The sequence below is a fragment of the Barbus barbus genome (genome assembly GCF_936440315.1).
Source record: "Barbus barbus genome assembly, chromosome: 35".
Taxonomy (NCBI): Eukaryota; Metazoa; Chordata; class Actinopteri; order Cypriniformes; family Cyprinidae; genus Barbus; species Barbus barbus.
The window spans coordinates 11,921,418-12,056,933 of record NC_136763.1 but is presented as its reverse complement, the minus strand read 5'-3'; the positions used below and the strand labels follow the sequence as shown (position 1 = coordinate 12,056,933).

Genomic DNA, 135,516 nt, shown 5'->3' with positions numbered 1-135,516 from the left:
AGCAAGATACTTGTTAAATATTTCTAGAAGATGACTGTTAGGATGGAGTATTTTACTGAATGAGCAGAACACATGATAACACTAAGTATCAAGAGCTTAAGAGGGCAGGTTCTCGATTCTGTAGCTGCTGAAATTGTTTGAACATAGTGGTTGTAGTTTGACCCCTGTAACCTGATCTGCAGAGATCAAAGCAAAACAGAGTAGAGGTTAGCAGGACAGCAGCTGGTTGTTCTTGAGAATCAGATACAAGGAGGGAGGGTCACTGCTGGTCACACTTGCTACGTGCCTCAGAAGAAGGAGCTATATATTATTATATTGAGCCCACAGGCCTCTTTTATCGGTCTGGCCTTTAACTATAATGCTCTTTACTTTTGACAACTTTGTTCACAAATCACTGCTATAGGTTTACATCGATCAATTATAAGTAAACAAAAAGACTGCAGTGTTTCCGCTCATTAAGTGCAATACACTTACTTATACACTTATTTTATATTTCCTGACCTACTGTTGTTGATAATTACAGTCAAATTGCTTTGGAGACTATCAACAATCCGTCAATTTAAATGTGTCCTCAATTATGTCTTTTTGTTTACTTACAAAATGCATGATTACACTCGCAGCATGACCCATTAGATGATGCTCAAGTAATTTTGTTGATGACCCAGAAACGCTCTTATTTGCATCTCTGTTGTATTTTGAACTCAGACGTGATGCAATGGCCAGAGCAAGACAGAAAGTGAGAAGCGGCGTAATCTCCAAGCAGTAATCCTCAGTTTCTTTGTGTGCCAGAGCCTTGTTGGTGTGCTAAAACAGGGCAGTGCAAATGAGAGACAGGTCATGACAAGTCCTTGGAATTGCCTTTGTCTGCTTTGAGAAAGCACTTCTCCCCCAAGCGCTAATCTCAGCCCCTCCAATTTCTACAATCAGGTCTCATGGTCGCAAATAGCGTCAGATCCCTCTGCTATGCCAATTCACCATGCTGTCATGTGCAGGAAAATTGTGTCATAAATTTCTAGGCTACCTGTTCATAGTCAGTTGGTGTCGCCCTGCTCATGTCATTGAGTATGATAGTGTTGTAGCATCCTTTAAAAACTCCAACTTGTCTTACGACAAAACGTATCTACAAGTATTTTACGAAGTGGCGTTTTTGCATATGTATAATGCTTTGTACAGAAATATACAATGAAGGTCAACACTTAAACCTATCTCTCAGTGGGGTATAAGCAGATTGTACGAAAACATACAAATGAGATTATACAAATTCATACGAATTAGCCACCAATTAGTGAAATCTTCAATTTAACCATTTCTTTGGCAATAAAATAACAAACACAGTTAGCAGATAGAGGTGTTCAATATGTCATTTTTAGTGCTTGAAAGCCCATAAACTCATTTTATGTTCTAGATTTTCTTTGGTCGACTCTTTAATAACATTTTCACCTAATAACATACTGACTTCAAATACGCACAGAATCAAATAATGCTTGATTGTTTTAAAGCAAAATAATTACCTGCAGTATTGTCACAGTTGTTCTTCCTGAGCACAGAAGACAGTTTAAAGGAATGCTGCATGCAGAGGTCAGTAAATTGCTAAGTAAACACTGCTGACACTTAACACATGACATGACTACTGACTTGAAGGAATAGTTAAAAAATTCAGTCATCATTTACTCACCCTCACGTCGTTCAAAACCTATGGCATACTTTTAGTCCAAGAAGACAAAATGAGAAATCATGAAGACTGCGCTGGTCTTTTTGAGAATTAATGGTGACTAAAAATGTCAAGCTCTAAAAAGGACAATTACTAAACAGTATAGATAAAAGTATCTGCATAACTACTTTAGAATTCTTCTAAACCATATCAATATGATATAAAATATTGTCATATCAATATGACCATATTTTAATGAATTTTTATGGTAATTTTGTGCTTTTTGAGACTTGGCATCTTCAGTCAAGATTCAGTATCATGGTCTTTTTCCATGCAGTTCTTCAGAAAATCTTTTGTGTTCTGCAGAAGAAAGTCATATAGATTTGGTAAACGGTGACATAATTGTCTTTTTGGGTGCACTGTCCCTTTAATTAGACAATCCCTGATTAGACTTCCTACTACTACCTTTGCAGCTAATTTAACACGTGTTAGATAAGCCTCTTCTACTTTAAAAGATAAAAAGAATTGTTTGCCATAAATTTTCAAGTACTGCAATGAGAGTAAATCATTCCTGTCTGCGACGTTTAAATTAGAAACCATATGGTTGTTACGGACGCCACAGCCTCACCTGTCCGCTTTCCAGACGAAACCATTGAAAGAATTTGCCATGGATAATCTGCATTTATATCGCCAGTATGGAGATGAAAACGGCGGCTTATATACTTTCGAATTGTTTGGAAAGATAACAATATCTTATTACTTATTTAAAATTGTGAACGTTTAATATTTTCCAGCCATTTTATGAGTGGCTAACCCCCGTCACCGCGTGTAGATGGTTTCGTCCTTGTCCTTTAGGGCTCGTAGAAATTGCAGCGTCTGCAAGAGAAGAAACGAGTTCGTGCATAAGAGACAACTTCAAGAGTAACATGTTAGTAATAAATTAAGCCTGCGTTTTCTGTCCTTTTTTTTTTTTGGATATTTACTTAATTTGATCAAGGTAAGTCCTTGAAGCAAAAAGTTTTTCCAGCCTCTCAAGCGTGTCATACGTTATAAAAAATGCTTTTAAAATGTTAAAATAATATTTTTTTCCCCTCATTTGACTCCTGTTTGCTGTTTAGTTAGCTGATGGTGATAAAATCTGTAAAATCACAACCATATAACATTTATATTCACATCGCTTTTTCAGAAACATGTAAAAGTTGATTTTGTAAGTTGTTATTGATTCAGAAAGTCGTTTTACAGACATGGATGTTTCTGAAATGATCGGAGGCACAGCTGTGTATACAGGCTCATCTGCCACAGCTGGTATTAACATGTCAATTCACACACTGTAAGTTGTTGCATGACAGATGTAAACTGAAACAGTCGTCTGTCAAATACAAATAAGGTTAAATATAGACTTGAAATTGTTATATATATTATATAGACTTTATAGATATGAAATTGAAATGCATATATTGTTCAAAACTTTTGTAACTATTTCTGTGTATTGTTTTTCTTCCACTAAATACCAAATAAAATGTTGGGCAGAAGTTTACAGCTACTTTCACCATCCACCATCTGCATTTTTCCCCTGAATGTGAAGTGAATGGTGTCTTAGACTGTCTGCTTAGCAACTCCTTTTGTGAAAGTTTTACATTTTTGGCAAATTTAACCCTTTGAGACAGTAGCTGTTTCTTTCTGCTTCAGGAACCAGGCTTTACTGTACATGTGACAAGAACTGGCAACCCCACACTGTACAAAAGTAGCAAAAATGTCCTTGAAATGAAACATCAAACTTTATTATTATTGAATATGAAAACTGACTGGTTTATAAATGCATAAACAACAGCATAAGTGTGATTTATCAGCGCATGGAACAGACACAAATGTGGAATTATTATTATTATCATTCACCTTTAATTTTTCAGACCTATATTTCATGGAATTGTAATTATTAAACTTTTATATTTCAGAGATAGGCCTATATTTCACTAAGCTTGATAACTGTATTTGAGTTTATCTATTTATTTACTTTTTCCTTTATGAGACACTGTCATCTAGTATCATGCACTGCTTACAGTGCTGTGGTCTGTATATGGATCTCTGGCTCTCATGCTTTCCCTTTCTCACAGTTTATCTCTTGCACATGTTTTGTCCCAGGACATTGGGTGCTTTGTCATCAAATTCCTATAAATCCCTTGTTTATATCTCTTTCATTGTTCTCTCTGAGTCAGGTTTTGATCTCTGAGCATTTATCCTCCCCTCTCTCCTCCCATCATGCTCTCTGCCAGGTCTCTACACGAGTTGAGGTGTGCGATATCTCTTAGCATGTGTCCACCAGATGTGCTTGTAGTGTTTTGAAGAATCTTATTTGTTCATTTGCTCCTATATGAATTTTGAGAGCTTCTTATTTTGAATATTTTGCCTCATTTATTTATACTCCTACTTATAGTTGCTGTTCATTATTGTCTTTTTACCCTGCACATGGTGGTTTTATGTCTTGTTTTGTTGTTGGGTGCATTCCTAGCCACCCATCGTACCACATGACCCACACCACTTCCTCACAAACAAAAACACATCCTGCTTGTTATGCGCAAGATTTCCCAGCAGCCTTTATACCATAAGAATGATTCATGAACAGTTTTGCTGCTTTTGCCATTTGAATGAATTTTGTTCTTGTTTGTGGAAGTACAGTGGATCCAAAGATATTTTAAATGGGTGTGCAGGGTTTTTGGTCAAATATCTTAAAGGCACACTAAACTGCAAACCCAGATTTTAATCACTTGTTGGGTATCCTAGGTTGCCACAGTGACCTGATATGGGCTCTTACTTTCACTCTCACATGATGTAACTTCCAGAAAGTAAGAAGAGAGGTAGCTGTGTAATAAATGATTTAGAGGCACAGCAGCAATTTAAGTATGGAAATGATCACCATTTTTATTCATTTTGATAGTGCTGTTTGTTTGCCTCTTTTAAGTCAATGTATTCTGATGTCTTCAAATTGAGTTTTGTGGCAGAACAAGTCAGAACAGAACAGCCAGCAGGAACATATAGACGTTTTTAATGTGTGTATAACAAGCATATATGATTTTTCCTCACTACTAAGGGCTCAGCAGTAAATTGAGAAGCCGCAAAGTGGCTCCCCAGCAGGCCATTGGGATACTGTAGCATTGTGTACCCTAGCACTGAATGACATGCCTCACGTCACGTGACTCAAACTACAAGGTGATTGGAGGTTCTCAAGTCAGTCTGTTCATTTGTTGCTCAAATTATACCATATTCATTAGCTCTACATTCTTTGTCTGCAGAAGCTGAGGGTTAATTGGGAGCTAAAGACTTCACAAGACTTCCTCAAATCCATTCTATGGAGGTCAAAGGTCACCTGATCACTGCCATGGGCTTAGGGGCTCCAGGTAAGCATACATATTTACATTTATGCATTTAGCAGACGCTTTTATCCAAAGTGACTTGCATTGCATTCAAGTTACAGTTTTTACATTTTATCAGCTAAATATTTCCTTATTGATAATGGAGTATGGAAGCACAGTATATTCTGTCTAATGCACATCATGCTCATGCACAGACGTCCAGGGCTGTCAGGACAGCAAGCTGCAAGCAGAGCGAATCTCAGAGCTGCAGGAGAGAAAGCAGAGTCTGCAGAGCCTTTTGAACAGTCGTCTCGGAGAGCTGCGACAAATGTGTCTTCTGGAGGCGGTGAGATGGTTTATTAAACTTTGAGACCGTATTTTACTTCTAGGCAGTTGCTATAAAATATTGTTCTCTTAAAAAAGCAAATACAAAATGCAGACTTCAGCAGCAAAGAAAATGTGCACCCAGCTGTTTCACAAAGTTGCTTGGGCTACATGATTTATTTTTTCTCTCTCTGTTTTGAAAATGAATTCTCGTATTTGATGTGCGAGTGTTGGTTTTAGGGTTTGCATTGATGTGAGGAACTGTTTGTTATTAAGTTGTGTTTTTCAAAAGTAGATGTCCAAAAAAATAAAATAAAATGGATGTACTTATTAGAACCATCTGTTCTAACAAATGGCAGCAAACATTGTGTCATTTCCAGTAAAAGCTTTAAATGTCTATACAGGAGCTCACAGGGAAGCTTTCACAGGATTTTCCTTTAGATGAAGGGGAAAGACCTCCTTTTGTTCAGCGCCGAGCTGGCCTGGCCCCTCATGTTACCTCAAAAGGAGAGGTGAGTCTGTTTGCTGAAAGTTAATAAAAGGATTCTCCTATCAGTTTTATACCATAATAAACATATGTGTTCCATGTAGGATGACCCAGGTCAGCGACGGCAGATGAAGGCTCTCTTCAGTGGTGCCCTGCGCCGGAGCATAGATTCTGATAAAAATGCATTGCACAGTAAGAGGACTGTTCATCGGGGATGTCACACAGGTAGCACACACACAAAAAAAACACCAATTTCCGGTAAACATTGGTAATTTGGTAAAAAGGGCATACATTGAAAATGGCTCTATAAGGAAGTGCATGGTAATTGAGTCACTTCCCCCCATTATCCAAGACCGTTCCCTTTGCTTGAAAAGGACAATGGACACATGTTGACGGACCTCGATTTTTATAAATGACTTGATTATGTGTTTTAAACAAAAAGCTTACACAAAGAAAGAATTTAGATTACAAAAATGTGTGCCTTCAGACACATTGGGCCAAGTTTGACATCACTGATACCAAACACTATTGTAAAATGTGGCCATTGTTCAAAAGTTTGGGGTCAGTCATTTTTTTTTATTTTAAGAAAGTAATACTTTAATTTGGCAAGAATGCATTACATTAATCAAGTGCCGGTAAAGATATTTACAGTTTACAGAAGAAGAAAAAAGTGTTCACAAAAATATTAAGCAGCACAACTGTTTTAACTTTAAAAATAATGAGACATAATTCTTGAACACCAAGATGATCTGCATATTAAAATGATTTCTGAAGGATCAGATGACATTGAAGACGAGAAATGGCTTTGCTATCAAAAGAATAAATTACATTTTAAAAATATAATGTGATTGTTTTTACTGTATTTTTGCTCAGATAATGGCAGCTTTGGTGAGCATAAGAGACTTCTTTAAAAAAAAAAAAACATTGGTCAAGAAGTGAAATTCAAGTCAAGAAATGTAGAAATGAATATGTATTTAGATAACAATAAATACAAATATTTTATTAACTTATAGACCATGGAAAAATCAGATTTTCGTGTAATTATTTTATTTTTACTTTATAATTTTTTCCCCTTAATTTTTAGAGGAAACTGTGAAGTCAGAGAGCAGTTCAATGTCAGACTCAACATCACACGACAATGGTGAGGCTTCTTAACATTAGCAAACAAACAAAGTACATCTCAATACTCTGATTTGTTTTACCACACTGGCCTGTTTATGACAGGCTGTAACTTTGATATATAACCCTGTCGACTGTGTTTTACAGAGGAATCGTCTCCCAGTGTGGCACCTGAGCATCGCTCCTTGTCTCACCCCCGGCTGGCCCCAGGCAGTCCTGACAGTAGGCTCTGTAGGAAGCTGTCGCCTGTGGAGATCTACTACGAGATGAGGACTCGCCGCAACTCAACTTCAAGCTCTGTGAGGTGAGCGGAGGGGGAGGATGGGATGTGTCCGCCAGCTGAAACGGGTGAGGTTTACACTGCAATTATAACTTGTGAATGTTCATTCAGCCCGAGTCACTCACTCCCAAGAAGTGCATCCAATGTGGAGGGCAGAAGTGTTCCAGCCACACCGCTGTTGTCCCGCACTGCACCAATCAGCGTTCATGTGAGGTAATGACTTTCATGACTATTTCTTCTGCTATACGTTCACTATGGCTAGTGAGGTTCCAACTTCTACATAGATATCCGAACTTACATTTACATGGGCAGCTACACAAAAATAGAACAATCTGCACAAATTATTCAAATATAGTTTGATATTAGCTTGTTGGGTTTTTGATCATTTTTATGTAACATTATGCTAAAATATTATGCTCAACAAGGTTACATTTAAAGTTACAGGTTAGAGCAAAAAATATGAATACATATTATTCCTGTGATGGCAATGGCAAGTCATTACTCCAGTCTTCAGCGTCACATGATCCTTCAAAAACCATTCTAATATGCTGATTTGCTGCTCAAGAAACATTTCTTATTATAAATGTTGAAAACAGTTGTGGTGCTTAATATATTTGTGGAAACCATGATACAGTACACTTATATGAATTCTTTGAAGAATTGCATTTAAAAGAATAAAAAAAACAGCATCAGTTTGAAAAATAAATCTTTTGTAATATTATAAATGTCTTTACTGTCACTTTTTGATCAATTTAAAGCATACTTTCTGAATAAAAGCATTTTTTTAATTACTGACCCAAAACTTTTGAACATAATATACACTAATATTGGGAATAAAAACAAATAAAATTAAACGGTTTTATCAATACTTTTCAGTACAGGATGAAATAAGTATATGGTAACACTTTACTTAAAGTCTTTATGTATAATGCATTATAAAGGATTATTAAAGAGTATAATGCATTATAATCAATCATAATTTGTGTTGTAATACATTATATCTATAGTTGTAAAAAAATTATAACCAAATTTAAAATGCATTGTGCATTATAAGGTGCATTACAGGGCATAATTAATGCATTATAACTACTTTTAGTAAAGTGTTACCAAGTATATTTTTGAATTTTGTCCACCTTTGTCCTTCCTAGATTGGCTTTACCGCAAAGGATAATTCAGTGTAATTTGGCCAAAATAAAATATCTTTGCTGACAGCATAATTATGTTGTCTACCTTTTGGAACAGACCTAATGTCAGAAGTGCATTTATGATGACCTCAAATGTCAGCTCTACTACATTTATCACTGTAAATCCACTTTAGATCCAAATGTATTTAAAAAAAAAAAAAAAAAAAAAAAAATTGTTACTACTATAACTTCTTACTGTCTTATATTCTCCTCCTAGGCCGGAGATGTCTGGTGGTATTGCACTGAAGCAGTGGTGTGGCAGTCCAGATGTTCCTCAGTTTGTCCCACTGGCATCTTTGGAGGGATCCTCTTCTGAGCGCCGCAGCTGCCCCTACAGCTCCCGTGCCCGTCGTAGCAACAGCTCAGAGGCGTTACTTGACCGCTCGAGTCTCCCTGAACCCGGTCCCCCTCGGAACGGCATGCCACCCCGAGCTGGACCATACAAGAGCTCAGAGTCCCTCACGGATGGGAAACTCCGTCAGTTCTATCAAGGCAGCCCAGAGAGACAGATGATGGGATTTAAAGACCAGGGTCGAATGCGCTCCTCTCTCGGAGGCCAAAGCAGTGGCACAGGTTACAATGAGATTCTGTTGGACTACATTTGGGGCAAACAGCAAAAGAGGCCCGCCCAGGCTCAACAAAACCAGTCTGGACGCATCTGGCCGGACTTCTCCACTCCTCCATCGGGCACCCCTCCACACTACAACGGTTTCTCCCATTCGCAGATACATCTGGCTGCCGCCCCACCTTCCTATAGCCCCATGCTGCTGCGGGGTCAAGAGGCCGAACCCCGTCGGGTCAAAGTGACACGAACGAAATCCTGTGGACCCTTCATCCCTTTACAGCAGCACCCACAGGACACTGTGTTGTTCTCAGCGTACGATCCATCACATCCCTCCACTGGATCCACCACTTCTTCTATTCCCAACCTGCTCCCTCACCACACAGAGCTGTCCACTGCTGCAGCATTCGGCCGCAGAGTGCCTCAGTTCTCTTTGCCCACTCCTGAGGACTCTACCCGCAGTCTGCACAAGGCACTGGCTCTGGAGGGACTCCGGGACTGGTATTTGAGGAACGCCTTAGGTTATTCCACTACAGCCAAAGGTCACGACGGACTCGCCATGCGCCACTCACATACTCACCATCTCGTGCACCAGCCTCAGTCTGTTACAGCCGACCCACTGTACTCTGTGCACCGTCAAATACCTCAGTCAGCTTCATTTCATGGGCATCCCTTGCATGCCAGGTGAGCTTTCCACATTTTTATTTCACTTTACCATGATTATGGAAAACTTTAAAATATCAGAGAGTTTGTAAGAGTGGAAAAGCATTGCAAATATCTATGCTAAAAACATTTCTATAGCTTGTCATGAAAATTTGGATTGAATAAAAGGTGTGGAAACCCTTCCACAAATACATAGTATTGTTATTAGTAGTAGTAATATTACTGCTAATGAAAATAATAATATTAATAATAAAATCAATATTATTAATAATAATAAACTAACAAATTACAGTGTTATTTCTTGCATGACTGCTTGACAGTTCTCAAGACGTTTGGATGCTTGTTTTTGTGCTACTGTCATCTTATGCTCACAAAGGTAGCATTTATTTGATCAAAAATACAGTAAAAGCAGCAATATTGTGAAATGTTATTACAATTTAAAATAACCGTTTTCTATTTTAATAGTTTAAAATGTAATTATCAGTCTTACATGATCCTTCAGATCCTCTAATTATAATCATTGTTGAATAGTTGTGATGTTTAATATTTAATATAAAAATATATATTTTTTGTAACTGTCACATTATTACTGTCACTTTTTGATTAATTTAATGCATCCTAAAAAATCTTATTGACCCAAAACCTTATATATATTTAACACAATGGTTTGGAGTGAGTAGTGTTTTAATAAGTTAATTCTAATTAGTTTTAATTTATGATTTCTGGTGGTGACATTTTCATCTTCTCTTTTCACCATGGCAGGTCCGTGGAGCTCTCTCTCTACCCAGAGCCTTTCCCCTTAGAGGGGAGCACTCAGAAAGAGTCTGGCTCTGAGCCCCCTTCACCTGGAACACTGGTCTGACTGCCAGCCAAAACACCCCAAGGCCTCCAATACAACATGTTGCAATATTTGATACAAAAAGACACCTTGTTTTATGGATGCATTTGTCCAATTGCTCAATTTAAGAAAAAAAAAAAAGACAGAATGCATCCTTTGTAGCATAAATGCTGCCACACAAACAGTGACAGCAGGACAAAATAGTATTTGATTGGAGAAATATATAATTTTACTATACTCTCAAAATTCAGCATTATTTAAAAGTACAATTATCATACTGCATATTGTTGCATCCCTACATTGTTCAGCAAATAAGGAGGCACCTTTAACAGCACAGAACTGAAATCGAGTGATCAGTGTGTTGGCTGTCATAGATCTAGTGCAGCGCTTGATTGTAAACTGGTGTTTACAAGGAGCTTATTTCCTCCTCCATAATCCGTGTGTGTGTGTATTATTGGAATGTTATTGTAATGTATTTACATTTTCAAAACAAAATATAAAGGTAATCATATTATCTCCACTTCACCCTGAGATATATTTATATATTTTCAGAGAATAAAATAGATTATAAAATGTATGTATTCTAAATTACTATTTTGTAACTAATATGTTTCAGGTTAACAGTCATCTACTCAGAGCTTAATGAACTCATGTGTTTTAATGTACTATAACAGCAGTGAATGTGTTTGTTTATATCTATATATCTATATGTAGCTATGAAGAGTATGCTAAAAAAGCATTTCATATAGAGGACCTTGATGCGAGGATGAGCTTTCACTTGGAGGGCTTGTGTTCTCTGAAGTCTTAAACACGCAAACAAGCTTATGCCTGAACTCCGAAATGAACTTTGAAGCTCTAATACAGCGATTTACACAATTTGGCTCACAGTCGTCAAATCCACAATTTCAAAGGACTTGAAAAGGACTGCTGACCTAAAATATTGAGATCTTGAATTCTCAAATGCTAGTCTTGAGGCCTGTTCACACTAAGTTAAAAAAGGTGCATGAGAAGATTTTAAAAATTAAAAAACACATCCCTATGAAATCCTTCATACAGAGTCAGAAATACATTTATGATTATTCATGGTTATTTTTTTATCATTGGTTGTTTTTAGCTTAATTTTGGGATGCCAAATAGTTTTAAAAGTTTAACGGTTTTGAGAAAATTGGCATCAGACTCTATGTGAATAGTTTTGGTGCAAAATTGTTTGCAAATATTTTATATTTTCATGGTCGCATCCGACTTGGTAACCCCTTTAATAGATATTCTTGAATATTTGACAAATCTTAAGTGAGCATCTACTGTAGTTTACATGTTGAGCAGTGGCATAAGCTGGTCTTATGTTGCCACTCTTTGGGAGCGAAATACCTTATAATTGTCAGTAGGTAATTCTGTTTACCTAGTAGTTTAGTAACTTTTGTTACAGTTCCTGACTTGATGATTTAGTTTTTCTTTGAACTAGGTTCTTGCTGAAATACAACAATTAATTCTGGCAAACCCATATCTTATTATTACCAGTTACCAGGTTGTGATGATTATCCTCGAAATCAATACTATTGCTAAAACTGCAGAACATAGGACATATGATGGTTTAAGTTTCAAACGATGATGGTTTATTTCATGTTTGGTTAATTAGACTTAAGGAGTTCATGCTACTCCTCATCTTGCGGGTTTGTGAGGTGCCTCCAGCTGGAATCTGAAAGTCATGACCAAACAGCTGTGCATTGCTAGTCTCTTTTAGTGTGTTTTAGTGACATAAATGTCTGTACTGTAATTAATTATAAATAATGAAAAATACCTATATGTAGCAACTTGAATAAACAATATATATTGTATATTTATGAACTGATCAGATTTTGTGTACATATTTATTTGCATAGTACATGGCTCTGGTTTGTGTACACCAGCGAATACGACTCTTGTTGGCCTCTTTATGAATGACACCTTGTTTTGGCTTTAAATTGTGCTATTGTTGCAGATTTTAGGATCCTAAATGCATTGCTTGATTTTTTTTTAAATACACTTTTTCCATTATTTTGTTTTGATATACATTTTTCATATCAGCCATATTCAATTGGGACAAAAAAATATATAATAAAGACCATGATACAAAGTTTTTTTTAGTTTTTTTCACATTGTGTGGCTTCTTTTTCAAGTGTAAAGATTCATAATTTAATTACAATGCATTTTTAGACTTTTAATTTCACATTTCTTGCTTTAATCTTTGGTCACATCACTTCCACGTCCACTGAACACTTGGAATGTGTTGGAATCTTTTCCAGCCGCTTCACATGATCCTCTCCTAATTCAAATCATTGCACAAGCAGCTCTCTTTCAAATGTAGTTCATCTATTATGCAAATCCATTTACAGTTCATTATAATTTCTGAATAACTAATATCATGTTTTAAGCATATACAAATTTGGTAAGGTTTACCTTATCAAATGTATCTCTAAAATTACCTTTACTGTAAAAATCTCTCAAATAATTTGATCTTGTTTTTAAAAAAATAAAAGAACTGCACACAATTTAGCCCTAATTTAGCATGATACTTACAGTGATTATTTTTGTGAATAATGCCTGTTGCTACTTTCAATTTTAGCATCAATTCTAATTCTGGCATAAGAAATGACTCTGTCAGGAATGGAGAATGATATGTTAAGTGCTTTCCTGTCCACATAAAATTGTCTCAGGAAGGAACTGTCCAATACAAATTGGAGAAACATTCAATATTTGTTCAGAAGTTTGAAAAGGCTGATCTTCAGTTAGTATGGTTTCCACAGCTTAAACACACAGCTAATCCACTGAGTGAAAGGTTTCGTCTCTACGACTGATCTGGGCTGTTTTTAGTGCAGGTGTGTGTGTGTTGAATGGCTCTAAATTGTTTAAGAGGAGCATGAGGGGGCTTATTATGTGGGAATACCCAGGAAAGTTGCTCTTACTGTTTTTTATTCTTTTTTTAATCTCTTTAGTTACTTTTGCTCAATAGTTGATTGATTGATTGTATAAAGTCTGAATGAGGTGATGGAGAAGGAATATTCCTGGCAGTCCATGCTGGAGCTCAGCCCAGTGAAACAGCTACAACACATTAGAGTCTGGAGTGCCTATGGTTTCTTCAAACAGACTAAATAGTACTTTCTGCAAAATTTTTTTGTAAGATAAATTCAAGGAGATGCTTTATATCATAATTACAGTAAGTACTTTTATAGACTATAGTCACACTGATGGGCCATTAGGGAAGGGCCCTTTTTTAGGTGTGAATTACATAAATATTCATGGTCATTGTCACTTCCTCGCATTATGGCCTTTCTAACACAAAACATGTCTTACAAAAGTTAAAATCAGTATATTGTTTTCTGAGAACAACTGAGCGGGATGATTTTCAAACCATTTTGTAGCAAAAACTAGTCTACCACATTCAGTTCTCAAAAGTCTTGTAAACAAATCTTCAGTATGTGTTTTTAATGGCCTTATTTCAGTGACTTACTAATACTTTTTTTCACTAACCACGTATAAACTTTTTTTTCTCATAAATACAAATTTGTTCATATATGCTGATGACATATTATTGTAGTTTGTGGTGAACAGTGCAATCAGACGCACTGCGTCTCGCTGGGTATGGAGTTTTGTGTCTTTTTTATTCAATCAAACATATTGTGTTTGAGAGCAAAACTAATTATTTTGTAATAAAAAAAAGTCTTCTTAAGGCTCAAAAATAAAGAAATTGAAAATAAAATAATCTGCAGGGCATGTAAATCTTTGAAAAATCATATTTTTCTTTGTGCACATCAAACACTTTTCATCACGAATCCACAAATGTTGCTCTCTTTTCTTTAAAAAAAAAAAAAACTTTTTTTAACTTTTTTAAAACTTTTGTTTATGAGTTGAAAAGTTTTGCTTGCGAGTGAAGCTGGCATGGCAGTTCTACTTCTGACACTGGAAATGTCCCTGTGCATATCGGCCACTGGGCTTAAAGTGCCTACACATTAAAGACAAAAATGTATGCAGGTCAAATTTTGTAAAATAGGAATTGATCATTGAAAATGTCCAATTTAGCTTTTGCTTGTGTACCTCCTGAGGGTGATTGCAACATTGGATGATGTTGCATCAGGTCTAAGGTTTTACCTTGAAGATGTCGCCTCCTCTATCAACACCAAATCTTCATCCTGCAAACAGAAAAGAAAAATGTGATGTTGTACTGATAGAATTCTAGGCTGTTGGGAGTAGTCACAAATAAAAAGACCCCTTAGAAGTCAGGGGCATATTGAAATGTGGAAGTTAGTTCATTAAAAGGTCTTCAAAGCAAGGCTACAGTGGTTCTGATTATCAATCGTTACTATTGAAGTAATAAGTTTTGCAATTGTCAGTGCACAGGTCTTAAAAATAGTACAAAACAAACCTGTTATTGTGAACAGCTGTTGGGTGCCGTGAATAGACTTGAGTGCCGGTCATAATTTATGAATCATAACCCGCCAAATGAGCTAGTGATTTGATGTGCGTTACCCATCTGACTTCACTGGAGCTATAATAATCTATAGCCCTATCTCTGAAAACACTAGCCTTACGCTTTACTATTGGGGGCTCTGGCAGCTAGCTATACTGTTTGTTATTCAAATCTATTCAGACGGGCTTAGCTAGCGTTACGTATTTAGTTGGGAGAGCATGAGAAGAGAGCATAATTAAATTCACTTGTCACTGAGTTTAAACGACCTGTTTCTCGCCATGATACAACCTTGCTCGCTCTTCTCTTCTGTCAGACTGGCGCGGCAGTGACGGTGACTCCGGGGAAACGTAGTGGGCGTGGTCAACCTGTGACGTCAATCGAGAGTGGCCAATAGAAAAAGGCCTTTCATCCTGGTGGGTAGAGACCGCCCACTGAGACACAGCTTCACTCGCAAGCAAAACTTTTCAACTGGTAAACAAAAGTTTAAAAAAAGACAGCAGAAAAGAGAGCAACATTTGTGGTTTCGTGATGAAAAGTGTTTGATGTGCACAAAGAAAAATATGATTTTTCAAAGATTTACATGCCCTGCAGATTATTTTATTTTCAATTTCTTTATTTTTGAGCCTTAAGAAGACTTTTATTTTTTGTTACAAAATAATTAGTTTTGCTCTCAAACACAGTATGTTTGATTGAATAAAAAAGACACAAAATAAACTTGTGGAGTTTAAAATTGAGTTTGTTTCTTTTTTTATTCAATCAATCTATTAGTATGGGGAGGCACAGCTTCCCCAAAATGTTGAGGTGGAAATGAGAGGAGGACGATTTAATGTCAATAAAATTCACAATTCATTTCAGTTCATGTCTCAGAATGTGTATTTTTTGTTTGTAATTTCACAGCTGTAATACCATAACCCCTCACTGCAGAACAAAGATCTAGGGGGCGGGACTAAATCTACATCTAGGGGGTGGAGATGGTAGGTTTAGGGGTGGAAATAGGTGGGTTTAGGGGTGGAGATAGATGGGTTTAGGGGTGGAGATAGGTGGGTTTAGGGGTGGAGATAGATGGGTTTAGGGGTGGAGATAGGTGGGTTTAGGAATCAGGTGGTGGAGATGGTAGGTTTAGGAGGCCGGGGAAGCGCTGAGCACTCGTGCCTCCGTTGGTAAAAAAAAAAAAAATAGCCAATCAGCATCGAGTGTTCACTTTCAGCGCTGAGGAGTGTTGAGAAAAGAAACCTCGCAAGGGAGGCTATTGGTATATCAACCAGTCATAGAGACCAAAATTACGTGATATTAGTTTGAATGTCTCCCACTGTGCTGATAATGTACTATGTACTTATAATGAGTAGCGATATTGAATATTTGATTGCCAACAGATTTACCAAGCTGTCATTCAAACAGTGTCTATACAAATAAAAAATAAAGGGAGAACACGCCTAAGCTGGATATAGGCTAAAGTAGTCAGCTTAATTAAATGGCACAACAGGCAGGTCTCTTTAAACACAGACTTTTAAGAAAGGGTGGATGTTTGCTTCAAGTGATAGGCCAGGTAAGGTAAGTGAAATTATATTATCTTGCTGTATAATAATAATAATAGTAATCGGCAGGGATCCCCAGACCAATACAATTAGTGTGCCTCCTCTATTTTAAAACCCACGAGCCGCCACTGATCAGAAGTTAGTCTTGTGTTTATAAGAAATTTAAAAACACACACACACACAAAAATGGCATGTCAAAACTTCTCCAGGGCCCCAAAAAACTCTCAGTCCCCAAAGGGTTAAGAACAATTTATTCATTTAGAGTTAATTAGACAGTTCCTGTCTATTCTTGATCTTTTTTCTCTTTTCATAATTAAAGTTTGTATAGTTAGTAACTTTGGTGTGTTTTTATCATTATTATTATAGTTTTTGTTGTTTTTATTTAAATTATTTTTTTATTTCAGTTTTAGTTTAGTCGTTATAGTAGCCTAAGCCTACATCAAGTTAAGCTAAATGAAAATAAGAAATGCTATAAGAGCTAGCTGAAATAAAATAAGTATTTTTTCAATACCATGAAAATCAGTGGCTGTTGGCATCTGTTCGGTTACCAAATTTAAAATTCTTCAAAATATATTTTTATGTTCAACAGAAGAAAGAAGATCATAGGGTTTGGAAGAACTGTTCCAAAGTGAGTAGATGACTAAATTAATGTAATGTAAATAAATGTTTGGGCAAACTATCCCTGTAAAGCCACCAGAGGGGTTATTTGAGCTCCATTTAATGTGGTTTCTGCACGGGTAAAAATAACCAAGCTTTGTGGTTTGACTACATTTGTGTTTTATATACAACATATTACAGTTGCAGTCTTGAGACCATTCTCTCAAACGAACAGTTCACATGAAAATGTCCTCATTTGCTCAAATAGTTTTGAAGGAATCGTATCATGAATCTGTTGAATAAGTTGATTCACTGACTGAAAGTTCAGTCGCAGCATTGAACCATAAGTAGCCTAAACAACTAAATGGAAAGTATTTTTCACTTAAGTTACCAACAACATAAATTCCGTTATGATTCTAATTGTAGTTATCCTATGACTTTAAATTGAAATATTGTTCTATGCTTTTAGTTTAAGTCTTTTATTTATTTACTGTGAACTGCTATTTTGTGAAGATTGTTCAACATATTCAATATATTTCTTTGCTACACTGATGTAAGAAAGCCATTCACATTTGTAACGACATGAGAGTAAGTATAACAATATTCAATTTGAGGTGAACTAGCTTGTTTGCTGCCAGCCACATGCAGCTGCATCACAGCCATGACTGTTTTTGATCCCTGGCCTAGTTTGGAGTTCTGTTTACTGCCTTGGGGTACATATCCATCTAAAAGACCTACGGCCAGACATTCCTCACTGCTCAAATCTACCCAGAAGAGGTGAGAGAGCCTATTACAGGGTCAGCTGAGAGAGAGAGAGAGAGAGGGCACAGCTGATCAGTAGAATGTACATTTGCAGCCTTGCCTGTTCGTATAACAGAAGCTCCTCTTTGTATATGAGGTAAAAAGAGAGGCCCTCGTCAAATGTAAGTGTTTTCTCTCTATTTTTCATTCTTACATGGTCATTTATTCTCATTTATGTCACTTGCTGCAATTTTTATTGAATTATGTATTTGCTGTTACACAGTACTGCTTTAATATGTATTTAGTTCCATTGTTTTTGTTTAGGAATGTGTCCTTTTATTGCACAGTCTCTTGTTAATGAATACATGTATTACATTGAGTATAACCCATTTTCTAGCCTCTTTCAATATTTAAATAACTATATTTTTATTATTCTGTGTCAATGTGTTTTGCTCAGTTTTGTAGATGTTTTCTTGGCTTGTGTCTAAAATCGAAACTCAATTTAGGTTAAATCTAGTTTAGTAAATGGTTCACAGTGTGTTTTCTGGTCATCTGATAACAATTATCATGTTTTCACATCACTGAAGACAGCATGTATTTTTGATTCAGTATCACCGTATTCATTTGTGCTCAGTCTGTTTCAGTGTATTGCATTTCTTGTTCACTGTAAATTAATATGTGGCTCTGATCAAAATGAATCAACGTGTATGAAATACGGTGCTAATTAATATGATTGATATTTGCTGTTGCTGTGTGGAATTAGCAGAATATATACTGAACATTTCCAATGTATTATTTACATATATTCACTGGTATATATTTAAAACAGTGCATTTGTGAAAGCCAGACTCTGTGCGCCACTCATTCCTTTCCAACACTCATTTGAGAGGATTTTCTCACTAACAATGGTCGTCCTGCAATGTGACTAAACTCTGCATTCCTCTCCAGACCCCAGCTAATTTGTGTTTATTTTTAAAGAAAGCCTGAGAAGTTCTTGTCATGGTCCTCTTTCAAGGGTGCCACACTCTTTGTCTAATAGCTCTTAACCTTGATCTTGTTGCCATGCAACTCTAAAATCCCACTTTAGAGTTGCAATTCTTACTCTCCATGACTAGTTTACTCTTCTTTATTAACAAATCAATTATTAACACATCTTCTTTTTTGAAAAAGCACATGTTCTTTTCAACAACAACAAATAATATAAAAGTCTCATCACTGAAAAGCAACTAAAAAAACATAAATTATGTTAGCACACCAATTCTTCTAGTTTTTAAAATAGCAAAACACATAGCAACAAAGATGTCTAGAATGTTGTTGGGGAGGAAATGCTCCTACATTTAATTCATGTGATTTACAAAGTAAATGGAGGAGCAAAGGAGTTGGAGACCACCCTGTATTCTCAATTCATTCATTCAATGAAGTGAATGCTGTATTTGTAATCTTTGCAGTGTGGTTCAAAAGTTTGAGATTGGTAAGATAATATTTTTGAAAGCAACCTCTCGAGCTCAGAAAGGCTGCATTTGGTGAAAAATACAGGAAGTATAGAGCCCAAACTGCCTTATGGACAGAGTGAGCTACAGCAACATGTAGTAGCAAATGCAACCAAATAATCACATGAGAGAGATTTTCAATGCAGGGTTTATTTGCTGCATAGTAACCACCCATCTCATTAGACCATGACAATAGAGGAATAACTGGAGAGATGAAAGCACAGCACTGAACGAGGACATTAATTTCCATATGTATTCATCTCATGACCTGCAGCAGTACAGACCTACACTTTACCAGAGTAATCAGACTGCCTAATCATATTGGATATACTGGTGTATGTGTGTGTGTGTGTGCTGTCTTGAAAGATGATAGAATAACACTTAATTTACATAGACAGTTCAAAGGGATGCACGGCAATGACTTAGTTGCATTTTAAGTTATTGTTTTATAGTTTCATTGAAAGGTTCATTATAGAACCTCAGTGAAGCATGGCTCACATAAAAAAAAAAAAATGCAGGGATGGACTCAGGCTGAAGAAAAAAAATCAGCACTGGCTTATGCTGGCATAATTCTTAATATTGCTTGCATGTACACGTGGGGTCAGTAAGATTTTTTTTTTTAAATTAAAACTTTTTCAGCAAGGATGCATTAAATTGACAAATCAAATAAGGAGCGTAAAATAAATGCTGTTTTATAAACCCTTCTATTCATCAAAACTGTATCACTTTTACCAAAAAAATATTAAGCAGGACAACTGGTTTTAACATAGATAATAATTAGAAATGTTTCTTCACCAAATGAGCATATTATAATGATTTCAATGGCTGCTGACAATTAAGTTTTGGCATCACAGGAATAATTAAATTTTAAAGTGTACTAAAAAACAAAACAGCTATTTGAAATAATATTTCACAATTTTACTGTGTTTTTGATCACGTAAATGAAGCCTTGGTGAGCAGAATTTTTATTTTTTGTTTAAACATTAAAATATGTTACCAATCCCAAACTTTTGAAGAGTAGTATTGATTTTCAGTTTGTACTAATAGTACTTTTTACATAGCAATGGCTGCACAATTAAATTAAATATAAATTCAGTGCAAACACTTTGAATCAACATTTGATTGAATTTATGTTGTGATTTTTTTTTAGCTAATTCACTAGATCTGTACCGTACAAGACTATTTACTTAATTCAATCACTTTACCTGACTGGAATGTATTATAAAGGTTTATACATCTGTGTCTGGCTCTAGTATGTTGCTGGTGTTGCTGTGCTGGTGTGTCGGGGTCAATGTGCTTTTATACGTGTTGTACTCCTGGCTCATCCCCACTGCTGTGCAGTTCAATGGCAGTCTGGCGTTACTCTGGCACGACGTCATCGTTGAGCATGCTCTTGATACTCTGACCAGATCAACTCGACCACAGGTGACTCAACAAGTCCTGGTTAAACAGCTTTCTATCATCAAAATTACAATGTGTACCTTTGGTCTTTATTTGCAACTAGGATGCATAATGGGAACTTAAGACTGAAGTAGTTTAATGTTAAAGATTTTTGAGGCCCATAAAGTAAGCAAAGTCATCACCAGACCTCTTTTTTCTTTGTTGTGACTAGCGTCTGTTGAAAGCAGTACAGAAACGTGCAACGCGAGGTGACCCTCAGAGTGTGATCTCAGCCATTGATCATTTCTGCCGACACAGTGAATGGGCTATGAACATTGGAGATGAGAAAGGTTTACATTTTACATTTACATTTTATCTCATCAAATGATTTTCAAGAATTTCAGGACAAAATAAAAAAAAAAATTAAATATTTTTTTATATATATACACACACATACAGCATGTATATATATATGTATAAAATATAATATATAAATGATTCCTGAAGTATCATGTGAAACTGAAGACTGGAGTAATGACTGCTGAAATTTCAGCTTTGCCATCACCCAAATAAATTACATTTAAAAATATATGTATTTCACAATATGTTTTTGATTAAATAAATGCAGTCTTGGTGAGTATCAGAGACTTTCATAAAAAACATAAAAAAATGTATCGACCCCAAACTTTTGAATGGTAGCGTATATTTTTATACGTGAGTTGCTCTGAATAAAAACATCTGCCAAATGTCAACATACCATTTCATGTTCAAAATATGTTATAAAAATAAAAATGTATTTCTATAGGAATCTGCATATTTGTATTTAATCAACTCAAATTCAGTGGAGCTTTTACTAAGCTGGCTATAACTTTGCAATTTAACCAGTAACTGTCTTTTATGTATGTTTGTGTGTATACTCTCAGGCTCTATCCTGGACTCAGTGGTGAGCGAGTTGAACCCAGAGAAGGTCCTAGAGTTGGGCACATACTGTGGATACTCCACAGTGCGCATCGCTCGACTACTTCCTCCTGGAGCTCGTCTGATAACACTGGAGTTCAATGCAGATTATGCTGCAATTGCCCGCCAAGTAATCGCCTGGGCGGGCCTTGAAGACAAAGTAAGGGCCCTGTTCCTCCACAAACACATAGTTTAAATCCTTATTTACTCTCTGAACATTTTGTTTGTAGACTATATATTTAAAGGATAAGACTCATTTCTTGTTTATCATGCGTAGAGTTAACGTATTACTTCATCAGATCCAGCTTGTAGAAGGTGCGTCTGAAGATTGGATCCCACGCATGAAGGAGCACTTTGGAATTGAAACATTTGATTTTGTTTTTCTGGACCACTGGAAGGACCGTTACCTCCCTGACACAAAATTAATGGAGGTGTGTTTGATTCTGACCACTGCAATCTCATTCAATCTCAGATATTATGGTGTCTCTTCCTGTAGCCCAAACAATAGAGTATGGCACTAGCTATGCCAGGGTCATGGGTTCGATTCCTAGAAAAAGAACAAGAACTGATATAAATGTGAATGTGTGCTTTGGATAAAGTGTCCAGAAGTCCCTGAATTTACTGCTGTGCCACTATTCTCTTCTCTTGGTTTTACTCACCAAGCTTATATCCAACATTTTCTACTCTTCTCTTTTTCTTTCTTCTTTGTTTGTAGGATTGTGGTCTACTAAGGAAAGGCACCGTTCTGCTTGCTGATAATGTGATCTGTCCGGGAGTACCAGACTATCTTGAATATGTGCGCAATAGCCTTTCCTATAAAAGCTGCTATTTTAAATCCCATTTAGAGTATACCAAGGCAGAGGACGGCTTGGAGAAGTCTGTGTTTTTGGGCTAGAGATATACAGGGATGATTTATATGCTTAAAAAGAGGACTTTTGCTAAGAGTTTGTGCTAAGAGACTTAGCATGAGGTATAATTTAAATGGTTTATTATCATACGTCCTCAAGATGTGTTGTACTCAAAAGTCTGTAAATCAGGATGCAGAGCTTTGCATATTACTCGACCAAACAACAGGCTGTTACCACTCTGTACCACTAGAGGGTAGGATCACATTTCAAATGGCTAAATGAAATATGTGGTTTTGTCTAGACCAGACCTCTCTTACAGTTTAACCAGAAATTTGTATCTGAAAAATCAAACCATTTTATACCAGTGACTTTGTAATAGACATTTTTGTATTTGTAGCCTACAGAAAATGGGAACTTAAGGTTGTTCTGTAATAATTGAATCAATGCCCTTTGTGTTCATGAATTTACGCATGTCAGGAGTGATGATGATGACAATGGCATTTACAGTGTGCTGATTTGATGGGGTTTTTTTCAGAACTGATAATACCATATGTGGATTGTAGTTTTATTTGTTAATTGATTTTCAAAACATTTGGTGCATATTCTTGTATGCTTTTTGCTAGTTTTTAGGTTTTACTATAGATTTACTAAATGATTTCTTGCATTTGTTTATTTAATTTTTCATTAATTTACATTTAAGGTAATATTTCCCTTGTTGTTAACTAAGGTCTAAAAACACATTTTCATGCACAGCTTCTTATTCATTTATTTATGACTAGAACACAAGACTATAAATATATAGCAGACAATTTTATTTTATGTTTGGGTCTCTCACTCAGATTTTATGGTGTGTCATAAACCACAAGTTGAATTGACAGTTATATATCTTTAATAGCATTCCAAATTAAGTGCTACAGCCAATTAAAATATACCTTGTGATTTATAATAGATGAAACATCCCTTAATAAAATACACCATTTCATCAAGTAATGAAATGCAGATAGTATAGCCACATACTTGAACTCGATTCATGCCCAAGCACACTAATAAATAAATGAAAATATTGCAAGCACCTTAAATGATCTGTGGACAGGGAGTACTTGTCACTCGGTCACTGGTTTGCTTTAAATTTGAATAGAAATGACATTAATGTGTTTCAATAATTCATTCATAACATAAAGCAAAAGATAGCCGGGGGGGAAATGTGACCAAAGTCAGTATGTTGGGGATGTAAAAACCCATTAGCCCATGTACAACCATGTGTTTCAGTGATGGTGGTATTATGGACAAGAGTAAAGCTATACACTACCATTTAAAAACACACGTGACCTGTGGGGTCAACTAGATTATCTGTCTTTATAAAAAGACAGAAGTCATTCTAAAATAAACAAAACAAAGCATATGAATCGTTATGAGGAGGCCAGGAGTGTCTCGCACCGGATTGTTGCCTAAAAGCAGACGGTCTGAATGCAGAGAACTATATCCAGCAGTGTTCACATTAAAAATATATACGGGTCCATCTCTCTGAGAGACTTCTCAAATGCATGCATGTGGTAATCCCAATCTGTGCCCATTAGTGCACACTGAGAGAGAGAGCAAGGAAGAGTGAGTGGGGGAGTGAGAGAGAGAGAGACAGAAAGGGAGAGAGTGAGTGAAAGAGACAGAGTGAGGGGGCTTTTAAAGGATTTGACAGTGATTTGTGGAATGTTTGGCCATTTCCACCTAGTTTACTAAAGCTCTGAATGCTTTCTATATTAAAATCTCGTCTTAATCCAAAGAATCTTTAAATTGTCTTTGTGTGTGAGAAGACTGGGGGCATTTTAAGATGAGAGCTGAAGACTCGGATGCTGGGGACGTTTACTGTCATGCTTCAAAACCATCAAACTTCAGTTCCAGATGGGCGCACTCTGGCATCAGCAGCAGTCGGTGAGACATTTGAATGAAAAATCGTTGTGTCAATATATAGAATGTAAATTTACGTAAAATGTTATAATGTTGTAAAGATGTCTGTTCAGGTAACGCGATAAATAATTAAGAGAGATTAGTGCTGCTGTTCCCTTCAACACTTTATCAAACGAGTGTGTGTGTGTGTGTGTGTGTGTGTTTGTGTCTTCCCGCGGGAACTTCATCTTTCAACCCAAATATAACACCGCTCACCTGTTGCTGAATATGTATCATTCATTTACATAAAATGTTAATATGCAAGACTATACATGCCCTCTATTCTCAGCGGTCTGTTGAGTGCGAAGACGTGCAAGTGAGTTCATTTTCTAATCTAGAGGACAGAGACTTTAAAGAATAATTATAAAAATAAGAAGACCTTGGTCAATCACATATAATATGAATAATACAATGACATTATATGCACTGCATTTCGGTATAGGCCTATAAAAATAGGCTATTGAACTTTCTTGAATATGGTGTCAGTTGTTTTTATGTGTAACTAAATATAAAAGATGTAAAACAATATGCATCCTTACATAAATAAATAAATTACCATAGTAATACCATGTCCTTGGTCACTGCTTTGAAGACAATACCATATATATATATATATATATATATATATATATATATATATATATATATATATATATATATATATATAATTGTTTTTTTTTTTAAAGTAGGCTATCTTTATGACTTTATGAATCAAAATATGATTTTGCCATGGTATATGAATATGTAACCAAGCTGTTTGGCACATTTTTCATTCTTTGTTGAATATTTCTGGTGGAACAAATGGAAATCAAAGCCTAAATCCTTGGGTTAAAAAAAAAATCATAAAAATAAATAAATAAATATAAAAGTTATGTTGTGTACTGGGAATTTTTTTTTTTATTATTTTATATATATAAATATAAATTAACTACTATAAATATGCAATATATTTGAGCATCTTTAATCAAATTATATCCAATTTTCATTCTCTGTTAACTAACATTTATATAATTTAGAATATAATATAAAATAAAATATAATATAATATTCTTTCTACAAATTATTTTACTTATTTTACTTTATAAAGTATATATTATATACTGTAATTATTTTATTTAATTAAATATTATTTTTAATTGAAAAGTTTTCCTCAGCAGTTTTTAATTTAATCATGATAATATCTGTGTGTGGGTCGAGGTCAAATAATCAGCTCCACTATCACACATCAACAATGTTGTCACAAGGTATGTTTTTTTTCTTCATATTTTCATGTACGCCTTCTCTCTCATTTCTCCATAGGAGACACAGGTAGAGAAGAAAGCATTGTGCTGTAGTAGAACCAGCCACTTGCATGGCAGCAACTATGACATCACAGCACCACGCATCATCACTATGTCATCACCGCAGGATCAGCGGTTCGCCCGGAAAACACATGGGCTCCCTGGTTCATGTCATGTGGATAGTGATGATGGGATTTACTCCAAAAACCTGGGCCTCCTCAGAAACTCAACCTCATTCCATAAAGATCGAGGGTGACATCACTCTGGGAGGCCTTTTTCCAGTGCATTCCAGGGGCCCCGCTGGTGTTCCATGTGGGGAAATTAAGAAGGAGAAGGGGATCCATCGTATGGAGGCCATGTTGTATGCGATGGACCAGATCAACAGTGACCCAGACCTGCTGCCTAACATCACTCTGGGTGCCAGGATACTGGACACGTGCTCCAGGGATACGTATGCGCTGGAACAGTCCCTCACCTTTGTCCAGGCACTCATCCAGAAGGACAATTCAGATGTTCGATGTTCCAACGGAGAACCGCCTATCATCCCAAAACCAGAGCGTGTGGTTGGGGTCATTGGGGCTTCGGCCAGCTCAGTGTCCATAATGGTGGCCAATGTTCTTCGGCTGTTTGCGGTGAGAGAGATCTTTTTAGCTAAATTAATTTTAATGAACTACATTTTAATGTTGATTACTTCAGTATCAGGCTCCACAAATGCTTCAAGGCAGGTGAAAAAAAATACTATTAGAAATCACCATACTTTCCCAAGCAGCTTATTATTGACAGTACATTAAGACAATTGTTTTGTATTATTGTAAATTTTCTGAATTTGTTTTTTTTTTTTTTTTTGCAAATGAGGAGTTGCCTAATTAAATATTGCATTTGCATACATTCCAGAACAGAAATCTGAATATTGGATAAAGTCAAGTTTAAAATTCTTGAGGGAGGATTCTTGAGGACTTCAACTGTCAAAAAAAAAAGTCATCATGTTATTAAGAATAAAATGTAAGAAAAAAATATCGGGGTGGGTGTTTAATTAGCAAACCCTTCTGTGACAACCTTCAAAATATAGATAGGAATAAAACTGCAAAGTTTGGTGCAATTGAAGTGAAGATTTCTAAGCTAATTTTGAGAAAAGAGCCTTTGTGTTGTATTTGAAATCATTGTCATTGGATTCCCTTCTGTTTTGTGAGGAGCTCTTTTTGCTGCAAGACTGGAATCTGGAGCGCTGCAGATAGGGCCAGTGCTACAGGAAGTATAACTAATTCTGTTAAAAGGTTTGGATTGTGTTTCAGCTCACTGGCCTCTCAGCAAGAGCTTCTTAAACGATATAGATTCTTCCTTTATTTTGTTCTGAGAGAGAGTGTATCAGATTTTCCTTGATTGTGCACACCATTGACCTGTGTCTTTAAAACATTGACAACCTTCGTGGTTGTCAATGTTTTAAAGACACAGGTCAATGGTAAAATGTGCTGTGTGCCAAAATGTCATTTAATTTCAAATCCCTTCTCATTTTCAGATCGTCATTCAGCTTGCAAATCCTACACCTGATCTGCCTTCAATTTCATTCTGCCCTCTGCCTCTTTTTATAATTTTTGTATTTATTAATTTTAATCATTAGTGTTCTTTGTGGTCACTGCTCCAGGCTGTGTGTGCTTTTGTGCATGAGCTGATAACCTCACCCAGGATCATTTTCAGTCATCACAGTTTCAGAGAAGATAAACAGTTCACAATAGGTGACTTAGTCAGAGCTCCATTAGGTTTCTCTCAGGACATTATACCTGGAATTTGTGTATCCTAATCATATTTTGCTGTGGTTATTCATTACTTTTAGTGATACACTCTGGAACAGGACTGGCTTATATAGCTAAAACAATCATATCTAAATTTTTTAGCCTTTTGATAATATTGGATAAAGAGAAGATTGGAGAAGGAAAAGGACAAGTGTGAATGGACATACTACAATTATTAAATCAGATAGAGATTAAAAATGTAGAAACCATCAAAGTGTCATCTTGAATCTCTTTCTATAAATGCTGAACTTCATACTAGTTTATGTCCATGTTATGGAGTTCTGGTAAGTAGGAACAGAGGATGGCAGATATTAACTACAGCATTACGGAGGATCCGCTCTCCATAAATGCCCACTCACCAGCTCAGACTCCTGGTGGGAAACTACGCATGAGCCCAGAAAATGCAGCTGCCCTGTTATCAACTACAAGCAGCTTCTGCTCTGTCGCTTTAGCTGAATGAGTGTGGACCTTTAGCACATAGATCGACACAGACAGATAGCCAGAATTTATGAGTGGCACTTAGTTCTTGGTCACACATTCTCTTGATAATATTATTCAGAACATTTTGTTTTAACGACAGAAAGATTCATGAACCATTCTATATCTGATGCATAGGTGTATGACATTTGGCCTTAAACAGATTTTTGTATAACTGGATTAAGTGCCATAAAAATGTAATGAGTTTTTTTTTCCTTAATTGGATTTTATCTTGCAAAGCTGTCACTTTTAAAAGAATAATTTGGAATTTCCTTAAACAAACAAAAAAAAACCCTTCATTGTAAAAAAATCATTATATTGTAAAACTTTAATAAATCATGGAGTATCCCATACTAAAATTATGATAATAATAATTGTCAGGTAACCTAAAATGTATTTTAAATGAACTTTTTTAATCAGAAATATTATTTAATCTGGATGCATCAACCTGAATATTCTGGGTTATATCTGGCCACCAGTGAAAGTCACTTTTAAGGGTCAGATCATGACAAAATAAAGCAGATGTTCATATTTTCAAAAGAATAAATGCTTAGGGAACATATGTTGAAACATTTCCAGGAAATGTTTGCATGTGATTGCTGTTAATGTTGACATGACTCAAGTGTGGAAAGGCTTAAAGGCTGGAATGTTTATGGTGCATAGCAACAAATCAGTATCTGTAAATGTTTAAGTAACAAACTTCTATATCAATGATTCCTTTGTAAATTTGCATTCTAATGTTTAAGAGTTGGATTTGGATGGGGAATGCATTGCAAACTTTGAATATTGTTGTTTCTCATGCAAGATGTAACAAGTGTCTGGACGGTCATGGGTGGATCAACAGCAGTGTCACAGACTGTAATGTATATGTTGTATGATGGGGGAAGGGCGGTTTAAATCTGTTGTAGCATGTGAGCTAGTAGAATTAAATATATTGTATGGCTTATGGCTGAGAAATGGCAACCTTGTCTCTTGATCTGTCTCTCTCCCTCTGTGCTTAACATAATTTGACTAAAACCCCTCTAATCCTTCCAGATAATCTGTCAAATGGTCCTCTCCCTCTTCTCTCCTTCTCCGGTCTGTATCCACCTTTTCCTCACAGTCCGCTGGCCTGCTTCTTTAAAGAACCTTTTATTAAGCCAAACGGACTCGGCAGACATTAGACTGCGCAAAGCCATCAGCTGCGTCATTAAGAAACTAGCACAACAGTAAATTAATCTTCTCATCCTTTTTTTTTCACAAACAAATGCTTTAACAGTGGTAGCTCGTGCCATCTGTATTTCCCCAGGATTTTTTTTATGAGCTTCAGAAAACAGTACCACTAAAGCTACGGTACTTTTGCTGTAGGAGACTTGCTAAGATAATATTACTAGAACAAATGTGCTGGTCTGCTGAATACGATGATCTTCAGATATGATTAGCTATATCACGGAGGAGTGTGATATTTCTTTTACAAAACAGTTCAATAAACAAGAGAGCGGCCTAGTTAGAAAAGTTTTTTTTTTTCAACTCAAAGTTGTAAATAAAAAAGATTTTTGGAATATGTATTATGCAAAAAAAGATTATTTTATTTTCAAAAATGTGTTTTATTAAAACACATTTTATGAAATGTATTACTTCCATTTCTTTGTAATTGTTTGTGAAATTTACTGGCGAATAACTGAGTGGACTTTTTCTTAGACCTAGTATTTCCAGATATGTTGTCTGTTGTCGCTCTGCCATCGAAAATAGTCTCCAAGCGACTTTTCTATATAAATCAGCATTTTTGAACAAATTGGTGAAGTGAATGATTCAATGATTCAATGACATATTTTGTTGAATCAGTGTTTTGAATGAAACAGTGAATGATTCAATGATTCAAATTCACATACTCTTTTAGTAGGCAATTGTTTTGAATAAGTACTTACTTTGTAACCGCTGAAGAAGTATGTTCTATATGGTATGAATGTTGTTAGTATGAATGTAATCTGGACATACTATATCCATACTGGTATCCATATTGGTTATGTGACCAACCAGCATCTGTTACGTCGCTTTACTGCAATTCACAAATCCTCTCCCATGGCCTTGTGGGATAGTGAAATTCCACTGACTTTTTGCCAACTCTTTTATGAAAACTGGGAATGCAGACATACCACGCATATTGTTTTTGCCTACTAGATGCCGCCAATGTTTTGCACAAATCGGTTGAGTAAATGTTTTAATGATTCACTGAAAACAGTCACTTGTCGTCACCTACTGGTGTAGCAATGTGACATACAGAAATATTGATTAACCCCCAACACTAAACAAACATGCAAATAGACAGAATGATACAAACAGTAAAACATTCATTATAGCAAAATGTTCATTATCCTGATGCGTAAATGAATTTGAACTATTTACAAAAGCCAGTAAAATCAGTTTCGCAGATCAGAGATATTCATGATGTTCACAATTTTTGCAGCAGCTACATGTATGTGAAAAGGTGCAAAGTGAGTCTTGTTGCTCACTGATGTGTTATGTATCTTCCATTTCACAGATCCCTCAGATCAGTTATGCTTCAACAGCACCAGAGCTTAGTGACAACAATCGCTACGACTTTTTCTCCCGAGTCGTGCCACCTGATTCCTTCCAAGCCCAGGCGATGGTGGACATCGTCAAAGCCATGGGCTGGAACTATGTTTCTACTCTGGCATCAGAGGGGAACTATGGAGAGAGTGGTGTAGATGCTTTCATCCAGATATCCAGGGAAGCAGGTACAGAAAACTGAATTGCAGAAAAGAAAAGTAAGAAAAGAAAAATTTATAAATGCATTAATATATATATATATATTTATATGTATAATACATATATGTGTGTGTGTGAGTGCTTTAGTTGTAGCTTATTTTACCCAGATTTACCATACCCTGATTTTCCATAACTGAAACGGAATTTATCACAGTCTATTCCAGGATTTAACACGTCTGGTGTTGTATTTGATGAGGAAAAAGGATAATGATCAGGGGTTTCGTGTGATATTCTCTGTGTAGAGAAGTTATTAGTCACCAGATGTAATGATAGACATGCTACAGACTGACCTGCATGTCATATTCAGTTGAAAGTCCTTGGAATTATCATTATTTTATTGACTTCCTCCATGTCCTTCAAAACTGTCTATCCTTTTATTATTTTTTTATTCAGGAGGTCTTTGCATCGCACAGTCTATTAAAATTCCTAGGGAGCCAAGACCAGGAGAGTTTGACAAGATCATCAAAAGGCTAATGGAGACATCCAATGCCAGAGGTGTTATTATCTTCGCTAATGAAGATGACATCAAGTGAGTAGTCTTTCAGTAGTAATTCTCTCCGAGGTAGGAGATATGGCCTTGAAAAGGGTTTATAAATGATTAGAGAACAAATCAATCACCCTACAATGGGAATATCAGGAGTCTTAGAAGAAATTATGAAATTATGGCAGATGAATATATCACTGAGTGAATTTTTTCATCTAGTTTAATTTGCATTTTGTAGTCTAAGCCTAAATTAATATAAAATGAAACATAGTAATTATATCTTATTAGTATATATATATATATATATGCATTTATCCACCAATGCATATACAGTAAAAACAGTAACATTGTGAAATATTATAACAATATTATTATAACTTAAAAAAACTGTATTCCATTTTAATATTATAAATTGTAAAATGTTTAATCAAATGTATTTCTATGATGGCAAATATGTGTCACATGATCCTTTAGAAATCATTCTGATATGCTGATTTGGTGCTCAAGAAACATTTCTTATTATTTTCAATGCTGAAAACAGTTTTTGTGGAAATATTTGTGGAAAGATTAATATTTTATTCAGCAAGGATGCATTAAATGCATTAAATTATTGATTTATTTATTTTGTTTTGAAATCAGCAGTAATCAACAGTTTCCTTACAATAATGGATCTGATTGTCCTTATCTTTAAAAAACCTGCCTTTTGTGAGGTGTCTGATATTTTTGTATTCTTTTATTGTAGGCGTGTCCTGGAAGCAGCAAAAAAAGCCAATCTTACAGGTCACTTTTTGTTTGTGGGCTCTGATAGCTGGGGAGCAAAAAACTCACCCATTCTTAACCTGGAAGATGTGGCTGAGGGTGCGGTTACTATCCTCCCCAAGCGGGCATCCATTGATGGTATGAAATGATAGAACAGGCCATTGTAAAATCAATGAAGGCTTGATAATTAAAAAGGAAAATCCATCTAAAATCAAATGCAGTGTTAGGTAACATTTTCATGCTTATAAAGATATTTCAACCAAATATACTGTAATCATCCAATTCCATTCCAAATGTCATTCCTGTTTTTTTTTTCTGTGAAACACAAACATTTTTGAAGAATAGTTAAGCAGATTTTGCCATACAACTACAGTTGAAAATGACAAATAACACACAAAAATTCTGCTTATGTGTTCCATAGAGAAAATAACAGCACAAGGTTTTGTAATGATTACACAAATGCTTTGTTTTTTCATACCGCTTTAATCTGTTTCTCAGGGTTTGACCAGTACTTCACAACAAGATCACTGGAAAACAACAGGAGGAACATCTGGTTCGCTGAGTTCTGGGAGGATGACTTCAAATGCAAACTGACACGGCCTGGAATCCGAGGCGACAGCGGGCTGAGGAAATGCACAGGCGAGGATATAATTTCCAACAAATTGCTCCCATAAATGCACTAGTACTTGAATTATGCGTTCTTATGCTTTTAAGATGTGTAAAGCACATCTAAGTGGATTATTCCCTCAGCAAAGCTTTTTCGATTCCTGTCATGTTGCTTTCGGTCTTTCAGGAGAGGAACGAATCAGCCGGGATTCGGCATACGAGCAGGAAGGGAAGGTGCAGTTTGTGATCGACGCCGTGTACGCCATGGCCCACGCACTCCATAGCATGCACATTGACCTCTGTCCGGGTTCGATGGGTGTTTGTGACAAAATGGACCCTGTGGATGGAAGATTGCTGCTGAGTTACATCCGTGCTGTCACTTTTAATGGTAAGTCTTCTCAAGGACAGAGCTGAAGCATGTGAGCCATTCCAAACATTGCGAAGAGACCTTGAAACAGTCAGAATTTCAGTAATGGGTTTGTATTCATACAGTACAAGATTAATGAACATCACAGAAATTTGAATGTAAGCTTTTATTTCCGAGGAACGCTTTTGTTTGAATCTGCTAGGAAGATTACACATAATAAACCTGCTTTTGCCAAACAATCTCAAATCAAAGGTATTGCCTTTACTGTGAGACTGACAGGTGAAAATAGGTGAAGAGTAGTTTCTACGAGAGGGGAAAGGCCAGAAACGAAGCTGCTGTTTCCAAGGAGGAGGGCTGTGAGTCCCATGGGTTAGTCAGATTGGGGCGAGAGGGGTCAGCACTCAATCCCAGCCTGAAGAGATCCACTAATGCACAATGCGGCAGCGCACATACTTGTTTTAACCCCCTCCACTCGTCTCTCTCCTTGCCTTTGATTCTCCCTAGGGCAGCCACTCTCCAAACACAAGATGCATTTCCATTTTCTGCGCTATCCTTCTTTCTATCTCTCAGTGAAAATCCCTTTTCTTTTCGTCACTCGCTCCTGAGAGATTTCTATGAAAAGCACAGCTATTCAGTTTACGCACAGTGGACGTCCTCACACTCTTGTATGGAAATCTTTTCAGCTTTGAGAGCCTAAGGGGAACAAAATGCCTCATGGAGACCTTGCCTCTCGTGATTTGCGGTTTATAAATTGAAAGGAACATGAGATTGAGTTTGCTTTGTTGTAACATCTACCTTCACAGAATTACATCTGAGAACACCATTATTTTCTTGTAAGCAACCATTGAGATAGAAAAGTCACCTTTAAAGTTACATTTGACAATTTTACCTGGGGTGTGGGGATGTATTTCTATGCATTACTGCAATTTTATGCCCTTGAAATGGGTCGTTTCTATTCTCTTGTTTCAAATGATTGCATTTGAAATAATAAGTAGTCATGTTGAATATCAAAACCCTGTGTTTACTCTGAAGGCAGTGCTGGGACAGGTGTGATGTTTAATGAAAACGGTGACGCCCCAGGACGATATGATATCTTCCAGTACCAGCTTTCTAATACCACCAGCACGGGATATAAAATCATTGGCCAGTGGACCAACCACTTACGACTCAATGTAAGTTTGTTAAGCCCCTTGGTAGATTGCAACATTTTTGAATGCATGTTCTTGACATTTTCCTCTCTATTTTTCTGTAAGGCTGAGGACATGCAGTGGTCTGGAGGGGATAAACTGGTTCCGGACTCGGTTTGCAGTTTTCCTTGCGAGTCTGGGGAGAGGAAGAGGATGGTGAAGGGTGTGCCGTGCTGCTGGCACTGTGAGCTATGTGACGGCTATCAGTACCTCCTGGATGAGTTTAACTGCGATATGTGCCCCTTTGACATGAGGCCCACCCCTAACCGCACGGGCTGCCGTCCCACTCCCATCATCAAGCTGGAGTGGAGCTCTCCGTGGGCCATCATCCCAGTATTTCTGGCAGTACTGGGGATTCTTGCTACATCAGGAGTCATCATCACCTTCATCCGCTTCAACGACACCCCCATAGTCCGTGCTTCGGGCCGAGAGCTCAGCTATGTTCTCCTGACGGGCATCTTCCTCATCTATCTCATTACCTTCTTCATGATCGCTGAGCCGAGCACGGTGGTCTGTGCATTTCGCAGGTTGTTTTTGGGGCTGGGCATGTGCATCAGTTACTCTGCCATGCTCACCAAAACAAATCGGATCTACAGGATCTTTGAGCAGGGAAAGAAATCAGTCACACCACCAAAATTTATCAGCCCCACATCCCAGCTGATCATCACATTTATTTTGATCTCAGTACAGGTGAGTGTATATATATATATATATATATATATATGTGATAAATTTAAATTTCTTCATTTAGCAGATGCTTTTATTCAAAGCGTGTTACCAGACCTTGAGGAACATACATTTTTGAAGGTGAACTATTGTTTTTCCTCATTTAATAAACATTTTACATATAACTTATAACATGTAGAAAGATTATATTCACATATATGATGAATTAATGTTTTGAAGTATTCAAATGTGTTCAGTTTTTTTTTGCAATTTTGTTTGTCCAAAATGAAAATTAATACTAATAATACTAATACATTATTTTAATTATATAATAATTAAAATAAAATGTCTATAATAATAGTACATCATACAACAATAGCAACATCAGTCAATGTTAATTTAAATTATTTGCATGATAATCTGTGCTTAATTTACTCTTGTTCAGAGTAACTGCTGTGCAAGTTGTTTACAGGGTTGTCACTGTACTCTATGTTCCCGAAAGACATTTTTATCTGATAACTTTTTGTCCATTGAATAATTAATGAAGCAATAGTTTGAGTGTAGTGGAAGTGCAGTAATTTCACTGAAAGCTCGTCTCTTTTTTTGGTTTTCCATTAATGTTGTTATTGCATATTATTTGAGGAAACATTAAGAAACATCTTTAACCTCACATTAAGACACCTCCTTCTTGAATTCTTAGTGAATTGATGTAACTTAGATATCATGTACCATCATAGACATTAATCCTGTATAAACATTCATTCCTACCTCTTTTCTGCTCACAGGTCCTGGCTGTTTTCATTTGGTTTGGAGTGGTTCCCCCTCACACGACTGTCGACTTTGATGAGCTACATCCCCCCAACCCTGAGTATGCGCGTGGGATCCTCAAGTGTGATATGTCAGATCTGTCTCTGATTGGCTGTCTGAGCTACAGTATGGGGCTGATGGTCACATGTACAGTCTATGCCATTAAAAGCAGAGGGGTTCCTGAGACCTTCAATGAGGCCAAACCCATTGGCTTCACCATGTACACCACCTGTATCATCTGGCTGGCCTTTGTGCCCATATTTTTTGGCACATCACAATCCACAGAAAAGGTAAATTGTTAATATAATATAGATTAAGATGGATTTTGGACATAGATTATCACATTTTAAAAGGCAATAACTTTACAGAAAAACTAAATAGTTAATAATGTACTTTTTGTTTTTCCATTACTACATATTTTACTATATAAAAAACACATTAAAATGCCCCTATTATGGGTAATGAAAGGTTCATATTTTGGTTTTGGGAGTCCCCAACAACAGGTTGACATGCATGCAAGGTCAAAAAACACTTTCATAATATGCATTATTTTTTACTTTACTTGCTCAAGGACTCCAAAACGATTTGCACAACGCTTCATTCTTCCAAACTTCCTTTGCTGCCGTGATTGGTCTCATTTTCTCTGCCGTGATTGGTCTCATTTTCATTTCATCGTGCCTATAATGCCTGATAAAGCAGCTTTTGTGAGTGCAGTGCTGCTTTGTGTAGCCGTTACCGGGAAAACCGCTATTTTACTGCTCCAAAAGTGGCACCTAGTGGCAAAAAAGGAATTTGCATTTTCATTCAGACCAATGCGAAAATCAAGTTTTCCCAGGTCTGAGCCAACACGTGGGCGGGCAATATGCTAATGTTGACTTCAACAGGAAAAGCTTGGGATTCAGGGACTTGTTTCAATGATTCAGAGTTGACTCTTTTTTTGAGAGGCAATAACTTTATACACAGTGCACTTTCAGATTTAAATCTTTGCAGGATGTTTTCGTTCACGTAGAGCTGCATTACACACTGCATGAAAGGTCATTTTCAAAAATCCATAATAGGGGCACTTTAAAATTATACCTAAGCATACATTTAATACAAAAGAGATATCATATTGATTTTCTTACAAACTACGTTGCATAGTGTAGAAGATTCGCTAGTGCCTGATATTAACATGTGATACAGAAATATTATATTTACCCTGAGAGTGTCTAGACATGCATTTCACTAGATTAGATGGTTCTGTTTCAGTTAATGATGCTGCAACGTTTTCTTGTGAATGCTTCAGTCATAATCAGATAACAGACACCAAAAAAACTGTTTCTAATATCAGGTTAACATAATTGCTATTTAATTGTGATGCTGTCTTGTGTTGGCCTAAAAGCTGTTCAGGTGCTAGCCACACTTCATGCATTTAGTCATTCAATTTTTCACATCTATTCATCCTGTGGGGGATGGTTTTGCTTACAAAGCACAGGGATTTAAAAATGGAAAGTATACTCTGACTAATAGAGAGGTCTTTTAGTGGCTGGTCAACCGCAAAGCTTTTGGCCCTCAGGTGGTCTTCAAGTCTTTTCATTTCTTGTAAATGAAAAGAAGAGCATGGAAGAATAAAATACCAGACTATACTGTGGGCTGCAGTATATATACCTAGGTACATACATATTTGTGTGATGCTATCTTACATTTTATCATATTGAGTTTAGATTTTGAAGTATATTTAGCTAATCTTTATATTTCTTATAGGGAAAAAAAACTGTTTTACCATCACAGCTTCTTGTGTGACATTTTTAACAGCATTTTAGCAGTAATTATTTGCACGCTGCACAATCTTATGAAATATAAGAGGTCTCAATTATAGTATTTATATATTATAAATTAACTAAATTAAATATATGACTCACATTGCAATAAACACGTGATATAAGGACTCCGTTTTTTGGCTCGCATTAAACATGCATAAACTGATTGAATTATTTGCACATGCTGATTTCAGCCCTTTGTCTTAAACTATTAAAATCATTATACTGATTTCCAGGAAATGCATTGTGACAATCAACAAAGTTTATATATATGTATAATGTGCAGTGATATCTCAGCGCTAAAGCCCTGACGGCTGATCTACATCATGTGATAGGTCGTGGCTGAGGCCAGGCTAAAATATTACTCTTAATCTTTTTTTCTGCCCTGAACCAGATGTTCATTCAGACCACCACGCTGACCGTGTCCATGAGTTTGAGCGCAACAGTGTCCCTGGGCATGTTGTACATCCCAAAAGTCTATGTCATCATCTTCCTCCCAGAGCAGAATGTTCAGAAGCGCAAGCGCAGCTTCAAAGCCGTGGTCCAGGCAGCCACCGTTTCCACTCATCTCTCACAGAAATCCAGCGACAAGCAGAACGGAGAGACCAAAGTTGAACCAGATAGATCCCAATAAAGACCAGGAGGTAAAATAAAATATATATATATATAAATATATATATATATATGCATACATTAACACACACACACACACACACATATATATATATATATATATATAATATAAAAAATTCGTTTTCATATTATTTTTTATAAATATACATATTTATTTGTTTATTAACAGAGATATAACATATGCTATCTGTGTTCAGGCTTGTGTACATCCTAATGAAGTAGTCTGAGAAATAATCAGGGCAAACTGCTGCTTGCTAAATCATTCATTTTGCAACCACTAATGGACGAGGATCACCAGAGGATGTGCTAATATTTCTAATATCTGCAATACAAGAGTCTGGGTGAGAAACAAGTAATGCATAAATGAATAGTACAATATGTACAGAAATTAGAGGATCAATGGATTCTTTGTGATGTGGAACGCTCACATCAGCTTTGAGACTGAAAGTATTTGTTCCCTTTAATATTTCCCTTGTCACCACAGTATCACCAGTTGAGCTTAAATTATAAATTCATGAATCCATGATGAAGAAGACTGTCCATACAGAGCCCCTTTGGAGAAAAAAAACTATAGAAAATTTCTTCCACCAGCATTTTGAAGGACTAAGTGTTTATATCTGATGTGCCCAATAAAATCAGACTTAAACTTGGGCACACATCAGTGAGTCACGTTTAGTTTCAGTTTCATCTCCATCCTTACCCCCTTATCCTAAATACATATCATAAAAGATCAAATGAGACTATCAGAGCTACAGAGATAACGTTGGGATCAAATGTGTTTCAACAGCTGGAGTGAACACTCTTTGAACTCTTTGCTTTTAAAAATGTGCCATAACTTTGTTTCAGAATAAATGTTTTAAGTGTCTTGTGTGCAGTCCTCATAGGCAATATCCTGTATTCTTAAACATATTTATTAAAAATGATAGATTACCAAGAAAAAGCAATGACAATCTGTAATGAAACAACAAAGTTTTGATCAGAGATTTTATGTTTCCTTGAGCTTACCAAGAGATACTCTTTTGAAACAAAATATATTCTATTGATGGGTATTTATTGGTTCATTTAAATTAAAATCATAACATTTTAGAGACTGAGATCCTTTTATTGTCACATGCAACTGGCTTTCAGAGTAGTCACTCGTATCTTGGTAAATGCATTATTGTTCAATTACTTGTATCACTTCAAGAAGCAGTTAATATTAAATGATGACCATGCAGTTATTGTAAACTCAGGTTCTAAGTAGGCTTAGTTAGCCTTGATGAATTTTGTGGGTGTTTTCATTTAAGAGATATAAAAGAACACTGGAATAAAAATGTATTGATTGAATGCATGCTGGAAAAATGATTTAATAAAAGCCTGAAAAAAATAAGTGGAAATTGAAGAAATCATATGTTATTCTATAGAAATCAGTATGATTGTGAGAGTTTCTTGTTCTCATAGTGTTTTAAAACAAAATTAAATACAGTGGTTCTATTACTATATGAAAGCATCACTGCTGAACTAGGAACTATAGGCTTGGACTGTTTCTAAGCAATTTTGGGGCAAACAAAAAGAGAGAAAACATGCTTTCTATAGACATTAAAAGTAATGATAGAAAATTATTGTCATGTTTTTACAGTTTGATTGACTGCTGTATGATTTTTCCAGATCTTTTGCTGTACTGTATCGTATGCTGTGTGGGTGAGTGAAAAAGTGACATGACACACGGCCAAGCATGAATTAGTGCTCTGCAATTAACCCATCCAAAGTGCACACACACAGCCAGAGCAGTGGGCAGCCATTTATGCTGCAGCGCCCGGGGAGCAGTTGGGGGTTCGGTGCCTTGCTCAAGGGCACCTCAGTCGTGGTATTGAGGGTGGAGAGAGCGCTGGACATTCACTCCCCCCACCTACAATCCCTGCCGGCCCGAGACTTGAACCCACAACCTTTGGATCACAAGTCCAATTCTCTAACCATTAGGCCACGACTTCCCTAAATAGCTGAAAAATGTGGCAAATTAATAATGTGGTCAACAAACTTGGAACTAGTTCATAGCCGTGCAATTATAGAATGCTTGTGAACCAGAATCAAAATTCCGCAGTGTTGGTGAATGAAAAATATGAGACACACTTACTTTAAAGGCATAGTTCAACCAAAAATGAAAACTCACCCTCATGTCTTTCCAACCTGTATTGTTGTTGTTTTTTTTCTTCTGTTGAGCACGACAGAAGATATTTTGAATATAATTTGGATGACTAAATAGTTGACAGTAGCCAATGACTTCCATAGTATAAAAGAAAAAAAAGGAAGTCAATGGCTAACAACATTCTTCAAAATATATTTTGTGTTCAGCAAAAACAAAGAAACTCATCTGGAACAACATAAGGGTGAGTAAATGATTGCATTTGATGAATTTTAATTTTTGGATGAACTATTCCTTTAAATGTGAGTCAAATTTAACCCCAGGTCTATGTTCATTTTTAAATAGTTAAATATAAAACAGTTAAATTTAAAAATGTGTTTTCAATATATAACGCGAATCGACACGGTCACAAATATTGCCTCTAATGTGGTATTTCCTCACTGGAAACGGGTCAAAATCAGAGTTAAGTCAATAGAAGGGTTTATGCGGTAGGGGGCAGTGCAGAGCGATATGAGCCCATTTGTCAACACGAAGCAGCGCAAGCGTCGGAAGTGACGTAAGAATCGCGTTGTGATTTGTTGATGTTTGTGTCAAACTCTGTCGGTCGTTGTTACGAAAGAAAAACCTCGAAACCGAAGGAATAAAGTCGATCTGTGACGACTGTATTAATTCACCGACACCTCGTATTATGTTAGGACAGGTGTAGCCATACATGCAGCGAACAAACTATTCATAGACAAGCAAAACGGCCTTTTATTCTCTGTGTGTAACTCATAACAACACAAATCACCGCAAGCTGGCCAGCGATGACAATCCTCCCGAAGAAGAAACCGGCCTCTACAGCCGGTGGCGGTGATCATACGGACGAACCGGACAGACGAGGCGGCTCTGAGTCGCACACTCATCCCCTCGCAGGACGCTCGGGGTCCCGACCCAGGGCTTCTCCGCCGCCGTGGACATACCAGGCCACGCCACACACGTCCAGAGAGGAGCGGCGGATCGAAGCGAGCACTCGCCCGCGGCCGGCCTCCCCGCAGCCCGGTGCCGCTGGAGCACCGGTCGTGCAGTGCGAAGGGAGCGCGAACTCGGTTGTGGTCTCAGGTCGCGTCGAGCTGCCCTGCGGCGCAGGTGGCGTTGGAAACTGCTGCTCGGGACCCGGACTCAGCAAGCGGAGACGACAGGCGGTCTGCTCCACCGGTTTGACAGGTGGAGGGGGAAGAGGAGGAGGGGGCGGTAGTCCAGTCTCGGAACCCGAGGAGGGAGCTGGAGGTAACAACAGTGAGGATGAGTATGAGAATGCGGCCAGATTTCAGCTTGAGGACCCCGCCACAGTCGAGCAGGTACTGGATGCTGACATTTGGCAGGATACTCGGCAACACGAGAAACAGGTTGCCAGTTGTGTCATCCTCCAAAATGCATTGAATGCATAGGCGCTGTTCTAAAGCATAATAGAAAGGTTTAAAATTCCCTCTACATGTTCATTGTACACGTGTTTAATGCCATTCATTCTTGATAGAAAAGAAATAGAGATTCTCGTAAGATTTACATTACTCACAATTATGATATAAAAACTTGACATCATGAAATAAAAAATTAAATGATGCCTTAACCCCTTAAAACTAACTTTACATAATGAAAACAAAATTGAAATTGGATGGAAAGCTTGTCATTAATTATTCTTGAATCAACTACATGTTTTAATCAACTATCCTATTAATCTTTAAGTTCAAATACTTTTATTTAAAATAGTTTGTCCTCATTGTTCTATAATATATTTTCCTGGTTGCTTTTTGGCCTACAGCAAGAAGAATGGTTCGAGAAAGCCTTAATGGAAAATAAAGGCTATGAAATCAAAAAAATGAAGGAAGATGGAGCATGTCTTTTCAGAGCAGTCGGTAATATTTCTCTCCTGTATTTAGGAGTTATTTACTTGAAAGCTGAGTCAGTTTGCTTTTAGGACATATGCTGTGCTTTGAATTTGCTGAAATTATAGTTTAGCAGGGCAGATGTAATCATGTGGCTATTACAGTGCATAGGTGCCATATTGTGGCAAATGTCAGTTTTTCAGTCCTGAAGTATTCAAGGAAAATATTAAAACCTTAATTTAATAATCTATAATTTTGTATTGTTGTTGTTGTTGGATTACATTTTTATCTGTAAATATGCATAAAATTATTTTTAAAGTAATTATAAATGACTGGGGAAGTCATTAAAATTCATTGACAGTTGACAACTGTGTTATTTTAGCATTATTTATATATTAATAACGTTTTTCTTAATGTTTATGTGCTTTTTATCATTTTTTAAAGCTGATCAAGTGTATGGGGACCAAGATATGCATGATGTGGTGCGGAAGCAGTGTATGGATTATTTGGTGAGTCAGTTAAATATTTAAGAATAAATGATTTGCATTTACAAAATAGTTAACTTTGAAGTGTAAATTTGACCCTTTTTGATTATCGACCAAGGTGCGGTTTTGATTTTTTTGTTTATACTTACATTGCAGACGAAAAATGCGGATTACTTCTCCAGTTATGTCACAGAGGACTTTACCACATACATTAACAGAAAGAGGAAGAACAACTGTCATGGGAACCACATTGAGATGCAGGCCATGGCAGAAATGTACAACCGTCCAGTGGAGGTTTACCAGTATGGCATAGGTTAGTCAATGTCTGTTGAATTCCTGATGTGTTATTAGCTGTCAGTGGTATATGTTTGGAAAGAAGAGGAAATATGTTTTAATTTTATTTGAAAACTCCCATTTTCTAGAGCCAATAAACACGTTCCATGGCATGCAAGAGAATAATGATGAGCCGATACGTGTCAGTTACCACAAGAACATCCATTATAACTCTGTAGTGAATCCCCACAAGGCTAGTGTTGGGGTGGGGCTTGGCCTCCCCTCCTTCAAACCAGGGGTAAGTGTTGTAAATAATATATATTAGTGATGTTTCACGCAATAATGAAAATTTGCTGAAAATGTACTCACCCACAGGCCATCCATGATGTGGATGGGTTTTCTTCAGAAATTTAACTCACTAATGGGTCCTCTGCAGTGCATGGGTGCCATGAGAGTGAGAGTTGAACAGCTTATAAACAATGCACAAGACATTTATTGACGGACTGGGGTCCGCACTTTGTATCTCGCTTAATACATCTGAGATGATTTGAAAGATGCCAGATCTTCTAATCGTGATAACTGATCTCTGGCTAATTTGATTCTTCAAACGAATTTGCCGACTTGATTAAAATATCTGGATTAAGTCGTCTAAGATCAGTGCACGTTCTCGAGTTCCCTGAAAAGGGTAGCTGTATCTACACTCGAAACCACGATCAGCAATGCAGCGATTGGCTGGCAGCAAGACAGCAACGTAATGACAACTTATAATTAAAAAAAGACACCTGACAAAAAACTTGACGAATATACGGACTTTTATAAGGAAACAGCCAAGCGAACAAAACTACATAGATGTTATAATAGATAAATGAAAAGTGCACTGTTTCATTTTATTTTTTATTTTTTGCATGATTCCCAATTATTTATATTCACGATTTCTAATATTTGTACAGACGTTACATTTGATTTCAGTGTTGTAATTAGCAATTCATTTAATTAGATTTTTGAAACAGATTTGTTACAGGACAGCATTAATTATAGTTTCTTAAGGATCAAAATCAAGTTATTTGAATCTGCTGCGCTCCATCAAGCCACTCCCATAATAGCTGTCACCACTCAAATTAATGCACAGCTCAGATTAACTGTATAGCATGCGTGTAAGACTCCAATACAATTAGAAAGTAATTATTTTATCACTAATAAATCTTTCAATGAGTAAAACTGGCTGTGTCTATAGTATTATAGACTACACAACATTATTATATTGTTTTCAAATTAATTTTTTAATTATCATTATTTTAAATTATTGTCCCTGGATCAGTAGGGTACAATCTAATCTTGTTTACATGAAATACAGTGCCCTCCAAAAGCATTGGAACAGTAAGGCCAATTCCTTTATTTTTGCTGTAGACTAAACATTTGGGTTTGAATCTGTTAATTCTATCTGTTCCAATACTTTTGGTAACATGAAAAATGGGTGGGTTCAAATAAAAGGTGCTATCTTCTAAGTTGTGTATCAGATCCAGATGAAAATACCTGTAAATAAAAGCTGAAATGTTAATCTCTCATCTCATATTCATCTTTTGATGTCAAACCCAAATGTTTTCAGTCTACAGCAAAAATAAAGGAATTGGCCTTACTGTTCCAATACTTTTGGAGGGCACTGTAAGCCTGCTCCCGAGCAGGTTTAAGTTTATGGACCTGTTGCTATTGACAGCAACTCCGGGATGAGCTTCGAAGAACCAAACAATTCAAGATCATGCCAAATCGTCAACAATAAATTCCAGCAAACTGAGTTATTGATTTACGAAGAACGGGTCCCTGGTGTTGTGTAGATTACTTGTGGATTGTTGTGATGTTCTTATCAGCTGTTTGAAATCCCATTCTGACGGCACCCATTGCACCCACTGCAGAGGATCCATTGGTGAGCATAATGTAACGCTGAATGTCAAAAAACAGGGTGAGTACATTTTAATTTTTGGGTTAACTGTTGCTTTAACATCTGTTATTTTGTCTCTGTGTAGTACGCTGACCAGTGTCTCATGAAAAACGCTATTAAGACGTCTGAGGAGTCTTGGATTGAGCAGCAGATGCTGGAGGACAAGAAAAGAGCAACAGATTGGGAGGCCACCAATGAGGCCATCGAGGAGCAGGTGGCTCGTGAGTCCTACTTGCAGTGGCTTCAGGACCAAGAGAAGCAAGCAAGACGAAGCAAGACGGTATGAAACCATCCCAGCCATCCTAATCAAAGCAAGTTTAAACTACTTTGAAACATTTCCCTCTCTGCTTTTCCATTCAGCCTTGTAAAGCTAGTGCCACCTGCAGTTCTGCCACAGCCGCCACATCCAGCGGCTTTGATGACTGGGGATGCCGGTCTCCCCGCCAGCGCAGCTCTGCCCCCTCTCCAGAGCATCCAGGTCCGGCTCACCCTGAACCCCCTGTCAAACCTCCCTCTCCAGCTGGAGCTTCACTGTTTCTTCCCAAACCCCCGTCACCATGTGCCCCAGGTCTGTATGTGTATGCATGTCTTCTTTGCTTATGTTAATGCACTTAGCTTGCTTACTAACTGTTTTTTCCTGGATTTCTTTTCAAGGTCCAAGTCATCAGTCTTCTGCCAACTCTTCCCTGGTGTCTCTCTACCCAAGCCTGGGCTACAGGACTCTAATGCAGGAGATGTCACCTGCTGCCTTTGGTAAGGCATTACGTGCTTCAGTATAAATGCTTGTTGATGTATACTCTCTTTAAACAAGCTTACTTAATTAGGTGGATGTTTTAATTTTTAGGTTTAACAGATTGGGAAGACAATGACGTTCTGGCCTCAGTTCTGGCTGCTTCACAACAAGAATACCTCGACAGCTTAAAGAAAAATGCAATGCACAGAGAATCTTCTCCAGACTGCAGTTGATACATTAGACAGCACAACTTGCAGCACAAACCACAGAACAGCTGCATTTCTATATTTCAACACCTTGCAATGTTTCTTCCTCTCCCATCTTTATAAATACCACTGTATTTTTTTTTCGCTAACTCATTTTCCTTAATTTCATTAAGATTCATGGACCTAGTTAGGCATGTTTAAAAAAAAAAACATTAATATTAAAAAGTACATCTCAACTGTTTATTATTATCAGGTGTTTTCATTATTTGAGCAAAATAAATTATACTAATTAGTATAAGAATGTTGAAAATGTTTCAATATTGACCAATGCAGTACAGCAAGCTGCAGGTTTGGGTTATTTAAAGATGAACAATAAACAATTCAAATTGCTTCAATGATTGTAAACTGTCCAGAAGTTTTTAGTGAAAATTGAGGTTTCATTAGTTAATACTAGACATAGCATACTATATATCACATATCCATATGTATATCTCTTTGAGTAAAGTATAAATTGTAAATATTGTGTAGCTATATAAATGTATAAATTGTATGTAAACAAATGTCTCTGTGTGTGTGTATAGATATATCTATGTATATATATATATATATATATATATATATATATATATATATATATATATATATATATATATATATATATATATATATATTGTGACGAGTGTCCCGAGTCCACATCAGCGTTGTCCTGGAAACACACAGTTCACAGCTCATCACGGGATGATCGGCCACACCTGCGCCTCGTCAGCCGGGCTGGATATAAACAGCGTGCCCACAGAGGAAGGTTGAGAAGCCTCTCCATGAGACAGAGACCTAATCCTCTGTTCTCTTTCTCCCGCCAGACAGCAGGGTGTGACCGATCTGCTCCGCCATGAGCACTGCATGGACTCACCCACACCTGGACATGTTTGAGAGCACCGCCACACGGAAGACCGCCATCACCGTCCACGTATTTGCACTGTTGTTAATAAAACCCCCACTCTGGGACCTTCACCTAATCTTTGCTTGTCGCGTGTTCCTTCCACCCTGCCACACTGGTGGAGAATGCGGGCATATTAGTATGAGGAACACCGACCAGAGCTCTCCCGGCAACGCACTAATTTTTCCTTTTTTTTTTCTTCTGTTTTCCTTGTGCCAGGCGTCCACTGCTCCCCATTCTCCGACATGGACGAAATCCTCCAACGACTAGCGGAGGTCAGCATCCGTCAGCAACAGATCACGGAGCACCTTGCTGCTCGCCGCACAGCGGCCGCGCAACGTGTTCTGCTACCCTATCCTCGGGCGAAAGTCACGCAACTGTTGCCGAAGATGACCGCTGATGATGATGTTGAGGCGTTTCTCCAGATGTTCGAAACCACAGCAACTCGGGAGGGCTGGGAGAGTGACGACTGGGCGCGGTTGGTGGCGCCCCTTCTTACCGGCGAGGCTCAGCGAGCCTACTTCGCTCTGCCATCGGAAGTATCAAGCAACTACGGCGAGCTTAGAAAGGAAATCCTGTCCCGTTTGGGGCTGTCTTCGGTCTGTGCAGCCCAATATTTCCACGACTGGGAGTATAAGCCGCCGAACTCTCACGCCTCGCTCGGCATTGGCTGCTCGACGGAGAACCCACAGCAGCCCAAGTAGCGGAGCACGTCGTCATCGACCGCTTCCTCCGGGCTCTTCCGAGGTCTCACCGCCAGGCTGCCGGCATGTGGAACCCCACCACCATGGCCGAACTCGTCGAGGCAGTGGAGCTGGCGGATGCTGCCCAACACCGGGATGCTGGGGAGCAAGCGAGGCCGTTTCCCCGGAGGGTGGTCCAGGAGCGACGGGCACCTTGCGACCAGTAGGCAGGCCGGCGGCTCCCACTCCAAAGGACGAGCCCATGCCCACAGCGGACCCCGCATCCCCCGCGCGGACCTGGCTGGCAGGCTGTATTGTGCATCACGACCTACCCACGGGGTTTCCCGAAGAAGAGGTGAAAATCAACGGCCATCCTTTCCCAGCGCTTCTGGACTCCGGCAGTGCGGTCAGCCTTGTTCAGTCCCGCATCCTCACGCCCCGCGGGGACACCAAGGCTACCCTTCCGATCACGTGTGTGCACGGAGACACACGACGCGTCCCGACTGAGAGAGTGACCGTCTCCACTTTCCCTGGCACGTGGCCGCTGGAAGTGGGCATGGTAAAGGATTTACCGGTCCCCGTCCTTATTGGAAGAGATTGGCCAGGGTTTGACCGCCTGCTGGCCTCCGCCATACAGCCTGTCACCACAAAAGGGAGCCACCGCCGGAAAAAGCCGGCGAAAGGAGCCCGTCGTCACCCGGCCTTAATGGCCTCGGACAGCGGGAGAGATGGTTAGTCCCCACATTCTAACGCTAACCTCTACCAAGATCTGTTTCAGCAGGTGGTCGAGGGTGGGTCATTCGCCAAGGAACAGCGTGAGGACGATCGGCTGAAGCGCTGTTGGGCTCAAGTGCGCGTGGTAGACGGTAAGGAGACTCAACCGGGCCCCCATCCGCTCCCGCATTTCATCCGAAATGGCCTGCTCTACTGTGTCGCGCAGCGAAGGGGGGAGAAAAAAAATGTTGTTGGTGGTGCCCCGGACGAAGACAGAAACGGTGCTAGAGTTGGCCCACTCGCACCCGCTGGCGGGACACCTTGGGGCTGAAAACACCACCCAGCGAATACGTGACCGCTTCCACTGGCCGAGGTCAAGCGCTTCTGTCCGACCTGGCAAAGAACGTCTCCGCGGAAGCCTCCCCCCGGCCCGATGATCCCTCTGCCCATCATTGAGGTGCCCTTCGAGCGCATTGGGATGGACCTAGTGGGGCCGTTGCCTAAGTCTGCCTGGGGCCAAGAACACAATCCTCGTGATTGTGGATTATGCCACCCGGTACCCCGAAGCAGTGCCTCTCCGGAAGGCCACCACCAAGGCCATCGCCCGTGAGCTCTTCCTGCTCTTTAGCCGGGTCGGCATCCCCAAAGAGGTACTGACTGACCAGGGAACTCCCTTCATGTCCCGGCTAATGGCTGACCTGTGCGCTCTCATCAAGGTGAAGCAACTGAGGACCTCTGTGTAACATCCCCAGACCTTGTAGGACCTCTGTGTAACATCCCCAGACCTTGTGCCTTGTAGAATGCTTCAACCAAACCCTCAAACAAATTCTGCGGCGAGTGGTAACCGAGGACAAGCGGGACTGGGATCTCATGCTCCCCTACGTGCTGTTCGGGATACGGGAGGTTCCTCGGGCGTCAACTGGCTTCACCCCATTCGAGCTGTTGTTCAGTTATTGAGCACGTGAAGGAGATGAGGGAAAGGATTGACCGGGTCATGCCATTAGTCCGGGAACACCTCGCAAAGGCCCAACAGGCATCCACAGCTGTCGGCGGCTCAGAAGACGGAGCTGCAGCACCTGGTCGATCAGTTCCCCCGATGTGTTCTCCCCAAACCCCAGGCGGACTCCGATCCTCCAACACGAGATCCACTTACCAGCCGGAGATCCACTTACCAGCCATCGTCCGGCAACGGCCCTACCGCGTCTAACCATCTAATAGTTCTTGGTCCAGCCCTATCGTCATGGTACCAAAACCCGATAGCACCCTCCGCTTCTGCAACGACTTCCGCCGCTTAAACGAAGTTTCGGAGTTCGACGGATACCCAATGCCTCGGGTGGATGAGCTCGTCGATCGCCTGGGAAGGGCCCAGTACATCTCCACGCTGGACTTGACGAAAGGATACTGGCAAATGCCCCTCTCCGAAGCAGCCAAGCCCAAAATGGTGGACGCTGGCAGTACCGGACCCTTCCCTTCGGCCTGCACGGGGCTCCGGCCACGTTCCAGCGCATGATGGACATCCTACTGCGGCCCCACCAGTCCTACGCCGCGGCATACCTGGACGACGTGGTCATCCACTCGGAGCGTTGGGAAGACCACCTAGACAAGATCACCAGCGCTCCAGACATGCGTAATCTCTTCAGATCATTTAATTCTCTCCTCTGTCCCCCTCCTCCACCTCCCACCACTCTGATAACCGCTGATGACTTTGCCTCTTTTTTCACAGACAAAACTAGAACAATCAGCAACCAGTTCTCAACTCTGCAGGACCTCCGATCAACCACATCCACCGCTCCAGCTCCCATCTTCTCCTTCAGTCCTCTCACCGAGGCAGAAGTATCCAAACTTCTCCTCTCCAGCCATCCTACAACATGTCCTCTCGACCCGATCCCCTCACATCTTCTCCAAACAATCTCTCCCACACTCTTACCGGCACTCACACACATTATCAACACATCTCTCCTCACAGGCATCTTCCCCACAGCATTCAAGCAGGCTCGGGTAACCTCACTGATCAAAAAACCTACATTAAATGTTTCTCTTTTAGATAACTACAGACCTGTCTCTCTCCTTCCATTCATAGGGAAAACACTCGAACGAGCTGTCTTCAACCAGCTCTCGCGGTTTCTTTCACAGTACAACAAGCTGGATGCTAAACAGTCAGGTTTCAGGAGGGGCCATTCAACAGAGACTGCGCTACTCTCAGTCACTGAAGCCCTACGAACTGCAAAGGCTGATTCCAAATCGTCAGTCCTCATTCTGCTGGATCTCTCTGCTGCTTTTGACACTGTCAATCATCAGATTCTCCTGTCTACACTCTCTTCACTGGGCATCACTGGAATTCCACTTCGCTGGTTTGAATCCTATCTCACCGGTAGATCCTTCAGGGTGGCCTGGGGAGGGGAGGTATCCAAACCACATCAACTGATCACTGGAGTTCCTCAGGGATCGGTTCTTGGACCCCTCCTCTTCTCCACGTACACTACATCGCTGGGTCCCATCATACATGCACATGGCTTCTCCTATCACTGCTATGCCGATGACACGCAGCTCTATCTCTCTTTTCAACCAGATGACCCAACGGTAGCTGCACGGATCTCAGGCTGCCTGGCGGACATCTCGGCATGGATGAAAGAACATCACCTACAGCTCAACCTGGCAAAGACGGAACTTCTGGTCTTCCCTGCCACTCCGACTCTACGGCATGACTTCACGATTCAGTTCGGCTCATCAATGATTACCCCATCAACTTCGGTCAGAAATCTTGGTGTAATCTTTGATGACCAGCTGACCTTCAAAGAGCACATTGCAAAGACTGCTCGTTCCTGCAGGTTTGCACTACACAACATCAGAAAGATCAGGCCCTTTCTGACAGAGCATGCTGCGCAACTTCTTGTCCAGGCCCTGGTTGTTTCTAGACTGGACTACTGCAATGCTCTTCTGGCTGGTCTGCCATCAAACGCAATCAAACCTCTACAAATGATTCAGAATGCAGCGGCACGACTGATCTTCAACGAGCCCAAAAGAGCGCATGTTACACCACTCTTCATCTCCTTGCACTGGTTACCAGTGGCAGCTCGCATCCAGTTCAAGTCACTGATGCTTGCGTACAGATCTACCACAGGCTCTGCACCCTCCTACTTCCACTCACTATTACGAACCTACATCCCCTCCAGAAGTTTGAGATCTGCTAATGAGCGACGCCTTGTGGTACCATCACAGAGAGGCTCAAAATCACTCTCCAGAACATTCTCGTTCACCATTCCTGGCTGGTGGAATAATCTTCCCACCCCTATCCGGAACGCCGGATCTCTGGCAACCTTCAAGCAACAACTGAAAACTCATCTCTTTCATCAGTACTTGACTTCATCCTAAAAAAAAAAAAAAAAAAAAAACTTTCCCTCTATCTTTCTTTCCACCTACTAGTTTGTACTTATTTGAACAATGACTGAGACTTGGTGTTACGAGCACTTCCTCTGTCTGACTGCCTCTTCAAGATGAATCGCTTTTTGTATTCCCCAGTTGTAAGTCGCTTTGGATAAAAGCGTCTGCCAAATGACTAAATGTAAATGTAAATGTAGACCGTCTGCGGAGGGTGTTATTGGAGCTGCGTAGGGCTGGGCTTACCGCCAACGGAAATGTCACCTGGGCCTGTCCGAGGCAAAGTACCTGGGATTCCAGGTCGGGCGGGGCTTCATCAAGCCCCAGGAAAAGAAGGTGGAAGCAGTCCGGTCCTCCCCGAAACCCAGCACGAAGTCCCAGGTACGAGCCTTTTTGGGGTTGGCAGGGTACTATCGCTGTTTCATCCCTAACTTCTCCTCCTTAGCCGCCCTCCTGACAGACCTGACCAGGAAGGGGCAGCCAGAAAAGGTGTGCTGTACACCTGAAGCCGAGGGGGGGGGTGAGTGTGATGAGCGTCCCGAGTCCACATCAGCGTTGCCCTGGAAGCACACGTGGAGCACCTGTTCACAGCTCATCACGGGCTGATCGGCCACACCTGCGCCTCGTCAGCCGGGCTGGATATAAACAGCGTGCCCACAGAGGAAGGTTGAGAAGCCTCTCCATGAGACAGCGACCTAATCCTCTGTTCTCTTTCTCCCGCCAGACAGCAGGGTGTGACCGATCTGCGCCGCCACGAGCACCGCACGGACTCACCCACACCTGGACACGTTTGAGAGCACCGCCACCGCCCACGTTTTTGCACTGTTGTTAATAAAATTCACCTAAGCTTTGCTTGTCGCGTGTTCCTTACACCCTGCCACAATATATACATTATATTGCCAAAAGTATTGGGTCACCCCCTTCTAATGAACAGGTTTGACTACTTTAGTCATTTCCATGAGTACAAATCTTAATATTTAAGCATCTAATGATAGTCTAGGGAATTGTGTGCTTCTAATATTATTGCAACAGTTTGGACAGGGCCCTTTTCTATTCTAATATGACAGTGCCTCTGTGTATAAGGTAAGGTTCAAAAAGAAATGATTGATTCAGTCAGTGTGGAAGAACTTGACTGGTCTGCATAAAGCAAAGTCCTAATCTCAGCTGAACACCTCTGTTGTGACTTTAAATGCAGACCTTGAGCCGAAAACTCATTACCAAACAGCAATGATTTGTACATACACTATATGGACAAAAGTATTGGGCCACCCCCTTCTTTAGAACAGAAGAAGGCACTTCCAAAACTGTGGCAACAAAGATGGAAGCGTAATTCACGTATTTAAAAACTATTTCCATCTCTGTTGCAACAGTTTTGAAAGTGTCTAAAATTACTGTACAAGTCATTGGTGTTTGGTGATGAGTTTTCGGCTCAATGTCTGCATTTAAAGTCACACCAGAGATGTTCAACTGAGATTAGGACTTTGCTTTATGCAGACCAGTCAAGGACCAGTCAAGTTCTTCCACACTGACTGAATCAATCATTTCTTTTTGAACCATGCCTTATCCACAGAGGTTATGTTAGAATAGAAAAGGGTCCTGTCCAAACTATTGCTATAAAATTAGAAGCACACAATTCCCTAGAATATCATTATATGCTTTAACATTAAGATTTGTACTCATGGAAATTACTAAAGTAGTCAAACCTGTTCATTAGAAGGGGGTGACCCAATACTTTTGGCAATATAGTGTATATTACATAATATTATATAATTATAATACCTTAACACCCAATATAACAATAATTCATTACAATATAAATGTAATTAATTATTATTATTAACACCTTATTTAATTCACCTGATGGCTATGTGATATTAAAATCCTGGTCACACACATTCTGTAGAGTATAGTAAATTATAGTGTGGTCTCACACTTCTTATTACAATCAGGTCCGGAAGTATTTGGACACTGAGTTTTTGTACTTTTGCCTTTATACACCACAACAATAGATTTGAAATAAAACTATCAAGACGTGATTGAAGTGTAGACATTTAGCTTTATTTTAAGAGGTTCCACAAAAATGTGACATTTACCATTTAGGTGTTACAGCCATTTTAAGCAAAGTAACTCAAGGTGCTCAATAGCATTTGGACAAAGTGACATAATTGTAAATATAAGCATAATTTTAATCCATGGATGAAAATCCTCTGTAGCCCATGGACATCGCCAAATTCTGAGTTTTGATGCTTTGCCAGGTCTTCAATGCAGCCACCTTGAGTTGCTGGTTGTTTGTGGGTCTTTCTGCTTTCAGTCTTGTTTTCAGTAACTGAAAAGCATACTCTTTTGGATTGAGATCAGGTGACTGACTTGGCCATTGAAGAACATTCCATTTCATTCCTTGCCTTCAAAAGGTCTTGAGTTGCTTTCGCAGTATGTTTAGGGTCATTATCCATCTGCACTGTGAAGCAGCGTCCTATCAGTTTTGTAGCATTTGGCTGAATGTGAGCAGAGAGTATAGCCATAAAGACCTCCGAATTCATATTTCTATCAGCAGTTACATTATCAATAAACACCAGTGAGCTCGTTCCACTGACAGCCATACATGCCAATGCTATCACACTGCTCCACCATGTTTGACACTTGATGTGGTGTGCTTTGGATCGTCAGCTGTTCCTTTCTTTCGCCATACTCTTCCCATCAGTTAAAGTCAAATGCTTTCCTGTTCTTGACACTTACCAGTGGTTTGCCTCTTGTTGTAAACCTTCTGTATTTACATAGATTTTGATAATGATGTGCCAAAGAGTTTTCTTAATTTCTTTTAATGTTATGACAGGGTTTTTCTTCACCAAGGAAAGGATTCTGCGATCATCCACTTTAGCTGTCTTTCGTGGTCTTACTGGCCTTTTGATGTTGTAGAGCTCACCAGTGCTTTCTTCTTTCTAAAGAATGTCAACCGTTGATCTGGCCACACTTAAGGTTTGTGCTGTCTCTCTTATAGATTTATGCTGTTTTTTCAGTTTAATGATGGTCTTCACGTACATCGAGATCTCCTTGGACTACATATTGGTAACACCAGTCAAACAGCTTCCAAATGTAGCGATGGGACAATTGATGCAAGGGCTCAGATGCTCTGACTCAGTTTTCATTGTGCAGGCGCCTGTACCATGAAGGTAGATGAACAAATTCAGAGTTACAGGATTAGTTTGGAGTTGACAAAACCAAACCACTCTAATCCAGCTTTATTGGTACCATGATGCTGATCTTCAACTCTCTAAGTCAACTCAGCAGTGTTGCCAACCGCTTTCAATTGAAAGTAGCTAAAACTGGTAGCTAAACGTCACTAGATGACATCATAATGCCAACTTCACTGATCTATATAAAGATGAATCGAGATCAGTGGGCAAGATGAGAATGTAGATAAGGTTTGTCCAAGAAGTTGCTATATTTGTCCCTAAACTTTTGAAAAAAGTCTCAAAAGGGGTGGGGAAGCCACTAAATATAGCTACAAAATAGCTAAATTGGCAACACTGCAACTCAGGCTTTGATCCTGAGTTTGTGGAGCACGTGCACATGAATGTGTGACATCACTGGCGAACAGCCAATCACGAGCCTTGGTTAAGGTTTTGCTAAAGGACTTTGAGATATGATTAATTTAAATGCATTCACAATGAAAAAAGTACTTGTTCATGAAAGAGGACAAATAAAACAAATTATCTTGCTTTATCAGTGCAGTCACAAGTGAAACTTGTTAAATTAGTTTATATTGTTGGAAATATACAGCGACAGAGACTCGAACATAAGGTCACATGTAGTCATTTTTAAAGCATTATCTTTATACATATGATATTTATATTACATATGATCTGTATATATTAACATTCATTTAAAATAAATGATTTCTAATAACTGTTAAACTAAAATTGCTTTAATAATAATATATCATATAATTATATAAATCATATAAAATAACTAAGTAATTATCATTAAAGCTAGACAATTTTTTTTAGTACTAGTGACCTTTAATTTGGAGCAGGAGAAACTGGGGGAGTGACTTTTTGGTGTCAGACATGTGTCACTTTGCTCACATCTGATTGGTCCAGTCTAACTCGAACACATCCTGCCCGCAGCAGGTTAGCCGTGGAGTTTAAGTTACTATGGCAATGAACGCAGCTAAAAGCCAAGCCACTTTCATGGTACCGAAAACCCAGGATTGGTGCAAACTAAGATGAAATTTACCTGGCTAGCCAGCTAATCCGGTTTCATGGTACAGGCCCCAGGTGCTTGTATCGACAATTTTTGTTGCTAGGTTTTCACAACAAATCCCGCACAATTGCCACTCAAAACTAGCCCAATCGCGTTTCAGAGGGCCCCCGTAAAAATCGAGTTGTACTATATATATATAGATAAAGTAGTATATAGTATGTTGTTAGTTAGATGTCTAGTATTAACTAATGTAACCAATTTTCACTAAAAACTTCTGGACAGTTTACAAACATTGAAGCAATTTGCTGTACTACATTTGTCGATATACGTTATATATATAAAAAACATTCTTATACTAATTAGTATAATTTATTCTGCTCAAATAATGAAAACACCTGATAATTAAATACATGACTGTATAGTTCATTATGGACTTGTATTTTGAAACAAGTCAACCGGAAGTGGTTGTGGGAATTTGTTTTGCAGCGTTGTTTTTAACGTCAAGCTTCCGCACCGGCGGTTGAGTCAAAAAGCTAAAGATGGTTTTGGTTTTGGTTTGTCGTTAATAATTTGTTCAATCAGACATGGATGTGATTAAGACGAGTAGTGAATGAGTTCACGAGTGGAGTCATTTATGGGGGAGATCGTAAACCTTTCCCATAAATAACGTAGACTAGCTCAAATGAACGTCCTGTAATCTGCTCAATAACTCAATACCCAGTTCGTGTTATTTAAATAATCGCGATCGATAGTCATTCATCGTTGTTAAAGTTTCGGCATTAGAAGACGTGCGTGACGGTGTTCAAACTCCACGAGGGGTGAAGATATGGGATAACAGCAGTAATCAGATTAAGCGGCTTTAGACTTCACTTTTGTACACTAAGTACGAACCTTCATGAATTAAATTGCTTTACTGATATATTTGTCATTTGACTGGGTGTTATTAAGTTACTTTCTCATTTTGAATTCAGCTGTTTGCATGTTGACATGGATCAGAGGAGTCAAGAGAGTGGGAATATGGAGGAGGTGAAGATATGTGATCCATCCATCCATCCACAATGTCTTGATCAGACAGGTAATGTTTTGCAGCGTTACAACTTGTGTTATAGTGGCTAACATGCTGATTTTACAGCCCTGATTTTACTTTGCTTTCCAGATGTTGTGTACTCTGATAGAGACGTCCCATCAGAAAACCATTGTGTGAATGAAGATCACAGGATGCCTTCGGACCCAGAGGGGCTCTTGGAGTCAGCAGACCCTACATCAGAGAGCAGCCAACCACAAGAGCTTTTAACAGATATGCAGAAGCTCCGCATTGATGAAGATAGGTCTCTGTGTGCTGGGGGTTCAGAGACTGATTCTGGGAAAGCGTCTGTGGACTCTGCATTAGCCGACAATGGTCATGATGTCTCTGGTGAGTTTGTCGTAACCATGTTAGCCCGGGGTAAGATGGAAGAGCAGGGAATGGGTATGAAAGGAGCCTCGTCCCCTCTATCTGAGACGGGCACACCTCTGGGACCTCCCTCACACAGGAACGAGGATGTGACAGCAGAGAGTTGGAGACAGCACAGGAAGCATGTGTTTGTGCTGAGCGAGGCTGGGAAGCCCATCTACTCCCGATATGGAAGTGAGGAGGCCCTGTCTTCCACCATGGGCGTGATGATGGCCCTGGTGTCCTTCGTTCAAAGTGGAGACAACATCATTCGCTCAGTCTACTCCGGTAGGCGACTTTGGAAATATTCTGTGAAGTGAAAATCGCATGCTTTAATTTACTCATAACTGTGCATGCAAAACATGCAGGTTTTCTCCTCTCAGAAAACAGTTAAAAAGAATTGATGACCAGTCTTGAACTCAGTGGTGTATGTAAATCTTTTTCCAGTCATATGCTCTCTCCATCTTCTAATATCCTCTGATATAGCAACTCAAGTATCTTATTGTGTTTAATTTCATTTCATTGATCTGATTTTTCATGTAGTCCATAGATTTCAATATCATTTTATTTTTTGGTAAAAAATTTGGTTGAACAATTAATATTTTTTCCATTAGTATTTTGTAGAAAACCAACTTAAAAAAAACAAACATCCAAAACAAAAAAAAGCTGTAGTTTTAATGGAATTTTTTCTTCTATTCTATAATGTTTAATGTAATAAAAATGCACTTGTGTTCAAAAGTTCAGATTTTAGAAGTTTATGAAAAAATATTTTACTCTTACCAAGGCTGCATTTATTTGATCAAAAATTTAGTAAAGTAATATTGTGAAATATTATTACAATTTAAAGTAACTTTTCTGTTTTAATATATTTTAAAATGTAAAATGATGGAAAAGCTGAATTTTCAGCAGCATTACTCCAGTCATCATTTTAATATGCAGATTTGACGCTCAATAAATATTATCAATGCTGAAAAGAAAACAGTTGTGCTGCTTAGTATTTTTGTGGAAACATGATAATTTTTTCAGGATTCTTTGATAAATAGAAAAAATTATTTAAAATAGAAAAACGTTTTAATATTTTAAATGTCTTTGCTGTCACTTTTGATTTACTTTAATGAATTTGTCCCTATTGAATAAACATATTCCTTTAAAAAATGTCTTGTTTACATCCACAAATGTGAACACATTTAGTAAAAATTCTTGTGTAATTGTTGTTAGACCCGGGAACAATTAATTATACATCTAAGTAATGATTAATCATTAAACTGGTCTCTTTGCTTCTGTTCTTCTCTCCTGATAGATGAGCACACGGTTGTGTTCATGCAGCGGGGTCCTCTGGTGCTGGTGTCTGTCTCCAGCAGCCGTCAATCCGAGCAGCAGCTCCGTAACGAACTGCTCTACGTCTACAATCAGATCGTCAGCATGCTCACGCAGGCCAGCATCACCCGCATCTTCGAGCACAAGAAGAACTACGATCTGCGTCGCCTGCTGGCTGGCTCGGAGAAGATCCTCGACGGCCTCCTTAACCTTGTGGACTCAGACCCCAGCCTCCTGCTCTTAGCCGTGCACTGTCTTCCCTTGGCCTCGTCTCTCAGGGACTCCCTCAGTCAGATTCTTCAGAAGGCCATCACGCCCAACCTGGTCTTCTCCATCCTCATAGCTAAGAACCAGCTGCTCACCATAGTGCAAGAGAAGATGGTCATCGACGATGCCCGACTGGAGCCTGCTGACCTCCACCTGCTGCTGAACCTCATCGGGGCCTCGTCCGCCTTCCAGGCAGGGGAGATCTGGACGCCCATCTGCCTGCCCAGTTTTAACCCTGACTGTTACTTTTATGCGTACATCTCGTATCTGGACCCTCCTGAATGTACTGTTTGTCTGGTTCTTCTCTCCACTGATAAAGAGGCGTTTTATTCGGTGGCCGAGTGTAAGAGGAAGATCGAGGAGGCTATGCAAACGCAGAATGCGCTCAACTCCATAGCAAAAGCTCATTCGTACAGCGTTAGTCAGGTGGGAGTGTCTGACCTCAGGCATTTCATGTACAAGCCTTTTGATGTGCCCGACAACCATCGCCAGCTAACACAGTTCACCAGGTGAGTCGTTTGATGATATCAAAAAACCTGTCCAGCTCACTTTCTTCCCAAAATAAAAAGTAAGAATTTATATTTCTTTATACTAAGCATGATTTTATTTTATTTATTTTTTTCAGTTGCTTAATTTGTGTAAAAACCGTTATAGATTTTTTTCAAGGATTCTTTGATGAATAGAAAGTTAAAAAAACAAAGAAAACGGCATTTATTTGAAATAGAAAACTTGTGTAACATTTTACTGTCACTTTTGATCAATTGAATGCATCCTTGCTGAATAGAAGTATTAATTTCTTTAGAAAAAATGGGTCTTACTGACCCCAATTTTCATGTATGTTTACTACATTTCTTCCCCTATTTATAATTACTGTGATGCGATGCAAACTCTTATTCATTAATTTTTTACAACTTTTTTTTTAAATTGTGAGGATTTGTCCATCATGGTAGTATTTGATTTGTTGCCTTAAATTTTGTCTGATTTAGGGTAAAAGTTTTTGTGACTGGTTATTTTTTTGTGTATTTATTGTTTATAAAGAAAAAAACAGGGAAACCACCAGTATTAAAATTCTAGACAATAATAATAAGCTGATAATTATTTTCATGATATTAAAATTCTAATATTTTGTCAAAATAAATCATTTTAAAAATATGCTAAATCGTCATTAAAATAATGTTACATTGTAAAAAGTCATAATTTCCTTCATGCAAAATATAATTACTTTTTTTGCCCTTTTGATTTTTGATCAAATGTGACCTGGACATGTTTTTATGAGATTAACCCATATTTTTAATCCTCTGCTTGTTGTGAACACTTTTGTTATTAAATAAATATAATGTATGTGCTGTGAGCTAAAACTATTAGCCAAAATAAGATTAAATACATATAAGTATTAGATGAAAAACTAGAAAATTAGAAAGAAATGTTGCCTTGACAACTAACTGAAATATGTTTAAGTACTAAAATAACTAAAAATGAAATCAAAATAAAGGCTTAATAGTAAATAATGTAAAACTTATAAATATGAAAATATGCAAATTTAAAATATTAATAAATAATATAATAGGATGTAAACAGTGCTAAAAACACTGCCAATGTTTTATTTGGCAACCTTTCAAATGTATTTAGTTAAAGCCTGTGTTTGCTGGTTTCATGACAGGTTTTTCCTTAGCATTTCCACAAGTAACTTTTGAACCGTATCTGTGAGCTGTAGATCTGAGCTCATGGTCATACTCATACATATTTCCTGAAAAGTTCACAGAGGACAGTAATTGAAAGCATGTTTTCTTAATTCACCCTATTGTTTGATGCCAACAGATGGCAGTTGTTAACATGTTATTTCCTCCCTACCCTGTTCCCTTGGAAGAAGGTTCTTCCAGGTTAAAAATGTGGTTAGCGTATGCGCTGGTTCAAAGGTGAGCGCGCGCTGTGAGAGGGGCGGGGGTTGTGAAGTAACGGAGGGTGGAAGGGTGAGCGGATGTGAAAGATGAGGCAATGGAGGGAATAACATGTGTTAGCTGAATAAACGTCATGTTTTATTTGATTTAACAGCAGTGGCTTTTATTGAAAGCACTGTGTGTGTCATGCGGTACAACAAAATGCACCACTAATATAATTTCAGAAGATATGAATGAGATGTAAAGCACAAAGCCACTTTTGTTTTCCCTCTGTGTCTCATGGATTTACCACAGCCCAGAGATGGAAGCGCCGTACAGCAGTGAGGAGGAGCAGATGAGACTTCTGGACCTGTACAGAGGCATGCACAGCCGAATCCACAGCACCTCACGTCCCCTCAAGCTCATCTACCATGTGGCTGAACGTGAGACTCTGCTGGCCTGGGTATGTGAATGATAACTGCTGTCACATGCATCTGTTCCCAGTCCTCAGAGAGCAAAACATGTTGATGCTGTGCTTTCTATCTCGCCTGGCGCTTTCACACGCTCTCCGCGCAGACCTTGAAAGATCGAGTTACCTTCGAGCAGCACTCAAAATTTGCAAATGAGGATCCTGACCTTGCTCCAAATGAAGTTGCTTTGTAATATTCTCAGGTTAATTACGTGTTGCCAAAAGCAATTCAAAGGAATAGTTCACCCAAAAATTTAAATTTCCTGAAAATGTAGTCGCCTTCAGGCCATCCAAAATATAGATGAGTCGGTTTCTTAATTTAGCATTACAGCACTCGCTCACCAATGGATCCTCTACAGTGAATGGGTGCCGTCAGAATGAGAGCCTAAACAGCTGATAAAAACCACAATAATCCACAAGTAATCTCCAGTCCATCAATGATGTCTTGTGAAGTGAAAAGATACAGGTTTGTAAAAAAACAAATCCATCTTTAAGATGTTTTTAGCTTCAAACTGTTGCTCAAAGGTCAAGCACTGTTTGGATTACTTGTGGATTATTGATTTGATCAGCTGTTTAGGCTCTCATTCTGACGGCACCCATTCACTGCAGAGCATCTCTCCAAATCTATATCTTGGATGACCTGAATGTGAGTACATTTTCAGCAAATTTTGGCTGAACTCTTCCTTTTTTTCTCATTCCAGGTCACGAGCAAATTTGAGTTGTATACGTGCTTCAGTCCCCTTGTCACGAAAACCTGTGCCATCAATGCCATCACTAAACTGCTGCGCTGGATCAAGAAGGAGGAAGACCGTCTGTTTATCCGATACCCTCCAAAATACTCCACCACACCTAACCCCAGTAAGAGCTCTAAAGGAGGTAAGAGTCCAATTGAATCCGATGTATGATTTCTTGGTGGTTTACAAGATTCCCTTCATCTGCTGACCATTTGCTTTGGTTTGGTTTCAGATGCACACTGACCTGACCGACCTGCTGCAAAAAAGGCAGCACGTGCATCTCTGCATTCACACTTAACTCAGTTTAGTAATACAATGGAGACGATTCAACCAAAAGATCCTAATCTACCGTGAGTAAAGTTATGTAAAGCTGCTGCTTTTTTTGTGTTTGTGTGTGTCTTGGAACATTTGACAGACACATCTTGGACTGGATCTGATTTTATGTGAAGGAAAAAAAACCATCATATTTTGTGAACCTTTTATTCCAGAACAGAACATTTTGAGCTTTTCGTATGCAAAGGCCCAATAAAATGTGGATTTTTTTCCTTCTCAACTGGTGGCAGTGAACAGTTATTGAAGCTATAACTGGATTGTTTTACTTTATAGTAACATTTAATTGCATATTGATTAGATGGTATTAAATTAAAAGATCAAATTTGGTGTCCCAGTGTTTGAATGAAGACAAGCTGTTCATCATGGTCTAAACAGCTTTCTGACAAAGTCTCTAATTTAGCATGGCTGCTGCATTGTGCATTGCACCTTTCTTCTTTCTTGTGATGCATTCTTTTAGAGGTTTCCTTTGCCTTTTTGTCTTATATGGTTTTCTACTTGAAACTGAACAGACCAAGGTTGCTCCATTTTAATGAAAGAAAATATGATATAAAACATATCACCAGATCAGGTCTTTGCTATGGGATTAATGTACTTTCATTTCTGTCTCAGTTAGGTAAGGTTACTGCACAGCACGTGTAGTTTACTGTTGTATATATTTGTTTGTTTCCTGTTTGACATGCCAGTCATGAATCGTGACATTCATTCCTCTGGCATGTACACTATGAGGTTGTCAAGATCAAGACCACCAAAATATGTTTGTTTTAAACCACTGGGCATAACAGGAAAATCCTCAGTGTGTGATATTTGGAGAACTACACACAAAAGAACTACTTTTTTTCTGTAAAGCATTTGTATTCAAGATGAATAATATATTGGTGCTGTAATAAATCTGAGGTTGCTCAAAGTACATGTATTTTGAAATCTCATTTACTGATGTGAACGCTAAATTTAATCTAAGTGCATAAGTTGAACTTGTAAACAGATGACAGATAGGGAAACACAAGCTCAACAGTGTTTTTATTTCTCATTTGAGAAAATACTTTGACATTTTTTGTTTGGTACTATTAGCTTTTTCACAGGCTTTAAAAAAAAAACACATTTCTCTTTTACTCTGCGTATATGATCTAAGAGACTACATAGTATTTTACTCTATAATGTTCTCTCACTGTAGACCACTAAGGAACAATTGCATTAAAGCAGTAATGCCTTCTGAACAATAAAAAGCTCTACAGAGCTGTTAAATTAAACCTTCTCAATAACTATTAAATAACTTTTTCATAACCACTCCAAATAAATTAAAATGACATGTACAAAGTTTGTCATTAATTTACATTTCAGATTTTAAAAACACATCTGTGCATATTTTCTACATACATGCATTTATATTTACAGTGATCTCCACCCACAATTACAAGCTTTTTAACAAACACAGCCTTTCTTTAAAATAAAGGGCACATGTTAACTTAAAAAAAAAGACACAAATTAGATGCTCGGTGTAAGCAGTGCCAAAGAGATAAATATTTTAATTAGTGGCACCTCACAGTAGGTAAAAACCGCCATGGTAGTAAAACACCAGACGCTCAGAAGTTGGCAAATGATCAAGACGAAAAGCATATATGATCATGCTAGAATGATTAACCAGCAGCTCTAAGGGCAATACAACTTTTTTTGTGCACATTCTAAGTCCAGAAATGTAGACAATTACAAAATGCATTCTAGCTCAAAGTTCCTGAATTGTACTGCCCGAATACTCTGGTGCATTGGCAACATAAGTGATACTATCACCTCACATTCAAGAAAACTGCCAAAAATGGACAAAACATTTCAACATAAGTGCAATTACAATAAGTGAAGTTAAAACATTCTTAAAAATCTTGGTTGAATGACAACGTTAAAAGTTAAGCTTAAGTTAAGGTTTGATTTATGATGTGCCTTGACTTATGGAGGGTAGGAAAACAAAGAGCTTATGAATCACTGGTATAAAAACGAATAAACATCTGAATGTTATGAACGTACCTTCATTGGTATCTTACAGTCAGTTTAGACAAACATTTAATAGAAGTCTTTTATATAAAATTTGAGGGGTTAAAGGTTGAGTTTTCCTTCACGTGGCTCAGGTGTGTCATCGCCCTGTCGTATGCCATGTGTACTGACTTCCGCACATTCGGTTTCTTGCCCTCCATCAGACGCAGCCTGTCTACAGTGTCGTCAATGCCCATGTGATGGAGCTTGTCCAATTGCAGCCACTGCCTGATTGTCAATGAATAATAAAACAGTGACTTCAGTAGACCTAAAACAGACTTTGAAATGCGTTTCATGAAATGTACGTTTTTCCTTACCAGGTTCTTTTTGTATCAAAAAACAGCACAAGAAAGAGCTTCTCCTCGGTCTCCTCCTGTCTTCGTTTACCCAGATCCAAAACATCTGCTGGAGGCACTGGGATGGGAATGCCGTTGTGAAGAATTCCTTCCCGGGGCATATTAGGATTGACAATCTGTTGAAAACCATCCTTACTTTAGGCTAGGATAGGGTGGATATACTAAATCATCTATTCAAGTGTCTCATGTATATATTCAACACCATGTGATCCTTACCATTGCAGGGTATGAGGGGTATCCACGACATTTTGCCCAAACCAAGGTAAGAGGTTCCATCTCATCATTTTGAGAAGTTTCTTTGCCAACGATGATGAAGACAATGATAGTTGAGCAGAACGAATGAAAGGAGAGCAATAAAGTTTAAGGTATTTGTTGTACTCACTTGCATTAGAAACTCCATTCTCCTCCTCACAAACAGGAACTTTGCTGAGAGCTGGTTTACCACGACTGCGTTTTGGAGGCGAGGAACTGCAGAGAACATTAGAAGACATACGTTTTTAAAATACAAAGCTCTTGTAACAGGCACCTTGAACACCTGGTTTTAACATCAGGTGTAAGGCGATCCAATCTCAAGAGGACAGTGCTAATTACAGGTGTAAAAACCCAGTCATATAACTGGTTTCCATCCGCAAACTTTATGTGAATTTTGGATTGCTGCATAAAAATTCTGGACAAAAAAAAAAAAGTCAAATATAAAATGTGCACACATTTAAGGTGGATACATGTTTTATTCAGCAAGCAATCATGAGCATAAACATATATTAAATATATTTCTAAAGTATAAATTAAATGTAGAATTGATAACAGTTACATTTGTTTAGGCCATTAATGTTTGTAAAACTCCTCGCTTAGTTTGCTAGTATTGTGTTAAAAAGAAAACTATCACTTTCAGGTAAATTGGTGCAAAATATTACGGCATGTTTGTAATGAGACTACATTTCAAATGATGAGGGGAAAAATTCTATTTTGCTGTGCAGTGATTTCTTTACTTTTAATGTACACTAGTGTTGAAAAGTTAAACAGTAATATTGTGAAATATAATTACAGTCTTCTATGTTTCAAATGTAATTTATTCATGTTATACAAAGCTGAATTTTTACCATCCATTACTCCAGTCTTCAGTGTCACTTTAATATGTTGCTTTTCTGCTCAAGAAACATTTCTCAATATTAGCCATGTTTAATTTTTTTTTGGAAAACTGTGATACACTTTTTCAGGATTCAGGGTACGAAAGAACAGCATATATTTGAAATAAAAAAAAAACTATGTAAATGTAATCACTGGTCTGTTAAGGCGGATCAGATCACTGCAGACAGATGTTAACACCGATTCTAAACTAGGACCCTATAGTGACAGCATTTAAAGCACGCTGACAGCATGCACTACCTGTGTGATGGGAAGGTGGGAGAGCAGCTTTCTGAATCTGATGAGTTGCCGCTGTGTCTCTTGAGTCCATTTGTGATGCCTAAATAAAGAGCATTAGAGCACATTAAACATCGTGGTGGACAGCACTTAAATCACTGCTCAATGAACTTGAGTAATCGCCTCAGTAAAGATATTCCAGTACCGTTTTCTTCAGTTGAAGAGTGGGCCTTTTCTCCTTCTCCGTCCGAGCATGTACTCAGTCCTCTGGATCTCAGCTGGTGAGGGGATGGAGGGGGCGATTTCGGGGCTGGTGGTGCTGACAATAATTTGGCTGGTGTGGTCTGCTCCAGCGATACATCATTTTCAGCTTTGCTGACTCCATTTTGCAATAAAACAGGCTTGTCCTTTGTTAGTCTGGTTCCATTTTTAGCTTTCTTAAAGAGAATCGATGTCCGACGACCCACACCCATCTTGGGCGAATCTGATGGGCTCTCTGTGGAGGAAACCCTGATCACTGCATCCACGTGAGTGCTGGGGTCCTGCTCTTTTCTGTGGAAGTTCTCGTCGTCTTCTATAATCTGATCATGATTTTCTTTCAGGCCTCTTTCTTTTCCTTTTGCCCTCCGTTTTCTGCTGTCAGGTTTATTTGACTCTGCTGGAGTGGTGGTCCGTCCCATCTCAAGGCAGAACATAGGCGGGTTTGGTGGAGCATCTCCAGGTAAAGGTGAAGAGGCCGGACAAGTGGGTTCCTGCACTTTTTGCGATGTTGATTTCTTTAGGTCTTCAACCATGGAAAGGGATTAATGATTAACTTAAAGTTACATGTAACTCATGAGGTTTGAATTAAAAACAATCATCCTCTGTCACTTGACGGACTGGGTTGTAAGTTTTCTGCCATGGTCTATTGTAGAAGCCCATTTGTGCTTCAATAAAAAAGGTTACTGTGAGAGTTTAAAATAACAAATAGTAACCTTTGTTGTTATTCTTAACTAAAATTTTCTATTGAAATTTTAATAAAGTAAATCAAATTAAATAAAAATGAAAATATGAAATGAAACACCTGAACTGACAAACTAAACTGGCAAACTTAACTGAAATAAATTAAGTTGAAGTAACAATTACTTACATTAAAACTGAAATAGATTAATTTAAAGCTAAATCAAAATTATAAAAAAAATAGAAATGACAAAACACATAAAAATGACTAAAACTTACAACTAAATGAAAATAAAAAAAGTATAAGAATAAAAGCTGCTTAAAAAATATATATATACATATATAAATGCTACAATATTATATAATACTAAATCAACACGTAGTAAAATTGCCAGATATAATGTCATCCACACAAAATATGATGTCACGAATATGAAAAATAGCTGCAATTATCTTTATTCATTTTTTCACTGAGGCACAAATGGTCTTCCTTAAAATATAGACTTTGGTGGCATCCATAATATTACTCTTACTTCCCTGAAAATGATATAGTACATAAATCATATAGCATTAAATTCTGAGAATAGCAGAAATTTTCCAGGCATTTATTTACACATCCTCTGGACATGATTTACCTTGTTTGCTTTGCATTACCTGTGTTGGAGGTTATGTATTCCATCTTTTTCTCAGTCTTTTCCCCTTTAATTTTCCCATTCAGCAGTCGTGAGTTGCGGTCCTGGTGGCTGATTTTGTGACGGAGGCTGTTAATTTCTCTGCGCAGCAGGCGCATGCGTTTTGTGCGACCTCCGCTGGTGCGCATAGATGCCACCAGATCCAGTTTGTCCAGCAGGGTTTTCAGCTGGTTCTCAGGACACATGTGCACACGATTTTCAGGGTCCAAGAGCAAGTCAACTGGAAGTCATTTGATAGAAAGAAAAATGCAATGATTAATATTCATTCATCGTGGGCTACATTTATTGTTTTTTTTAATTCTTTCTGAAGCTTTAAAATGACATGAAGGCAAGCATATAATGACAGAATTTACATTTTTTAATCATGTCATTAAAAGGCTATACACTATTCTGGGGACTTTTGGTTTCGGAAGAAGCACACATGAATGTTCACCTTCATCCCACCAGGAGACTGTGGCGTTGCGTGTGCTGGCCTTTTCTGGCAGGTGCATGCCTGTGCTGGGATCAAGGCCTATGCTGAGAGCCTGGAGTTGGGCGTGTCTCAGAATAGCTCCGCCCACCTCCCGAAGTTGCATGGCAGTTTTGTGGAACACTGTGTCATTGGAGTTGTATCTCAGACAGTTGGATATCATCAGATTGAAATCACTTTCCAAGTCAGCCACCGATGAGTATTTATGGGCCTCCAGCTTGTCATGCATCGTAGAGAAGTCCATCGGCTCAGAAACAAATTCCATATAGTCTGGAACCTGGGAAAACATTAAAAAGGATGTATGGAAAAAAGGATTTTCCTTGCACTCTTAAAATAAAAAGGTCAGTCTACGTCATTTAGATACGTCACGTTCACAGCTAAATTAAATGAACTGTGTTATTTCCTCACCTCCTTCAAATTGACCGGTGAGGTGAAAATATGATCAGTGTCTTTCTCCTGCAGCTGCTCCAGTGTAGAGCGCAGAAACATCAGCGCTGGGGTGAGCTGCAGCTCCAGGACAGCCTGCTGAAGTTTCATCTTACCAGAAAAGAGAGCCAAATTAAACCGATGCTGTGAATTAGTAATTACCTCAGGCCTGTTCTGGCAATAAGTGATGGTTTGCAGAGAACAGGGCCTGGACAATGTATCAAAAGAACATTACAGAATGAAGCGATCTGTGTCACCTGTTCTCTTTTAAGTCTCTCCCTCTTTCTTATAAGCTCAATAAGAAGTCGAGCTTTTTCCAGGTCCTGACGAAGCTTCTGCCAGTACTTTAGCTCTTCTCTGACAGCCTGCAACTTTGGATCTGGCTCTCTCTAAAATTGAAAAAAAATCTGTGAATGTAATGCACATACAAGCAATCTGGGGTCTTTTAATACACTCAGTAAGTAATACTTTTGTCCTATGCAGAAAAGATTTGAAAACATTATCAAATCAGCCATAGTATGTAATATACAAACAAACTTGGGGCAGGGAAAGTGTGAATGACAAGTGCTACAAATTTGTAGAAATCAGCAGAGCTTTGCTGGCACAGATTCTGTGTGGGCTTGGTTATTAATAGATGGAGAACACATTATTTACACTCATTACTGTCAATAAAAGTAATGTGTTACAGCACACTAACCTGCTCTGACTTCTGAGCCTGTAGATGAGAATGGAGCCGGCGGATGAGTGGCACTCCATTACGAGAGTGACGCTTTAGCAGCCAGTAATTGTGGAGCCTCTGCATAAACTGATTCTTCCTTTCAACAGAAACCCCTGTGCAAATCTTGTTGAGCCTATTTAAAAAATATGATAAAGGCCAATTGTTAAATTCTACATGAAACATTCACGTCCTGTTTCTCACCTGTAATGTAACTAGGGCTGCACGATATTTTGCATGCGATAGTCATGCGCATCTCATTAGTAAAGACAGTTCTGTGATTAGCAGTAAATCTTCATCACCTGCTTTCAGATGGAGCGGCATTTAATACAGAGCTGTAGTTCACTGACAAGCTACACAATTCACACTCATAATCGCAGATGAATCGCATTCGATTTTGAACGTGATATTGCGTAGCTTGTCAGCGATCTATGGCTCTGGGTATTAAATGCTGCTCCATCTGAAAAGCAGGTGATGGAGATTTACTGCTAATCACAGAACCGTCTTTACTAATGAGTTGCGCATGACTATCGCATGCAAAATATCGAGCAGCCCTAAATGTAACACATTTCTAAAGTAACACAGGATATCCAATTATGTTCACTTTATCCATTAGGATTATAACATTTACATTTACATTTATTCATTTAGCTGACGCTTTTATCCAAAGCGACTTACCGTTGCTATATATGTCAGAGGTCGCACGCCTCTGGAGCAACTAGGGGTTAAGTGTCTTGCTCAGGGACACATTGGTGTCTCACAGTGGATTCGAACCCGGGTCTCTCACACCAAAGGCATGTGTCTTATCCACTGCGCCATCACCACATAAAAAGCGTGTTCAATACTAGAACAGAGCTAGACCTAGATGTGCTCATAAAGGAATTTGAAACATGTCTGTATACAATTTTTTAAGGCAGGGTCTGAAGGCCATGTTCATTCTCAAAAGCATTTTGATGTATCCCAATAATAATGCTATACATGTTTAAAATGTATTTGTTTGCCATTATTGCCATAACATTTATTACATTATTTTTAAAAATGTTTTTGAAAGAAGTCTCTTATGCTTGATCAAAAATAAAGTGAAAATAGTAATACTGAAAAATGTTATTATAATATAAAGCAGCATTTATTTCAATAGAAATTTGTTGTTACAATGTAAAAGTATATACTGTCACTTTTGATCAATGTAATGCATTCTTATTGAATACAAGTATGAATTTCTTTAAAAAAAAAAAATCTTACTGACCCCAAACTCCTAAAACAATAGCCTTAAGCTATTATTGTTTAACATTATTTTCCAGCCTAGACTGTGTTTTAGGAAGATAAACAGTATCAATTCAATTTGATGCTGATTTTAGAATTAAGTCACTTCCACACTGACCAAATATAAGGTGAAGATAAGGTACTTCTACATGTTTACAGTAAGGTAAGATGAAAAGACCAGACATAGACAAAAAACCAGACAAAAACATTTACCGAAAGGACGGTATCTGCGGCACCAGCAGGAGCGGCACTCCCGTCTTCCGCGAGGTCCCTGGCGGATTCTTCTGCGTTTTCCTCTGTTGTGCGGCTGAACCTTTTTTCCGCCCATTCTGGTTTTGCTGCAGTGGAGGCCCTAGTGTGTATGACCTCTGACCTCTGTTACCCCTGCCCCCGACCAACCCGTTGTCTTCATCCCCCTCGGTCCCCATGCCAGGAGGCGAGTGGTTCTCGCAATACGCAGTCTTCTTCACAGTAAAAGTGGTGCCGTTGGCACCGGTCTCACGCACGGGATCAATTTTCATATAGAGCCCAGCTCTCTGGGCACAAGTGACGTGAAATGCCCTGTAGCAGTTCGCTTTGTGGCACTGAATAGACGCCCCTCTGCCTTTCTGTTTGCACAGGTAACAGGTGAGCTTCCATCGCGCAGGGGGAATGTTCTTCACTCCCTCCACGGGCTCCAGGAACACAGTGTTGGCAAAGCACACTTCAGGGATCCATATGGCACAGATGACATGGGCCCAGCTTCCGTCGCTGGTTTGCTTGAACGCACCTCCCCGATTGGGGCAGAGGACGCAATCGACGGGACGCGACGGGGACTGCAGACAGCACCTGCACAGCCACTGGCCCTCAGGGATGTAAGGCACCCCGTAACATTCCTGGTGCACGGCGAGGTTGCAGATGTCGCAGAACAGGATGACGTTGCTGTTGAGACACTCGTCGTCGAGGCAAACGCAACAGTAGGCATCTTCGTCGATGGTGCTCTGGGACAGCGTCTGGCTGCGGGACTCCAAAATGGACTCACGTTCAAGTCGGTCAATCAGTAACTCAAACGTATCAGGAGGGACTGAAGCGTGTCCATCAGACACACGCTTTCGATTGACCATCTCTAGCCAAGCCATGTCCTCCTCGTCCATGTCATACTCAGCTTCGTTGTCCAGCTCTTCCCCTGACTTCTCTATGTAGCGGTAATAAGCCACAGGAAGAGGAGGAACCTCTGAAGCCGTGAAAGTGTCCACCTTACGAAACGTAGGCTTAGGCAAGGGGGTTTGATTATGGGCCACCTGGTTTTGCAAGCTATACTGAGAGCTTGATTTCTTTTTGGCTGAGTGTTTGCCATCTTTCCGCTTGCTTTTAGATGCGGTCTGTTTGTTTCCCTGTCTCTGCTCGCTGTTCTCTTTGTTACTGTTGCATTCCGTCAGATCCTGAGCCAGCATCTCGTCTTCTGTTACAACGGAGAGCTGGTCACAGATGTTGATCCGGTGGAGCCGTCCTTCCAGCTCAATCTCCACCATTTTCTGAGCCTGTGCATACGTAAGTGTGTCTCTCGTGGTAGAGAAGTTCAGTCTGCATGGAGAAGGCGGACAGAGCAGAGCATCTGTGTCAGCGTGGCTGGATGGACCAACCTGCCCTCGATCCTCTCCTCTGACCATCCCTCTCCCAAAGCCTCCAGCCCTGGACTGGCAAACTCGTTTTCTTAACTTCCTCATTGGAGTTGCCGTCTATATAAACGCTAAAATATAAATGGACATAAGTACCTGCAAAGATAAAAATAATAAATATATGTTACAAATATTGAGCAGATACTGCTAACAAAACTAAGACAAGACACTACAGGCAAAGACTATAGAAATACAAAGATGCTTCACTCCTATACGTATGAATGGGAGAAACTGCAAAGCGCAATATTGAGGAATAGTCCTTCCTTCTAAATAAAAGAGCCAGTCACTAATTGGTAAAGTCATTGCGTCACTGCAGCCGCTGTTAGAAGCTCCAGTTCCCATAGAAACCTGAGGCTAGACCAGCCAATCCGCATGCGTCGTCTTAAGCGCATTATAAGTGTGCATGCGCATTGGCTGGTCTAGCCTGAACAATAAGCTTTTTTAACACTATTTGAGCATAAGAAACAACATTCATGGGGGAGTTCACTTCAGATTTAGTTGCTGATTTGAAATATGTAATTTATTTGGCGACTTCAGTGGTTTTTGAGCTTTCAGGATTCCCCCATTCATTTAGATAGGACTTGGTCTTGTTTGAGCCGCCCAGCGGCATTGCAAATATGTCCGCAGAGTGAACAGACTTTCCTTGAAAGGGACTTTGCTACAGGTCAGTTTTAAGGACTTATATACACTATCAATATCTATATTCTGAAGGTTTTTACAGAAGAGATTGTTAATTTGCCTTGGAATTTATGCACTGCGATTATTCAATGCAAAAGGTTTGGTGATATATATTAGTAAAAAAAACAAAAGACGTTTACCCTATTCATCCGTAGTGTCTTGCCATAAACCATAAAAACCATGTTGGTGCAGCAAACCTTCTCAGGTTGGTTTTAATAGCTTTTAGCAATGATAGGAATGTAAAACATTGCGGAGTGTCTATTTACACTTAGTGAAAATAGCCCCCCTTGTTGGCAGAGGCTATTTACACTAACTCCGCCCACCAACGTGTGACTGGGATAGTCAATATTATAAAAAACGGCTATGAATCATCAGCTCCAGTGGTGCAGAAGGTAAAGCTCGTGTTGTGGTCATCGTAAAGGCATTTATTTTCAATAAAAATTAAGGAAATAATCAAAAAGTTGAAAATAAAGTATCGGGTAGGGTTAGGGTAGGTGTAGGGAGGGCTTTATTGTACCAGAAAGGTGGCATCCATTTAATAAATTTTAATTAAAAATTAAATTTACACTCAATACGTTATTATTGCATTCTGTTTATAATGTAATTCAATACTGAAGTGCAGATAATTGTTGCCACTATTTGCAACAAGTAGTATAAATAGCAGAAAATCCTGCTATTTTAACAGTGTAAATAGCCTCTGACAAAAAAAAATAACTGTCAAATGTAGCAGCTACTCTGCTCCTTCACGGTGCGTTGCTGTAACATAAAAAGTAAAAGTAAATGCTTTATTGTGAACAATAGCCATCTTATCATTACTAATATGAGCAGATAGACATTTACAGCATGCATTTCACTCCATTTGAAACGTTGGAAATAAATATATATCAGGCGAACCAATAGGGTGCTTTGCACATATCACGTGAATACTTCGAGCCAATCACCGGGCAGAACTTCAATGTTCCCTCGACCCAGTTGACGTAGTTCGGTTGCAGAGCGCTAAATACCAATCCTGAAGCGAGACAAACGAGTCAGCCATTTTAGCAGTGCTGATGGACAGTCTCAACCTTGATTGTTTTCCTGATAACAAACTCTGACGGTGTAATTACAGTTCATCAACCAAACGACAAATAACTGCACATTTGCAAGTCGTTTGCATGCAATGCCGTGTGCGTATCTGCAGAGAAAAAGCACTTGTGTGTAATAAAGCGCCGTGTACAGCAGCAAAGCAGCGCCTTTCAGTGCTGGAGCCATGTTTAGAGAGTGCAAGCAAGCAACCGCAGCGCTAACTGCCTCCGTGGCATTACTGTTTATAGAAAATAGCTGAAAATAAATCCGCAAACTTACTCTTTTATCGAGCGCTCGAAACGACAGAGAATGCCGGTCATATCCAGGGGCGACAGCGTCCTCTTCTGTAGCAAGACGGGCTTCCTCAACCCTCCATTGATGAGGCTTCCCACAAAAACCTTTCTGAACACACGTCCCGGCTGTTTACACAACACTAACACCTTGACATGGTGCCCGAGTGTTTCAAATAGGCGCCTGACATTATTGCAGAGTGTATCGGGTGCATTGAACGTTGGTTTGTAATTAAATTGGCAAGAAAAATACGCCCCTTTAGAAAAAAAGGTGAATTCTCGGCGTTGGGTTTGCACTTGGCGCGCGCATCATGCGCACTGGTCTGTGATTGGTCGAAATGGTCACCGTGAGGCCGTGGAGTCTTACTGAAGCCAGTAGAGACTGAGAGCGATGAGAAAAACAACGCGACTGACTTCCCTCATCTGTTTGCGCGCATAGACTCCATGTTCACATGCTACATGAACGTCCGTGTATTGCATGGTGCATCGTGGGGAAAACATAATTTCTTGACGATAGAACTTTCTTAGTAATTTCTTGACGAACTACTTGACACAGTAGTTAATAATAATACAGATAATAATAATAATAATATAATGATATCTTTAAACTATTTTTGTCCGTTCCATTTTCCTCTGAATATAAAGGCCATCTTTTAATAGTACTGTATGTCATTTTTGTCCACTTACTATCCATTAGCTATTATTTTTATTAGGCCTATTATTGTCAGAATCAGAATTAGCTTTATTGCCAGTTATGTTTGCACATACAAGGAATTTGTTTTAGTGACAGTAGCTCCACAGTGTGACAGAATGACAGCAACAGGACACAGATAATAATAAAAAATAATGTACAAATATACAAAATGGACAATATACAAAATAGCACAAACACAATATACAAAATAGACAATTCAGTATGTACAGGTATGTTAGGTGCAAATTTGAAATGTAATAAGTATGTGTGTTAAATAAAAAATAAAAAGTATGATAGTGTTGTGTGTTTCATGTTTATTGTTAAGAGTTCAAATGTTCATGAGATGGATTGCCTGAGGGAAGAAACTGTTCCTGTGTCTGGTCGTTCTGGTGCTCAGAGCTCTGTAGCATCGACCAGACGGTAACAGTTCAAAGAGGGAGTGTGCTGGATGTGAGGGGTCCAGAGTGATTTTACCAGCCCTTTTGCTCACTCTGGATAAGTACAGTTCTTGGAGAGTAGGGAGGGTTGTACCAGTGATTCGCTCAGGAGTCCAGACTACCCTCCGTAGTCTTCTGAGGTCAGATTTGGTAGCTGAGCTGAACCAGACAGTTATTGAAGTGCAGAGGACAGATTCAATGATGGCAGAGTAGAACTGTTTCAGCAGCTCCTGTGGCAGGTTGAACTTCCTCAGCTGGCGATGGAAGTACAACCTCTGCTGGGCCTTTCTGACAATAGAGTCAATGTGATTGTCCCACTTCAGGTCCTGAGAGATGGTGGTTCCCAGGAATGTGAATGACTCCACTGCAGTCGCAGTGCTGTTCATGATGGTGAGTGGGGGGAGAGCAGGGGGGTTTCTCCTGAAGTCCACGATCATCTCCACTGTTTTGAGCGTGTTGAGCTCCAGGTTGTTAAGACTGCACCAGACAGCCAGCTCCTTAACCAGCTTATTATTATTTTTTAAACAACCTGAGATTACTTAACCTTTCCCATTTTCCTCTGAATATATAAAGACCATCTTTTAATGTGGGCTACTGTATATACACTTTATGCATGCTTTATAATTTTTCCCAGATACAATGGTGCTGGAGGGCACACTGGTTATTATATTCAGTACTGGGCCATACTGACCTAAGGAACTGAAATTGGACACAAATGTTAAAATCAAAATTTCATGTATTTTCAATATCGTCTGTATCTAACATATTCTGGAAGTATATCAAGTGTATAATTCATCCGGATCCAGAATATTCTATCAACCCACATTTCATTCTAAGTGTTTGGATGACTTTCTCCACCCCCCAAAACTCATTGGCTTTTCCCAAGCCTTTAGTGGGAACCCTCTAATTCATTATTGTAAAGCACACCACTGTCTTGATCGGCGTCAGTGTCAGTGCTGCCCCAGCACAGTGGAATTTCACCGCAGACATCATGGTAAGTGTGAGACTGGGAGGATGCTGTTTGATTGATAGATACTTAGAAAGGCATTAATATCTGTTTGATTTGAAGTACGGTGGAAGCTCTGAAAATGCATTGGTGGTCATATGGTAGAAACTTCTCATGTATTATTGCTGTCATAAACCTCAACAAAATATTAAGAAGTCATATAAAATGTGGCTTTTTACAATGTTTTTACATTTTATATATGCATATAATAATATTTTACTTTGTAAACATATATATTATATAAATAGAATTTAAAAAGTCACATGCTGACCACTTATTATGTGCTAATGTATTAATACTATTGCCAGATTGGCTTGCAGGTCAGGATCAGCAACATGGGAATTGTCTCTTTATGCGTAGTATTGCTGCTGGGGTCAGAGATCTGCATAGCAGGTATTTCCAAAGTTTGTTGATATATGGATATATAATATAAAAGTGAAATATTCTTGCGTTCTGCATTTACTATGTTTTTGTTTCATGTGAAATTGTTATGATGTAATGTCATCACACAGCAGCACATTAAATTATTTCCTGTATAGTATACTTCAGTATAATCAGTTCTGTTTCTGAAAGAAATACAATAGAGGCATTGGTTACTTTTACAGAATCTCATGTAATTTCATAAACAGCAGTTACGATGAAATCTGTGCCAAGTCGTCTTGTCTTCGCCGCGTGAAGTTCTTGAATTTCACAGGCCTGTCATATGATAAATGGCTGAACAATCAGCTGGGCACATCATCAAAGATAGTGACCACATCCTGCTTGGCACACTTCACACCCCATTCTGACAGAGAGGAAGTCAGCCAGCTGAAACCCTCTCAAAAACGGTTATAAATCAATTCAAAGCCTTGAACAAGCAGAACAGTGTTTAAGACATGCCAAGCTATGACAGCATGTCGAGGACCCTCTGTGTCTGTCATAAATTCAATAGGAGGAGCTGATGAGTGTCAACATCACTCTATGGTGTTGATGGAGTCCTGAGGGCCTCGCTCAACTTTAGCTTCAGATACTCTTTGACTGCCCTTACCAGGCCTTCGTGATCAAGTGACAAAAAACAGTAACTCCAATTAGTCACAGTTCAGCCCTGCAATGAGATTGTTGTCTCTCACTTCTGAGAAATTAGGAAAAACGCAGCCAAACTTTGCGGGCTCCGGAAACCCGGAAGCTGCCTAAGAGAGCATCAAACGCAGCCGGGCCATTCACTCAGCATTTTCTCCCCAAGATTCGCAGACTGAGCGAGGATGGGGCTGCCGAACAAAAGGTTCTCTGATGACTCTGGCTAATTTAAGATGGAGCTATTTGTGACTCAAATGCAGCAGGAAATGAGACTCCCAGCCAGAGGACTGATTTGGCAGATCAATAGAGGAGCCACTGAAATCTTGGCCATGTCTTTCTGTGTCAACTTAAGGTCACTTTTGAACAAACACACTCTTGAACAGATCTGAGGTTTTCAAATGTGTTTACTCAGTAGGACTCTGTTTTGTTTATCGACTTCAATCCCTTCAAATTTATTGATGTAATGAACAGGGTTCTGTGATGAGATTCTTAGTATTATCTACACTACCGTTAAAAAGTTTGGGTTCAGTAAGATGCTTTTTCTTTTTGAGAGAAATTAAGACTTGAATTCAGCAAGGATTTAACATTCCATTCATGGTTTCCACGAAAAAATATTAAGCAGCACAACTGTTGTCAACACTGATAATTAGAAAAATGTTTATTGAGCTGCAAATCAGCTAATTAGAATATTATTTCATATTTCTGAAGGATCATGTGACACTGAAGACTGGAGTAATGGCTGCTGAAAATTCAACTTTGCCAACATGAATAAATTAGATTTTAAAATATATTAAAATACAAAACAGTTATTTGAAATGGTAATAATGAACACAATATACTGTTTTACTGTATTTTTGATCAAATAAATGCAGCTTTGTTAAGCACGTAAGAGACTCCACTGACTCTATGCTTTTGAGCGATAGTGTATATAAATGTATTTGTTTTTAAAATAAACTATTTATATTAATAATATAATGTTTCCATTTCAGCAAGGCAAGAACTGATAGTTACCACCATCAAGGTAAGGATTCAAATAAGTTAAAAATGATCAAACATTATGTTATTTTGTATTTTCATATTATTTATAATAACAATAATTTCATTGTATTAATAGTTTATTATTTACGTTATATGAATTTTTTTATTTCAGCAAGACCCCTACACAATGAGCAAGGGCTCACAGTTGGAAGGCTACTGTATGGATCTGCTCACTGAGCTGGCTAAGAAACTGGGTTTCAAATATAAAGTTCACCTGGTGAAGGATGGAGCATATGGCCGGCAGGATGAAAGTGGAAACTGGAACGGAATGATTGGGGAGGTTGTTAGAGGGGTGCGTGATGAATTTTACAGAAAAATACACAACAGTACTGCTACTGTACTGATGCATATAAACGGAAAACCAGCATAGAAATCAAATAATCTCGATGATATTAATCCTTCCTAAGTAATGTCAAACCTTCCATGTATTTTGTTCACAGGAAGCTGATCTCGCCGTGGCTCCCCTCACTCTCACTGCTGCCCGTGAGAAGGCAGTGGGAATGACAAAACCTTACATGCAGACCGGAATCAGTATCCTCCTCCGCAAAGATATAGTTTCTGAAGAGGCCGGGTTTTTTGACTTCCTCTCCCCCTTCTCTGGGGAGACCTGGTTCGGCATCCTGATTGCATACTTTGTGACTGCAGTCTGCATCTGCATTGTGGGAAGGTCAGAGAAAGGAGGAGAACACTACAGACACATACAAGAGTCCTTACTTATTTACTGCACAAAACATTGTATTGGTAAAGCTGTAAAACTGCTGTGCTGTTGTCCAGGATGGTTTCTGAAACTCAATTCTATATTTGTCTTTTTATATCAAGGTTGAGTCCATGTGAATGGAGTCAGCCTGAGACAGAGCCAAATCACTTCACTCTCCTCCACAGTTTGTGGTACGCTGCGGGAGCCCTAAGCCTGCAAGGTAATCATGTATGAATGTAATAGCAGTTTTTAGGAGTCAAGCACTGAAAAGACCAAAGTCTTGATCCTTCGAATGCAGAATGTATTTTATAATCTAGTGTCCACCTAAAATAAATTAAACCTACTATTTAGGTTTAATTTATTTTATTAATTGTTTTAGTTTTAGTTCGGTTTTAGTTTTTATTATTTCCAGTTAGTCATTTTAGTGCTTCAAATTAACTTTAACTTTAATTAGTTAGTTGCCAAGGCACCATTTCTAATTTTCATTTAATGTGTTTTTCATCTAATAATTATTTATTTCAGCTTTATTTCAGTTAACAAAAATGTTTTAAAGGCTTTAGTGTACGATAAGCACTGTTGTCCATAAACAGTAAAAAGTAGCAGCATTTCAAAAAACTTTTCAACCACAGATGCATCATATGCATCATATTGCCATGGCAATAAAAAAGTGAAAGTAGTGCACCATTGTCAATTTTCTGGCGATGATAAACAGGAAGTGGAGCTCTGTCTTTTTGTATATAAAAACAAAACTTGGAAAATGTCAGCGCCACCATGCCCTTACAGAGTCTACAAAATGTTAACACCTGCACCTCCTACTTATCAAAAGATATAAGCAATAATATACTTTAAAAACAGGAATATGTAGCCCTACAGTGTATTCTCCACATACTGTATAGTCAGCATTATACAGGATATAGTTCACTGGGGTGCTTAGCCCTTTATTGCTGCCTGGAGCTATTTTTCTATCTAAACTATTTTTCAGCCGTTGATAATGGAAGGATAACGTCTTTTCCTCTCATTTGTTTTGCTGTCTGCAGGTGCAGGCCCTCACCCTAAAGCTGTGTCAGGAAGGGTTATCAGTTGTACCTGGTGGTTGTTTGCCGTGGTGCTCCTGGCCTGTTATTTTTCCAGCCTCAGTTCCTCTCAGGGGCCTGACTCGGCACCGCTCATGATTAAAGGTTTTGAGGACTTGGCTAATCAGGACGTAATAGAATATGGAACACTTGCCGGCTCCTCCACCCTTGCCTTCTTTAAGGTCTGATCACAGGAATTATTTCGTCACATTTTTTCCGATTACCAGATGCTACAGAAAAGATTCCATAATGTTTTCTTTTTGCACAGAACTCAAATAACCCATCTTACCGTCGCATCTATGAGCACATGGAGCGGAGAAAGAGTTTTGTGTCCTCCATGGATGAGGGTGTCCAGAGAGCAAAAGAAGGAAACTATGCTTTTATTGGAGAATCAGTGTCCTTGGACTTGGCTGTGGCACGCCATTGTGAACTGGTCCGGGCGCATGAGGTCATCGGGATGAGAGGTTACAGCATTGTAACTCCTCTTGGTGAGACAAACATATTTATGCAGTTTTAAATGGATGTACACTATAAAAATGATTTTCCAAAGCTATAAATAAAGTTTATTGGAGTATGTTTTAATAGAAAAATACAAGTCTTAGTCTTTCATCTCTCACAAGATCTCATGTTAAATTCAGTGACTTTAATTATTTTTTAAATTTACTAAAATTTCGGAGTGAAATTTTAAAGTTATGTTTTTGTTGTTGAACGAGTTTAAAAACGTATACATTAAAGCTATAGTTCATCAAAAAATAAAAATTTAGAGAAAATGTATTCATCCTCAGGCCATCAAAATGAGTTTATTTCTTCAGAGCAGATTTGGAGAAATTTAGCATTACATCTCTTGCTCACCAATGGATCCTCTGCAGTGAATGGGTGCCGTCAGAATGAGAGTCCAAACAGCTGATAAAGACATCACAATCACAAGTAATCCACACATCTCATTCTGATGGCACCCATTCACTGCAGAGGCTCCATTGGGGAGCAGATTTTTATGTTATGTTTATATGTTTTTATGAAGAAACAAACTAATCTATAGCTGGGTTTCCATCCAAAGTTGTGAATTTAACTTGTGTGCAAAATTGGCATTTCGCATAAAACATTTGAAAATAAGCACTGCTTCCAACCAGTCAAAGAGAACAAAATCGTCCCTTCCTGATAAACCGGCACTAAATATCACTAAATAGGAGAAGCCACTGAATATAATAATTTTCATATATAATAAATTACTTGCTTCTCAAATTGAGCAGATGAAACACAATAAATGCAGTCATTGCTTTCAGAGGTGGATGCCTGCTGTTTGGGAATGCAGTCGTGTAAGACAGTTTTGGGAGGCAATTATACAGAAATATTTTGACAACATTCTTTGCTTGGACTTAAAAGAATTATCAGGTTATGACATCCCATAGCGCGGAAGTCACAATACTTTTTTGATGTGCGTGGAGTTTGTTTACAAAATATGTTTCCATCTCCCATTATTCACATTAACACACTTTTTCGCACGTCAAAATCTACCTCAAGACAGCCTAATTTTTATTTTTTTGCAAATTAAGTGATATTTTTTCTTAAATTTGGTGTTTCCATCACTCTTTTCTGATGCGATACTTCAAAATGCGCATAAGAACAGGGTGATGGAAACATAGCTTATGTCAGCAAATTTTCATTTTTGCATGAACTATTGCTTTAAAGTTAAGCCAAAAAAAACAAAAAAACCTTTGGATGAATTATTTATTCAAAGAGAGACACAAGACATGTTGCCGTTGCTGCAGTGAATGGTTTTAATGCCACAGTATTTTTGGAACAGGATCTCCAATGCTGAAGAATCTGAGCGTGGCCATCCTGCAGCTGAGTGAGGCTGGGGAGCTGGCGTACCTGCGCACTAAGTGGTGGGCCAGCAGCTGTATACCAGATAGTGCTAAAGGCTCATCTCTGAGGGCCCATAGCATGAAGGGCATCTTCCTGGTTCTGGCTATAGGCCTTGGGATTGGAGTGCTGCTCTCCTTGTTTGAACTCACCTCAAAGTCTCGCAGCACTGCAGGGGAGCAGAAGGCAAGTAATGCCAATATAAACACACACACACACGCACACACACACACACACACACACACAAACGATCTGAATGAACTACCACACCAGGAAGAAAATTTACAGTTTTTCATTGCTGTTAATTTTAAGCACAGATTTCAACTGTACAGTAGCACATTTCAATATGTTTTTGTTCATTATAATACAGTTGATGAAAATAAACCTGTTCTCATCGATACAGAAATCCTGCTGTGCAGTTTTGACTCAGGAGCTGACCCATCGTTTGAGAATGACCAACACAAAGGGAGACCAGGAAACCTCAGACAAAAACAAGGCATAAAGTGCTCAACAACCGATGTAATTCTTGCAAGTCTTAATTCAATGCAAGTCTTACATTATTAGGTTTGTACATTATCTGGTGCTAGGCATTATTACTATTTCCCATTTATTTTTTAACATTTTCTTTTTTTGAACTGATTTAGATAAGCTGTACTAAAACTGCAGAGATTTTAATACATAATCTTATTTTTTTTCTTTTTACATTTAAATCAAGCTGCCTGTCTGTTCAATGAAGATGCAATGAGACACCTTTTAATTTACATCTTGCAGCAAAATCTCATGCAGTTGTTTGTATTAGATCGTTCTCATGCCTTTCATCTTGAAACAATATAGAAACAGAGATTTTTAAACCAGCATTACGACTCAAAAATGTTACATGTGAAATCTATTTTGAAAAGAATGACAGATTGGAGAAAACTGAACAAAGAGTAAATTTGATTTTATGTTTGTTAAATTCTGTACATCAGAGGAAATGTTAGTAATAAATTCAGAAATGCAAGGAAAAGGTCTATGAAAAGTAAAATATTTCATGCAAGTAAAAATGACAAGTAACATATTACAGTAGTTTTCTAATTCAAACATAGGAAACATACATAAAATTATATTGAATTAAAAAAACGAATCTTGCTGTCACAAAAGAGGTATGCATTCTGGCACCATGTATATTAATGAATGAATAAATTTGATCTAACACCAAAGTGTGACTGCATTTTTAACAAACATGAGAAACATATTACTGAATTGCATTTCATATTACATATTGAAAACTAAACAGTTTTCAATTCTGAATTGCAGCTTCCAAATGCAAAAGTCCAAATGTAACATTCCAGGCTCCTTTTAGAAAAATTATTATGAGTCCAGATGGCATGAGTTGACGAGTAAGATTTAATCAAGATAATACTTGTACAAAATACAAATATGTATTTATGTAATTGCTTCTCTTCCTGTAGCATCTGTCCATATCCGTAATTGCAGTGAGGAATTTTGTTATTTTTGTTTCTTCTTAGGTTTCACCTGCATGTTTTTTTTCTACAATGTCGAAGAATCTAAAAAAAAAAGGAAAAAAAAGATTAAAACCCCCCCACAAATTAACATCAGTGAGATCTCTTGTAAGCTCAAATAAAAAGTGTATTTTGTTTTACTCAACCAGCATGAAAAGAGCATTAATTTAACATAATTACTCATTTAAAAAAGGCACTTTTCTGCACCTTACGACTTACCTCTGAAAAACAGTGGCGAATGGCAGCGAATCTCACACATCTTCTGCTCAAACAGAGCATTCATTTCCCTCTGCAGTGTGCCCATTGTCTGCTGCTGGTTGTCAGGGAAACGGGATGGCAGAGTACTGAGGTCAAGGCTGTCCAAACTACTTAGGCTGCTTGATTCGCTCTCAATGAGGTTGTGATTATTATAAACAGAGTTTTTTGGTGCAGAGTAACTGCACTGAGGGACAGGATGCAGATTGAGGAAGTCTTTCCTAACGTGATGGGGTGTGTTTGGTGGCGAGGGCGGACGACGTCTTGGGACGCTTTGTAATCTACGTCCTTTAAATGGTGAATCTTTGGAAGACGGTGAGTCTGGGTCATTCCCGCGTCTGCTCAGCACAGGGGTTGCAGGGATTGCCAACGGCTGCCACTGAGGGTTAAGCCTACCATCTAAAGAACGTCCAAATTTATTCCTGAGCAGCACAGTTCTGGTGTTTAACGTTCCACTGGAAGGATCTAGTACTCCATCAGGTATTGGGTGGAAATTTAAGGGTTCACACTCTTTTGTAGGTTCGGTCTGAATTTTCGGACTCTCTTGAGGTTCGTACATCTGTTCTGAATCCTCAGATTTAAGACCTGTGATCTGCTTCGACAAGGACTGATTATTCAGTGTAGAAGTGGGAACCTTTATCTTAGTAATCGCTAAGTTTGTAGACTCACACTCCTGTTTATTTCCTTTTGGAACAGTCAGCTGTTTGTTTTCTTCAAGGTGTGATTGAACCACAGAAATCTTAATGTCCAAATCTGAACTGTCTTTTGAATCAAATGCTAAGTTGGTGTAGTCCATAGCCACTCCTTCTCTACCAGAGCATGTGATAGAGGACAGGCGGCACCGTGCCTCGTGAGATCCTTCCGGCTCCTGAAAACAGACCTTATGGGCCCTTCTCAGGGGTTCACTTTGAGCTCCTCTGAGCAAAGATGCAGACTGTGAGGTGCTCCTGCTGTCCTTTGAGCTCACGTCATCACTGTAACGTCTGTTTAGAAAGTCTTCTTTGGTGTAGCAGTCAGATGAGCCCTTCACCACTTTTGCTTGGCTCTTTCCAGCTGCTCTCCGCAGGAAGTTTGGGCCAAAGGATGTCCTTGTGCCATTTTCAGAGGTCTGCATAAGGTTTTTCTGGATTAGCTGCTTTACTGCGTTGCGTGACTTGACCTGGTTATCAATGTATCAGCAAAACAATTTTATAATTTTAAAATGGTGATTAACAGAGAAGTTCACTTCCAGAATGAAAATTTCCTGCTAATTTACTCATCAATGTGTCATCCAAGATATTTATGTCTTTCTTTCTTCAGTTGTAAAGAAATTAAGGTTTTTGAGGAAAACATTCTATGATTTTTTTTCCATATAGTGGACTTCAGTGGGAGCCAATGGGTTGAAGGACCTAATTGCAGTTTCCATGCAGCTTCAAAGGGCTCTACACGAACCCAGCCGAGGAATAAGGGTCTTATCTAGTGAAATGATTGGTCATTTTCTAAGAAAAATACAAATTTATATACTTTTTAACTACAAATGCTGGTCTTGAACTAGCTCGACCTCATGTATTGTGGAATACGGTAGGCGGAAGTATTAAGGTACTGACCCAGTGTTTACAAAGCCCAGTGTTTACAAAGCGAACATGTAAATAAAGTCAAACGCCATTTACAAAAAAAAAAAAAAAAAGGGTAAAACGATTTTGAAGTAGGAGAAGAAAATGAGATGGAGTTTTTCGCCCTGCCCAACCTTTTTGAACCGAAGTACACAGATGAATAACTAACCGCATGTAACTTTTCCAACGTGATTGCACAGTGCCTGAAGACGTGCATGCGCATCACAGAGCTAGTGCAAGGTAAGCATTTGTGGTTAAAAAGTATATACATTTTTATTTTTTAATAAAATGACCAATCATTTCGCTTGATAAGACCCTTATTCCGAAGCTGGGATTGTGTAGAGCCCTTTGAAGCTGCATTAAAACTGCAATTTGGACCTTCAACCCATTGAAGTCCACTATGGAGAAAAATCCTGGAATGTTTTCCTCAAAAACCTAAATTTCTTTGCGACTGACGAAAGACATGAACATCTTGGATGACATGGGGGTGAGTAAATGATCAGGAAATTTACATTTTGGAAGTGAACTTCTTCAACAACAGTCAAAAATTCAGTAGCTATATTTATGCAAGAGAAATTAAATTTTATAAAAAGTTACCTTTCCTGTGATGTCATTAATGGCAACATGCACAAAGATAGATGCTTCTTCCATACCTTCTAAATAAACATGTCGATAGCCTGTGGAACAAGGAAATAATACAATTCGGGAACTATTAACAAATTATTGACAAAAATGTAATTATATACAGCATTCTCTGTCCAATAATGTCACTGATTGGCATGTAATTTACCTGGCATCATGCTTTTAAATGCTATGGTTCTCTGTCCAATGAAGTCTCGTCCAATTGGATCATGGTCCCAAACCATAAAGCGTACTAAGGCAATCTGAGGCATGTGCAGAGTAAACACAAGTGTCTCCTCCCACATGGGGTTAAAACCTGTTACATGGGCAAACATTGGAAACGGTTTACATTTAGCTTTCCTATACCAATAATTTTTTTTGTGTAAGCTATATATATATATTTAAGTATCATATAAGGCTTTTATATTACATAAGATTTTTAATATGAAAGCAATGGTTCATTTCAAATCGGACATAATGGAAAAATGATTTGCAGTTCAGTCAAATCACATGATTTTGTTTACGTCTGAAAAATAATGACAAAACAGTGCACAAAACACAAAAACACACATTTTTATTTCTATTTAAAATTATTATCGCATACTGTTGCCATCAGCCAGCCACAAAAAAACCCCCACAAGATTCCACTGCCAAGTTCTGTTTGCACAATTCAGCTTTGTACTTACCGTTGTCATCTACTACTCTTGTCTGCTGTTTATTGCAATCGATAGGCAATCCAATAATCTCCACTTCCACAAAGGGATCTATGATCTGGACAACAAACATTCTCAGACAGCTTGTAACATTTTATCATTTACTTTAATTTCAGTATGAGTGATCTCACCTCTCCTCTGTCTCCTAACATGGAGTCTTTTGGCTTTGGTAGCTGCTGGCCACTAATTATCTTGAGCACTAGCTGAGATTTCCTGTGTCCTGGCAAAGGGTCTTCCAGCACAGGATTAAAGGCACCTGAGGACAATCATTATGTGTGGTGAAAAGTGACTTTCAAAGAAAATAATACATTTAATGCATCAAAGAAATGTGTCTTTTTTGTCTGCACTCTAGAGGCACCAGCCTACCTTTACACAAGCATTTTGGCTTCAGTACATAGCCACAGTTTCCATTCGCTGCAAATTTTGCCCTGTTCAGCTGTAGCATACGGCCTTCTGTTTGATAGTTGAGAGCGACTGGAAAGATGAAACAACATTTCAAACAAATGCATGGTGCAACTGTGAGAGAGCCATTTGCTAGCAAGGATCCATTGCTGTTCAAATCAAAGTCGTTGCTGTTTCATCATTAATGAAAAACAACAGGCTTTGATGATAATTAGAAAGGAAATTATTCATAATAAATTGAAGAAAAAAGCTAATTCATGCCTAAATGACATCCTGCGTTCCAAAAAGGCTGAGGATTGAAGTTACTAGAATCAACGCGGTAGTTGTAAGGGTAGACTCGTAAGAGCTGTCGTTGATTAAAGCGAACTAACTGGGCAGGCTGTAGCTGCAGAATCTGGTTAGTTAGGCTTTCGTTTAAGGAGGACACTTGCCAGCTGCACATGTATGCTGCAACACACATAAAGTTTATTTAGACATACAGTATACATCAAGAACACTTTAACAGTTTGTGCTTATTTAGTGACTAGATCACTTATATGGATATTATTGAGGTTGCAACTGTATTTACATTGGTCTTACCTTGAGTTTCTATATCGTGAACTCGCACTGACTTTGTGTATTTGACTAGATCAGAAAGGGCACGAGAAAGTCTCATTGTTTTCCTTCGTCTGAAAATACATTTGCATAAAACACCAACTATTATTAAACTGGACAGATTTGGATTAGATCAGACCTGACATTGCATCACACACTGTAAAAATATTTGTAAGAATGGTACAATACAAAAGTGAAAAATTATGTTTAATAAGACAATTAATGTTACTATACAAGTGATGTTTTTAGTAGTGCAGTCAAACGATTAAACGCATCCAAAATAAAAGTTTTTGTTTACATAATATATGTATGTGTACTGTGTATATTTATTATGTATATATAAATACACACACACACACATGTATATATTTCAGAAAAAAATATTTTTATATATTAAATATATTTATTTATGATATCAATTATATGAATATACAGTGCCCTCCAAAAGTATTGGAAAAGTAAAGACAAAATTGCTCTGTTGACTGTGGAGTCAAGACATTTACAAATATGATTAAAAGATGAATATGAGACAAAACTACAGAATGTCACATTTTATTATTAGCCGTTTCAACACACTGATGTTTTACCAGCTAAGAAGTTCAGCACTTTTACAGTTTCATCCCTCTATCTGATGTGAGCATAAGTATTGGAACAGTTGCCTCACAGGTCTTTCTAAGTGATCAGCTGTGTCCTGTTGCATTAATTCTTCACATATTAAAAGCAGGGAATGTGTCGTATCAGTTATATCCATTACTTCTGCATTCTGAATCTTGCATTCGATGATGACACACACAAACCAGGATGAAGACGAGGGAGCTGACTTTGAGAGAAAATCAAGCAATTTGGATGCTAAAAGAAAAGAGGAAGTCAGTTAGAGCTCTAGCAAAAACAAAGGGCATGGAGAAATCAAGAGTTTGGAAACCACCAGCGACACCAGCAACCAACAACGACCTGATCGGCTGAGAAAACAACAGTAGTTGATGACAGACAAACCATAAAAGCTGTGAAAATGAATCCTAAAAGACGTGTCTGTAAAATCATCAACAACTTCCAGAAAGCTGGGATGATGCTCTGACAATCTACTGTCCTCAGGAAACTTTGACACAGAATTACAGATGCTACACAGCAAGATGCAAACCTCTGACCAGCACCAAAAATAGAAAGGCAAGAGTAGAGTTTGCAAAAAAGCACAAAGGTGAGCCAGAAGAGTTTTAGAACTGTGTTTATGGACCGATGAGACCAAGATGAACCTTTATCTAAGTGATGGGAAAGCAAAAATGTGGAGAAAAAAAGGGAACTGCAATGATCCCAAGCATACATCCTCATCTGTAAAGCATGGTGGAGGTGGTGTTGTGGCATGGGCATGCATGGCTGCCTCTGGAACAGGCCCTCTCAACTTTACTGATGACTTAATGTATGATGACAGTAGCAGAATGAACTTGGAAGGGTACAAAACCATCTTGCCTACCAATATTCAAGAAAATGCCACCAGATTCATTGGGAAGTGCTTCATATTGCATCAGGACAATGACCAAAAACACCCTGCCAGTTCAGTCAAGGAATTTATAAGGGCAAAGAAATGGAAAGTCTTAGATTGCCCAAGTCAATCTCCAGATTTAAATCCGATTGAACATGAATTTCACCAGCTGAAGAGGAGAGTAAAGGAAGAAACTCCTCAAAACAAACAACAATTGGAATTGGCTGCATCAAAGGCTGGGAAAAGCATTTCAAAGGATGAGACCAAGAGTCTGGTGATGTCTATGGGTCACAGACTCACTGCTGTGATTGTGTGCAAGGGATCCACAACTAAATAATAGCTTTTAATCTTTTATATCTGCCTTATGTTCAACTGTCCCAATACTTATGCTCACATCAATGAGTGGGATGAACTCGAAAAGTGCTGTTCTTTTTATTTGGTAAAACATATGTGTTGAAACGGCTAATAATAAAATGTGACATTCTGTAGTTTTGTCTCATATTCATCTTTTAATCATATTTGCAAATGTCTTGACTCCACAGCCAACAGAGCAATTTTGTCTTACTGTTGCAATACTTATGAAGGGCACTGTAAATAGACATGTAAACACGTGTAAATATTTTCAAAATATGTACTGTATGTGTGTGTATTTATATATACATTAAATATACACAGAAACAAAAACGTTTATTTTGTATGTGATTAATCGTGATTGAACACAGTTATTTTAGTATAATTGAGATATTATTATATTTTTTATCTTTTAAACTTGCTTTATTTTTATATGTTCTGTTTTCAGTTTCATTTTAGTTAAAGTTTTGGAAATTTTGTTGTGTGTTTTTGTCATTTTTATTGTTTTTCTTTTTTGTTAATATGTTTTCATTAATTTTTTATTTTATAAGTTTTAGTACATTAATAAGTTATTTCAGGTTTAGTTATTTTAACACATCAAGATAAACTGATTGAAAAGAGGAATTGTTGAAATAAAATAAGTTTAGGTTTTTCATATAATTTATCACAGTTGAAATTAATTTTATTTGATCTATTTATCTATTTATTTTATTAAGTAACAAGCTGTACAGTACTTTAACATGATTTGTTATGGTTAAAATATTTTTTCTAAGTGAGAAATACAGCATATGCATTGAAATACAGAGAAAATAAGTTTCCAGAAGTCTCTATCATTGATGCATCACATTTCATTTGATTTAAATAGTTTCTTATTTTAGTTGTAAGTTTTGTACACAGGGGAGTTATGCTATGTTTTATGTTATTTAATTAACATTTAATGAACTATTAAAATATAGTCATGAACAGCGCTGGGGTAACGCATTACAAGTAATGCGAGTTACGTAATATTACTTTTTTCAAGTAACTAGTAAAGTAATGCATTGCTTTTTAATTTACAAGAAAATATCTGAGTTACTTTTTTCCCATTTATTGATTGACAGTGCGCTGTGTGAACATGCTGTTACTGTAGTTCTAGACTAAATGTGAATGTGCATTAATTCATCCCACTCACAAAAAACAGATTTAGTATTCATTAAAATGAAATAAAACAGTGAAATGCACACTCAGAATATGACGCAAACCTGCAATAATTAAATGTTAAACAACACAAATGTATCTAATCCCATTTTATTAACCAATGTCTTTGCTGCTGACCTTTGATGATCCAGTTCAACCATACTAATAAGCCAAAATGACTTCAGATAAACTAACAATTGTGCTTCATTGTTTTGTTTTTTTATTTCTGAAGAGTGTTGAACCTTCTTCTCCTGCGTTCTACTGTACAGACGTGAATTTACTTTTCCTTCAGCCTGAGGTTTATTCATGACACTTTTTGGTGTGAAAGGGCTTTTACATTTGCTATGATTAGAACTTATTGTATTAAAAACAATCAAGCCCTGCTCATATTTAAAAAGTAACGCAAAAGTAACGTAACGCATTACTTTCCATAAAAAGTAGCTAAGTAACGTAATTAGTTACTTTTTTAGGGAGTAACGCAATATTGTAATGCATTACTTTTAAAAGTAACTTTCCCCAGCACTGGTCATATATATATATACAGCTAAATATGTAGCTGTTTTTTTTTTTTTTTTTTTACAGCAAATTCAACAACAAACTGTATCTCCTGAAATACTCACTTGCCATAGTTGATGACCTGTTTATCATTACTGCTTGGAATTTCCTGCTCATTATCAGAGTCACTCAGGACAGGCTTCTTTTTTAACTTAACCCGCTTTTTCTTCTGAAACACAGATAATGGAACATTATAACACTAGTATAATGCTGTTTTTGTGAGATTTCTTTTTCCTAAATTACTGGAAATGTAATATGCCTAGTGGAAAGTCCTTGGAGACCTTGCGCCTGAAGCTGTCCATGAACAACCTCCGTGAGCGTTTCTGTGATTCATCGCCCGTCTCTGGTGCTCCTTCAGTGGTCTGTAATCCAGAACACAGCAGTTTTTAGTTAAACACTCCAGAGGGGGAATAACCCAGTTATTCTAATGTAGAAAAAAGGAAAAAGCATCTCACATCTCCATTAATTTGCTCCTCTTCCTCCTCATCCTCTTCACCGCTGTCTTCATCAGACACATCTCCTTCCTCTGCATCAGCATCAATGTTTGCTGGCAGCTTCTTTCCCTGGAAAGCACCGCAATGTCAGGTTTTTCCATGATTTAGTCACAAAAAAATCCAACATCTACAATATATTACCTCACCTTGACAAGCACTTTCCCTTTTAAAAGCTCTGGAGATGGCAGACGTCTGGACTCATTCACATTTATATTTGACAGGTCCAGCTTGTCCTGTAGCACTTCCATGAGGTGCTGAGCCATTTTCTTCTGCTGAGGCACAGTGCAGTGGTTCTCTATAGAAAGGATCACTGGATATCTGATAGTGGAAGAAATAGTTAATATTATATTAATTTTTAATTATTTATTATATTTTTTCTTTATATTTTTATTATTACCATTATTGTTATTAATTATTATTTTTATTATTAATTTCTATAATCTTAGAAAATAATTAAAAATATCACTTACTGAGTTTTGGCAAATGCATATTTGTTGATTGTCTCAACAACATCTTTAAACAGGATTTTTGAGGTAAGTGTGTAACCATGATGCACAATAGGTTCCCCATCAGGACCATCCCAGCAATCAACTGGAGAGGCAGAGAAATTTGAAGTACTTTATCCAAAAAGACATTCACTTTGATCTACAGCGTGTTGACAACAAGCATTTAGGTTGAGAGAAGTATTCCCACCTTCCACACAGCGACAGCCTGCCTGAAGCACATACGCATACATATCAACCCGAGACTGAGACAGCAGCTGATCTCCAGTCAGGTAAGTGTTGTGAGATGATGCAATATAATAATTCGTCAGTGGTTGTGTCATGTCCTGATTTACTTGATAGTGTTCTGGGTTGAAGACGTCCCCTGCAGGACTACGCATGTAGTTGGTGAAACCTTAGAAAGCAAGATAAATGTTGTAAACGTGTGATGATACAAAAGATGAAGCAAAGAAAGAGTCTCTCACCATCAATACCCAGCACCATACGTGTTTGGTTTTCAGAACATGGCTCAAACTGGTTGATGATCATCTTGCAGAAGTCTTTGGTCACATTTACCATCTAGGAAAAGAGAACATGTTCCAATTACAAATAATACGGTTCATGTCCATCAAAAGAGCAGCTTATTTAAAAAATAACTTTGTGAAGATGTACAAAATGAATCACACCAGCCTTTTGCTCATTTTCCAAGAAGCGTTGGAGGTCGTTCAGGTCCATGTGTTCTTTGTGGTTGCTGTAGGTGATCGTAAGTAAGTAAAGATCTCTGCGTGTTGAGATCAGCTTGTAAAAGGTACAGAATTCCTCAAATGTCAACGACCCCTGGTTTTCATCAGTGTCAGCCTCCTGTGAATGCACAGGGTTTTCTTTGAAATGAAAATATGTGTAAAACAATCTTACAAAATACAAATATTTAATATAGCATTGTAATACAATGTGCATGTTTTTGAGCATTGGTTAAAAGACAAACATTAATTGTCATTGGTTTTGGTGGAGACTGCAGGCAATTACACACTTATTTATTACATATATTTTATTTGAATTCAAGTCTAAATTAGATATTTTTGACAGCACTGTTTGTACTTTTAGTGAAAGTAGTGTTATGGTATTGGTTGCAGTAGAAATATATGTCTCTATTAAGGATTAGAGGCTCTAGAGTTAAGACCTCAACCAGATTCAGACAACGCCATCTGTTCAAAGTAAACCATATGTTACTCACTGAGCTTACTTATCTGCATCTTTGCTAACAGCACGGTGGAAGTGTATAATATGGCAAATATAATATGGCAACTTTTACGCCAACTATGTAGAAATAGTAGAATTAATTGTGAAAAACACTAGCTAGAATTTGATAAGCTCCTCAAACTAGCTTGGTTGTTTGCAGATGGTGGAACTGAAAATGTATCATGGTGCCCCACAAAAACCTTAGGCAGCACAACTGTTTTCAACATTGATAATAATAAGAAAGTTAATAAAATAAATAAAAAAGATCATGTGACACTTAAGACAGGAGTAATGGCTGCTGCAAATTCAGCTTTGCCATCACAGAAAGACATTACAATCTAAAATATATTCAAATAGAAAAGTTATTATAAATTTTAATAGTATTTCACAATATTACTGTTTTTCTGTATTTTTGATCAAACAAATGCAGCCTTGGTGAGCATAACAAATAAAAACACTTAAAAAGAACCCAAACAAACAAAAAACTACCATCCCCAAACTTTTTACTGGTAGTGTATCCTGTAACTAAAACTTTTTTTTTATTCACTCGGAAAATAAGGGTGAAGCTACACACTTTTTAAAACCAGCTCCGATTATAGCAATGTATAAAATGGGATTTAAATGTAGTTGGTGACTCCCCAAAATAATGCAATGTGGTATGTATTTTTGATTATGAACTTTTTCTCTCTTTTAAATGTGGATCAGACCTCTGCACATACAACCCATGTTGACAAGGTATAATGTACCTGGAACATTTCTCTGACTTTCTGCTTTGGAAGGTTCACATTGAGCTTGTGGAGCAACTGTAAAACCTCTCCAATGCTCAGATTCCCATCTCCATTTTTGTCTGCTTCTGAAAAGGTCTGTCTCAACCATTTGCAACAAGATGTAAGGAAACATCCACTCTCACATAGAATACATAACAATTTGCACAAACATATGTGTGGTATGTATGGAAGCCAGTTTCCACCACTGAATAAAAAATAAAAAAGGTAATTGAGACCTTTTATCACACAATTCAGATTTTTTTCTCATAATTGCGAAACTGAGACATTATAACTTGCAGAAACAATTCAGAATTGCGAGATATAGGCTAAACTCGCAATTGTGAGAAAAAAAGTCAGAATTGCGTGTTTTTATCTCGCAATTGTGACTTTATAAATCGTAATTGTGAGTTTATATCTCCCAATTTTGAGAAAAAACAGAATTGAAAGAAAGGCAGAATTGCAAGATATGCCTATCTCACAATTCTGTCAAAAAAGTAAGAATTGTGAGGTAAAAAGGCACAATAACCGTTTTTTTTTTTTTTTATTCAGTGGCAGAAACGGACTTCCATAGCTATGGGTGGATTCTGACCATAAGTGGACACAATTAAAAGGATATTGATCTCGTGTCCGTTGCCTTTTTGCTAGAGTGTCCTCGTCACTGATGCCTGCCAGCAGGTATTTAAGGCCAGTAATCCAGGTTCGTGCCTCTTCTCCGTTCGTGGACACCAAATCAAGAGATTCCACATGGTCTCCATGGTAAATACTGAAGCAGCAGTTTGGATCAAAGTTATTGTTGGCAAATCGCCTGAAGACCTCAGTTCTCATCCCCTCACAGACCTCATGGATGGAGTCTATGGTGACTGAATAAAACAAGAACAAGAATAAATAGTACAGTGCTCTTGTTTGATCATTTTTTCCAGTGGTTCGGACTTGAACAAAGCATTTTTATTCGACAGAATGATCTTGGGACAATATTGCTGCAAAAACACTATCCAATACATATGTTTGCACTGGTTATTCACCTATAAAATCAAATACGGCTTGTGCACATGCGTATTTATCTTGAAGCTACATGCTAATGTACATCTAAATGTAGACAAAACTAACTTTTTGCAAACATATACATTTAAAATGTATACTCCTTCTCTTCCAGGAAAATGGAGCAAAAATACTGATTCAAGAATCATTTGCTCTCAAAAATGAAAAATGACCTCCTTGCAAGCACAGAAGGGAAAAAAATATTTGATCCCCTCCTGCTTTTATACCAGTGATACTCAAATCTGGCTCGCGAGATCCACTTTCCTGCAGAGTTTAGCTCCAACCCTGATCAACCCTCGCCTACCTGTGATTTTCTAATGATCCTGAAGACATTGATTAACATGCTCAGGTGTGTTTGATTAGGGTTAGAGCTAAACTCTGCAAGAAAGTGAATCTTGCGAGCCAGATTTGAGTATCCCTGTTTTATACGTTTGCCCACTGACAAAGAAATTATCAGTCTATAATTTTAATGGTAGGTTTATTTGAACAGTGAGAGACAGAATAAATAATCCAGAAAAACACCTTTCAAAAGAGTTTTAAACTGATTTGCATTTGAATGAGTGAAATAAGTATTCGATCCCCCATCAATCAGCAAGATTTCTGGCTCCCAGGTGTCTTTTATACAGGTAAGGAGCGGAGATTAGGAGCACTCTCTTAAAGACTCTCAGCTCCTTACCTGTTTAAAAGACACCTGTCAACAGAAGCAATCAATCAATCAGATTCCAAACTCTCCACCATGGCCAAGACCAAAGAGCTGTCCAAGGATGTTAGGGACAAGATTGTAGACCTACACAAGGCTGGAATAGGCTACAAGACCATCGCCAAGCAGCTTGGTGAGAAGGTGACAACAGTTGGTGTGATTATTCGCAAATGGAAGAAACACAAAATAACTGTCAATTTCCCTCGGTCTAGGACTCCATGCAAGATCTCACCTCGTGGACTTTCAGTGATCATGAGAACGGTGAGGAATCAGCCCAGAACTACACGGAAGCATCTCGTCAATGATCTCAAGGCAGCTGGGACCATAGTCACCAAGAAAACAATTGGCAGTGCCAAAGTGCCAAAAACGAGCTCTTTGGCATCAACTCAACTCGCCGTGTTTGGAGGAGAAGGAATGCTGCCTATGACCCCAAGAACACCATCCTCACCGTCAAACACGGAGGTGGAAACATTATGCTTTGGGGGTGTTTTTCTGCTAAGGGGACAGGACTGCACTGCACCAAAGGACAATGGATGGGGCCATGTACCATCAGGGCCAGGGCATTGAAAATGGGTCGTGGATTTGTATTCCAGCATGACAATGACCCAAAACAAACGGCCAAGGCAACAAAGAAGTGGCTCAAGAAGAAGAACATTATCCCATAGAATTATAATCCCATAGAAAATCTGTGGAGGGAGCTGAAGGTTTGAGTTGCCAAACGTCAGCCTCAAAACCTTATTGACTTGGAGAGGATCTGCAAAGAGGAGTTGGACAAAATCCCTCCTGAGATGTGTGAAAACCTGGTGACAAGAAACATCTGACCTCTGTGATTGCCAACAAGGATTTTGCCACCAAGTACTAAGTCATGTTTTGCGAAGGGGTCAAGTACTTTTTTTCACTCATTAAAAAAGCAAATGACAAATGAACCAAAGGTGACATGAGCAATAATTTTCACCATCTGTTTCTTGACTCATTGTTTGATTGTAAGACATCAGTTTCTAGCAAAGGCAATGCTAAGGGTTGATTCTTTCATTATCTCCTCTATCAAAAGGAAATACATGAACAGCAAATTGCGCATGTCACGTGATTTAATGGCGTGTTGAAAATAACAAGCACGTGTTGGTGTGTCTCAGCAGAATAAGCAGGTTTCTATGCGACTCACTTTTAGCTCTTTCATGTTTTCTGGAGGGCCTCCAGCGGATGCAGGACTTGTGCTCATCTAGATAGAAGAGGCGCACCAGAGCCTTGGATTTTCCTCTCAGTTTAATCATTTGAGATCCGGCCTGCATGCTGCAAATGCATCTCTCCACTGCAAAAGCAAATGAGGACTTTTATTATTAATATTTGGCTGCTCATATGATAAACAACCTACTATTATAACTATCCTGGACATTTCCTGCCTGGGATTTCTAAATGGCCTAAAACATCCGGGGTTGGCTTTGTTTTACAACTGACATGCTCTCTACAGTTCACACACATACGGTACACATATTTGTACTGCTTTGACCATTCTCTGTAGATCCAACCTTCTCTCCCGCCCTGATTGGTCATTTAATTACAATGCCTATTGGTCAAACTACTTTTATGAAACAATAGGTATGAAAAGTATGAAAACAATAGGAAAAACAAACCAACATGTTTAGAAATCCCGTCCTGGACAAAAGTGGTATTAAGGGCACCCTACTCGCCTTACATATTTTGTAATACGGAAATATTAATTCCTTTCGTCATTAACGTTTTTATTGAGTGCACCTTTAAGAAAATCCTTTGAATGTCAGAGTTGAATTGTTCAAGCTGATGTATCAATTACCTTCTCAATCAGATTACACAGCTGCGTCACGCACGCACAGGTTCATAAGGGGGTTTCTGTCTGCTGGCATGCATCATGGAAACAGTACTAAAATGATGCAAACTCTTACAGCGACGTAATGAGAAAAAACACAAAAAAAACTTCCACTTCTATTTTAAGATGGTGGGGTTTGAATTAGGCCAATGCTATACCCATATATTATTATCACGACTTTTTTTCTCCTACTTTCTGCTTATATTCCAGAATGACATGGTAATGGACCAGGAGTCACTAAAGGTTACTTTTAACAGTCAAGTCAGGGTATGTTTTCAAAAAAGTTGCTTTGGAGGAGCGGATCAAGGACAGAGGGGTCATGTGACGCAGCTAGTCAGTCTAATCTCTGCGGATTGTTTGTGTCCATATGCCGCCGTGAGAGGTGTTTCTCATGATGGAACACCGTCTTATTAAAACTCTCTAATTATTTTAAGTGCACTTAAATAAAAGTGTGTAACATTCAAAATGACTCTAAATATAAAACTGAATAAAGTATGAAACATTTCATTTAACAATTATAGTGAAAAAAAAAAAAACATGAGATTTGGTGTATTAATTCTTACCTATCTGGCCCATTCTCCATTTCGGTGATGCAACAATACTTCCCCCTATCCAGAAGAACTCCTCAGCCAAACGTGATATCGCAGTTTTCTGCCATAGTTTAGGTGAAGTCATTATAGAAGGAGAGGGCGATCTGAAAAGTGAAGGTGACCTCCTCCCAGGACTGGGGGGCCGCCTGGTGAGAGATGGTGAAAACAAGACTGGAGATGATGGTGCCATTCTCGGAGATGTGTTCATAACTGCAGGACTCTTGTGTGGTCATAACCCAGACCTCTGGTCATGTCCCTCGCCCACCGTATTAGACCTGTAACTCATAAGGTCAGCTTTCTTCCAACCAGCAAGACAGGGGTTACTGAAATGATGAGCCAACACTTCTCAAGGGGAGAAATGTGCATGTGGACAGATTATTTAATTCCAGGTGGCACCTCTGTTTGACTGATCCTCTTAGTGATTGACCCTCCAACTGGTCCATTGATAGTGAATTTTCTTCAGATATTCCAGTGCAAGTGTTCAATTGGACTGCTGTTGTGGACCGGTGTGCTGTGGCTGCAAGTTTAGGAGGAACTGGGACTGGATGAGGAGCCACACGTGTCAGCAATCAGTAAATCTTTAATCCAGGATGAGGTGAAGGCATTACTCGTACTGGGGATTGTCATGTCTCATTGGTCAACTTGAGGAAAAGGATAGGGGATAATATATTAATATTTGTGTTAGTCTAATGCTAATAATGTTCGTCATTGGTGTTTGGTGATGAGTTTTTGGCTCAAGGTCTGCATTTAAAGTCACACCAGAGGTGTTCAACTGAGATTAGGACTTTGCTTTATGCATACCAGTCAAGTTCTTCCACACTGACTGAATCAATCATTTATTTTTTAACCGTGTCTTATACACAGAGACACTGTCATGTTAGAATAGAAAAGGGTCCTGTCCAAACTGTTGCTATAAAATTAGAAGCACACAATTCCCTAGAATATCATTATATGCTTAAACATTAAGATGTGTACTCATGGAAATTACTAAAGTAGTCATACCTGTTCATTAGAAGGGGGTGACCCAATACTTTTGGCAATTTAGTGTATATAGTCCTAATATAGTGTGGCACCAAAAAATCAGAAAACACAAGAAGAATGGTTGATTCTGTTTAATGATATTATTATACGGGGGAGGGGAGGGGGGCACTAAAACAAGTGACGAAAATGACCCACATCAAAACCAAAACTATGACAAGACCCTGAACACAATGCATATCTCTAGTGTGAAAACATCAAAAGGTTAAAAACTGACATAGGCAAGCATACGGATCTCGTTATATAGAAGGGGGGGGGGGGGGGGGAAGTAAAAATGTACCCAGAATAAATAGAGAGATGGAAAAGTTAGTATATGTATTACTGCAGGTTTATTCAAGACAGGGGTAACGGAGATAAAAGATCATTCGAAATTCAGCAAATACTGTTTATAGTTAATCAGTCACATTTCTGATTTATCCACCACAAACTCAGAATGTGAAACTTTGCTTTGGTAATTATATAAAGTGATTTCCAAAGGGACTGAATTTATTCAGAAATATAATGATCTGTTTTTTTTGTTAATATTACATAAGGATTTTATATAGTAAATGCCCTCTAGTTGAAATTATGATAGGAGAAATTCATTTATGTGTTAAATTTTTATACATACAGTCTATTGGTTTGGAGCAAAAGCATTTCGAGTGAAGTGTAAAGCACGCGATCATATTTACATCATGTTTTTATGTTTAAGTGGTATTCACATCTGTAACAAATGTATGAAAACTTCTTTATTCAATACTTAGTGTCTGAGATTTGAAAAAACAGAGGGCTTCAAATACACAATACAACTATCTTTTCTTAAAAGTGCAATTCTTTTTTTTTGGTAGAAAGTAAAAAAATATATCTCCTTAATTTCTATATAAGTAGAAATTTTATTTTCATTAACAGCATTTTTTAACGTTAAATGAGCCCTAAAACCAGTGACTAAAATTGGATGTTTGTCATAATTCTGATTCTGAAAGAAAACAAAAAAACAAAACATTCATTTCACCATCAAACAAGAAGCATGGAGTGATCAATATCATGCCCCATGCTGTAATGTTTGTTTAGACTGCGAAAACTGGTAATTAGTAAAGTATAATACTTGATATTGTATTTCAGGACAGAGGATAGGATTCAGCCGATATTGATCGTTGCCAACACTATAGGGCTTTAAGTACATGGTAATTAAAATACAAAGATAAAAAGCTCATTTGAATGTAGGCTTATAATAAAGCTTTGCTGCACCATAGCACTGTCGCTCATGCAAACTATTTCAAAACAACAGCGAACAAAAATGTAAAATAAAAGCGAGCAGAACATTGTAATGACAACACCTGTGTACTGTTGAATTCTGGCTTGTAACACTTTCTAGTTTACAGAGTATCAGTGGCACTAGCAGGTTGTTCTCCTGCTACTGTCAACATATTGTGTGTTTCCCAAATATTATTCAAGTATCTTTGCAAAAAATTTAAATAGCTTATAACAAAAAAAATCCTTAGCTTAGCTTAAAGGAGCTAACTGAAGGAGAGTCAGTTACACGCAATGCCACCGTCTCCAAGCATCCTCCTCGCAAGGAGCGAGCAAACTTCTTTCCAGTTACTCGAGTTCATGAATTACGGCTTCAGTTTCCATTGGTTTTGGTAAACGTACACTGTAAAATGCTTGTTTTTTATTATCATTCTCCTGTGCTCCAGTACTTTTTTCAAGAAAGTGTTGGCTTTAGAGGCATTCTCTACTCGTCCTCAAATCAAAGTCTTCAATTACAGCCATAAACTGAACACATTAAATGTTTAAGATACATCTTCATCTCTCATTTCTTTCTTCTCTCCCTCAGTCGGTTGTGTGTTTGAGATCTCTGCTTTGTGGCCCAGCTGTTCCTGGAGCTCTTTGACGACCCTCTGCAGGTTCCGCCGGGCTTCCCGCTCCTTCAGCAGGTCCTCTCTTAACTGCTCACGGTCCACTTCTGCTTGCTGGAGCTTTGTCTGCAGATCTTCAATCTGAGAGAGTGAAAAAGAGATGTTGAAGATGCTGCAAATTTTGTGCACATTCTATTTGCTGTCATTGTACTTTATTATATACAATGGGGTCATCAATGTGAGACCACTAGTGAAAACAGCCATTAAAACCATCCAGGACACAGTGTAAATTTACCATCTGTACTTGGCTGTGTTCAAATATACCAACAGGATGTGCCAAATCTCACCTGTGAGGAGTACTTGGCCCTCAGATGTCCTGCCTCACAGCCCTTATCGCACACACGGAGCTGTCTCTCTCTGTCCAGCTCCCTCTTCAGCCTGCCGCAGGACTCGTTGGCATCTCGCAACTTCTTCTCACACTCCACACGGAGGCGCTCAATCTCCTTCCTCAAGTTCCGCTTTGCTTCGATGGCCTCCCTCAGCCTTCCCTTCTTAGTCACCCTGACAAACTCCAGCTCCTGCGGAAGACAGTCAATATTATTAGAAGATAAAACATGAATCTGACACCTTTTGTACAAAGCAGTTTACATGGGCAGTGTCACAAATTTGATTGTGGATAACAGAGCTATTTTAGCATTACTTATGTACTATTATAGTATTTATTTATATATTTCGAATATTTATAATTTCCTTTTTTAAGTTAATTTGGCTTTAATTTAAAGTGAACAATTTTTAGTATATCAACTGAATATCATTTCAGTTAGTGGTCAACGTAGGATTTGTCATTTTCATTATAGTATTGAGCATTCATATATATATTGTTTTCAGCTTTATTTCAATTACTTTAAATAATTATTACCATTTTTTAGTTTTAGTTAACAATAATACTGGCTCATAATTTAAAATATCTTTATTCTAAAATAGAATTTGGAATATTTTGTGGATTTAAAAGGATAGTTCACTCAAAAATGAAAATTCTGTCATTAATTACTACCTTTCTGGACCTTGAACGTGGAAGTTCCGTTGCTGTCTATGGAGGGTCAGAAAGCTCTCGGATTTCTTTAAAAATATCATAATTTGTGTTCCAGAGATGAACGAAGGTCTCACGGGTTTGGATCGACATGAGGGTGAGTAATTAATGACAGAATTTTCACTTTTGGGTGGACTGTCCCTTTAAACATTTTGAATTTTTTTCTTTATTTTAAGTCATTCTTTTATTCAAATTTTGAATAAAATTCTTTCAATTATTTTTTGAATTCCATATTTTCAGACTTTTGGACCTTGCAGTAAGTACCTGCTGAAGGCTTCGTTTGGCTTGCAGAGCAGCAGCTAGTTTCTCCTCTTGCTTCACTTGCGTGCGGATGATCTCCTGGAGGAATTTCTCTCTAGCCTCCTTAGAGTTAAGGTCACTGCAGAGCATCTGCTTGAAGACTTCCAGCTCAGAGTAAGGAGCCGCCCCCAATCTCACCCTCTCATCATGCACGTCTGCAGTGATGTAAGCGTTGAGGTTCATCACCCCTACACCACTGGTAAAGGGAGAGGACATCAAGGAACAGGAGGCAGGAACTGGAATGAAAGAATAATACATCAGTGAAATAAAAGTTGCCAGATATTGCGTATGTTTTTCCATTAGCCATAATTTTGTTTTACAGGATTTCCGCAGCTGTATTTAGCCACTAATCCTCTTTTTTGACATCCTACCTTTGCTACAGCTGTCAACCTCGATTTCTGTGTCTGAGTCCTCATTCTCCAGAGGACTCTGTCTGACCACTGGAGTGGGCAGAGAGGTCTTGGCCACCGGCTGTGATTGTCTCTCTGTAGAGGGCCACCTCTTTCTTGGCCTGGAGCTCTCTGTCTTGTCTGTGTTGTGGCTCTCGGTGGACTGAGAGAAACGTTGCGGTGGCTGCTCATTATTTTTAAGTGTGGAAATGGGCAGTGATACATTTGGGACTACCAGGCTGTCTTGTCCTTTAGCAAACGATCTGAATGTCAGGGCAAAAATTAGATGTTAATTACATGGCCCAATCAAGTAAATGTATTGATGCATTGCATAGTAGAGATAATCTATGAATTACTTATGTCTAATCAGTAGTGTACCTCTCATACGTGTGGCTAGGTGTTTCTCGCTCAGCAGAAGGAACTCTGGGAGACCAGGGCCTGAAGGCTGATGGTCTCTGCTTGAACTGGAGCTGCTTAAGATCCTAAGAAGAGAACAATAAGAGGGTTTCATTAGGGATGAAGATAGAATAAAGTTAATCTTTAAAAACAATATTAACCTTTAATTTTAAATTAATCGCAAATCTCAAAATAAATATTCATTTATCATACTGTACATTATATTGCTGTGATGCCTGAATTCACTTGTGGCATTTAAAATGACTAATTTTAGGTTTTAGTGTTTTTATTTATTTTTAGTGTAAATAAAAAAAACTAATTGTGTATGTATCCCTATATCATATTAAGTGCATATATATATATATATATATATATATATATATATATATATATATATATAAACTAAATATTAACCTAATATGATGATAATAATAATAATAATAATAATAAATGAAAGCTTTGATATCACAATTATGAATGACAAATAATACTCTATCACTATCTGGATAATGCATTTCATAAAGAAAACAATAAGCCAAAAAAGTACCTTATTTGCAGATGCAGCCAGAGACTGTAGCCAATCAGCTTGCTTCTCTTTATCCATTGATGGGGATCTTGAGCGGTCATGTTTGGACTTTTTGGAGGGAATGGGACTGTAAGCCTGTAAAATAAAAAAGAAGGGAAAAGAAAACACACACTGTGAGATGAAATACCACCCTGTGAAGCCAAGAAACCAGCACCGAGGTACAGCTTTGACCATGTAGGTGTCAAACCGACTTACAGCTTTCAGCAAATAACAGAGAAATCAGAGGTAAATTTAGCATAAGTTCAAATAACAATCAGGTATTCATCACTACAGGTATTCATGCAACTAAAAAAGGGTTCCTAATCCTCCCCTTTGCCCTCAGGCTTCAGCATGTCAGATACAGGATGTGTTTATCTTTGCCGTACCAATGACCTGCCCAAACCTGTGCCTTTCTGACTCAAGATCAGGAATTTAAATCATCCCCGAATCCTGAACATCCAGACAGCCGGAGCTAGTGTGAAAGCTAGGTGAGGATAAACTCAGGAGGAGGTACTGATACAAAAATGATTCACAATGAATGAGAAATGTGGGGTTTTCAGGTGAAAAACACCACATGGGTGAGAATTATGACTGGGTCAGGCATTGTGGCTCAGTCGTTGACTATGATGCGACACAAGGGGGAGATGTCGGGCTGGATTTTGTCTCATACCTACTACAGTGACAGAAATATTGTAGTACACATTATTTAGCATTCTCTCTCTGTACCAATCTTGAGTAGCAAACTATAATAATAAACCCTTACTGTTATTCACAAGGCGTGGGTGCACGTTATGTGACCGGGGCTGTTTGGAGCCCATTCCTTCAATGCGGATCTGACTCACACTCTCGCTAATATACACTTGCCTCCATGTCCAGCTTCAGTGACGAGTTTACGGTGGGTAACGTGGACCTTGGAGCCGAGAAACACACAAAGCACACACTTACTCTCTGAGAGCGCATGATTCATGATCAAGAACTCTTCAGCCTGAGTGTGGCGGCTGTGAGAGCAGCCTCTTACCGAGAGGACGTGTAATCTTCTAATGCAGAAATGGTATAAAATATATACTTCACGAGTGGAAAGAAATATATCTAAATCTTTTCGCTGCTAAAGAGCCAACTCCCTCACTGAACCGCGAATGAACTCTGCTCCTACATAAACGGTATTTATTCATATCAGTTTTTCTGTAATAAATGATGTAAAAACAACAACAACAAAACACACACACACGTGTTTATATACAGTGTTCGAATTGTGTCAAAGAACTTGGGGGGGGGGGGGGGGGTCCCTTAACCAGACCAGACGCCCCTTCAAAAATAAATAAATACAAAGTTAAATAAAACCTTATAAAATTATTAATATTTTTTGGTCTTGTCCTCATTATCATTGAGAAAACCTAATTCTAAGATAAAAGCTTATTTTACGATGATCAGTGAATTATGTACCCCAAACAATCACTAAACAAAGAAGAATGAAATATCTAGCCTAGGGGTGTGCGATATAGACAAATAAAATATCTCGAGGCAATATTTTGCTGAGTATGTTGCACTGCAGGACTGCCTTGGACAGCTGACTCCTAAAGTTTTTGATATTCTTCATATTCTGAGTTATCAGTTCACAGCAGTGGCAGAAATTAATCTTTTCCAACAAGTTTACCTTGATTTTTACCCTTTATGGACATTTTTACCTTTATAAAGCCTTTTTTCTAGAAGTGTGCATTATCTTTTGCTCAAATTCTTTTAATCCGTAAAGTCAAATAGAATAAGATATTTGGGGCTTTTACCAAACAAATAAAATGATTATCAACTAAATTCATCTTAGCGATGCAGAGGAAACACAGAAGCTGCATTTGAAGAGGCATTTAGATGTATTTACACACTGTTTAATGCAGGACATGAATGCATTTAACCTGCAGTTACAAATGCAGAAATAATCTTTAGATATTTTAATCCTAGAACGTTGAATACTGATATTTGAAATTATTTTTAAAAATGAAAAGGTACTTTAAATGTGAAATTAAAACCGCTAGATGGCGGCAAGTCACTGTTAATAAGTAAGTCATTGCGACTGAACCGAATCATTTAAACGGTTGATTCAATCAGGAACGAAACACCGTCATGTTGCTCAGAGACACAAAACAGTGCTGTGGCTGTGTTTGGAGTTAGTTTTGTTGGCGAAACAGAGCAAAATTATTCAATATAGTGTCTAAAACGTATGTCTATGAATATCAGTTCTTGTTTATTGAACTGTATAACATCAATATCACATTTGTGATTTTTGTGGAAAAATGGCACTCTTCGTGTGATATTGATTGACTACATGAAATTATATAAATATACACATTTCTTGATTTCTGTGAGCACTATAAATGAGCACAGTCAGTCTAGCTAGTGTTTAAGCACTCATAACTCCTCTTATAATCTGTATGATAAATGAATCTCTTACTTTTATCGTAGGTACATCTGCACTTTTGTTGCTTATGATGAGGGAATTCGCAAGTCTCAGTCTGAACAAAATTCAGCGATGACTAATCTGACCGCCTCTGATTGGCCACTGCATTCCTAAACTCAACAGAATCGTGTGTAATTGGTTATGATGATTGGTTACACATACGCGTAAAAATAAAATACAATGTAACATGAGCAGGTCTATATTTAATACAGCAATCAAATCTTTTTTATTTAATTTAGTTATAAGTATTATAGTTTTATTGAAAAGCCATATATATATATACACACACATATATATATATATATATATATATATATATATATATATATATATATATATATATATATATATATATATATATATGTGTGTGTGTGTGTGTGTGTGTGTGTGTGTGTGTGTGTGTGTGTGTGTGTGTATATAAATATCTATATAAATAAATATGCACACATTATATAAATATATAATTTTTTTGGAGCATATGATAATGGAAATTGGGAAACTTTAGACTTTAGTTAGGTGGGTGACATGTTGAATAACCATAATCGAACACAATAAGTTTTAAGTTTTGTTCCCAAGTAAAAGCATCAAAGCTAAATGGAGCTAAATGGCTTCTGAATAAACATATTTATCAAGAAATTCTTTCATTTGTCAACTAAAAGCCATTTGGTCCCCCAAATGTAGAATTTTAGGAGCCAATGGAACCCCAGTATTTTATTTATTTATTTTTAGAATCTGGAGACCTGCCTGCTTTGCGCAAAGAGAAGCACTGTTTTTTTTCCCCGTTCAAAAAATGCGGATGGGTAAAGTCAAAACATGACTCAAGTGTTGAACAACCACTGCACATCCAACAAAGAACGTCTGTGTGTGTTTGTTCCTTCCCTGAGGTTTGGAGTTCCAGGAAGACCAGGGCGTCCCAGACATAATAGCCTTTGAGTGTGCACCCTCCCAGACACCACAAGGGAGCCGCTGATGCAACGTCCGCTGATCTGAAATCAGGACAGCCGTGACACGGCCCTCACTCACAACCACATCAAACGCATGGCCTTGTGACACACATGCACGGCAGACTGTATCAAACAGCTGGGTGAAACCACACAAACACACAATGGATGCAGATTAGGACATGTTCAACATCTGGGCTCAAACCTACAATTTTATATAAACCTTAAAGGAAGTCTGTGGCCATCTGGATTTATTATACAATTTTGGGAAATTCTAAAACAAGGCGATTGCAAAGCACTACACATTACACTACGGATAAAATATTCATGCAAGATAAAATGTAACATGCTCTATATTCTTAATCATGACTGAGAAAATTAAAAAAAGCACTAACAAGGGCTCCATTACTGACGGAGTGCATGAGTGAGTGATTGAAAGAGTGAGCGAGTGAGCGAGTGAGGGCCACATTTCCTCTCTGTAGTTTGCTTTGGCTGATGGCCCTGTGGGAACCCAGAGCGTCTGGTTCCTGAATGTGAGTAGGCGGGTTCGAGGAGCAGGACCACAGAGGAAACACAAAGCAGCAGGAATGTATACTTGAAGGCCAAGTACAGCTTACTCTTAAATTGGCCATTCAATCCTATGCCCTTTCAACTGCCTATTGTGCAAGATTTCTTTGAAGACAGGTTATAAAGGAGTGCTTTACGGCAAACATGAGGCTGAACATACACAGAAGAAATGTGCATGTTTGCGCAGACATAACCGAAGGCTTTGTGCGAATCAACTCATGAATTAAATTCTTTATTTTTATGTTAATGACGGATAGACAATAAATGGCAGATATTCAAATTATATAAAATTTTGGAGCCTATATTTATAAGACTGTACCAATATATCATGCATCACTAGTTTTTGCAATGTGTGGAAACAATAAAAAAATACGATTGGGCTGCAAATGATTTTAAAAGTGTTTGACAAATGAGATTTATGCCAAATGATCCAAGATGTGCAGACATCCCAGACAAATATTGCGTGTAACTGTTTGGAATGCATTTCTCCGTCCAAGAGTCATGGGTGCATGTTGTCATAAACTGGATTGGATAACATCTGACCACTTTTGCTTCTGATTTTGGAAAGACCAATGAAGCAAATATCAACCTCCGCTTGTATTCGTTTGCGATACACCTTCCAGTTTGTTCAGGGAGATGGCGCATGCTCCAGATCTTTGTTGAAATTACTTGGAAGCCAAAAAGTGAAGTTACATTTGCCGTGAAACAAAAACAGTCTGCTCTAATGAACTTACTCGAGCAACTAACATCTTCACAATAATGCTCCACGCCGCCTGAAAGAGCTGTAGTGGTGGTAGTACACAGCAACCAGGCACAACAAGTTTCCTATTACAGCTTTTCTTTTCCCCCCACGGAAATCCTGCATGTAATCCCCAGATCTGTGTGTGCTTCAGCGTACTCTGCCAAAGTCAAGGGCAAAACTGGTGAAGTGCACTTGGGTAGGAGCTTTAATTGACACTGGAGACCAGTGCTCTGATTAGAGCCGACTTCTGGAAGACCATACAGGATGAAAGTGTCTACATAAGAGTATGTGAGAGAGAAAGGATAAGATAATGCCAGCTGTCTTCATGCAAGTGCTTTGGAGGGTTTCACAATTTATATTAAGCTTGGCTGTCACCAGGTGTCAGCTGGCAGATCGTTGCCATTTGAAAATGTCCCCAGCTTTTTTACTTTCAGTGCCGGGAATAAAATACACCATCACGTTTCCCTTCAAGTCCATCTTCTTCCAGAAGTCAGATACGGAGCCTTAGGGACAACCAATCTTGATGGGATTGTGCTAATAGCCTTTGGACTGGAGTTTTGCTGCTGTCTGAGTTGAAGAGGGAACAGACTTTTGAGGCAAATACGGAGCGTAACACATAATCCTGCTCTGCTAGTGATGGAGGAATCCATCTGCTTCAATATGCTGTATTCCAGCAGGCACACAAGGGTATGGTCTCATCGGACTCTTAAGAAGTCCTCCATTAAGTAGTCCACCTTCAGACTGCAAATAAAAAGCCTCCCAAACTCATGCATACAGCTCTACCAAAATTTCTCTTGATATCTTCATGAAATGGGTTGCATTTATGTCTAAATGGATCAATCTAAGCATGTTGTGGAGAGTAAAGCTTACACTGAGGCGGAGACAAAACACCCCACAAGGCACACACATTCATACAATGTCTTTATGCTTCTCTTCACATTTAAAACACTAATAATGCAGAACTATGCAAACCAGGAAGCCCGAAGGCATGATGGGAAAAAGTAACTCCATTACTGTTGAATTAGTCTGTTGTAGAAACTTTGAACACTTACCGCTAAAGATCATTCCTCTCACTGCAGCTAATCTGTGTCTACTATTAGGTTTTCAGTTTGTTCGTAGGATAGATTGAATACGATGTAGAGGCTTACAGTGGGGTTCAAATATATACGACCACACTCAAAATATGGAACAGAATTTAAACAAAAAAAATGCAAATAACAAATGGCACATAAAAACGCAACGTCATAAAAAAAGACGATAAATTAAATCATATTTGGCACTAGTTCAAGGCCGCAAATTTGTGACATTGATCACGTGATTCCTTTTTACAGACGGTCAGATGTTTTGCTTTTACTGAGCAAAGCATCAAGCACAAAATGCTTTCTGGATCATTCTTAAATGTTGTGGGAGAACAAAAATCAAAACTAGGTCAAATATGAAGAAACTTTAAACAAACTCAACTTTCCACTAGTGGTTTCAGACTTTTGGTCCCAACTGTAAATTATTATGGTTTTAAGACATCTTTTCCCACAAATTTCCCAAAGTGTGGGGGTACAACGTTCGCCTAGAACTTGAGTGCTGGTCGTGCCTAAATTTTAATCTGTGTACTTTAGTTCTAATGCTAATGCGCAAGCAGTTAAGTGCACAAAGACGATTAAAGTCTCACTGAATCTCCTCTTCACCATACCAACACAAGCGCTCGAAATAAAGAGGGTCATAATATCACATGTCAGGCCACACGACAAGCCTCTGAACCAACACTAAGTCAAATGGTCTTCCCGCCCTTTCTATCGACAGTTTCTAGCTGTCCCAGTGTGCAGAGGGTGGAATGGCTGACTGGCTTTGGCTCTCGAGGCTGAGTGATTGACTGAGCAGATGGGGCTTTAGTTCCTCCAGTGAGAGTGTGGACTTCTGTTAGCAGCTGTGCGTCTCACTGAAGAGCCCCTCCTGTCTCCGCTAACAGCAAGTTAAATCTCCTGCCTAATGCAAAGAAATCACAGAAACTAAAGCAAAAATATTAATAGCAAGGGCAAATTAAGATGAGGATGCTGTCAGAGGTGGCACAAGTACAACCGTTCAAAGGTTTTCAAGAAATAATACATTTTATCAGCATGGATGTAGTAAAGCATTAAAGAGAAAACCTGAAAAAAAAAAGAATCATAGTTTCCACAAAAACATTAAGATGCACAACTCTTTTCAACACTGATAATAATAATAAATGTTTCTTGAACAGCAAATCAGCATATTGGAATGATTTCTGAAGGATCACATGACACTGTAGACTGGAGAAATGATGCTGAATATTCAGCTTTGCCATCATAGGAATAAATTACATTTTAAAATATATTAAAATAAACTGAATTTGAAATAATATTTCGCAATATTACTGTATTTTTGATCGAATATATGCAGACAGGGGCCTTGGAGCTAATATGGGCAGCACAGCTTTGAGTCCCATCTCTCCCATTTTCCTTATCCACGGTCTCTGACAAATAAAGCAAAAAGTCCTACAAAATAAGACAAGGATTCCAAATTACGACTGAAAAAGTCTGAGAATCGTTTAAAGGCACAAACATTGAAGAGATATTCGCCACAAATATGGAATGCAACCAATGCATTATTATTGCACTCACTCATATGTAATGCTCCAGCTGGCGATCAATCAGTCATGACAGTTAAAGAATATGCATTTTTTTCAGGGAGCTGCTTTGGTCTGTCAGACACTGTATACACAATCACTCCCTCCCACAGCAACACCTAGCCCTCACACACCAGGAACTTCAAAATGCTTCTGGAAGAACAAGAAAGCTTGTACTTTGCGGTGTATGGCAGACTGATGGCAATAACTGTGACTCCTCCACCAAAAAAGGTGCAGTGCTGGGCTTGTTTGGAGGGGTGATAAAGGAGTGAATGCCAAGGGGAGGTCAGGAGGTGTCAGGGTACGGAGAGGCTGCTGAAGTTGTAAAAGCTCCCACAGTGAAGCGGCAGGGTGAAGTTAGGGTCAGTGCTTAGGGTCTCAACGATGTCACAGCACCTTCACTGTGTCTGCCCTGGGATAGGGGAGGGGTGGCGTGCTGGTAATTGGCTCAAGTGAGGCTATAAATCCATCTGAAATTTACTGCTTCCAACCACCCGTCAGCATTCTCAAGCCCTGCCGCCATCTAAACGCTGACAATTGACAACACTGAGGTGCTGTAAAGACGGCATACAGACATCTTCCGTGCAACTCCAAGCCCTAGCACAATAGTGTACAACCATCTAGGAGGGAGTCCATCACGAGACCTTTAGCAGCATGTCCATTTAAGACTACGGCTAATCACTGCAAGTGGACCTACAGTAATGGAAAACACACCAGTTTTCTATGAAATGCTTTCAGGGCCCGTGCATTTGCGAGCGAGGCAGAAATGGGGAGTGGGCCCTATAATTAAGGTTTGATACAGCCAAGGCTGGGAATGAATTATTTTAGTTTGTTTTACAGTCACTTTGAAAGCCCAATGTTCCCCCAGCATTCGTCAAAACAAACATAAGTGCGGCAGAATGGAGGTGGAAGTGCTAATGGATGTCGTAGAATGACAGGAAGCATTAGAAACAACAGGAGAGTAAAATCAGAGGATTGCATGGTAAAAGGAAAAACAGAAAAAGTTTTGGGGCGAAAAAGAGCTAACCGCTGAGTAAAAATGCCCAGAACTCCGTAATTGAGCGTTTTTCCAAAGTACAAGACATACAAGGTTGAAATTGGGTGTTATTATAGCACTGTCTGAAGCGCTGTCACGTCTGTACATAGAAACCTTGCATTTTGGAAAAATCCCTTTTCCATTTTTCCATGAAGTACTACCTACATCCACATGGAACACATTCAGTGCAGCTTAAAGCAGATGATTACATAAAGAGATTAATAGGGAAACAGAGAGGCTCATTCTTCCATAGAGCAGAAAAGGACACTTACTCTTTCAGGACAGGAAACCTAACGATGGAAAAAAAAACAATGCATCCTTCAAATAAAAGCTTGGATGGTGTCTGGTTCCAGTCAGTTTTTGCTTTGAACGTCTTGTCAAAAGATACAGATTTGATGCATGAAATCTTCCACAAAACCAAAAAGGTCTAAACATGTGGAAAAATAAAAATTCTGTCACCATTCACTTACTTTCTTCTGAAGAATACAAAAGAAAATATTTTGAAGAATGTTGGTAACCAAACCATTTAAAGTTAAAAAAAAAAAAAAAAATCATCTTGTACATTCCATAGAAGAAAGACATAGATGTTTGGAACGATGAGGGTGAGTAAATGACAGAATTTTCCTTTTTCGTGTGATTGGTTTTCAATTTACAAGCCAGTCAGATAATGAACATGACGCATGCCTGATGAAAAGACTAATTTATCTATTTCATGCTGACATGGAGATGGTTTAGCTGGTGGGGCAGGTTTAGCATCTTAAATTGGAGACTAGAGGGTACCAGCTATGCTCGTTTTTTCAGCAGGCATTATATTTTCATCTGCTCATTTGATGTGCTGTCTGCTTTGTAACCCTGAAAATTCCTGGAAACTTCTTTTTCCTGGACCATTTTCATTTTACAGCACTCCTCTGAATCTGAAAGGGCCAATGTTTTTCTCCATAACAACCGCATAACATCTTGAGATCAGCTCTGACTCAACCAACAAAATACCAAATTTGCCATCTCTACTTTTAGGGCGTTTGCAGACCAGACCCTCTCCCAGTCCTGCTTCTGCAGCTAACATTAGCCAGGCAATCTTCTGGACACTTTTTAAATTTACATTTACATTTATGCATTTAGCAGACGCTTTTATCCAAAGCGACTTACATTGCATTCAAGTTACAGTTTTTACATTTTATCAGCTCTTGCTTTCCCTGGGAATCGAACCCATGATCTTGGCGTTGCTAGCGCCATGATCTACCATTTGAGCTACAGGAAAGCCATGGACCCCCACACCTGACATCCATTAAACATGTACTTTTGCTAGCACTCTGCACCTATAAAGCCTGTGAAGTACCTTAATTTTAACCGAATTGTGGCTGGTTTATACATAATCTGGTGTTTCTGAACTTGGGTCAAAATGGCTGACAGTTACATCTAAAAAAAATTGAATATCGTGAAAAGCATCTCCATAAAGCTTGTCAGCAGAAGGAAGCATGAAGTGCTCTAAAATTTCCTGGTAGATGGCTGCGTTGACTGTGGAAACTTCACACTGGACTTGAAGCAACATGGATGCTGTGCCTCTCTTCCTCCAGACTCTGGGACCTTGATTTCCAAATGAAATGCAAAATTTACTTTCATCTGAAAAGAGGACTTTGGACCACTGAGCAACAGTCCAGTTCTTTTTCTCCACAGCCCAGGTAAGACGCTTCTGACGTTGTCTCTGGTTCAGAAGTGGCTTGGTAGCCCTTTTCCTGAAGACGTCTGAGCGTGGAGACTCTTGATGCACTGACTCCAGCTTCAGTCCACTTCTTGTGAAGCTCTCCCAAGTGTTTGAATCAGCTTTACTTGACATTATTCTCAAGCTTGCGGTCATCCCTGTTGCTTGTGCACCTTTTCATACCCAAATTCTTCCTTTCAGTCAACTTTGCATTTAATATGCTTTGATACAGCACTCTGTAAACAGCCACACCTTTCAATAATGACCCTCTGTGACTTACCCTCTTTGTGGAGGGCGTCAATGTTCGTCTTCTGGATCATTGCCAAGTCAGCAGTCTTCCCCATTATTGTGGTTTCAAAGAACAAGAGATACCCAGAATTTATACTGTAGGGATGGTCATTAATTGAAACTCAAATGTAAATATTCTAATATTTTGAGATACTGATTTTTGACTTTCATGAGCTGTAAGCTCTAATCATCAAAATTAAAACTATTTTTTTTTTTATGTTTTACTTTACATGTAATGAATCTAAAATATATGAAAGTTTCACTTTTTGAAATAAGTTACAAGAAAAAAATGAACTTTCACAATGTTCAAATTTTTTGAGATGTACCTATAGAGTATCTTAACAGCGAGTCAGTGCCAGCTCAGGTCTGACACATGAGAGAGAACGAAGATACAGGCCAGTGTGTTATATAAATGTCTCCTGAGTGTGCTGTGTGTATGTTCCCTGTGTTTCGAGGACACACTGCTCTGTGCGTTAATTTGTTCAGTCTGATCCGGTCAGAAGGATTAGGGCCCGGTGCTCCTGTTCTGAGCTCTGTCTCTAAAGAGGGCCTACAGAGTTAGCATGTAATCTCCCAGCTTTCCCAGCACCAATCCACACTGACCCATGTGGCCTGTCCACTAACAGCTGACATTTGTCTGACTGTGTCTGTTCATATGTTCTATACCTTATAAGACCATATGCTGGAACATTTATGATGCATGTGTACTGATATAAAATGTTTTTTAATAGAATTTAAATTAAAACAATTAAAAATAAAACACTAAAAGTAGTAATTTGAAATGTTATTTATGAAAGTGAATTTAGGAATCACAAAATAACAGCACATGAAAATGGATATTCTATTAAAGATTCGCTAAATTGCCTATTACATTAAACAGTACTATTAAATTATTAATGTTGTGTGTTGATGGTAAAGATATTCTAAACATAAAAATATAACAAACTATAACAACAACTAAAAAAAATAATCTAATATTAGTACTGGTATGCTGGCAATGGTTTGAGTAAACATTTATTAAAAGTAAGCTTTTATTATCATAATTTTATTGTGTAATCATTCCAATTTTTTTTTTAAATCACTATAATAAAATTTTAGCTTTACTGATTATTGACTGATTTTTAAATTGAGACCTGGTAAGTAATTCTAATAATAACTGATTATATTAATATAATTGTTATTATAAAGATCACCTTCAATTAAATTGGTAACAGTTTATTAGTTAATGCATTAGATATAAAGGTCAATGTTAAATTCTGGACATACTAATACAGTTAATATTAGGTTGTATAAATTATAAATGTATTATTAAATTGCATATAAATGTATTTTAAACCAAGATAAATTAACAATAAACAATACTATATTTATAAATTGAGACATGCCATAAAGAAATCGTTGTTCATTGTTAGTTCAGGATACAAATGCATTAAGCAATGTCAGCCAAGTAAATTTTCTTGCAAAGCGTTACCACTAAGTTTTAATTCTTAAAAAAGATTGGAAGATTCCGTTTAACAATGCTAAAGTGTGCTGTGTTACTGTATAAGGCCAATGGTGAATTGGCAGCCAGTATGCAAGCACACACGTACGCGCACACACACACACACACACACACGTATACCCACACAGCGAGCCTGAGAGAACGAGAGTACAGGGTGAACAGACACCAGTATGGCAGGGAGGGGAGGCTCTGCTCAGGAACTCAATAATAACTTTGAGCAGTCTAGCCAGGAGGCTGGAGGCCCAGACTGCGGCTGTTCCATCCTCCAGCACTTCCCCCCTCTGCAGCCCTGGGCTCCTCCCTCTGCCCTGGCCTGTGTCTGCTCCACAGGACTAATGCATTTTGCAGACAGCCTAGAGACTTAAAGAGACATAAACCGCATTTTTCCTCCCTGAATCACTGCTGTTGATGTAACCACTAACTCAGAACAGAGATCATTATTTCCAGCCGTTTATTCAAAATCTCCCGCTCTCACTCTCTTTCTTATACTCTTTTCCTCTCTTGGAACTCGGGAGACCTCGACATGACACAGAAAAGTGAGGGAGAGACGGCCTGAAATATGTTAAGAGCCTCTCAATAAATCTCGGGCCAAATGCTCGAACCGCACCACCCTCCGAACGCGTCTTTGATGTGCAACTCACCAGCCTGGAGAACTCTTGTCAAGTGCAATCAGAGGTCCTGGCGTCAAATGCATTTGAAGTCATTATTATAATAATTATAAGGGGCAAATCCAATAGGCATGATCAGACAGCGCTGAAACAGAGCAGATCCAGCTGTTGGGAGTTGGGATGCACACTTCTGCCCGTAAATCAACAGAGATTACATTACTGCTGTCTGCCAGGCAGGGAATAATGATGGATCTGAATGCTAAATGCATCAGTCTGAGAGACAAAAGCTGCGTGCGGGATTCATAGCAAAGTGGGAAGTGCCGGCTGTCTCCAGTAGAGCCCCTTTTCAAGAAACGCTGGCGCTGTAAATATGGGCAATTTAGTTTTGCATGTGCACCAACATGCTTCAGAGACTGTTAGAGATACAGTAGCCTGGAGTAAAGAGATCGTTTACAAAAAAGAAATCATTTACTCACCCTTGCTACATTCCAAATCTGTAGGACTTTTTTTTTTTTTTTTTTTTGTGATTTAGTTTTTTTATTCTCTGTATTTTTGGTGAATACAGAGAAAGTCCCCATTGACTTTCATTGTATTGAAGGCAACAATTGAAATCTTCAAAGTATCTTTTTTTGTGGTCTGCAGAAGAAAAAGTCATACAGGTTTGGAACGACACGAGGGTGAGTAAATGACAGAATTTTCTTAGTTGTGTGAACTATCCTTTTAAAAAGCCTCTCGAACCAAGATCTCACCTGCTTGCAGTAGGCGTCTAAGGATTTGAGCAGATTTAACCGCAAATGTCTAACACAGTGCCTACCATCTGAGCTGTGAGACAGCATGGAGCCAGGCGCTCTAGTGAAGTAGAGCAGAATACCACAGCCAGGAAATAATTAAAAATTCAATGGGCTTGAGTGACACAGAAACCTTCAAGGACGTGCCTGCCAAACACAGTTTTTGCTCTTCCACTGTCAGCATTTTTCGTCCTCCATAGAGGATGCTGAAATGAGTGGGGGCCATAAAGAGACTGGAAACTCAACCACGTTGAGATACACTAGATGGAAATGAGGAAACAAAAACAAGGCCAAGAAGTTGGAAGGTCATTGTGCTTCTGACTGAATTTCTTAATGAAAAAAAATACAGGATCAAATTTGTCTTTACACCCTCTCAGTTTGATTCTCTGTTAACTGATATTTATGAGAGGGCATTGTTACTTGAGCTGCCGAAGGTGTTAAAAGTTGGTTCAGCCTCTGTGGAGGATATCATTTCTAAAGGAATCCGGACTTGATCAGACCTGAAAAGCCCAATGAGCAAAGCATGCAAAATAGGATTGTAGGACGGTAGAATATCAGACAGAAATTTAGGCAGCGTCAATGAATTCCACAATCATTTTTTTCCACTGACCTTTTGAATTGATTGTAGCAACATAATATACACAAATCCAAACGCTATTTTGAATTGAGACCAAGAAAGAGATTTTTTTATTACTTCTATCTCATTATTATTCCGTTCCGTGTCAGTGGGGCTGTTTGAAGTTTCAGAGCGAATTGATGAGGCACATGATGACGCATATCGACACAAAACTCATTCGTTGACTCACCAGGGTCCAACTTCTCGCCATCTGTGTGAATCATGTCTGCTGTTCTGCCTTGTAAAATTCCCTCCGTGGACAGACGCATGCAAAAGATGCCTGCATAAAGTCCACTTCCCAACAACTAAAGCTCCGAGGTATTTTAAAGGGGAGAAAGGCAATGAACTTCTGACCTGCAATAGAAGGCTGTGGAGGAAGCTGAGGAGCTTGGGGCATCCAGAGTGCCTTGCCATGTCTCACCCTGCAAGGCCGTAAAAAAACCCCTAAAACTCCAACTTCCAAGACTTTTATGGCTGCCAGATGGTGGGGGAGTCTGTGTGCCCCTGGACTCGTCTCCAGCTCTAGTAAAACCAGCTGACCTCGGTGAACTGACATTCACTTTCTATCTAGCCATATATCTATCAGAATAGCTGTCTGTTCCATCTATCGATTTAAATATCTATTTGAATATCTATCTATATGTATCTATCTAAAAAAAAAAAAAAAAATTCTTCACTGTCCACATCCAGGTCAAAGAGAGTTTACAAGTACAAGATCACCATTTAAAAAAAAAAAAAAAAAAAAAAAAAAATCAATCAATAATTTTCTCTGCTAGTTATCAATTCAAGAGATTAGCTGCTTCCCCAACCCCCCAAAACACAACAACTGCCATCAGCTCCACCCTTTTACCTCAGCTGCCATTGCTTTTATTTTCTCTGGTGATAGGAGGCTTGCGTTGTTGTTTATGTCCTGTAATTCAACCTGACCTCCCTACAACCCCAGCCGGGGCTTCCTGGGCCATTAGTGGTGCTGGGACTGTGGGCAATTGAAGTGATAGAGCTTAAAACTCTCCTCATTAAGCTGACAGGGCTGCTGTAAAACACAGAGGACTGGACCACTCCTTTTCACACCGTTCAAATGACATCAAATGGCATCAGTTGGGTCTGTTTTGAAGCTGTGTGTATTAGCTGAAACAACTTGAGGTGACCTCCTGTCAATCTTTAAGACAAGTCAGCTGTTTACAAAGTAAAACAAGCGGGAAAAGAATGAATTTTTTTAAGCATGACAACAGTAGGGCCAAATTCTTCCTGATCTAACAGGGTTTGATACAAGCATTTGACCAGTTTAATCAGCAACATCTGACTGAAGGCGGCCAAAGAAACTCATTATCCATGCATTTCCATGCATTCTTGAAAATCCCCTTGGGCTTTAATATGCATAAATATGATTACCAACACCATGTGCCCTCAGCCTGATCCCTAATCTTCTTTCTAAATTCTTCAACTGTTTAAGCTCAAGTCACTTTCTTATTTTTTACAGGCTAGCTCTCATTTGGCGTCCTTCACCACGGACAGAAAACTCCATATTTATGAGAAGCTTTAATTGAAAGAAGGGAGGGTAGCCCTAAATTTGGTTTTTGTGTCAGCCAGCAGGGACAAATGCAGCTTCAGCACATTTTCTTCATATTCTCTGCTGTAAAAGAAGGAGAGAGAGATGAAAGGAGGAGAGGAACGAAGAAGAAGAGAGAGATTACAGACACTGAACTGGTGGTGCTAAAAGGAGCGGAAATCATTCATAAAGGACAGTCTGAATCTCTGAATCTAAATAAAGACGCAATCCTTCCAAAAGACACCTCTTTGGCCCATTTTCAGTAACAATCAGACAGGGAGGTTGTTTGCATTCCAGGAAACGTCTCCCACTTTCTGCATATGCAGCACTTGGTTTCCTTGCTGAATGCTGAACACTTCAGCGGCCACAGCTGTCTCAGGTTTTTACAGTGAGGCCTTCTACAAGCAAAATGCAGCCAAGGATTGTCAGGGATTTCAATGAAAATACAGTGTTATAAATGACCTTGAAAAACTGGTAATAATCTTTCATGAAACATTTCATTAGCGCTCCATACGTTTTCTAGAGTAGCTTTTTTTCTGTGGCACATATGTGATTTTCAGACAGAGATTTGGGATGAAGACAACTTTTCTGAATAGCCAAGAATGGCCTTGTTAACAGACATTACAAAAAACAGCACAAAAAAAGAGCCCCACTAAAGTGGCCTGTAACAACCCCTCCTAGTTGTGCATGTCCCTGGCAGTTCCCTTCATAAGGTTTCACTTTCCTCATAGGATGAAAATGGCCTCAGAACAGTAAAAGCAGACAAGGAGTGCTCACCAGATGTGAGCGGAGAAAACTGAGAGAGGAGGGAGTTCAGAAGAAAGAGAGAGTGAGAAGAAGAGAGACAGAGAGTGCAAAAAACATTTGCCTGAAGAATTTACTGCCAACCCCAGAGGAGTCCTTTGATTAAGGGTTCAAGTGGAGTTGCAGGGGTTTCTGGGATATCTCAGGAGCACTTATCCAGTGGTGAGGCTAAGGGAAGGGTTAAGGGAAGAAAGAGACAGCGACAGCCAGAAAGAAAGAGTTTGGTAGAAAACGCATTCCCAACCAAACTCCCTTCCAAACCAACAGGTTCGGCCTCAAACATACAGACGCCCCCCAACCCCCCTACAGGCAAATGCCAGTGTCATTCCATACCTCTGCGCACCTGCCAGGCACACAAAGGGCCGCTTCCTCCCACTGTCTCTGGCCAAGGCCCCTGATCCCATTTAATGCAGCCTGCACCACAACAAAGGGAGATAAATTAGGGAGAAGGTTTGATGATAGGGTGACTAATCCTTTCGGAAAGACCAATTCTATCAGCGGCCTGTACAGTTGGACCAGCTAATACGTGTGAATTGAGCAGCACGCATAGCCGCATATATGAAACGACGTCATGGCCATTTTACTGCGGTTGTAATTCATGCTTGCAGGGTTTGACCCAGACATTCCCTTCTTATCATACCCATTTAGGTTTTTATATGTATGTCCTGCGGTATGAACTTACATAAGACTCCAGCCAGGGATAAAATTGTTTTTGCCCTTGAGAGATCGTAGACAGGCCCTGCAGAAAAAAACATGGCTAAAAATGACCAATGTACCCACATACCCAATTATGCATGCATAAGGGAGTATTAAATTGATAAGTTACAAAACATTTCAAACATGGCTGCTGAAAATTCAGCTGTCGTCATCGTAAGAATAAATTGCATTTTAAACTATATAAAATTAGAAAACAGTCATTTTAAATTGCAATATTATAGCATTATTATAGTTCCGGTAATTCCAAACATTAATTAAAAAGATGTATACAGAAAAAAGGCCCTTAGATTTCACACATGGTAATTTTTCATGAATCTATCACCTTCCAATGCATGCTGAGCGAATCTTTTACAAGCTGACTTCACGTCTACCACACATCAAAGCTCTGTGCGTCAGTCCAGTCACACAGTAATCCCACATTCCTCACTTCATTCACACTCAACCTCTTCAGCTTTTGCATGCACTCCTCAGTGTTGCCTCCTCCTAACCAAAGTCTCAAACAATCAAATCATAGCCCAGGTGAGCTGATGACTCCACAGCCGCAGACAAGCAAACTAAGAGCGCTATATGGCGAAGCCAATTAAGCCGAAGCTGCCTGAAGGAACAGTGATTACCCCATTTACAATAAGCCGCTAAACAGCTTGGATTTTTAAAAGAGAGGCTGTAAGCTAGCAGCTAGCTTTCTGTCCTCCTCGACCACGATAGTGGGTACCCAATTTAAGACACAGGGCTGATAATAGCTGGGTCATTATGGGATCAGAGGCTGCCTATTTCAGGCTGCTCTGCTCTGGCCTGCCCGGGCTCAGGCTGCCAGTGTCTGTGGTCACTGGCGCACTATAAATAAAAGCAGACACTGGGTACAGGCATGCTATCACATTACCCTACAAGCCTGAGAGAGGAAGCAAAGACACCCCAGCCAGAAAAGTTTCAGCAGCCAGTCTTCAGTGTCACATGGTCCTTCAGAAATCATTCTAATATTGCTGTTTTGGTGCTTAAAAACACTTCTTATAATCAATGTTCAAAACAGTTGTGCTGCTTAATAATTTTGAACCAGAATACATTTTAAGGATTCTTGATGAAAAGAACTTCAATATTTGTATTATAAACATCTTAATGTCATTTTTGATCAATTTAATGTATGTTCTTAGTACGTAAAATCTTTGATTAGTCCGTTTTATAGCATTGGCATCTATATTTTTAATATCTAGAATATGCTGAGCTGACTGTCCCACCCCCGTGCATGTGCTGAGCTGACTGTCCCACCCCCGTGCATGTCCCGCTCACTGCAGAGAGAGAACGAGAGAGAGACAGACAGAGAGAATGGATGGATTAGAAGGAGAGAGAAAGAAGCCAAGGCAGAGTACAACTGAGTAATTGAGGGTGACATGTCTGTAACAACACATCAGGCTGTTTGAATAAAGCTCCTTCCTAAGAGAAACGGAGAGAATAGAGAAAGAGAGAGAAGCGATGGAACAGATGCTTGGAATTAGAGTAGCCAGTGAGGGGGTGTCATCCGCAAAAAGAGAAAGTGGCAGCAGTTTTGGTTCTGGATAAATAGTCCCACACAACCTCACTGTGCTGTATAGAGCGAGGAGGCAGCCGTGCTGAATGCGTTTGATATGGGCTCTCGCTCCAGGCCTCGGCGTCGCATTGCTAAAGGCTCCAATAGCAGAAATTTAGTACGTGTTTAACAGCACACCACATTTCATTGTGCTTCGCTAGCATTTAATACCTGATCTCCAGTGCCAAGCAGAAATCTGGCATGCACTCAAGCCACTGGGGGAGATGGCTTACAAGAGGTCTGCTTGTTGGTGCCACTGAGGAACATAAAAGAACAAGTTTCCTTCTCCCTTCTGTATCCTTTTAACTGTCTTTTTTCTTTTTATTCTTCAGCTTTTGCCTTTTAACTTACCGGAAAGTAGAGTAACAAGAAAAACAGAGGAAGAAACACAAAGAACAGACGTCTTCATATTGTAAGCATGTGTACTGTGCTCTGCACCATGGATACTGATTTTTTTGTGTGTAAAAAAATAGAAATCACATTTAAGAAATAGTTCACCTAAAAATGAAAATTCGGTCATAATTTACTTTTATTCAATAGGAGTGAAACTTAAATTCTGAATGAATCTGAACTGAATAGAAATCTGCTTGATAAGTTCACAAATTAGACTGATTTGGTTCTCGAGGCACTGATTCAGTGAATCACAAATAGAACTTGGAATGGAATCAGTTCCAATTCATGATTCATGAATCAGACTTATACAGTTCTTGTAGTCACTGATTCAAAGATATTGCGTAATAACTTACATTTTGGCCTGTTTCTAACACAAATTTGTATGGTTTTAGAAGAATAAGATTATAGCAGTCATATGCATCTAAATGTATGGTGTTATGGCCTTTACAAACGATAAATGTAAATTTTAGTAATAGCTGGAATTCTATATAAAACAACACAGCTATAATGGAGTGATCAGAATTTTTTTTTTCCAGTTGATGAATGATAAAAACATTGACAAATCAATCAGAATTCACCGGCTCGAACATTTAAAGCAGCAGGCAACAAAAGTGCAGTGCATGTTTATAATAAACAGAATATGATCTTCCAATGCTGTGGATGCCAATATAGTTATCTGTACACTTACAGTTCTTGGTGTGAACAGACCAAGTTTTGAAGTTGTTACTTTCAGTATGGACTGGTTGTCACTGCATGAAAAATAATGACAAGAAGAAGGTGAGTAAATAATGAGAGAATTGATTTTTTCAGGTAAATTATCCCTTTAAATAACCGTAGATTTACTGCATGTATAATGCAGTCAATTTGCTGAAGCATGGAAAAGGGAATATTTTTAAACATGATTTTGACTGACTAAACATGGTACTTAATTTCATTAGCCTTAGAAAGATGAAGTACAGAAAATCAACTTTATAGTATATATGAAAGCAGAGGAACTTTCCGTTTTTGAGAACACCATCTTGCCGAGTGTTCCAGAAGCATTTCTGAAACACCATGTTGCGGTGGACCATCACATCGAGTGGAAAATGGAGGCCTTGCCAGCTGTCTGAGGGCTGGAGGAGTGAATCAGCCTTTCTGGAAAAATCTGAATGTGCCTCATAACCCAAAGCCTCAAACACAGGGAGGGCAAACGCAGGAAAACCTCCATCCTTGCACCACCCAGAGAGCAGGAGCGAGAGAGAGAGAGACACAGACTCACACTCTTCCGAAGCCGAGAGGCATAGGGAAATCAGATCAGATCAGGTCATCCTGACATCATTTTTTTTTTTTGCAAGGCTGGGACAGAACCTTGTATTCCTGAGTAACACAATCACTACGAGAAGGCCTGGATATGAGTGCTGCAGAGACTTGTTTGTGTATGTATTAAAGAGAGAAAGTGTATATATATGTGTGTGTGTGTGAGAGAGAAAGACAGGCAGAGTGAGCAGTGAGTGAGCGAGCATGAGAGCTGGCACGCTCTCCTCAGCCCACCAGCCAGGAAGCATCAAGTTCTTATTTAGCACAGGAAGAGCAGCTTTGCTTAGCAACTACACTGACTCATTCTGATTCTGATTCTGATTCACTGACTCTCCAATCACAAACGTTTTCTGAATAATGCTGCTTGGACGTGGAGCGAGAGCCGTCTGCGTGCTTCTGAGGAGTGAACGAGAGGCCACAGGCTGCTTAAAAACACAAAATCCCTCTTTTCATAAAAGGCACAGACAGCTCACTTAAAAAAAACAAACAAAAAAAAAGGAGCTTTTTATCTTAGCCTAGAAAAGAACCAACTTTCAACGTGTGGTTTAGAAAATACAGCTTTCTCGTAATTTAATTAAACCACTATTTTATATTTTTAAAAAGTACAGTTTACCTGCAACTGAAAATTCATTATTTACTCATCCCCATGCTGTTGCAAACCCATAGGACTTTCAAGCTTAAAATGCACAGTGAAAGCATCATGAAATAGTCCATTACACTACCGCATTTTGTTCCAAATCTTCTAAATTCCTGTGACATGTGGAACAGACCAAAACCTGTCATGTTTACTGATATTTTTCCCTTTCAGTGCGCTATTCATGGGAACAATACATCAGAACCAGATTGGCCTAATTTACAAAAGAACTCAGACTGGTTTTGGCAAAAAGAATTAAGAACAACTGGATTATTGATATGATACTTCTCTCAAGAACAAGGGCAAGGGCAGATTTTTAGTGAATTTTGACTTACATTTGGGTCTGTTTTCTACACAAAGGTATCGCATGACTTTAGAAGACTTGACAAATAATCGCATGGTTCACTTTTAATGTCATGTCTGTGGTGCTTTTTAATTATTTAGCTTGACAGATCCATTCACCTATTATACTGTAAAGACTGGCCAGGATTTTCAAAAAATCACCTTTTATGCTCAACAGAAGAAATTTAGCTTCATGAGGGTGAGTAAATATTGGTAAATTTTCAATTTTTTTCCTTTTAAGGCCTCAGAGGGAAGCAGAGATTGGACAGGAAACAATGAGGGGGGAGCAAGTTTGGGAAACAGTGCAAGTGGATGGATTTGAACTCACCTACACTGCACAAGTAGCACGTGCATTAGCTTAATTCATAATTCAGCTCTGACATTAATTGCTACTATTAATAGTATAAAATGATTATAAACATTTTAATAATTGTCTTTGGATCATTTTAAAACAGTTATTCGTCAAATGGAAGATGACTCAATGATATGTAACTGTTTCAAGTGTTTTTAGTTTGTTTTTGTTGTGAATATTTGTGATGAAACTGATTGTATTGCCAATTTTGGCCAGGACGCTCATGTGAAAGAGATTTTTAATCTCTGAGAGTCTCTTCTGGTTAAATAAAGTTTAAATACAAAAATTAAATAAATAATTATGCTTGGCTAAAATATAGATTTTTCCTCATTACCGATGATGTGCATGGATGTGACCAAGCAATAGCGGTACATGTACACTTAATGCTATCTGAACATTAGAAAGAAAAAAAAAACATTGAGATTCAAAAGCTTATCCTCATAGCTTTGGGGGCGGTCAGTGGGAGGTTTGTAGGCGAGAGCAACATGCCAGTTTATCATATGGCACACGCACGCAGACTGAAGCTGCATCATCCCACAGACAGACCCTGAGGAAACATCTTTACCACACAGTCCTCACCCTTCTCTGAGCAGTTCTAACAGAAGTCGACAGCTGTAGGAAATAAACGCACTCAAGTATGTCTCAGAATGCCAGATTCTTTCAGCAGCGGTTTAGTTTGGCATATTTGGTTAAAATGTAATTTCAAATAATCACTGTAGGTAAGGCACAATGCAGGAATACGCATCTGAAATTCAGGAATACACTTTATTAATATATTACTAATTTGTTCTGGCTGGCCAAGAAATAACTGAAATTCCAAGAAGATTAAATAAAACTGCATCCTACAGCTCATGAGGATGGATCAGGGAGGGAGAATAAAGTCGTACAAGGTTGTGCATCTAATGAGAAAGGGCAAGAGATACAACACTAAAACTAAAGCTTAAGCAATTTCCATCAGAATGAAATTTCGTTCGAGTGGACTTCGCAGAACGGTTTCGGATTAGTGGACTTGCAAGCAGCTCAATTAAGGCACTGGGTTTCTTGCACAGTGGCAGCTGTGTACTTCAGGATTTTCCATCTCCAGAGCAGATGGGTTGCCATATTAATCATGAAGCTGATGATCACTATCGACTAAGGGGCCTGATCTGAGAAACTGATCATAAAATAACACCACCATCATTCTGCCATCTGTTCCCACAGACTGGTGGCAGTGCCAGCCTGCGCAATTCTACACCTTATCCGATGCCGTCATCAGACATCATACAGACTTACTCACAAAACAGGCGCCTGATTTAGTGACATTTATTGTGAACTGCATCCCGATTAAAGATCAATATTGCTGTGGTACCAAATCAACACTACACCGCTTTCTTGAAATACATATTTGCTACTCATCTCATAAACATGGCATGGAGGTTTTTTGCGATTTTTAAGTGAACTACAAGTTACATTTCAGTCTGTTATTCACACAAAGGTATTGAATGACTTTGGAAGACTTAAAATATAGTGATATGATATGAACCATTTTTGGTCATTCTGGAACTTGACAACTCCATTCATTTATCATGCTACAAAGAGTGGCCAGGAGATTCAGTGCCAGCCCATGCAACTCTAAACCTTAACTGATGCGATCATCATGCAGACTTTCCCATAAAACAGAGGCCTAATTTAGTGACATTCGTTGCTAATTGCATCCTGTTTAAAGATCAATACTATTGCGGTACCAAATCAACACAGTACCGCAGTGGATGCATTTCATGTTGGCAGCAGATGCAGACAAAAGCCTTGAGACTCATTACCATGGAGGCAAAACGAAGCCAGAGACACAATGAGAGATGATGGCTTGAGTAACAAAGCTGTCGGGAACAAAAGAGGCGGCAGGTCTTCACCCCAGCATCAGCCACTGGAGAGCTCCAGCTGACGCCCTTTAAACAAGAGGTCACACGGCAGAGAATAGAGGGCACAACCTCTGAGAGCCCCTAACCACCCCCTCACCTCCATCCCTCCAGGGAGGGGATAAGACAGCATCTCTTGGGGACTGTTAAGCTATCAAGCCGCCCTTTTAAAATTCAGCCGGTCAGAGAATAGGTGTCCGAAAGTGGATTTTGACTCAGCTAAATCAAACACCAGGCAGCCAGTGTTGATTGAGCATCTGATTCCGAGCAGCGGGGGCTGTTAACGGCCACCGTTATGTGGTACGAACTACGGATGAGTGGCCTGACTGCGCTGGATGAATAAGTAGCACTTGCTGTGTTTGGGTGGAGGGGGGGTTGGGACAAGCGGATGGAATTGTTGGCAGTCTGGATGCAGAGCAAGGGGCAGCGTGGCTGGTGGGTCGCAGCGCGGGCTGCAACGGCGAGGTCAGCAGACAGATGGGAATGGAAATGAGTAGGCCGTGCACTCATTTTAATCTTTTCCCCACAGCTGATACAGGCATTACAAATGCAAACTTGCACGCACATGGCGACCTCCATCCCCCAGGCATGCGCATTTATTATGGTCGTGGCCATATTGGGTCGGGGACACAGTTGATTGGTTTGGCCTCAGGTTGGGAGTCATCTGTAATTTGATAAAGTGAGGGAGCAGAACAAAGGGGAGTTTGATCCCCCCCCCAAATTAAAAAGCTCCGTGGCCCCTCTGCATCCAGTTTTTTACACAACACTATTCTCACCAGAGTTTTGCTTCATTTCTGGCAGGACAATGCACATGCTCTTGAAATATGGGGTTTAAGTAAGTTGAAACTCCAAATAAAACAACATGACAAGCATTATTAATCCACTCAAGATTGTAAGAAATGGAGTAAAACCACCAATTCAGTCTTGGATATAAAAACAAAGACAGCTTCACAACTTTTAAAAAGCTTTCAAATAAGTAAAAAGTCATATAACATTAAAATAATATAATAAGGATAATTATAGAAAACATTAAAATAATAAGTGACAATAAAATGTCTAAAAGGTTGTTTAAATTAAATTAAAAGTAATTAAATAGCAAAACATATGATGAAAAACCAGTTTATTCAGTCTTAGATATAAATGCCAAAATTTCACAACTAAGTAGAAAAATAGTGAAATATTACACAAAAAATTACGAAAAAAATATAATAATTTGTTTAAAAACATTTTTAAAATTGTAAAAATATTATTTAAATTAAACTTTTAATAAAAAAAAAACATTTTAAGAGGATAAGATGGAAAATTGATGAGAACATGCTTTTATATAAATCCACAAAAATTGGTTTAAAAAAAAAATTGACACCAATTTGGTGTGATATTTTGCTGCCTATTTATTTGCAATGCATTTTGCAGTCTTTTATCAAACAACCATCTGTCCAGCTGAAGTACCAACGGCCGAACACGATTGGCCGGACTGTCTGAAACGGGGAGGGGGTTATTGGTTGACTCACTTTGGAGAGAGGTCACATGTCACGGCCCTTTGACGGCACGTCATGGCCCTGGCAGACAGGGGCGACAGATTCTTAATGAGAACTCGCCACCCTCTCCCTGTGATCTACCCCATTATGTCAGCCAGCCTAGACTGGATTTTAAATATATTCAACTCTGCGATATTTCAGATATTAAAAATAAAGCAAACTCTGTGTACTCTGTATTGCTGCGAACAAGTATATTACATTAAAATCATGGGGATTCAGAAACCTTATAACCATGGCGACCAGCCTCTCAAAGTAATATTTGGAAGCAGCAATTCTCTAAAAAGCAAGACACGGCATAAAGCAAACATTCTCAGCGAGACTGAGAAGTTACAAGTTTAATTACAAAGATAAAGGGAAAAGAAAGAAATGTCTCAATTGAGCTGAGGTTAGGTGAAAAGCGGCAAGTGTTTATTTTTATTTTTTTATTCAGGTCCGCCGATACACAGCTCCCCACGGACCCAACCAGCTTGCTAACTGGGACACCTCTGACAATGAACTATAGAAACTGCACAAAATTCACCCTTCTGGATACATTACGGCTACTGTACTGTTAGGACAGACCATAGCATCATGGTGAAATGTGCTTATTGTACAACTGAAACACATATAGGACACGCATAAAAGGTTGAAACTAATCATCGAACAATAACTGCACAAAAAAAAGCAGAGTTTCTTTAGCCTAACCAGACGCAAAGCACAGCAAAGTGCAAACTAGCCACTCAGTGACAAATATCAGCCAACACTTTTCCCATAGAGAAGTGATCGTTAAATATACATGACGTTGCATTTCTGAAATGTGCTATGTCTCTCACATTTCCCACAGTAATGAAACTGCATTTGCCACACCATGCATCCCAAGCCTGCCGAAGTGACACCATGGTAACACATGCATATATGTGTGTAGACCCATTAGCACGATCACACTCAACAGCTGCTGCGTGGAGGGAGCAGCCAACCCGAGACTCCCGTGCTTTTGTCCGCTCGCCATCTCTCTGACCCTGGCGTGGAGCCTTATCAGACAGTGGGAGACCCAAGGGCAGCACTGACCCTACACCAACTGCTTTTTGGAGAGTGACCTCAACCCCCACCTGCCCTCCACCCAAAACATACACACAAAACAATGTCCTACACAGCACTCTTCTCCTCCTCCTCCACCACTGGCTTCCCCAAGCCTCCCCATCTATCTCTGGCTCCCATAAAATACATAATTGAGGCTCCATTTGTCATATGCAGATGCCCCTGAGTGCATCCAGAGGCACAAAAAAATGCACAAGGGGGGTTGGTTGGCTGGACCTTCATTTCAACATGCTCAAAGATAGCAGTGGATTGTTATTACATTATATATATTGTGCACTATAGACCAATGGTTCTCAGTTGGTTTGGTATGATCTCAAGAAGTAAGGATAGAACATAAATGCATAAGATATAATGCATAAAATTGCCATATTTTTTGTTGCTTATGAAATTTGTGCATCAAATCAACCCCCAAATTAACTAGATTCCAACATGGACAGGTTGTGACGCTCAAAAACAATGGGCAAGACTATGTAAAGTAAGAGGAAAAAATTACAGACTAAATAAATACACGGCGAAATGAGGAAAAGGCTTGTGAATGTGTTTTGGAGAGTGAAACTGAAGAGAAACGTGATTTACATGAAAACAGTTTTTGCTTGATTTAGCACAATAAACAATTTTGGCACAGGCACTACGTCATATCCAATGTAAAATCTGGGTTTTGAAGCAAAGCTACTTCTATAGGACAGTGTTCTGAGGTGGCACAAGGTGTAATAGGAGTTGTATGATTAGACAAAGAGAAAGGTCAATAGAAGTGTATGAGAATCAATAAAGTAAAATACACACAACACATGAAATGGTCACATCACACACCATTAATTTTTATTATAAATATTTGGGAGTGAACTATCTGGAGTAATACAATCCAGATTTAGATTATCATAATATTTCCGTGCATTTTTAAGAGTTAAGCTCACCTTGTAAGATGTCTTGTGCTTGTTCCCCAGGTCAAATTTTCCCTTTAACTCATTGAGGACCTGCTGCAGTGTGCTGCTTTCCTCTTTCTCACTATAGTCTTGATCCAAAAGAATATAAGCCCTCCAGTTGGACGAGTCGAAGCCCCAGTGACAGGTTCTGTTCTCTAGCCTTTTATGACTGTGCACCACGAACTTGTGGGTCGGGAACATGAGCCTGCAGTCCAAGCATTGTATGCACGCCGCGTTGGGGCTCGTGTAGAGCTCTGGCACGAACAGGCCCTTGCACTTCCCGAAGCATTCGTGGTAAACTTTAAAGCTCTTCTCCGTTCTTTCCAGCTCGATGGAGCACGACAACTCTGTGTCGGCGTGCGGTGGGAACGTGCCGCCGTAGATGAGGGCATTGCAGAGGCGCTCGGCGTCGGTCTGGGTGATCAGTCCGCATGAGGGGGCCGAGAAGGGCAGAATGCCCATAACTTTGAGGATCTCCAGCTGGTCCGCCGTGCACCGGGAGCAGTAGATGTGGAGGTCGTCGCACACCGAGTTGATCTGCTGGAGGGAAAAGTCTCGCAGGACGCTGTTGAGGATCTGCGGTAGGCATAGGCGCTTCTCGCCGCCCACCACGAAGCATGAAATCGTCTCCCGCTCCAGGACCGTCTCGCACCTCTCGGTGGAGCGGTCTGACGAGATGAAGAGGGGTCCCGGCATGACCGGGGGCGTCTGCGCGGGGAGATTCACCATCACCTCGGCGCCCTTACCGTCCTTCTTAAACAGCATGTCCTGCTGCCACCGGGCCGAGAAGGCTGCGGGTCCGCCGAGGGAGCTCATGGAGCTCAAGTGAAACTGCTTCAGAGTTTGCTGAAGTCCTGGATGCGGCTGAAAGCTGGAGGGAGCCTCCATGTTTAAACCTGGGCAGTCTGATAACAACAGATTCGGTGAACGGAAAGAGTCGCTTCAGTCCATGTCAGTTCGGAAAGCGTAAAACGCCGCCTTGTAACGTTAATCCATTCAGCTGCTTCATGTTCAAATCTTAAGTCGTACCAGAAAGAACCAGGGTTCCGAGCGACGAGAAAATCCTCCCAAAAGTGTAAAGTTTTGAACGAAATGTAATTTTTAATCACAGACCCGGTGCAACCCAAACACAAAATGTGTGCCTTGTGTAAAGCTCGTCGGCGCAGTTGCCTCCGCTTTACTATGAGAGTCTCTCTCTCTCTCTCTCTCTCACTCACTCTCTCTCACTCACTCACACACACTCCCTCTCTCTCTCTCTCAGTGTTTGTTTGTGTCTGGTTCAGTCATTGAATCCCGGCCAAGAATGTGACTGACTCCCTGGGCTGGCTGTTCCATGAAAAGCTCTCCCTCCCCCTGCAGCCCCAGCAGCTGCAAAAGCGCGAACACAGACCCATTGCAGAGGAGCAGAGGGAGGAGGAGTTTAAATACAGCGGCTACAGTAACTTTCATTAACAAACTTTAAAGGTCATTTACATTATATGAACAGCAAGAGCAGTCGTTTATGTAGCTACATTTGAAAATATATAAATCAAAGTATCGTGAAATTAAAAGCTACGTTAACTAAATCTCAGAAGGGGTTTGTTTTGACTGCCTAAATACATTATTCCGCAAGTTTATTTACCAAATAGACAAGTAAAAATGGACATACCACATGAAAAAATACTAGGCTATAATTTATAGTATATACTATGCTGTTTTTGAACCATACTATACTATATTTTGTGGTATCCTAGTATGATATATAAACAAATTACTTTACCCAATACAAGTTTTCTACAACTACAGGGTATATTATAGGCTACTACAATACAGTAAAATATACTACAGTATATATTAACTTAATATACTACAGTATGCTGTAGCATTCATTAAAAAAGTTTTAGATATAATGTATACTATATAATACACGTTACTATAGTATGGTTCAAAAACACTATAGTAGCCTATTCACTATAAATTACTATAGTATTTTTTCATGTGGGATGATTTAAAGTAGATTAGGCTAAAGTTCTCACTAAGAAAAAGATTACAACGAATTAAACAGTAGACCAACATAAGGTACACTATTATTAAAATGTCACTATTATTGGGACCAATGAATAGGCTATAACACATTATAGATTCCCGCATAAATAATAGGCTCTTACAACTAATAATAATGTTTTAAGCCAGGGTTATTTAATGTGTTACACAAATTAAAAAATATACAGAGAATAGAAATGTACAAATTAAATTTGTCTGAAAGATATCGGCTACTGTTTGGGGTTAGTAAGTGATTTAGCAACGACACAGTAAATTAATTTATAATGTTAAAAAAATCTAATAAATGCTGTTTATTTTGATATTTCTGTTCATCAATGAATCATGAAAAAAAGTATAGCCGAAAAGTTTCCACAAAAATATTAAGCAGCACATCTGTTTCATCACTGATAAGAAATGTTACAGCATATTAGAATAATTTCTGAAGGATCATGTGACACTAAAGACTAGAGTAAGGATGCTGAAAATGTACAGGTCCTTCTCCAAAAGTTAGCATATTGTGATAAAGTTCATTATTTTCTGTAATGTACTGATAAACATTAGACTTTCATATATTTTAGATTCATTACAACACAACTGAAGTAGTTCAAGCCTTTTATTGTTTTAATATTGATGATTTTGGCATACAGCTCATGAAAACCCAAAATTCCTATCTCAAAAAATTAGCATATTTCATCCGACCAATAAAAGAAAAGTGTTTTTAATACAAAAAAAAAAAAAAGTCAACCTTCAAATAATTATGTTCAGTTATGCACTCAATACTTGGTCGGGAATCCTTTTGCAGAAATGACTGCTTCAATGCGGCGTGGCATGGAGGCAATCAGCCTGTGGCACTGCTGAGGTGTTATGGAGGCCCAGGATGCTTCGATAGCGGCCTTAAGCTCATCCAGAGTGTTGGGTCTTGCGTCTCTCAACTTTCTCTTCACAATATCCCACAGATTCTCTATGGGGTTCAGGTCAGGAGAGTTGGCAGGCCAATTGAGCACAGTAATACCATGGTCAGTAAACCATTTACCAGTGGTTTTGGCACTGTGAGCAGGTGCCAGGTCGTGCTGAAAAATGAAATCATCTCCATAAAGCTTTTCAGCAGATGGAAGCATGAAGTGCTCCAAAATCTCCTGATAGCTAGCTGCATTGACCCTGCCCTTGATAAAACACAGTGGACCAACACCAGCAGCTGACATGGCACCCCAGACCATCACTGACTGTGGGTACTTGACACTGGACTTCAGGCATTTTGGCATTTCCCTCTCCCCAGTCTTCCTCCAGACTCTGGCACCTTGATTTCCGAATGACATGCAAAATTTGCTTTCATCCGAAAAAAGTACTTTGGACCACTGAGCAACAGTCCAGTGCTGCTTCTCGGTTCAAAAGTGGCTTGACCTGGGGAATGCGTCACCTGTAGCCCATTTCCTGCACACGCCTGTACACGGTGGCTCTGGATGTTTCTACTCCAGACTCAGTCCACTGCTTCCGCAGGTCCCCCAAGGTCTGGAATCGGTCCTTCTCCACAATCTTCCTCAGGGTCCGGTCACCTCTTCTCGTTGTGCTGCGTTTTCTGCCACACTTTTTCCTTCCCACAGACTTCCCACTGAGGTGCCTTGATACAGCACTCTGGGAACAGCCTATTCGTTCAGAAATTTCTTTCTGTGTCTTACCCTCTTGCTTGAGGGTGTCAATGATGGCCTTCTGGACAGCAGTCAGGTCGGCAGTCTTACCCATGATTGCGGTTTTGAGTAATGAACCAGGCTGGGAGTTTTTAAAAGCCTCAGAAATCTTTTGCAGGTGTTTAGAGTTAATTAGTTGATTCAGATGATTAGGTTAATAGCTCTTTTAGAGAACCTTTTCATGATATGCAAATTTTTTGAGATAGGAATTTTGGGTTTTCATGAGCTGTATGCCAAAATCATCAATATTAAAACAATAAAAGGCTTGAACTACTTCAGTTGTGTTGTAATGAATCTAAAATATATGAAAGTCTAATGTTTATCAGTACATTACAGAAAATAAAGAACTTTATCACAATATGCTAATTTTTTGAGAAGGACCTGTATATTTACCATCACAGGAGTAAATTACATATTAAAATAGTAATATGTTATTTGTAATAACATTCAGCGTGATATTGCTTCATTCTGATACATTTTTGGACAAAAATATTGATAAAATATATAATATTGTCATTTTTATCTCAAAATGACGAGTGTTCTAAAACGGGAAGCCATAACTCATATTGATTTGTTTGGATTGGGTGTTATTGTAACAGTTCATTTGTTTTTCATAGAACTTTGAAAATTGCAAGCATTTGTCTTATGGTTCATTTTGGCACATAAGCCTATATGTGGTTGCTTGAAATTCAACCCTTAGTTCAATCAACGTTTTATGAAATCCTAGTTCATGTAATAACTGATTGACTGTGTTAGGCTCTTGGGGGCAACTCATACAGTTTCATTTGGCATCACATTTACATTTATGCATTTAGCAGACGCTTTTATCCAAAGCGACTTACATTGCATTCAAGTTACAGTTTTTACATTTTATCAGGCATCAAAAGCCTGTTACAATAGCCTACAGACCCCTAGGCTTCGCTTCACACACACAAGCTGACGTCTGAAATGAGAGAGAAAACGTAGGCTGGGAAAATAGGCTACATTTTCAACTGGGAAAAGATAAATAATTGTGTTCTGTTGTTTTAAAGATACACTACACTATAACTTTCATCACTGACTCATCTTCA

The 135,516-nt window shown here is 38.8% G+C and overlaps 8 protein-coding genes and 1 pseudogene across 10 annotated transcripts; 6 read left to right on the top strand and 3 right to left on the bottom strand.

Moving 5' to 3' along the window:
* The first annotated feature begins 2,531 nt into the window (after positions 1 to 2,531).
* Positions 2,532 to 12,306, top strand: LOC306855178 (coiled-coil domain-containing protein 120-like). The gene is made up of 11 exons (XM_079393658.1): positions 2,532 to 2,648; positions 4,740 to 4,858; positions 4,942 to 5,046; positions 5,217 to 5,347; positions 5,730 to 5,837; positions 5,917 to 6,037; positions 6,897 to 6,953; positions 7,079 to 7,235; positions 7,323 to 7,424; positions 8,613 to 9,641; positions 10,383 to 12,306. Exons 3-11 carry the CDS (start codon positions 4,998 to 5,000, stop codon positions 10,480 to 10,482), a joined length of 1,854 nt encoding a protein of 617 aa, XP_079249784.1. The 5' UTR covers positions 2,532 to 2,648; positions 4,740 to 4,858; positions 4,942 to 4,997; the 3' UTR covers positions 10,483 to 12,306.
* Positions 12,307 to 17,870: 5,564 nt separating this feature from the next.
* Positions 17,871 to 24,952, top strand: comtb (catechol-O-methyltransferase b). The gene is made up of 6 exons (XM_079393678.1): positions 17,871 to 17,957; positions 20,519 to 20,690; positions 20,878 to 20,995; positions 21,569 to 21,762; positions 21,902 to 22,033; positions 22,318 to 24,952. The coding sequence occupies exons 2-6, from the start codon at positions 20,520 to 20,522 to the stop codon at positions 22,495 to 22,497; spliced, it is 795 nt and encodes a 264-aa protein (XP_079249804.1). The 5' UTR covers positions 17,871 to 17,957; position 20,519; the 3' UTR covers positions 22,498 to 24,952.
* grm6b (glutamate receptor, metabotropic 6b) lies at positions 24,113 to 38,016 on the top strand (the record flags this gene model as incomplete). The annotated part of the gene is made up of 11 exons (XM_079393686.1): positions 24,113 to 24,376; positions 25,691 to 26,303; positions 30,460 to 30,676; positions 31,101 to 31,236; positions 31,934 to 32,088; positions 32,449 to 32,589; positions 32,744 to 32,948; positions 33,960 to 34,095; positions 34,177 to 34,800; positions 35,562 to 35,873; positions 37,777 to 38,016. Exons 2-11 carry the CDS (start codon positions 25,743 to 25,745, stop codon positions 38,014 to 38,016), a joined length of 2,727 nt encoding a protein of 908 aa, XP_079249812.1. The 5' UTR covers positions 24,113 to 24,376; positions 25,691 to 25,742.
* A 2,674-nt stretch (positions 38,017 to 40,690) lies between these two features.
* On the top strand, positions 40,691 to 46,188 carry LOC306854895 (OTU domain-containing protein 5-A-like). Its single transcript, XM_079393198.1, has 9 exons — positions 40,691 to 41,477; positions 41,939 to 42,032; positions 42,447 to 42,511; positions 42,644 to 42,800; positions 42,910 to 43,058; positions 44,782 to 44,976; positions 45,057 to 45,264; positions 45,351 to 45,449; positions 45,541 to 46,188. Exons 1-9 carry the CDS (start codon positions 40,944 to 40,946, stop codon positions 45,660 to 45,662), a joined length of 1,623 nt encoding a protein of 540 aa, XP_079249324.1. The 5' UTR covers positions 40,691 to 40,943; the 3' UTR covers positions 45,663 to 46,188.
* A 9,257-nt stretch (positions 46,189 to 55,445) lies between these two features.
* Positions 55,446 to 62,890, top strand: mon1bb (MON1 secretory trafficking family member Bb). The gene is made up of 7 exons (XM_079393524.1): positions 55,446 to 56,433; positions 56,522 to 56,625; positions 56,707 to 57,270; positions 58,283 to 59,075; positions 60,759 to 60,906; positions 61,614 to 61,788; positions 61,879 to 62,890. Exons 2-7 carry the CDS (start codon positions 56,538 to 56,540, stop codon positions 61,887 to 61,889), a joined length of 1,779 nt encoding a protein of 592 aa, XP_079249650.1. The 5' UTR covers positions 55,446 to 56,433; positions 56,522 to 56,537; the 3' UTR covers positions 61,890 to 62,890.
* Positions 62,891 to 62,975: 85 nt separating this feature from the next.
* brpf3a (bromodomain and PHD finger containing, 3a) lies at positions 62,976 to 74,241 on the bottom strand. 2 transcript variants are annotated; one of them, XM_079393523.1, is made up of 13 exons: positions 73,904 to 74,241; positions 70,437 to 71,977; positions 68,943 to 69,096; positions 68,503 to 68,634; positions 68,228 to 68,356; positions 67,784 to 68,096; positions 67,313 to 67,570; positions 65,925 to 66,503; positions 65,744 to 65,822; positions 64,740 to 64,825; positions 64,574 to 64,653; positions 64,319 to 64,473; positions 62,976 to 64,229 (listed from the first exon to the last, which is right to left on the bottom strand). In XM_079393523.1, exons 2-13 carry the CDS (start codon positions 71,927 to 71,929, stop codon positions 64,046 to 64,048), a joined length of 3,642 nt encoding a protein of 1,213 aa, XP_079249649.1. In that variant the 5' UTR covers positions 71,930 to 71,977; positions 73,904 to 74,241; the 3' UTR covers positions 62,976 to 64,045. The 2 variants fall into 2 exon arrangements, 1 of the variants encoding a protein (XP_079249649.1); XR_013782894.1 differs by lacking the exon at positions 64,574 to 64,653 and having other exon boundaries at positions 62,980 to 64,229; positions 73,904 to 74,181.
* Positions 74,242 to 74,252: 11 nt separating this feature from the next.
* grik6 (glutamate receptor, ionotropic, kainate 6) lies at positions 74,253 to 82,280 on the top strand (the record flags this gene model as incomplete). Its single annotated transcript, XM_079393011.1, has 10 exons — positions 74,253 to 74,261; positions 76,360 to 76,444; positions 78,097 to 78,128; positions 78,258 to 78,437; positions 78,586 to 78,812; positions 78,965 to 79,062; positions 79,880 to 80,097; positions 80,184 to 80,403; positions 81,720 to 81,964; positions 82,182 to 82,280. The coding sequence occupies 10 exons, from the start codon at positions 74,253 to 74,255 to the stop codon at positions 82,278 to 82,280; spliced, it is 1,413 nt and encodes a 470-aa protein (XP_079249137.1).
* On the bottom strand, positions 82,057 to 98,254 carry LOC306854752 (1-phosphatidylinositol 4,5-bisphosphate phosphodiesterase eta-2-like; annotated as a pseudogene). Its single transcript has 21 exons — positions 98,143 to 98,254; positions 96,899 to 97,045; positions 94,601 to 94,858; positions 93,978 to 94,094; positions 92,683 to 92,853; positions 92,478 to 92,571; positions 92,204 to 92,407; positions 91,981 to 92,101; positions 91,657 to 91,828; positions 91,472 to 91,579; positions 91,298 to 91,378; positions 91,082 to 91,185; positions 87,443 to 87,531; positions 87,125 to 87,310; positions 86,828 to 86,935; positions 86,593 to 86,717; positions 86,435 to 86,519; positions 85,918 to 86,064; positions 85,725 to 85,804; positions 83,500 to 84,694; positions 82,057 to 83,325 (listed from the first exon to the last, which is right to left on the bottom strand). The product of its transcript is annotated as a 1-phosphatidylinositol 4,5-bisphosphate phosphodiesterase eta-2-like (transcript).
* A 1,012-nt stretch (positions 98,255 to 99,266) lies between these two features.
* LOC306855449 (ski oncogene-like) lies at positions 99,267 to 131,960 on the bottom strand. Its single transcript, XM_079394186.1, has 7 exons — positions 130,731 to 131,960; positions 103,768 to 103,881; positions 103,203 to 103,306; positions 102,807 to 103,087; positions 102,400 to 102,671; positions 101,393 to 101,623; positions 99,267 to 101,186 (listed from the first exon to the last, which is right to left on the bottom strand). Exons 1-7 carry the CDS (start codon positions 131,625 to 131,627, stop codon positions 100,980 to 100,982), a joined length of 2,106 nt encoding a protein of 701 aa, XP_079250312.1. The 5' UTR covers positions 131,628 to 131,960; the 3' UTR covers positions 99,267 to 100,979.
* Between the last annotated feature and the right edge of the window lie 3,556 nt (positions 131,961 to 135,516).

Excerpts from the sequence above, each read along its gene's own strand:
- LOC306855178 (XM_079393658.1), top strand. The coding sequence starts at position 4,998 with ATGGAGGTCAAAGGTCACCTGATCACTGCCATGGGCTTAGGGGCTCCA. Across the intron at positions 7,236-7,322 it reads TCAACTTCAAGCTCTGTGAG|CCCGAGTCACTCACTCCCAA; the intron begins GTGAGCGGAGGG and ends ATGTTCATTCAG. Across the intron at positions 7,425-8,612 it reads CCAATCAGCGTTCATGTGAG|GCCGGAGATGTCTGGTGGTA; the intron begins GTAATGACTTTC and ends TTCTCCTCCTAG.
- comtb (XM_079393678.1), top strand. The coding sequence starts at position 20,520 with ATGTTGCTGGTGTTGCTGTGCTGGTGTGTCGGGGTCAATGTGCTTTTA. Across the intron at positions 20,691-20,877 it reads CCAGATCAACTCGACCACAG|CGTCTGTTGAAAGCAGTACA; the intron begins GTGACTCAACAA and ends TGTTGTGACTAG. Across the intron at positions 20,996-21,568 it reads GAACATTGGAGATGAGAAAG|GCTCTATCCTGGACTCAGTG; the intron begins GTTTACATTTTA and ends GTATACTCTCAG.
- LOC306854895 (XM_079393198.1), top strand. The coding sequence starts at position 40,944 with ATGACAATCCTCCCGAAGAAGAAACCGGCCTCTACAGCCGGTGGCGGT. Across the intron at positions 42,033-42,446 it reads ATGTCTTTTCAGAGCAGTCG|CTGATCAAGTGTATGGGGAC; the intron begins GTAATATTTCTC and ends CATTTTTTAAAG. Across the intron at positions 43,059-44,781 it reads TCCCCTCCTTCAAACCAGGG|TACGCTGACCAGTGTCTCAT; the intron begins GTAAGTGTTGTA and ends GTCTCTGTGTAG.
- mon1bb (XM_079393524.1), top strand. The coding sequence starts at position 56,538 with ATGGATCAGAGGAGTCAAGAGAGTGGGAATATGGAGGAGGTGAAGATA. Across the intron at positions 57,271-58,282 it reads CATTCGCTCAGTCTACTCCG|ATGAGCACACGGTTGTGTTC; the intron begins GTAGGCGACTTT and ends CTCTCCTGATAG. Across the intron at positions 59,076-60,758 it reads CAGCTAACACAGTTCACCAG|CCCAGAGATGGAAGCGCCGT; the intron begins GTGAGTCGTTTG and ends GATTTACCACAG.
- brpf3a (XM_079393523.1), bottom strand. The coding sequence starts at position 71,929 with ATGAGGAAGTTAAGAAAACGAGTTTGCCAGTCCAGGGCTGGAGGCTTT. Across the intron at positions 68,635-68,942 it reads AGGCTCAGAAGTCAGAGCAG|AGAGAGCCAGATCCAAAGTT; the intron begins GTTAGTGTGCTG and ends TTTCAATTTTAG. Across the intron at positions 64,826-65,743 it reads CCCACCTTCCCATCACACAG|TTCCTCGCCTCCAAAACGCA; the intron begins GTAGTGCATGCT and ends TGTTCTCTGCAG.
- LOC306855449 (XM_079394186.1), bottom strand. The coding sequence starts at position 131,627 with ATGGAGGCTCCCTCCAGCTTTCAGCCGCATCCAGGACTTCAGCAAACT. Across the intron at positions 103,307-103,767 it reads TGGCTGCATCTGCAAATAAG|GATCTTAAGCAGCTCCAGTT; the intron begins GTACTTTTTTGG and ends TTCTCTTCTTAG. Across the intron at positions 101,624-102,399 it reads CCAAACGAAGCCTTCAGCAG|GAGCTGGAGTTTGTCAGGGT; the intron begins GTACTTACTGCA and ends TGTCTTCCGCAG.